The sequence below is a fragment of the Dipodomys spectabilis genome, unplaced genomic scaffold (assembly GCF_019054845.1).
Source record: "Dipodomys spectabilis isolate Male_0828 unplaced genomic scaffold, ASM1905484v1 ptg000526l, whole genome shotgun sequence".
NCBI classification, from domain to species: domain Eukaryota; kingdom Metazoa; phylum Chordata; class Mammalia; order Rodentia; family Heteromyidae; genus Dipodomys; species Dipodomys spectabilis.
In genome coordinates this window covers 1,984,680-2,126,056 of record NW_024871203.1, presented here as the reverse complement: position 1 = coordinate 2,126,056, position 141,377 = coordinate 1,984,680, and the positions used below count along the sequence as shown (strand labels likewise).

At 42.1% G+C, this 141,377-nt stretch overlaps 2 protein-coding genes, 1 non-coding gene and 2 pseudogenes across 5 annotated transcripts; 2 read left to right on the top strand and 3 right to left on the bottom strand.

Moving 5' to 3' along the window:
• Positions 1-65,124: 65,124 nt before the first annotated feature.
• Positions 65,125-80,762, top strand: Prdx4 (peroxiredoxin 4). 2 transcript variants are annotated; one of them, XM_042670168.1, is made up of 8 exons: positions 65,125-65,462; positions 70,409-70,526; positions 74,197-74,313; positions 76,390-76,512; positions 77,472-77,602; positions 79,335-79,369; positions 80,354-80,400; positions 80,656-80,762. In XM_042670168.1, the coding sequence occupies exons 1-8, from the start codon at positions 65,222-65,224 to the stop codon at positions 80,657-80,659; spliced, it is 816 nt and encodes a 271-aa protein (XP_042526102.1). In that variant the 5' UTR covers positions 65,125-65,221; the 3' UTR covers positions 80,660-80,762. The 2 variants fall into 2 exon arrangements, with proteins under 2 accessions (XP_042526102.1, XP_042526101.1); XM_042670167.1 differs by lacking the exon at positions 80,354-80,400.
• Positions 80,763-87,611: 6,849 nt separating this feature from the next.
• On the bottom strand, positions 87,612-87,718 carry LOC122099650. The gene has a single exon (XR_006145976.1). It is a non-coding gene; the product is annotated as a U6 spliceosomal RNA (small nuclear RNA).
• Positions 87,719-88,929: 1,211 nt separating this feature from the next.
• Acot9 (acyl-CoA thioesterase 9) lies at positions 88,930-122,705 on the bottom strand. 2 transcript variants are annotated; one of them, XM_042670200.1, is made up of 16 exons: positions 122,551-122,704; positions 114,519-114,613; positions 113,068-113,094; positions 112,206-112,251; positions 111,215-111,385; positions 110,937-110,974; positions 106,668-106,751; positions 106,192-106,295; positions 101,161-101,234; positions 93,456-93,523; positions 92,027-92,138; positions 91,791-91,881; positions 91,539-91,624; positions 89,980-90,067; positions 89,708-89,858; positions 88,930-89,215 (listed from the first exon to the last, which is right to left on the bottom strand). In XM_042670200.1, exons 1-16 carry the CDS (start codon positions 122,568-122,570, stop codon positions 89,133-89,135), a joined length of 1,338 nt encoding a protein of 445 aa, XP_042526134.1. In that variant the 5' UTR covers positions 122,571-122,704; the 3' UTR covers positions 88,930-89,132. The 2 variants fall into 2 exon arrangements, with proteins under 2 accessions (XP_042526134.1, XP_042526135.1); XM_042670201.1 differs by lacking the exon at positions 111,215-111,385 and having other exon boundaries at positions 122,551-122,705.
• On the top strand, positions 97,244-97,342 carry LOC122099651 (annotated as a pseudogene).
• Positions 122,706-134,509: 11,804 nt separating the features above from the next.
• On the bottom strand, positions 134,510-135,759 carry LOC122099608 (annotated as a pseudogene).
• Between the last annotated feature and the right edge of the window lie 5,618 nt (positions 135,760-141,377).

Here is a 141,377-nt window from a genome sequence, read left to right as displayed (position 1 = left end):
TCTCTTTACTTTCCAGCAAAAAAGGGAATGTGAGGAATCAAACTTATTCAGATTATATCATATACATGTATGGAATTATCAAAATGAAATCCCTTTGTATTACTAATGTATGCTAATTTAAAATTAAAATAATTTTTAAAAGAAAATATTTCACTTACACAAGAGCTTTTATCTAAATGTCATAAAAGTTAAAAGGCTAGTAACTAACTCCTAGTACATAAAGAGTGGAGTGGTTCTGTGGATATTGCTAAGAAATGGTTAGCTTTGGAAGATGGAACTCATTTATGGGTTGGAAGGAAAAATGTTAACAGGAAAAGAATCCAAAGGTTAAGCTAAGGAACTATGTGAATATTGGTGCCCTTTACTGAAACTGGAAATATTATGTGTAGATTGGTTTCAGACAGGTAAATCCAATTTCTCTTTTTGATATATTAAGGTTAAGAATCTCATTATATCACCAAGAGACAATACTAATACTATATTGGCATTTAAATACATTATGTCTGGATTTCAGAGAGTATGTCATTATCTACAGACATTTTGGAAACAAACTATAATACAAAACCAAGCAGTTCAATAAAAGAGATGTCTAACACATACTAGTTGAGTGACTATAATGTGTGTCAAGCACAATTTTGGTAACTTCATTATTTATTATATAAGGAGGAGTTCCAAATAAATAGAAACAATTTGCTTATCTTCAAAGTACATATCACTGAATTGATGAAACACAAACACACACAATTTTTAAAGCTATCGCATAATGTAAAATGTGACTAACAACTGGACCATATTCAACTTTCAGTAGTCTGTCTTATAATTTCAGATTTCAAAATCTCTATATAGAATTATCTTCTAGTATTTCCGAGTCCCTTTAGTTTAGTAATTCTCTATCTTAGCTGTATATAAAGAATCCCCTGGGAAGCTTTGAAATCTACCTAAGTCCATCCCCAGAGATTCTGATTTAATTTGTCTGCCTGTGGTTTTAGCATCAGAGTTGTGAAGACTCAATAGGTGGTCCAGATACACAGTTAGGAATGAAAACCACTGTTTGAATACAAAATGCCTTCAGTGAAAAAGCTTCTTATAACATGAATCTTTGACGCATATGTGGAGCAGCAACACAAACATGTTTGGCCAGGTGTGTGACTAAGCCTTTCATCAAATAAAAAGGAGAATTCGCCCAGGTACTGGTAGCTAATTAGGAGGCTAGGATTGAGAAGATAGCAATTGAAGCCAGCCCAAGGAGAAAAGTTGCTTAACACTAACCCTAAATTGAACTAGGAGACTAAAACTAAATTTAACCCTAATAACATTCAAATTATGCAAGGAACACAAATACACTAGCTTTCTTTCATTCTGCCAGGAATCAAGTGATTTTCGTTAAAATATGTTCCAGTTTTACCCAATATATTACCCTTTTCCTAACCCTAACCCTGAGGCTTGTACTTCTAAAATTTACTTTTAGTTTGATGCTACATTTCCCATTTTCCTAACCCTAGCCCTAACACTGGCTGGAAACCTAACCTTAATCTGGATCCTCATGGTAGTCCACTCCTAAATTTCACAAAAACATTACTGAGTTTGGATTTATCCTAACTAATACTATACTCCTACTTCTTGAAATCAGTTGCAGTTTGCCTAAAGTCCTACAGATTTCCTGACCATAACTCTTTTTTTTATTGTGAAAATACCATACAGAGGGGTTACAATTACATGGGCAAGGTAATGAGTACATTTCTTATTAAGCATTATTGCCTCCTAACTCTTAAGCTAACTTATTCTCTAAGATGAACCATTCCATCCATTGACCTACAATCCTGATACTATGAAAAAGACTTTCGTTGATAACTATTCCTGAACTTCTAAACCCTAAAATAAGGTTTACTTAACATCTAACACATTTGCTAACCCTAATCCTACCCCTAAACCTCACCGAGAATGTAACCCTAACAGACCCTGAACAGTAAATGTCAGGAAAATATTGTACGTGTAGTTTACTTATGTTAGAAGAAAACTTGGTTTACCCTAAAGCTTCAACTTCCAGAGCCTAACCCTAACCTGAACTAGAAAACTAACCCTAACCATAACACTAATGATACTCGAATGTTAAAAATTAACCCTTTCAATCCACAGCCAGCACACAGTGTCTTATACTTGTTATCCCAAGCTACTTGGGAGGCCCATGCTGGAAAATCTCAGACTTCATCTCCACCAAGAGGGATGAGGTGTTGTGCATACCTGTGATCCTAGGAACTACAAGGAAACCCTAGTCAGATGCAGTCTGAGCATATGCCAGTATGTTTAATAACACCTTATCCCAAAACTAATCAGTGAAAAACTTTGCTGGCACTCCCATTGGGCACTCCCATTTTTCAATGGGAGTGCCAGTCTAGAAAGTGCAAAATCCTGAGTTGAAACCCCAATGCCATTTAAAAAAAAAGAAAAATTCAAACTGTAAAAGATTAAAGCAGACATAGCTATAATCTTGCAGTCAATCTTTAACATAAAAATAGACAAAGACTGATGGAAGGATTTGTCATCTCTAATGACTGAAGAGGCAGGGTGTGTGGCTCAGTGGTAGAATACCTGCTCAATATGTACAATGCCCTGCGTTCAATCCCCAGAAACACTTAAATCACTCAAATTCAACTTATAAAAGACTATTGTTTTGGTGACTCACACCTATAATCCTAAGTACTCAGGAGATTGAGATCTGAGTACTGAATTCAAAACTAGCCCAGGCATGAAAGTCCATGAGACTTTTTTTTTACTGTGAAAATACCGTACAGAGGGGTTACAATTACATGGGCAAGGTAATGAGTACATTTCTTATCAAGCATTGTTGCCTCCTCCTTTGTTTCCCCTTCCCATCCCTTCCCATCTCCCACCCACCCCAGGAGACTCTTATCTACAATTAAAGTACTAAAAAGCAGAAGGAGAGCTGTGACTCAAGTGATAGAGTATTATTCTTGAGCAAAAAAGCTCAGGGACAGTGCCCAGGCCCTAAGTTCAGGCCCCAGGACGAGTACAGACAAAAAGATTATTATTTCAACAGCTCTATAAAATAACTAATGAGTACAAAGAAAGTAAAGGAAGTGGGTTAGAGGCCATTAATTGCAAACAATAGAATTGAAGTTAGGACACACAGACACAAACTCTTGCCATGATGTGAAGTAGCTATATACTTATACAAAATAAATAATTCATGAAATGAAAATATAAACATAGAAAGCAAAACAATAAAAGAACTAGAAAAGAACTATTACTCTACTAAATGAGTATACTTTTAGTCTTGGTGAAGGGAAGGACTTTCAAGCAAGATGCAAACCCCTGAAGTCATAAAGTAAAATACTGATAAATATTGGTATTTATTGATAAATATTACTATTGATATATGCTGATGCTAGATAAATTTGCCAAAAATATAAACTTTGTGATGACAAATACTATAATGAAAGAAAGCAAAATATAATCAATAAGAAAGGGGGAATCTTTTTGTTTTGTGTGCCTGCCCTGGGACTTGAACTCAGGGCATGGGTACTGTCCCTGAGCTTTTTTGCTCAAAGCTAGTGCTTTACCACTTGAGCCATAGCTTCCACTTGCAGCTATTTTTGGTAGTTAACTAGAGATGAACAGCAATCCTCAGATCTCAGCCTGTTGAGCAGCTAGGATTACAGGCATGAGCCACTCCCAGCTAAAGGGAGAATATTAATTAAATGACAGAAAATGGCCTTCCTTCACACTGTAAAATAACACTAAAAACATAGAAAAATAGGCCAAGACTATAAACAGAAAATTAAACAAAAATGATTGATAGCCAATGTTATACTAAGAGATTATTTTTGAAACATAAAGTACATTGCAAGATATAAATAAAACATCAATGCAAACAAATTTCAGGTCAAATTTATAAGGTTCATAAAATTCAATAATATTCTTCTGGTTCAAGGATAAGATAGAGCAGATGTATTTTCCTAATTCTTCCCACTGAGCACAGCTAAACTCACTGAATGTTACATACAAAACAACCTTAAGCCTTTGAAATAAAATGAGAAACAGACAGGACAGGACAGGTATCTCAGGATCTAAGAAATAGCATGGCAGTAAACTACCTATGTCTTCCTTTTGCATACTATATCCTGCATTCTGTCTGGAGAAGCTGATAACTGAGGAAAAACAGCTGCAAGAAAAAAAAACCGTCAGCCTCTAGTAAAAGGACCAGGAAAAGGGCAGCCTAACAAGACAGAAATTACTTAGCCAATAATCACCACAACTGGAGCTAAATTCCACCTACTCAAAACTCCTATAGCCCCAATCACCACCTCTATCAGCACAGGCTTAAGAGGGATTCTACACCTCAGTGCTTACCTGGCAGTAATAATAGGCACTCTTTTCCCTCATCAGGGAAAAATCTATGTAAGGCGCTAGGGTTTCCATCCCTGCAGGATAATAATGAATTCATCCCACAATCTGTAGTGTCAGTGGAGGCCCCTGTGGGAAGCAGTGATGAAGCACCCTGTTCCTTCTCAGCTGGGTGTCCACAGAGACCTACTAGGAAGCCTGAACTTCTACTGCCACCTAGAAGTAATAAGATTCCCCTTCCACCCAAGAGGCCAATTTCTACTCTCACCTGGCATAAGAAGGTGCCATTCAATGAGGCTTTTTTCAAAAGCTTTTCCCAGCAACTAGCATCCTGAAGTACCATGATGCCAAGGAGATTTGTAGAAAGGTCTCTGACAAGTGCTGGTTTCTGACAACATTTAAGATGATATCATTAGACTGGGTGAAAGATTCCAGAACTCTAATGAAGAAAAGGATGGGTTTAAGAAAGTCCTAAGCAAGATCCAGCAGCCCAAGAATTAATTACATAAGACTAAATGAACTGATGGAAAATAATTAGGGAATTTATGGGCCTTTTTAAATTGAAATGTTGCTGATTCTAAAAGAACAAATTAAAAGCATCAAAATGCTTTTGTTTCCCAGACTTAAACTTTTTTCCTAAGCTGTCACTTATAGCAATTTCATCAAGTATACCTCTGTGAATAATCCCTCCAGAATTTCCAAACCATTCATGAGCATTATTATTTTTATGGCAATATAGTCACTTATATAAGTTCAATCAGAATCTGCTGTCTTTACAAAATGATACAATTGGAACTGCTGGCTGTATCCCAGTGGTTTGGACTAGGATGTCATTATTTAGGAATGCCCATAAGCTGGGTGCATGACTCATGCCTGTAATCCTAGCTACTTTGATCTGAGGATCAAAGCCAGCCCAAGTAGAAAAGCCCATGAAAGTCATCTCCAATAAACTGCTAAAAAAAAAAAAACAGAAGTGGAGTTGTGTGGCTCAAGTGGTAGAGCACTAGCCTTGCTCAAGGACATTGCCCAGGCTCTAAGTTCAAGCCCCGGGATTGGCAAAAAAAAAAAAGAAAGAAAGAAAGAAAAGAATGTCCTTAATATCCTGGATTCAAGTGTTCTCAGTTTCTAAATGTCTCCTCCAAAGCAATAGATACTGCAGCTGAAGCCTGAAGTCTTAGTTCATCTTCCTAACCAAGATAATTATTCTTCCTGATCTTTAAGTTTTCAATATTTCATTGTTCAGTACAATATTCTCTGTGTGCTTCTTGAACACAGCATTCATTATATGGAGATAAATCCCTTCCATACTTAATATGCTGAGAGATTTTAACATGAAAGGATATGAATTTGGTCAATTTTTTAAGATCTAATGAGATCACATGATTTTATCATTTATTCTATTAATATTTAATAATAATCATGCTTCTTTTATGTTTCATCCTATTTATGTGGTATAAGACATCTGTTGATTTGCATATGTCATCCTTAAATCACAGGAATAAATCCTACCTGACCATACTAAATAATCCTTTTAAAATACTGTTGAATTCAATTTGCTAGCATTTTATTGAGGATTTTGCATTTATGTTTATCAGGTATACTGGCTTATTCTTTGTATTTTCCTTGAAGACACATATTTAAAAATAAAGGTAGAAATCTGCTAAAATAAAGAGACATAAAAAGGTATGCTAGCTGGGTGTCCATGGCTCATGCCTGATTTCCTAGCTACTCGGGAGGCAGAGATATGAGGATCATGGTTCAAAGCCAGCCCTGCCAGGAAAGTCCATGAGATTCTTGTCTCCAATGAACCACCATAAAACCAGAAGTGGCGCTGTGACTCAAGTGGTAGAGAGCTAGCCTTGAGCTGAAGAGCTATAGGACAGCGCCCAGGCCCAGAGTTCAAGCCCCACAACCAACCAAAACAAAAAAAGGTATGTCATTTTTTAAAAAAAATCTATCTGTATTAAACTCAACACAAAATAGCTTTGGAGGCAAGAAGTTTTACTAACAATAAAGATCACTATTTCACATGATAAAGAAGAAAGTCATCAAGAAGACACAACTGTAAATCTCTATGCACCTACTAACTGAAGAGAGAAATAGATAAGCCAACATTCATAGCTAGCTACATCTTAACATGTTCTCCTTACCTGTCTCTGTGTGGTTCTCTCTGTCTCACTGAAAATAACTGACAGAATTAAAAAGTAAGTAAAGACATAGAAGAGGTAAACAATACTATTCATTATCTTGACCTAATTTATACTGTGGGGGCCTACTATTATGGCAAATACTTGCAATCCCACCTACTGGGGAGGCAGAGGTAGGAGGAGCACAGTTGGAAACCAGCCGTAGCTAACTTCCCTTGAGTCTCTACTGGAAAACCAAATAAGTAATAGAATATTTGTTCAATAATGAAAGGCCTTGAGTTCAATCCAGAGTACTGCTCGCTCGCTCACACACACACACACACACACACACACACACACACACACACACACACAATTTAAATTTAATTTATAGAACACTGAACTCAACAAATGAAGTCTATTTTTCAAATTTCTTATTTTGCGCAATGCAACATTTACCAAGATTTGTTGGGCCATAATGCAAGCCTCACTACATTTCAAAAGACAGAAATATTACCTGACTACAACAGAACTTAGATATCAATTGAAAAAAGATGTTGGTATAATTTGTGGAGAAGAAGGGCAAAAACAAATCGTTTAAATAGGGATACAGATGGACCCATTACAACAATGAGATGTACAGGACATTATGTGGAAAAACGAACTTTACAACTTTGGCCAAGGTGGGGGGGGGGGGGGGGAGGAGGGAGGAGATGGGAAGGGATGGGAAGGGGAAACAAAGGAGGAGGCAAAAATGCTTGATAAGAAATGTACTCATTATCTTGCCCATGTAATTGTAACCCCTCTGTATGGTATTTTCACAACAAAAAAATAAAAAAGAGATAACTGGCAATCTACAAATATTTGCAAATTATCCATGTTTTCTACGTGTACTATGAATCAAAGAAGAAATCATAAATTAGAAAAGCTTTTGAATTACATGATAATAAAAACATGGTATATAAAAATGTACAGGAATTTTTTTTTTTGGCAGTTGTAGAGCCTGAACTCTAGGCCTGGGCACTGTCCCTCAGCAATTCAGCTCAAGGCTAGTGCTCTATCACTTGAGCCATAGCACCACTTCCGGCTTTTTCTGCTTATGTGGTGCTGAGGAATCGAACCAGGGCCTCATGCATGCAAGGCAAGCTCTCTACCATGGAGCCACCTTCCCAGCCCCAGGGGAATTCTTAAAAACAGCACTTAAAGGGGAAATCTACAGCTTTTAACTGTTTACCTCAGGAAGATAAAATGGCTCACACCTTAAGAATCTAGAATTTAAGAAGCAAACAAAACCTAAAATAAGATGAAGATGAAGACTAAGAAAAATAAAAATGATATTCAATAAGATAGAAAACAAAATCTTATTGTATTTATTATTATCTTTACTTGTACAGGATTGCAATTTAACATTTCTATTTATGTGTAGAGTATATCTTGATCAGAGCTTACCCCTCCCATCTACTGCACTCCCAGTCATCTTATCAAGTTTCCTGATTTTATATATATAGAGAGGGGGGGGGGTAACTTTCTAAACAATAAAACTGATAAGCTTCTAGCTGTAATGATGAAGAAAAACCAAAAAAATAAAATAAAATAAAATTACCAACATGGGGAATAAAAGTGAATAAATCACTATAGATATTAAAAAGCTAGCCGGGCACCGGTGGCTCACGCCTGTAATCCTAACTACTGAGGTAGCTGAGATCTGAGGATTGAGGTTCAAAGCCAGCCCAGGCAAAAAAGTCCGTGAGACTCTTGTCTCCAGTTAACCACCAGAAAACCAGAAGTGGCGCTGTGGTTCAAGTGGTAGAGCACTCACCTTGAGCTGAAGAGTGTAGGGACAACACCCAGGCCCAGAGTTCAAGCCTCATGACCGACAAAAATAAAGATAAGGGAATATGCAATAACAATATCTATATTCACAAAATGAAAGAGGTAAAGTGAAGTAATACTTGAAAACACAAGTTATAATTTCTAAATCTAATAAATTCAAAACCTGAATAGCCTTCTACATGTCAAATTATAAATTTTCCTACCAAAAGAACTGAACCCTATCAAATGCTTACAACAAATTAAAACATCTTACAGAAAAACTTTCAGAAAACTTGGTGTGGTGACTCACACCAGTAATCCCAGCATTCAAGAGGCAGAGGCAGGAGGATTAAAAGTCTGAGGCCAGCCTGGACTACATAGTGAGAAACTCTGCCTCAAAACAGTTCAGAAAATGTAAATTATTATCAATTCAATTTATGAGGCCAAAATAACCCTGGCACCTACACCTGTGCATATATTTATTTCAGACAACTACGTGCCTATAAATTTCAGACCAATGCAAAGTTCATGAATACAATAGAATTCTTCCACTTCCAGATATCCATGCGTTAAAAGTAAATCATAAGGCTGTTAGGATATTTGACTTACCAGAAAACTAGCAGAGAGAGCAACAATGACATCACTTCCTATAATTTAGTCATTATATTTTCTTAGTTTACTAGGTATGTGTGCTTTTAATAGTTCATCACTTGTAATACTTGATAATCAAGAGGAAATTAATAGGAAATTAATGTATAAAGTACCTAAACAATTTGGTAAGCTTGTGGAGAAGCTGACCAAGATACGCAAATTAGGAGATACAAGTATCCATCAACATTTTCTGTATTTCATTTTCTCATATTTATTATGGTTGTTTAATATACAATTTTGCATTTGTCATTGGGGAAGTCCTTTATTATAAAGATAAGTCTCTGACTACACACAGTAGCCAGCCTCCATGTTATTCAACATGGACCCCTATGTTCAATCAGTTCCATTTCTTCTTGAGATATGTTTCCTTCTGTATTCCTAAGGTCATGTTTTTAATAGTGCTGCTGTACATGGTAGACCCCGATATGTCAGATCTGGTGATTTACTTCCCTTAGCAGGCTGGGAGACCAAGGAAGAGTGAGTCAACCTCAAAGCTCTCGATGCACTGAGTTTGTGGTTGTTCAGTTAGGGGACCTTATTAATGGAGTTATGTGGCTTGATTACCTGAACGACCCTGCTGGCAAATGCTATCATGAGCCCAAGAAGGGGCAGCTTCCTGGTAGTCATTAAATTTGAAAGAAAATAATTCATACCCAACAGAACTACTAGAAAGCTTTGCCCATCCTATAATTCCAGATCTATGCATTAAAATGTTTTTACTTTTATAGAAATTATACTTAAGCATTAAAAAAGACTGATCCCAAAGGACCATTACATGCAAATCAAGCCAAAAAGTCAGCTAGACATCAGAAATAAGTTACATGCATTCCCTATGTGTGTCTGCTGAATTGTACCAAAGAAATTCCAACCGCAATAAACTCCCCTTCCAAATAAATGACAGTGCTCAGTCCTTAGCAATAACTCCAGCTAAATGTAGCTACTTCATAAATATCAGAAACACCTCCCAAGTGGACACTTACTGTAGTATGGCATCCAAGCTGTATTTATTGACAGTATAAACAAAACAGATTTCACAAAGGCTTGCTCTCTATATTAACAAGAGAGCCATGTTAGAGGAGGAAACTTTACAAATCGCATTGTACTATATATGGTTAACCGATGTTTTGGGAAATATTAATAAAATGTGATTTCCTTTCTTTTTCCTCACTGAAATTGGAAGAATTACCATGGAAAACACTTGCAGGTATTTGTCAAAGAAGCCAAAAGGTGTTTACTTCAGCAACTGCTTCCCTTTTAGGTTCTGAAAATGTTTTAAACTCAAAGACAAAGAATGACATTGCTTAGAATTCTAGCCTTGGGATAATAAGTTGTCTGGCATTTTGTTACCAAAATACTTTTACAATATATATATTTCAAGATAGCTAGCAGGAGAAATTCAGCAGGGCCTCATCATAAAGAAATGATTGTTGCTTGGGGTATCAGATATGCTAATTTATCCAATTTGATCATTGGATGTAAACATGTATCAAAGTGCATGCTTATATTATATTGTACCCCGGATATAATGTGAATGTTCCTCTAAAGTCCCCCGTGTGAAAGGCTTGATAGCCAGGGTAGTGCTCTTGGAAGGAGCTATGAACCTTTAGTGGCTGGGTCTCATAGGAAGCCTCATACCTCATGCTCCCTAAAGAGTATTTTGGAAATGTTGAAGTTCCTGGTTCATGATACAATCAGTTTTCTGATCACTCACCAGCCTTGCCATCTGGCACTCTCACAAGTGGTCCAAAGCATTGGGGCTACCTGATCTTAAACTAGAACCTCTGAAACTATGAGCTAATTAAACCTTTCCTCTTTACAAAGTAACTGCCTTGAGCAGTTAATCGTAATAATACAAACCTGAGTACTACAACCCCATACATAAGTACAATTATTATGTGTGAATTAAAGACTTTACATTTTAAAGTGCGTTTATCAGAAGTGTCTTGTGAAAACTTAGGTTGAAAGTAATAGAATCAATCTCAAATTTCAACTATAGGAATTATTGCAAGAAACTTTTCGGAGACACCAACATTCAGATTTAAAATACTTGCTAGGATATTATTTAAAACAGAAGTTCATTAACAATTGCTTACATGGGCTAGGTGTATATATTGGTGTACAGTAAATGCCTAGTCAGATGAGGCCCTGAGTTCAAACCCCACTGGGCAATAAAATAATAGCCTATATGGCCAAAATTAGAAAAATAACTTAGAGTTGAGTACTTGAATTAAAAATATGCAGCCTTTGGGAGGTATGCTTCAAAATAATACACACACACACACACACACACACACACGCGCACACGCACACAGGCACATGTAAGAATGCATGGTATCTCCCAAAGACATGTTGACTCAGAACCTGTGATTGTGGCCCTATATGGAAGTCCAATCTCTGCAGCTGTAATCAAGTTAACATTAGGGCCTATTCTAATCCAATATGACCTCATCTAGTGGCTAATATCCTCATATGAAGGAACTTAGACATAAATATACAGAGAAAAGATACAAGCAAAGAAGTACCGAGCCAAGAAGTACCGAGAATTATACTGGAAGCTTGCAGAGAAGCATGGAACAGGCTCTCCCTTAGAGCCTCCACAAGGAATAAGCAATTCCCAGTTCTAGAACTGTGAGAAGATAAATTTCTGTTGCTCTAAGCCATCCAGTGAGTGGTCATTTGTTAAGGTAGACCTAGAAAACAGCTATCATGTATACCTGTGTATGTATTGTGATATACAGCTTAAAAATATACTACAAAAATACATGCACAAATGATCACGTTGTTAAAATGAGAATGCACACATATATGAAGATTAAACATCAATTGAAGTAGGTGCCTGACGCTACTCTATCCACATTCTCATCTTCCCAGTTCCATCTACAAATAGGGTAGGAAGAGAAACCATGTTAACCTGTACTCACATCTTCTGGCCATATATGAACTAGAATGTCCAAATAAATGGGAAAAGCTAAGCCAATGAATGTCTTCCTTAGGATTTTGGATTACTAATAGATAATCATACATTTCCTAGTAACTGAAGTTGTACAACTATAGAAATATTTGTAGCAGGATTCTTTAGATATACTCTGGAGAAAAACAAAAGAGGTAAGAGTTGAAGCAAAGCCCTTGTTGTTTCTGGAAGTTGTTCTAGGTCCAGCTCTATCATATCCTTCCATCATTCCTTCTTTGAAATCTATCAGGTAACAAGTATTTTTTTCAGTGAGTTGCCATTTATGAAGCATGTTCAAATTGGCTTTCTGTCCCTTTTACCCAAAAGTAGTCTAATACTCATAGAAAAAAATACCAAAACTCTATGAGATAATCATTATTTCGTTTACCTCAAAATTTTACCAGTGCTTCAAGAATTACACCAAAGACAAAAATCCTATTGAAAACAAAATTACTTATCTCACCATGTCCTTGGTATAAAATTACTATTCTTCAACTAAGTATGAGGAAGCCATACAGATACAAAAAGGAAGACCGTGAGAAAGGGGGGAAATGTGCCTTTTCAAGAGAGTATGATATTTCTAAGGAGAAACTAGTTTTCACCCCACCCTATAAAAGGCGAAACCTGACACATTCCTGTCCTTAAAGCAAAAGGGGAAAGAGGATGTGACAGAAATACACAGTGAGAATGCATTTCTTCTTTTCACAGAGGCGCATTCTAAAAGAAGGGGCTCCAAAGTTTTCAGAGATGGTGTCATTATATGAGCAGGTAGAAGTCAGTCAAGGACTGCTACCTTGAAGTCCCCAGGTCTCCAGAAATGTATAAAAATTAGATTGTCCTGGTGACACCAGAGTGACAGAACAGACATAGGACTTACTTGTTTCTGTGACCCAGTGCAACATGGAGGGGGGGGAGGGCAGGAAAAGAGAGCCAGAGAAAAGAAGCAAGAGGTCACTAGTCAAGAGATGTAGCTAGAATGCACAGGAGACCAGCAAGGCCTAAGATTGATTCTTAGGACTCTGCCCCACACCAGCAGAACTGTTAAGGTTGTCATAGATCAGTTGATGCCACGGACCTAACAGAGCGGTACGCACCAAGAACACCTACTCTGCCCAGCACCAAAAGTATTGCTGCTGATGTAGAGAAAAAAGTACTCATTGGGGTTAGGAGTGTGGCTCAATGGGTAGAGCACCAGCCAATGAGTCTAAAGCATCAGGTACAGAGTTTGAGTTCCTGTCTCACAATAACAACAATAACAAATGAAAAAGCATTTGTAGCCACAATAAGGAAGACAGCCAAGATGTCATAGCAATAACATAAGAAAGCATCTGTCAGGTGCTGGAAGCTTATGATTGCAATCCTAGCTACTCAGGAGACTGAGATATGAGGGTCGCAGTTCAAAGCCAGCCTGGGCAGGAAAGTCTATGAGACTCTTATCTCCAATAAACTATAGTACTCAGAAAAAAGTCAGAAGTGGAGTTGTGGCTCAAGTGGTAGAACACTTAGTCTTGAGCACAGAAACTCAGGGAAAACACCCAGTCCCTGAGCTCAAGCCTTATAACTGACAAAAAGCAAAAAAGAAAGGATCTGTTTTCCTTTTCCTCCTCCCAAACCCAGCATCAGAAATAAAGGCAGAACCACATATCTCTGCATCCATTATATACTAACTATTCTCTAAATGTAGTCACTACCTTACTTATGTAACTGTAACCCCTCTGTACATTACCTGGACAATAAAATTAAAACAAAAAAAGAAAGTGAGGCCATATATCCAAATACTCATCATTCCTAACAGCTTTCCTATTCACCTCCTCATTCTTTTAAACTTCAGAGTATTTATTAGGGTAAACCAAAGGAATAATCTCTTTATGGTTTATGATCATTATGATTAAAATACTTTAGAATCAGGAATTCCATACTATAAATAATAAACAATACAGAGCAGGATGTAGAGGATGAATAGATGTGTAAAGGTCATCTCAATACATACAAATTTGATCAAATTCAGTACCTATTCACGGTTTAGAGAGAAAAAAAAATACTCAGCAAACGAGGACTAGAAGTAAATGTCCTCGATCTCATAAAGGGCATGTACAAAAAAGCCTACAGCTCACATCGTACTTAATTGTGAATGGCAGGAGCTCAGCTGAGCTCGGGAGAGCTAAGCTGTCATGAGTCTGAAGTAGCCGATTAAAGCCACAAGCCAAAAATGAAAGTAATAATAAAGCTTTTAACCACTTATAGCAATAGTAAAAGTAAAAGGCTAAAATGCTGACTCCTCTCCTATTTTTTCCACTTGTGGAAGGTCAAGTAGATCAGCACCAATATTTAGGGAGAATTGTTATACTAGTGAGAAAACCCCAGACAAGAGTCTCTTGGCGTTGTATGGACCTGGTCCAGAGGGAGGAAGGATGGGAGTGGGAAAGTATTGAGTATTGAGAACTGAGTCAGAGTAGAGAAAAATGTCTTTGAGATTCACCACCACCACCCGTCAACAGGGAAGGCCTACAGCAGAGTGAGTGAGGAAAGCCTTAGCACAAATAATGTCCATGCTAGAAAAGCAAATACGTTGAAGTGCCTGACTGGATAAAGGTATCTGAGTCCTTCACTCCAACTTCCTTCTGAGAATGCAATGCACTGGTTGTGTGGCAAATCTAGTCAGGAGAGGCCACCCATGCTCTGTGCAACCTGCCAAGGAAAGCCTTTGTATGTATTTATGACAAGGCCTGCTAAATCACACATAGTTGTTTTGACCCAGAGCCAGACTCCTCAGTCAAAGACAAAATGTTTTTGCTTTAAGATCAGGAATAAGGCAAGCCTGTCCATTCTATTTCCTTTAAAAAAACAAAAAAAACAAAAAAAAAAACAACTTTCCTTCAGCTTGAATTCAGGGTCTGGGTACTGTCCCTGAGCTTTTGTGGGGTTCTAGCACTTTGGCCACGGGGCCATTTCCATCTTTTTGGTGGTCATATTGGAGATAAAGGGCTATCCTGTCCAGGCTGGCTTTGAACTGTCATCGTCAGATCTCAGTCTTCTGGGTCGTTAGGATTACAGACAGGAGCTACAGATGCCCAGCGCACTCTATTTCTGTTTAATGTCATACTGGACTTCCTAGCTAATGCAATCAAACACAAAAAGATAAATAAGGGATTGGGGGCATGACTCAAGTGGTAGAATGCCTACCTAGAAAATGCAAGGCACTGAGTTTAAACCCCAGTACTGCAAAAAGAAAGAAAGAAAGAGGGCACATAGGTTAGCAGAAGATACGATTGTCTATGTGGGAGTTATCAAGGAATCTATAAACTTTTCGAATAAACAAGTGATATGAGTAAGGTTGCAATACACAAACTCAAAATGCAAAAATCAATTGTAGCCAGGCACCAGTGGCTCACATCTGTAATATCTGCTACTCAGGAGACTGAGATCTGAAGAATTTTGGTTCAAAGCCAGCCAAGGCAGAAAAGTCTGTGAGACTCCATCTCCAAAATGACCAGCAAAATGCAGGACTGGAAGCATGCTTCAAGTTGTACAACACCAGCAGACATCTATACCATAAGACACAAAGCAGCCTTGCAACCTCCACAATCACTATCCTTAGCTGACAAACACACACAGCTGCGCCCTCAATAGTACCATTTATAACAGAATCAAGTTCTAAAAGTACTTCAGTATAATCTAACAAAATAAGCAAATATAATTATGATAAAAATACCAACACTACACAAATGTAAAAACAATGGAGATAGTTTTAGTGAATTACAAAAAAAAATCCCTGCTTTTTAAGATAACAATTTTCTCCCAAATTCATCAATAGACTCAACATCTCAATAAAAATCCCCATCAGATTTTTATAGAAATCAACAAGCCAACTTTAAAGTGTTTGAAAAAGAAACCTGACTAGTCAAAAAAAATTCTGAAAAAGAACAGCTAAGTGGCTTGTTAAAAGTAAAGTTGAGCCGGGCGCCAGTGGCTCACGCCTATAATCCTAGCTACTCAGGACACTGAGAATTGAGGATCACGGTTCAAAGCCAGCCCAGATAGGAAAGTCCATGAGACTCTTACCTGCATAAACTACCAGAAAACTGGAAGTTGCACTGTGGCTCAATTGGTAGAGCCCTCACCTAGAGCTGAAGAGCTGAAGGACAGCACCCAGGCCCAGAGTTCAAGCACCACGGTCAACGAAAAAAGAAGGAAAGTCATCAAGACAGTGTGCTACTGGCAACGGGACAGGCAGTCCAAAATAGATTCACACACATGTGGTCAATTGAGTTTCAATGAAAAGTGCAAATGAAATTCAATGAAGAAAGTCTATTCAACAAATGGTGCTAGAATATGGAACATTTGGATGCTCATATGCAAAAAAGCGAGAGAAATTCTTAGCTTGTACTTTATACCATACCAAAAAAGTTAACTCACAATGGACATAAACCTAAATTTAGAACTCTAAATCAAGAAGATTAGGAGAAAAACTTTAGTTACCTACAAAAAATTCTAAAACCAAGACTTAGTTTTGGAGGGTAAGGGGGACACAGAGAAATGGAGGAAGAAAGGTTAAACAAACTATGTTGAAAATGAACTATACAACTTGTGGGTGGGGACAGAAGGGAAAAACTGGGAGAGAGCAAGGGAAGGGGTGACATTGGCCAAAAAGAAATGTACTCATGGGCTGAGAAGGTGGCTCAGTGGTAGAGCGCTTGCCTTGCATGCTCAAGGTCCTGGGTTTGATTCCTCAGCACCACATAAAGCAAAAAGAAAAAAGCCGGAAGTGGCACTGTGGCTCAAGTGGTAGAGCGCTAGCCTTGAGCTGAAGAACTGAGGGACAGCGCCCAGGCCCAGAGTTCAGGCCCCATGACCAGACCCAAAAAACAAAAAAAAGAAATGTACTCATTACCTGACTTATATAACTACAACCCCTCTGTACATCACCTTTATAATAACAAAAAAATTTTAAAAACAAGATTAATTATACTTCATCAAAATTTAAAACTTTGGATCTTCAAAAGACATTAAGATCATAAATCAATGAACCAAAGAAGAGAAAATATTTTGTTGTTGTTGTTGTTGTTGTGTGTGTGTGTGTGTGTGTGTGTGCGCGGGCACGCACAAGTCCTGGACTTGAAATCAGGGTCTGGATGCTTTTCCTGAGTTCTTTTCCTCAAGGCCAGTATTCTACCACTTGAGCCACAGCTCCACTTTTGGCTTTTTGGTGGCTAACTGGAGTCCAACAGACTTTCCTTTACAGGCTGATCCTTAGATTTCTTTTTTTCGGGGGAGGGGGCCCGCTCGTGGGGCCTGAACTCTGGGCCTGGGCGCTGTCCCTCAGCTCTTCAGCTCAAGGCTAGCACTCTACCACTTGAGCCACAGCGCCACTTCCGGCTTTTTTTCTTTTTGCTTATGTGGTGGTGAGGAATCGAACCCAGGGCCTCAGGCATGCAAGGCAAGCGCTGTACCACTGAGCCACCTTCCCAGCCCTGATCCTTAGATTTCTGCCTCCTAAGTAGCTAGGATTATAGACATGAGCCACAGGTAACTGGCAAGAAAACCTTTTTAAAGCATATATCTATTATATAGCAAACCACATCAATAAAAAACAAACAACTCAAGAAAAAATGGGTAAATGATCTGAAATGCACTTTACTAAGGAAGATGCAGGTCTAATGAGCAGATTCAAGCAAAGACATTCATTAGGAGAACGCAAACTAACCACTGCAGTGAAATAACATTGCAAAAGTAAGGATGAAAATAAGATAAATCTACCAAGTGTTGAAATAGGCAGGGAGTACCTAGATCTAGCAGACATTGCTGGTGGGACTCCACCATTTGGAGCCTTCCAAAGTTGCCTTCTCTGGCTTAGCATAATGTGTGTGATATTCATTTCTGTTGTGTACATCAAAAGTTAGTTTCTTTTTTATTGCTGAAGAAGTATTCTAGGTTACAGATGTAAGAGTTTATTTATGTTTAGCAAGCAAGGAATTTGAGTTGTTGTCATTTGGGGGGTGACTATGAGTCATGCTGTTGTGAAAATTCATATACAGGTTTTCATGTGATCCTAAGTTTTGTTTTCTATAGGGTAAATACTTAGGAATGTGCTTGCTGACTCATACAGTAAGTGTATATTTCACTTGAGAAGAAACTGCCAAACTCTTTTCCATAGTGGTTGTTCCAAAACTGCAAAACTAAGGAACAGGAGAAGACCAATAGTTGCCAAAAGGAACTAATATAATCAGCCAAAAGAAAATTATCTGCATGATGAAACTATTCTATAGCTTGATTGTAAGAACTGTTACACCACTTTATGCATTGTCAAAACTCACAGAACTAGCTGGGCATCGTGGCTTACACCTGTAATTCTAGCTTCTCAGGAGGCAGATATCTGCAGATTGTGGTTCAAAGCTAGCCCCAGCAGAAAAGCCAGTGAGGCTGTTATCTCCAATTAACCAGAAGTAGAGTGATGGCTCAAGTAAGTGATAGAGTGACAACCTTAAGTGAACTAAGTCCAGTGAGAGCAGAGGACACTGAGTTCAACCCCAGAGTTAGTGGGCCCATACATGCATGCACACGCACATGCACATGCACACACACACACACACACACACACACACACACACAAAACCCAACAACAAAACATTACAGAACTATAAAAGATTACATTTCAGCCAGGCACCAGTGGCTCACACCAATAATCCTAGCTACTCAGGAGTGTGAGATAGGAGGATCAAGGTTCGAAGCCAGCCCAGGCAGGAGAGTCTTATCTCCAATTAACCTCCAGAAAACTGGAAGTAGCACTGTGACTCAAAGTGATAGAGCACTAGCCTTGAGTCAAAGAGCTCAGGGACAGTGCCTAAGCCCTGATTGCAAGCCCCAGGAATAACAACAAAAAAAAAGAATAAAATTTCATGTGTAAATTATATCAGAATAAACCTAACTAAAAACCATTCATGTGGACAAAAAGTATAGAAACCATAGGCTATCTATGCTACCTTTAAACCAAAAATCAGTCCAGCACTGATGACTCTTGCCTATGATCCTTGCTACTCAGGAGGCTAAGATCTGAGGACTGGGGTTTGAAGCCAACCCAAGCATGAAAATCCATGGGATTCTTATCTCCAATTAACCACCAAAAATCCAGAGGTAGAGCTGTAGTAAAGTGCTAGTCTTAAACCCAAAAGCTCAGGGACAGAGCCTAAGCCCAGGAATGCACAAAAAATAAAATTAATTAATTAAAATAAACTGAACAAAATATCTGACACCACAAATGTTGACTCTGCCTTCAGAATAAAAATCTTAACTTCCTTAATGGATGGCACGGCTTTTAACCATCTACACCATCATCTACTAAGAGGAGACACGCATTAGTTTGAGATTAGAAACTAGTCTCAAGAGTGACCATCCATGCTTGAATATTTCTATTGATTTGGGGGATGTTATGAGTATTCCTCATCCATTTCCATTGATTTCTCAAGCCCTGATCAAATTGCTTTAAACCTAGGTCCCTATGAGCCTTCTTACCCATCCTAAGTATACAACCTAGCGGGAAAAGCCCTTTAGCACCACCTGAGAACCTTCCCGAGCAGCTAAGGAAAGAACCCTCATATTCTCAGCCCTAACTTCAGAGAAATAAAGCACACATGAAAAATAAGTATGTGCGTATGAGCACAAATTCTTTTACAACTTACTTTAATATTTCTGTAAAGTTCTTCAGAAATGACCTAACTACTTTTATCCTCCCCAGTAATCCATGTAGCCTAGCTTGACATCTCTGTTGGGAGAGAATTCAGTAAGTCTTATTAACAGTAGCAAAACTAGAAACAGGAGGGAGCCTGCCTGCAGCACTCTCAGGATCTCGTGTAGCAGTTTTTGCAAATTGGATTCATCAAATACTAGTCAGTGTTGATAGAAGGAACTTTCCTACCATATCTGTTTGGCCTCTGAATGGAAATATCACTCTAAGTAGTTCGATTATATTATTCCACTTTTAGAAAAGCACATTTTAAATGATTATTTTTACCAGAGGGGGGAAATTTTTCAGACTAAAAGAAAAAAAAAAGATTAGGAAAATTCTGAAGAAAATTACTCTTTTGAACATGTTCAAAATACTTCTTACAGGTATTAAAAATAGGAAAAGTTGTTCAAGATAAAATGAAAATAAACCTATCACAGACATAAGGTGGGGTTTTTTTGGCTTTTGGGTTTTTGGTTTTCTTGCCAGTCATGGGTCTCTTACTCTAGGCTTTGGCGCTGTCCCTAAGCTCCTCTTTTGCTCAAGGCTAGTGCCCTACCACTTGAGCCACAATGTCACTTCCAGTTTTTTCTGTGATTAATTGGAAGAGTTTCGCAGACTTTCCTGCCCAGGCTGGCTTTGAACCACAATTCTCAGATCTCAGCCTCCTGAGTAGCTAGTATTACAGGAGTGAGCCAACAACACCCAGTAATATAATGTTTTAAAAAGCAGTTCAAGTCAGGCCAAGGTGGCTCATACCTGTCATCCTAGCTACTCAGGAAGTTGATATCTGAGAAACAAAGTTCTAAGCCAGCCTTGCTAGTAAAGTCCATGAGACTCTTATCTCCATCTTGTCATCAAAAAAAAAAAAAAAAAAAGCAGAAGTGTGGCTCAAGTGGTAGGGCACTAGCCTTGAGCACAGAAAGCTCAGGGACAGTTCCTAGGCTCTGAGTTTGAGCCCCATGAATGACAAACACAAACACAAACACACACACACACACACACACTAAAGTAAAACAAATAAAAATGAAAAGCGGTCATATTAACCACTTCAAATACTTGGGTTCTTAATTATTGCTAACTTCAGAGCCATCTAGATTCTGCATGAGAATTAGGTCTCTGTGAATTAGGCCTATATGAGAATTAGGCCTGAATGAGAATGAGGCCAGGAGTTCATGCCTGTAATCCAAGCTACCTGGGAGACTGAAATCAGAAGATTGTGGTTCAAAGTCTGGGCAGGAAAGACTGTGAAACTCCTATCTCCAATTAACCACCAAAAAGCCATAAGTAGATCTGTGGCTGAAATGATAGGGTACCAGTTTTGAGTAAAAAGCTAAGAACAGTGCCCTGAGTTCAAGCCACTGTACTGGCTTGCGCGCGCACACACACACACACACACACACACACACACAGAATGATAATTACTACATATGTTTTTAAATCTAAAACATCTTGTCTCTTTTAACTAGCTTTAATTATGTATACTTTACATATAAAATACAGATATCCAAGTCTGTGAACTTGGACATATGCATATACCCATGAAACAATCACAACTTCACAATAATAAAAATACTCATAGCTTCTAAAAGTTTTTGCCATGCTTCTCTGTAATATGGATTGGTTTTTGTTTGTTTTGTTTTGTTTTATATGTTTTGGGTTTGTTTTTTTTTGTCAGCCACGGGGCTTGAACTCTGGGCCTGGGCACTGTCCCTCAGCTCTTCAGCTCAAGGCTAGCACTCTACCACTTGAACCACAGCGCCACTTCCGGTTTTCTGGTGGTTTATTGGAGATAAGAGTCTCACAAACTTTCCTGCCCAGGATGGTTTTGAACTGTGATCCTCAGATCTCAGCCTCCTGAGTAACTAGGATTATAGGCGTGAGCCACTGGCACCTGACTTTGTTGGTTTTTTGGGGGGGTTCTTTTGGGGGTTTTTTGGTAAGAACTCAACATGAGATCTATGCTGTGAGGAAACTATTTAAGCATACAACTCTGAATTAGCAACTATAGGCACAGTAATGTACTAAAGATCTCTAAAACTGATTCATGGAAGGTAACAAACTTTATGTACCTTGTGTAACTTCATTTTCTCCTCACCATCACCATTCTATTTTCTATCGCTATGAATTTATTCTGCTGACTTCATGTAAGTACAATCATGCAGTATTTATCCTATAACTGGTATGCACTTAGTGTAATGTCCTAAAGGTTCAGCCATGTTATTGAATGTGGCAAAGTTTTCTTCCTCTTTACCCCTTCTTTCTCCTTTGCTCCATCCTCCCTCTTCCTCTCCTCTCCTTTTTCATCCTTGTCCTCATCGTTCTTCACAATGAGCTTTGAAATCAGGCCCTTAAACTTTCTAAGCAAGCACCACTTAAGCCCCTCCTCCTGAAGATTTCCTTCCTTTTAAATTAGCACATACGTTATATAGCACATTTTTCTTCTTTATTCACCCACGGATGGTCAGTCAGCTTGTGAACAATGCTACAATGAACATCATCTTCTATTCAACCTTTAAATTCTCTCCAATACTAACTCTTCTATGAAATTTCTCCAAAACAATCCCTTCTCCCCAATTTAGACTCCTTCCTCTACATCACAAACCTAATGTCGCTATCATTTCCAAAAAATAAATGATAATTTGTATACCTGTGCTACTTTTCTAAGGCTACAAACTCCATAGGGAAACCTTATCTAGTGTTCCTATCTGTATACTTAGCACTTGTTCCCAATGACCAGTAGAAGAGCAGATGGCTGACTGAGATAGAGAAGAAATCAATGAAGTGAACCAGCAATGGTGATTTATTTTTCTCAACATTCAAACTAGATTTTCTAATGGTGGCCAGTGAAAAAGAATTCCTGGTAGTATTGATCATGTGAGTGTCTGAAAACTGCTACAGTGCCATCTGTTCTGACAATAACTGAAAACAAACACCTTGTTACATATCTGCTGCACTAAGTAGTAACCTTGAAAACAGGCCTTGAAATTTCCCCATTAAAAAAATCCCAGTGATGAGGTCTCTGGCACAGTAATGGAATTCTAGCAAACACCTAGGGTCATTGTTTAGGAAGAGAATGAGTTTGCAGACTCAAGTGGTAGAGTTTAAAGGAGAAATGGTCAATACAGCCAAGAAGAAAATCCCTGCCACATTAAAGACTAAAAATGTTATCCCCCTGGAATAGCCCACATGAAAACTCAAGATGCAGTAGGTTTTGATATTTAAATATTTAAATAGGTGCAAATTAAGTGGGATCCCACAAAGAAAAACATGCTGCCATTCAACCTCATAAGACTCTTTTTATAGTAAACACTTGGGTCAACTGTCTTTATACCTTCATATATACATGTACAGACATTAAATGAACTGAGACGAGAAACAGTAAGGCTAGTCTGCGCATATAAAAGAGTGAGTCAAAGAGAAATACTGTTGTTTTTCAAAGTAAATTAGGTTTATTATTTCTGTTGTCTGTCATCATCAATTTCAATAAGGATAGAGACCAGCAATCTGGGAACAATTATTGAACAAGCTAGAAGTCTCTGCTGAGCTACATCTAAGTGGGACTCTTGTCTAACCCACAGTAACCAGAAGAAGTTTTCTGAACATTTCAAATTTTATAGAAGGAATGGAAATCCTAAGCCAAATTTGAGTCATTGTCCCAAAAGCATCAATAATGTCGAGCAATGTTGACATGAAGTTGGGATTGAGAGGAATTAAATATTCGTCAAAATTGAACCTGTTCATTTGGCTCAAGTTCTCTTATTTTCTGGTTTATTAACTGTCAAATTTTTTTAAAACTGCATATATTTATCATGTATAGCATGCTGTTTGGAAGTATGTGTACACTGTAAAATCGCCAAATCAAGCTAATGAACACATTCATTACAAGCTCAAGAGATTCCTTGTACGTGATGGCTATAGTTAGTATCAATATATTATATTCCTGAACATTTCTGAGAATTTTAAGTGCTCATACCATAAAAAGGAAAAGTATCTACATAATGTTCGTTTGTTTGGGGTTTTTTCTACAACCCAAGTACATTTTACCCAGTTAGATTTTCCAAATCAATGGTAACCACGTGTTCCTCTCAGGGTACACTCAAAGTTGACTAAAATGAGGATTTATTTCACAAAGGAACTCCTTTGAGGAGTGTAGATGCAGATACACAACAAGTAGTCTGGGGTTAATAGAAAAGGGTCAATCAAATGCTAGATAAGAAATTTAACTCATGGGGCTGGGAAGGTGGCTCAGTGGTAGAGCGCTTGCCTTGCATGCATGAGGCCCTGGGTTCGATTCCTCAGCACACATAAGCAGAAAAAAGAAAAAAGCCAGAAGTGGCGCTGTGGCTCAAGTGGTAGAGTGCTAGCCTTGAGCTGAAGAGCTGAGGGACAGCGCCCAGGCCCAGAGGTTCAAGCCCTACGACTGGACCCCCCCCCCAAAAAAAAGAAATGTAACTCATTGCCTTACTCATGTAACTGTACAGCATCTTTACAGTAAAATAAAATTTAAAAAAAATATTGTTTCTCCCATTCTTTATCTCTATCTGTAGCAGGTCTACCACAGTCAGTATACAGTTCATTGTAAGAACATGATGGGAATAAGGAATAAATGAGGTTGAAGATAGAGGAAAGAATAATCACACTAAGGTAAGAAAATAATTTTCCTATAGAAAATTGCAATGGAAATATGTATTCATTTAATTAGCATATCTACACATAAGACTCTAACTCAGGGGCTGGGAAGGTGGCTCAGTGGTGGAGCGTTTCCTTGCATGCATAAGGCCCTGGGTTCGATTCCTCAGCACCACATAAGCAGAAAAAGCTGGAAGTGGTGCTGTGGCTCAAGTGGTAGAGCACTAGCCTTGAGTTGAAGAGCTGAGGGACAGTGCCCAGGCCCAGAGTTCAGGCCCCACGACTGACAAAAAAAAAAAAAAAGAATCTAACTCAGAGTGTGAGCCACAAAGCAGTAGTATCTAGGAGTTTGTTAGAAATGCAAATGTTTGGCTGGGAAGGTGGTTCAGTGGTAGAGTGCTTGCCTTGCAAGCATGAGGCCCTAGGTTTGATTCCTCAGTATAAGCAGAAAAAGTCAGAAATCCCCCTCTGTACAGTATTTTCACAATAAAAAAAAAAGAAAACCAACCCACATAATATACCTTAAAAAAAAAAAAAAGAAAAAGTCAGAAGTGGTGCTGTGGCCCAAGTGGTAGAGCGCTACCCTTGAGCTGAAGAGTTGAGGGACAGCGCCCAGGTCCAGAGTTCATGCCTCATGACTGACAAAAAAAGAGAAAAGCAAATACTCTGATTCCACTCCAGAACCACTAGCTTTAAATCTGCTTTTTAACCATTTTCCAATGCCTGTTATGCACACTAAACTTTAAGAAGTACTGCTCTAAGGACTCCCTAGACTTTCTGAGGTTGATATTAGAGGTTTGGGATAATAAAAGCTAGAGAAATTAAACACTGAAAGTTCACTTAGTAAGATACTCAAATAACATGTTACAGAAAACATCATGTTTCTTTTTTTTATTGTGAAAATACTGTACAGAGGGGTTACAATTACATGGGCAAGATAATGAGTACATTATTTATCAAAGCATTGTAGCCTCCTCCTTTGTTTCCCCTTCCCATCCCTTCCCATAACATCATGTTTCTTAAATTTCATCATAAAATCAAACAAAAGATATAATCAATAACTGAATATATAGTATTCAACAATTTAATGATAAAAAACAAATAGCAACTATTGTTCCATTAATACAAAGTTTTTCCTTATGAGAAACTTATGCTATATAATCTAACAGTTCTTCAAAAGAAAAGAAAAATCCAGGCTGATTTAAACTGAAAAGCTGCTGCTTCTGTTATGTGCTTTTCTGTCTTTCTCTCCTTAATACTAATTTGTCTTCCATTTCAGGCCAAACTCTTGGCACTTCGATAAATACTTTTTGATTGATTGAAGCCCAAGTACTTTAAAACTGTGTGCTAAACTATATTTATAGATCGGCACCAAAACCTGGTTGTAATCTTTTGCTTAGAGAAGACCACCATCTAGTGTTTGCTCTAGGAAGTGCAATTTCCTATCAAGTATATTTTTACCAACCCATATGAGCAAACTGTACTGTTAAACTAACTCACTCTTTGTACCCTTCTACAGTTCTAATGAAGTATTAAAATGATCTCTGCTTGCATTTACCATGAAGCTGTTTCTGTTTTGAAATAGCACTTTCATTTAGGATGGAAAGATCATCTCCCTGATCAAGGCACACCAGCCACATTTCCTTACCTCAGTCTTTAACAATTCTGCACACTATCTGTTGTCCAACTTCAGAATCTATATGCCTGTACACAAGGATTCTCTCAAGCCACCAAAGCCTACCTTGCTGCTCACACAGCAGACCACCCCAGAGGCTACCAACCAATGATTAATGCAAAATGACAAATGACCATCCCAGTGCCTTTGCTCCTCAGGAGGGAGGCTCTCTTTTGCAGAGTTTTCTCCTGAGATTAAGGAGACATCAGGGCTGGGATGTAGCTTAGTGGCAAAGCACTTGCCTAGCAAGTGCAATGTCCTGGGTTCGATCCCCAGTACCAAAAAATAGACAACGAAAACATTTTTAAAATACAGCTTAAAAAACAGAAAAATCATATTTGGATGAACTAAGTCAGGCTCAGAAAGACAAAAAGTGAATATTTTTCCTCATATGTGGATGTTAGACCTAAAATATATATATGTAAGCATGCCAGGAGCCAAAGGCTCATACCTGTAAACCTAGCTACTCAGGAGACTGAGATCTGAGGATCGTGGTTCAAAGCCAGCTGGGGCAGAAAAGTCTATGATACTCTTATCTCCAATTAACCAGCACGAAGTCAAAAATGGAGGTATAGCTCAAATGCTACAGCAGCAGGCTTGAGCAACAAAAAGCTAAGGGATAACAACTAGAAATTAAGTTCTAGCCCCAAAGCCAGAAATTGTGTGTGTGTGTGTGTGTGTGTGTGTGTGTGTGTGTATATGTTTATGTATACATATGTGTATGTATATAGGTATATAGTCATATCTATGGACATATATAGCATATATGCAGACATCAAAATCAAATCAATGCTTCTGAAATAGTGGGTAGAGTTTGGTACATAGCACTTGTTGACTCAGGAAAGGGATGGTAAGCATAAGTTTAGACAGAACAGAGGATAGATCAATAGCCACAAGGCAGAGGGAAATTGGTGAAAATGAATTGTAGACAAGTACCAGTTGTTTATATCTATAGTCCTAGCTACCTGGGAGGCTGGCATCTAGAGGATCAAGGTTTGAGGCCAATCTTGGCAGAAGAACATCTCAAGAGCCATTCTCAACCCATATTTCAGTGTAGTGGCTCATACCTGTCATCCCAAGCTACATGGGAGGCTGAGACTTGGAGGATCACAGTATGAGACCAGCCTGTGTAGATGCAACAAGACTCCCTCTTCATGGAGGGAAACTGGAAGGAGTGATGCATGCCCATGATCCCAACCAACTACAAGAAGCCTAAAGTAGGTGGATCTCCATCTGTGTGAGTGCTAGAAGGCAAGGAGAACCCTATTTCAAAAATAACCAGTAAAACCAGTTAACAGGGTCTCTTGCCTGTAAATCCAACCTACTTGGGAGGCTGAGATTGTGGTTCAAGGCCAGCTCTGCAGAAACGCTCATAGGACCTTTTCAATCCATAGCTAGGCACAAGTGGCACATGCCCACACAGGAGGCTAAGATTGGAAAGACTGCATTATCAGGCCAGCCCAGGCAGAAAAGCACATAAGACTCTCCACAGAAGGCAACAGGATTCAGTGGCATGCGCCACTGGGATCCCAGCAATGATAGGAATCCTACAAGTGGGCTGATCACATCTTCCATTCAAGTTAAAGCAAGACCCTATCCTAAAAATAACTAAGGAAAAACAGGGCTGGAGGCTGAGCTAAGCCTAGAAAATGCAAAAAACCTAAGATCAAATCCCAGTAGTGGCCGGGGGAAGGGGGGGGGGGGGCGGGGGCGGGGCGGGGGAGGAAGACAGAGATTTGATGCTACATGAGACACGTCATAAGATACTACCAATTATACACTTCTCACCCCTATGATGGTAAAGGAACCTTAATTTTAAACTGCACCCATAGTCTATAGGCATAAGTGGTAGACTGTCTGCCTAATAAGTTCAAGGCCCTGAGTCTAAACCCTAATGCCACCAAAAGGAAATACACCCTAAATATGGAGACAAAAATAATACACATAGGGGTTGGGAAGGTGGCTCAGTGGTAGAGTGCTTGCCTAGTATGCATGAGGCTCTAGGTTCAATTCCTCAACACCACGTAACAGAAAAAGCCGGAAGTGGCGCTGTGGCTCAAGTGGTAGAGCGCTAACCTTGAGCTGAAGTGCTGAGGGGACAGTGCCTAAGCCCAGAGTTCAGGCCCCACGACAATAATAATAATAATCATAATAATACACATGGACATTAAGCCCATATTCATGGTTTTCTTAACATACTTTTCCAGTTATTTTCAACTTATAATGTACATAACAGGTTGAATTAAAACTCCTTTGTACAACCACTTCAAGATAACAAAAGCCAGGTGCCGGTGGCTCATGCCTGTAATCCTGGCTATTCAGGAGGCTGAGATCTGAGGATCATGGTTCAAAGCCAGCCCGGGCAGGAAAAGTCCATGAGACTCTTACCTCCAATAAACCACTGGAAAATAGGAAGTGATGCTGTGGCTGAAGTGGTAGAGCACTAGCCTTGGGCTGAAGAGCTGAGGGACAGCGCCCAAGCCTAGAGTTCAAGCCCCATGACCAAAAAGAAAAAAAAAAAAAAAACAGAAAAAATAACAGGTGTGGATCACTCACATCTGTAATCCTAGCTATCAGGAGTCTGAGATCTGAAATAGTTTAAAGCCAGCCCAGGTAAAAAAGTCTGTAAAACTCTTATCTCCAATTAACAACCTCCCCACCAATAAAAAAAGCCAGAAATGGAGCTGTGGTTCAAGAGGCATAGCAAAAAAAAAAAAAAAAAGGTTCAGAAACTATGCCCAGGTCCTGAGTTAAAAAAATACACATAACAATCTTCCATTATTTATTATGTCTTTGAGGAAGAAATGATCAGCTGGAATGTTATTAATCATTTTAAATGTTCATAGCAGGCATGATGACATATACATGTAATCCTAGCACTCTGAGGGCTGAGACAGGAAGGCGATGGGTTAGAAGACAGCCTAGATTGAATAGAGTTTTAGGCCAGCCTACGCTACACAGAGACAACCTGTCTCAAAAAATAATTATTAAAGATACCATTAAGCCTTCCTTTAAATAAACCAATTTAACTTCTTTTCATCTAGCCTTCTTTGAATTTACCTGATCATGAAAACACGCTCCTACAGAGTGCCAATAAATATTCTTCATTCTGCCCAGCATATCTTGGGAAATGAAGACAGGCTAGAGGAAATGGTCCAGTACCTGGCACACTGTGGGTACTTTTTGCCTTTTATCACCCATAAAGGCTGAAGACTAGGTTCTTATGATATTAGACATAGTGCACTGGAATGAGAACAAAACAGCCTCTAATTAAGAACCTAAAGGAATAATGAATTTAAAGAGAAGTCAGACTAGAAATAACTGACAAATGGTACAATGTGTTATTTCCCAACACAGGAATGAGTCATCATAGGAAAAAAAGGAAGATGATGTCACCCCTTACTAATATAAGATGGTGATTTATACTAAATGCAATGTGTAATCAAATAAATGAAGTTCATGTGGGTGTAATGTGTTGATGAATCCTAATGCATGTCAAGATCCAGACAGATATAAGCAAACAAATTTATGATTTTTAATGTATTAGCACAAGTCAAGGGTTCTCTATACAAAATGCAGCAAGACATACCTTGAAAGAATTGATCTTTTAACTTGTAAGTTGAACCACTCAACTCTGTAGATAATATTCAGCCATTAGCATGAAAGCTTCCCAGATAAAATGAAGAAATATCCCATAATAAAACCAACATTTCATGGGAGATACATAAAGCCTAAAGAAGAAATTTAAGCTTCTCACCATCGTTACTTTTTTAGTACAATTAACCTTATGTAATGAATTGATAAGGTAAAAGGTGCCTTGCATAAAACTAAGGGTTAGACTTGCATGAATTAAATAATTCCGCAGAATCTTGAGTTTGAGGCCATACTGGCTACTTAATGAAACCTGATCTCAAAAAAAACCAAAACATAGATTCTAGAAAGGTCAGGAAACCCCTCTGTACAGTATGTTCTCAAATAAAATAAAATTTAAAAAAAAAAAAAAAAGAAAGAAAGAAAGGTCAGGAAGTGGTAAACTGACTTAGTGGATATGAGAAGCTGAAAGAACCAAAGTTAAGCACCAACCTGATTTACACTGTGGATTCCTGGATATGCTAATCAATTGGAAGTATGATGGTATATTTCTTGTCATAAGACTGAAGGTGGAGCCTAAAGCAAAAGAACAGTTATGTCAGTCTTATATTAGGTGTCAAGGCCTTCCACTTCTAGTCGTAGACTACCTGCTGGCTTAAAACAAGCATGCATGCTTCAGGAATCTTTAAAAAAAAAAAGAAACCAGAAATGAAAATGACTGAAGAAACGACAAAGTAATATATTAGCCTAATGTATTAGCCTAAAATTTGAGGGAAGATTGGAACCCAAAGAGGTAAGTAAATCCTAGCTACTGCATAAGTTCTGAAGGCATCTGCCCACCTTGTAAAAAGCATGAGCTTTTATTGGAGTAGCCTTGCTATTCAAGGGAAACATGAATCAGAGCCTGGATCCAAGCTGAGATTCCAGAGGGTACATACTCTGGCAGGAGGAAAGTAGGAAAACACACAATTCTAATCCCAGCTGGAAGGGAGGGCTAATCTGCCTCAAAAGGCCAGCCACACAGAAGGCACCGGTGACAACAGACTGGCAGGCCAGGGGTATGCCAGTAACTACTTCTAAGGGGTAGAACCAGCACTGAAGAAATTTCCTCACAGTGTTCCTCCTATTTCAGGGTGCTATAGCCCCAGCTTGAAAATGAGTTACTCTGGGAAGCTGAAAACTAAGCATGAGTATTCCTTGTTTTTTCAGGGAGCCTGGGGTCACCCTGCTATATGCCTGAGTAAGAGATGGCCTTGAAAGGGGGGAGAAGGGGGGCCTGCACAAGTGGACAATGAGCCACAGAGAAGTTTAAGCAGCAGGGATCATAGGCTGTGGGCAGCATGGTAATCAGTGGGCCCCTGTCCCCTGTGTTGAAGTAAATGCCATCACCAGTGGATTGATTACTGCAGAGATTGACGGTTGATGACAGCTCAGCCTCCAAAGCAGCCTCTGTGTGATATGTGATTTGCTGCCAAAGGAGGCTGGGGGATCTTACTGCTGGATAGGACTGAGCTCTAAACACAGGTGCAGCGACCACTGACTGGGTTGGTTTAGACGCTGCTCATTAAACAAGGTGCTTCATGGCTTGGGGAGAGGTCTGAAGGCACTGAAACTGGCTAAATGCTAGGTTTTCTTGTGCTTCTCTCCCTCCAGTGCAGAGCCCCATGATGTTTGTTTCTTCTCACTCTCTGATGCACATAAAGGACAGTCATCAGCTTAACTGGGTGACCTCTGGCAGGAGTGGGAAACCTTTCTTCTGCTAAAGGTCATTTGGGTAATGATAACATCATGCACACGCCATACAACATTATCAATACAGGCAGACAGCCAGGTCAGCTGGATGAAAAGCAGCTGTCTCATCACATACAAAATTATTAAAGGGCCTTATATAGCCCATAGACTTCATATTCCCTACCTCTAAGAAGCCCATATGCTGCCAAGCTCATACGGACTTTCAAAGTGAACGCAGCCCTGATGATGACAATATGCCTTTGATGGGCCCAGCCCTCAGCCCCCTTGTAGTACCAACCTGTACAATGGGAACAGAAAGGAACTACAGTAGTCCCCACTAGACTCAGGGTGTGTGTATGTGTGTGCCAGTACTGGCAGAGAACTCAGTTCTTTGCACTTGTACTCAGCTTTTTCAGACATGGTTGGTGCTCTTCCACTAGAGCCCCAACACCATTTCCAGCTTCCTTTTTTTTTTTTTACTTCCTCTGCAGTCCTCACACTACAAGCCTCAGACTTCAGTCAACTGAGTAGCTAGGATTATAGGTATGAGCCACTAGTGCCCGGCTGACTTGTTGGGTTCTAATACTGAAGGACACAGAAGATTCCCAACTCTTGTCTTTTCTTTTTAGCTATAACTAGTATTACTTTTACCTATTTGTAGACAATTTTTAATCTCTTGATCACATGCTTTTTCCTTTCTTTCATGCAATCTTGTTTCCTTGTTCTCTTTTACCCTTCCATGTTCCATGTTCCCTATTTTTTTAATGAGTATGAAATAAGATTTACCTTAAAGACTGAGGTTGCTCTGAATAGAAACTAGTGTTGAAGAATCCAGTGTTGATTTAAGAAGTTTATGTTAAAGGGAATCTAATTTTAATCATCTTTTTCACTGAAACATATAGTAACATAAAAATTCAAGAGATGGGTATAATTATATAACTTTATCAGGTGGAAATAAACTTTTTTCAAAACTGTTTAACTCTATGGAAAGGAAGAGAATAAAGTAGAAGGATCAAAGATAAAAGTTTTAAAAGGAAGGAAGGAAGGAAGGAGTTTGTTCCTGAAGGTGGGCACCGGTAGCTCACACCTGTAATCCTAGCTCAGGAGGATGAGAGCTGAGAATCGTAGTTCAAAGCCAGCCTAAGCAAGAAAGTCTAAGAGACTTATGTCCAATTAATCACAAAAAGCTGCAAGTGTAGCTGTAGCTCAAGTGGTAGAGCACTAGCCTTGAGCCAAACAAGCTCAGAGACAGTACCCAGTCCCTGAGTTCAAGCCCCAGGACCAGTACATGCATGCGTACAGAAAGAAGGAAAAAACTTCCTTAATCATGGTTAGCTTTATAAATTTCAGTCACATTATAGGAATAGAAAAATAACTATATAAAAATAATAAAATTCCAAGAAGAAAATGACCCTTAATATTCAAGAGAAAAATGTAACAAATTAACCAAACAATTATTGATTCTGTAGCACAATCACAAAGAGGAAGAATTACTTTAGGTGAATATAAATCATTTAAATTAAATTTTATGTCCCTGGTGGCATCTCTCTTATGGACAAAAAGGGATCAAATTAAATTTTCAGTAATCATATTTCTGAAGGTGATAGAAGCCTTGGTATTGTTATGAAGCTATCTCATAGGAAAAAGGAAAATGATAAATCATTTTGGGCTCACTGCAATCCTAATTTTTTAAATCGGAAAGAATATGTACAAATCATGCTTTCCTTAACCTGCATTTGAAAGATTAAGTAAAACTCTTTTTTATGATTATGCAAAGGACAAAGAATAAGGAGAAATGTATCACTCTGAGAAATCAGAGACTGTTTCCTCACAAAAATGCAAAGTAGACAATAGAGATTGGCCAAAGCAGAGAATTTATGGAAAACTGACATAAATGAAGTAACAGAGGACCCACACAATGTGGGGGAAGCTTTCAGCATAAACACTTCCTTCTTCAACTTGTTTACATATACATTGTGATTTCTACGATTTTCTTTTTCTTTTTGCTGGTCCTGGGGCCAGCTTTTTGGTGTGTGGGTTTTTTTCATTTTTGGTTTTGGTCTTTTTTGTTTTGTTTTGTTTTTGTTTTTTGAAGGTTGGAACATTGGAGTCTTTATTATACACTTAGAAGGCTCCACGCAGCCTGTTGTTACAAAGGCCTGCAGCCCCCAAATATACTTAACCCAGTTAGGAAACAGGCTAGAGAGAAAGGAAGAACAAAAATAATACTAACAAACCAATTCAGCTCCTATGGAGAGCTGAATTGGGACGCCATGATGACCAGAGATGAGCCAGGACACAGGACACGATCACAGAGACACACATGGAATGCCATAATGGCAGCTGGGCTGGGCTGGGCCTAAATAGGGTCCAAGCAAGAGGTATGTCCCTGGTTTGCTGGGGGTCTTTTGGTTTTTTTTTGGGGGGGGGGGGGATTAACACAAGACTCTCATGGACTTTCCAGCCCAAGATAGCTTTGGACTGAGATCCTAACATCTCAGCCTCCTGAGTAGCTAGGATTACAGGTGTGAGGCACTGGCGACCAGCTCAAAAATTATTTCTTGTCAGGTTCATGTTTAATTAAAATGCTTAGAAAGGTTTCATTATCAGAGTCACAGACTATATTAAGGATGCTCCCAGGTAACACTTTCTTGTAAACTGGACCCAATCATATAAAACACAAAAGATACTAATGAACCTATGGTCAGTAACTTATGAATAACCAGAGACTATAATTCCTGATTATGTACCTATACCCTTCCCTTCTCTACTTAAGAAGAGGAATTAAACCACGCTTTCTGGAACTGAAAATTCTCCAAAATGTAGGACTTAATTAATACAACTATAATTACCAACATTTATTATGGAAGTATAAAAATATAAAACAGGGCTGGGAATGTGGCTTAGTGTAGAATGCTTGCCTAGCATGCATGAAGCCCTGGATTCCATTCCTCAGTACCACATGAACAGAAAAAGCCAGAAGTGGCACTGTGGCTCAAGGGGTAGAGCTCAGGCCTTGAGCACACAGAGGCTCAGGAACAGTGTCCAGACCATGAGTTGAAGCCCCAGGATTGGCAATAATAATAATAATGATGATGATGATGATGATGAAATTAAAAACAATAAGTCTATAGTTGCACTTTAAAAGTACAACTACTTAATGATAGGTATCTACATATAAATTAATGTGCAAAAATTAAAACCTGATCCAGTATGGTAGAAGTGCAAATGATTTCTACTCTTTATTTTTGTTCTTTGGGGTTTTGGTTTTGGCCGGTTGTGGGGCCTGAACTCAGGGCCTGGACACTGTCTCAGAGCTCTTTTGCTCAAGGCTAGCTAGCGCTCTACCACTTTGAACCGCAGCACCATTTCCAGTTTTCTGGTAGTTAATTCGAAATGAGTCTGATGGACTTTCCTGCCTGGATTGGCTCCAAACTCTAATCCTCAGATTTCAGCCTCCTAACTAGGATTATAGGTGTGAGCCACAAGAGCCCAGCTAGTTTTTTTGTTTTGGTTTAGTTTTGGTTTTTTGTGTTTCTTGTTGTTTTTTGTTTTGTTTTGTTTTTAGGAAAACCTGGCCACTGGTGATTCTTGCCTATAATCCTAATTATTCAGAAGGCTGAGATCTGAGGATCAAGGTTCAAAGGCAACCCAGGAAGACAAACCCAGGAGATTTATCTCAATTAAATTACCAGCAAAAGGCTGGAAGTGAAGGCAAGGCAAGCCTAAGAGCACCAGCCATGAGGAGAAAAGGCCCAGTGTTGATCCATGAGTTCAAGCCCCCAAAACAGCACAAAAGCAAGAAAAGATTGGTAGAAAGCTGAACATAACTGTAAATAACAGGAACTTTAAAGAGAATGTGCTAAATTTTAAGGAACTCAAAATGAAAATAAAGTGTCTATGGAAATGCATCTGCTCTGAAGTTTGCCCTATCCCAACCTTGTTTAACACATGAAAAAAATGTTCAACATCTCTGGCCATAAAAGCAAATGTAAATCAAAACAACACTGAGATTTCACCTTACCCAAGTTAGAATGGCCATATTAAGAAAAAAATAACAAATGATAGCAAGTTTGTGGCCAAAAGGGAACTCTAATATACTGTTGGTGAGGATGTAAGCTTGATTAACCACTCTGGAAAGCAGTATGGAGGTTCCTCATAAAATTAAACATAGAACTATCCTACCATCCAGCAGTCCCACTCCTGGGCATTTATCCAATAGAACACAAGATTACAACAAAGTCATCATCACAACCATTTTCATTGCAGCACTATTCACCATAGCCAACATATGGAATCAGCATAGATGTCCCTCAATAGGCAAATGTATCAAGAAAATGTGGTGTATATACACAATGGAATTTTACTCATCTGTTTGAAAGAATGATACTGTACCATTCATAAGGAAATGGAAAGATTGGAAAAATTATTAAGTGAAGTAAGCCAGACCTAGAGAAACAAAGGTTGCATGCTTTCCCTTATTTTTGGTAGTTAGAATGTGCCTATAAATCTGTAACTAAACACTGGGTGGTATGCAAGTGGTTACAAATGAATTAACTAAAGTATAATAGAGTCTATGAACAGCCCATAAATAGTCTGAGAGTATAGTAGTATATAACCTTTTAGAGAGTCTAAATCAGCCAGGTGCTAGTGGCTCACGCCTATAAGTCTAGCTATTCAGGAGGCTGAGATCTGAGGATCACAGTTCAAAGCCAGCCCAGGCAGAAAAGTCCCCGTGATACTCTTATCTCCAAGTAACCACTCCAAAACCACAAGTGGTGCTGTGGCTCAAGTGGTAGAGTGTTTGCCTTGAGCACAAAGAGGTTCAGGGACAGTGCCCAGGCCCTGAGTTCAAGCCCCACAACTGACCAAAAAAAAAACTAGCTCAAAGCCCAACAAAATCAACACCAGGAAAGGAAATGGGTACATCCAGGAAGGGGATAGGGCCAAGGGGAAAGGGAAAGAAGAATGAAGAAGTGTGGGGTAGGGGGGAGAACGCAGTCAAGAATTCATTGTATATACCACGAGAGCTTTAAAAAAAGGCAAAGGATACGTTGAAGGGATGACACTAATCAAGATGCATTGTATTCATAAACTGCTTTGTCATATGACACATTTTTACAACTAAAGGTAATATTTTTAATAAATGAAAAAAATTGAGAGCCCTGCTGGGTGCCAGTGGCTCACACCTGTAATCCTAGCTACTCAGGAGGCTGAGATCTGAGGATCAAGGTTCCAAGCCAGCCTGGGCAGAAGTGTCCATGAGACTCTCACCTCCAATTAACCACCAAAAAGCCAAAAATGGAGTTGTAGCTCAAGTGGTTGAACACTCACCCTGAGCAAAAACTTAGGAAAAGTATCCAGACCTTGAGTTCAAGCCATGGGATTGGCAGAAATTAAAGAGAGACACCAAGTTCTTAGTATCCCATATAAAATAAAGAATCAGAGACTACCTTTTCTATTTCTATCCTATTCAAATAATCTAACTGCAAGAATGAGTGTTAGAATAAAGCAGGGACAAAGTTTTACCCTTTTACTCTTTAAAATAAATGCTATCTTGAATGACCCTTGCTTTTTGTCAGTTCTGGGGCTTGAACTCAGGACCTGGATGCTGTCCCTGAGCTTTTTTGTACAAGCTAGTGTTCTATGCTTTGTGCCACAGGTCCATTTCTGGTTTTTCAGTGGTTGATTGGAGGAAAGTCTCACGGACTTTCCTGCATGGGCTAGCTTTAAAATGAGATACTCAAATCTCAGCCTCCTGGGTACCTAGTATTACAGGCATAAGCCACTAGCATCTGGCTTTCAATGACACTTTAATAACATCCAGGCCAGAACTAGATGTTATGGATCTAACAGAATATAATGCAAACCACAAATCTAGTTTGAAATACTCTAGTAGCCACAGTTCGCAAAATAAAAAGACACAGGTTAAATTTAGTAATATATTTAATCAAGCCAAATACATTCAAGGTATCAACTTAATATGAAACTAAATATTTAAAATGATTAATAAGATCATTTGCATTATACTTTATACTGTCTTTGAAATCAGTGTGCATTTAATATCTATTCTACATCTAAACTCAAGAGTAGACATATTTCATGTACCCAATAGCCATGTATTTAGATACTATTCTCTATATTTATATCTAAATGATCAATTTACAGACAAAAGCGATTATCTACAAATGTATGTCAAAGTGTAGATTTAAATATAAGTGAATATTTTTGTCTTTTGAGATAGTTCTGTGTAGTCCACAGTGATCATAAACTCATTATATAGCCCAAGCTGGCCTCAAATATATCATCCTCCTCCTGTACCTGCCCAGAGCGAGGAGTACAGGTATAAAGCACCACACCAATTGCTAACTGATTTTGTTAGCCAAAGAATCTGTTTCTGGTAAAGTTAGAGAATATTTGGAAAATTTCAACTTATTGTTGCAAAGCAGTGACGGTTTAATAACAGCAATGAAAATGAACCTCCAAGCTAGCAAAGACTATTATTATGACTGTGTGTTTGCAGCTTCAGTGGCTTTTTTGTGGGTTTTTGTTATGGTAGTGACAGTCGTGGTAAAACTACTCATTAATTATGTATTCTTTTTTTCTATTATTTTGTTTAGTTAGTTTTATATTCAAATACCTTAAAAGCCTACTGAAGTGAAACTGTATTTTTGTCTGTTATTTATGCTCTACTTACCTAAGACTGACTGCATTTGAAAGGATTCTTGTTTTATTTTCATCACAGATGACAATTTCAGTGCTATTTTTAGGATAAGCATTTTTCATGTTGTGAGTTTTACTTTCATTATATCTTATTACTGATTCATTGAGTTAATAAATCTGTATTGAGCATCTACTCTATAGCCACTTTTGTAATGGAGAAGAAAGTCAAGTACACTAGCCTTCTCTGGCATGTCCATTCTAGCAAGAACTATGCTGAAATGACTTCAAAAGATAGAAAGTACTAATAATTACGTGTTGTTCATTAACATTCAAACTGAGTTCTAAAATTAATCAAATATAGAAAACCTGGGGGCTGGGAATGTGGCTTAGTGGTAGCGTGCTTGCCTAGCATGCATGAAGCCCTGAGTCCCATTCCTCAGTGCCAAATAAACAGAAAAGGCTGGAAGCAGCGCTGTGGCAAGTGGTAGAGAGCTAGCCTTGAACAAAAGCAGCCCAGGGACAGTGCCCAGGCCCTGAGTTCAAGCAGCAGCAAAAAAAAAAAAAGATATAAAATCTGAACTGATAGAAAATCTGATTACATATCTGTAATCCCGGCAGGAGTATTATAAATTTAAGGCCAGGCTGAGCTATATAGAAAGACTTTGTTAGAAAGGGGGATGGGAGAAAGGGGAAGGAAAGAAAGGGGCAGAATAGAAGGGGAGAGAAGGAAGAAGCCCTAAAAAGAACATAAAAGAGCAAAAACTGCTCATGTAATTGTAACCCCTCTGTACGGTATTTTCACAATATAAATAAATAAATAAACAAATGAAAGAACAATGAGTAAAATCCCAAGAATAGGTGTATTCAATGATAAGTTCAACTAAGCATTTTTGTGCCATACTGAGGCTTAAACTCAGGCTCTTTTTTTGCATGTATGCTGGTAGTGGGGCTTGAACTCAGTGTCTATACATAATTCCTAGGTCCTGGCCATTGTTCCTTAGGTTATTTTGTTGTTGTTGTTCAAAGCTGGTGCTGTACTACTTGAGCCACGTCTCCACTTCTAGGTTTTAGATGGTTAATTGGACATAGGCACCTCAGAGTTTCCTGCCAACTCTGACTTCAAACTGGATTCCTCAAATCTCAGCCTCCTGAGTAGCTAAGATTGTACATGTGAGTCACCAGTGCCCAACATGAGCTCTTGCTCAGTTTTTTCTGTTTATGGCTAGTGTTCTACTACTTGAGCCATACCTCCATTCTAGCTTTTGGCTGATTAGCTGAAGATGGAGTTTCACAGAATTTTCTGCCCTCCTTGGCTTTGAACTATGACCTCAGTCTCCTGAGTAATTAGGATTAAAGGTGTGAACCACCAGCATCCAGCTTCTGCCAAACATTTGAAGAACTACAGTAGTATAAATTCTTTTTAAATTGTTCAAAAACACTGAAGAGGAGGGAATTCTTCCCAAGCCATTTCACAAGGTCACTAATGCCCTCATATGAGAGACAGACAAAAACGGCTACCTACCAATATTCTTGATGAACACAGATGCAAAAGTCTTCAACAACATACCAGCAAACTGAATCCAAAAGCATGTTAAAAAATTATTCAAAATAGGTCAAACCGCTTGGCACCAGTGGCTCATGCCTGTGATCCTAGCTACTCAGGAGGCTGAGATCTGAGGATCACAGCTCAAAACTAGACCGAGCAAAAAAGCCCATGAGACTCTTATCTCCAATAAACCTAGCCCAGAATTCAAGCCCCAGGACTGGCACAAAAAATGTCAAACCACTGGTGTATTTTGTGAAATTTGATAACTTCCATATTTATGTCTAAATATTTAATGAAAACATCCTAGGTGTTGTCATGAACTTGGACAAACTTGTGGAGCTATCGGATGGATAATTTATCAGCATGAAGACTCGTTTTACAGCTTAACGAAAGCTTAATTGTCCCTGTGAACCCACAATCTCTGCCAGCAGAACTAATTTCCTACTGAATAGTACAGAGTGATGTGAACACAAAGCATTTTAAGGAGAACTCCTTATACGGTAACTCCTTACAAGAAATCTGTCTGTTGAGAGGGAAGTTACAGACAAGCTTGGTAAAAGTTCAGGTGGGCGGGCAGGCGGGCGGGCAGGTAGGTGGGCAGGTGGGCAGGTGGGCAGGTGGGCAGGTGGGCAGGTAGGTAGGTAGGTAGGTAGGTAGGTAGGTAGGTAGGTAGGTAGGTAGGTAGGTAGGTAGGTAGGCAGGTAGGCAGGTAGGCAGGTAGGCAGGCAGGCAGGCAGGCAGGCAGGCAAGCAGAAGCTTGTGCCCTTGCAAAGGATTTACTTCATTTTGTAGGACATGGTACTACACACAAAATAATGGTTTAGAGAAATGTATTATTCATTCACAAAAGACTAAGCATGAATATGAAAGAAGTGGAAGAGAATAAGTAAACAGGATGTGTGTAGTGACAGAATGAGGGGAGTCTCCCTTGAGTAAAAATAAATCATCTCAAGTACTTACACTGCACAGATGTCTGTTTATCATGAACATGTAAATACATACATCAGTTTAATTAAAAGGCAGTTATAATTCTAGAGCTTTGGAATTAAAATGTACTATATACAATTCTACTTAAGAATCTCTTAAACACACATAATATGTCATATGAAATATCAGGCTTGAGGAGTTTCATTTTATTTTGCAGAAAAGTGCTTTCATAGTATCTTAAGATACACAGAATTATGCTACACCTTTCATACTAATAAGAATAAAGAATAGTGGAAAAGTATGGTTTGGTGTTATGGAGGAAAAACAGGCTCTAGATACGAAAAAAATCCAGGTTTAAATTATAGTTCTACCACTTAATAAGGACTTCAATGTGCATCGTTTTTCTTCTCTGTAAAATTGGAAGAAGTAATTTGGGAATTTTTTGTGGGCGGGGGAACTGGTCCTGGGGTTTGAACTAAGGACCTGGGTGATCTCCCTGAGCTTTTGTGCTCAAAGGCTCTACCACTTGAGCCACAGCTCCACCTCTGGATTTTTAAGGGTTAACTGGAGATAAAGAGTCTCATGGACTTTCCTGCCCAGGCTGGCTTTGAACTTTAATCCTCAGATCTCAGTCTCCTGAGTAGCTAGGATTACAGGGGTGAGCCAACAGTGCCAGGCTAGAGAAAATAATTTCTCTTGCCTGAGATGTCAAAATAATAGGTATCAGAAAACATGTAAAATCAGCCTTCTCCATCCCTACCTGAATCCTCCCTTGTCACTTTTCAGATTTTCACTGTAAAACCAACCAATGACAACTCGGTATTCAATCTTACAAACACATTATTTCTTACAGTTCTGTGAATTGTGTTGTAAGTTCTAAAGGAAAGCTTTGCTTGGGCTAGACAATCTCAAATGGCTTCAGTCACATGCCTGGGTATTGAACTAAAGTCAGCTGGGGTACTGGGGACAGCTTAGCCACATGATTCTCATCGTAAAAACACCAAGAGGTCAAGCCCCAATATGCAATCACTGTTTAATTCTAGAGTTTTTAGGTCTCCACATTTACTATTTGTCCTATTAGCCAAAAGCAAGTCACATGGCTAAGCTCCTGTAAGTATTAATTTCCTCAGCAAGATAAGGGATACAAAAGGCAGTTTTAGAGCACAGTAATTGCTGCTAATCAGAGCTCAATAAATATATGTTGAATGAGTAAACAAATGTATGAAGAAATTGAGAAGATTAACCAAAATAGGAGGATTAGGAAAAACTGAGTTTGAGATTCATGGAAGAGACTATATTCCATTTCAAAACAGAATCTTGAGTTATTCTTGGGACTTTCAAGTAAAGATATCCAAATGGATACACACTACCTAATTGAGTCTGTTCTGTTATTTTCCTTAAAATTCTTTCATACTGATGTAGGCTTAAAGTATCAACTTTCTACAAATCTTCAAAGTATTTCTCCACATCTTATCAGTTCAAGTGGGATATGTGTTACATCCATGTTATACATAATAGCATTCCTTAAATTCAAGGAACTATGATAAACCATAGTAAACCCTTGACCTACTGTGTTAGTAGAACTTAACCTGTTAGATGAGGTTATTCTCAGTCTTGACTCAAATTCATCTCAATGTTTTTGCCAAATCTATTCCCTGTTCAGTTACCCATCCCAGCAAAAGGCACCACAATTCAGCCGACTAACAACCTTGAAAACCTCCCAGATACTCTGGATTTTTCCTTCCCCATCTATCATGTCTACTCCATTGCTATACTGACTTTGAAACTAGAACCCAGATTCATCTATCCTACTATGCCTCTGTATCAAATCTTCATGATCATGAGCCTGGTCTCCTTGCTGTTGCTCTGGCCTTCCTCCTATCTACTTGCTACATGGAAGTGAACGGATGTTTTCTTTTTGTGTTTGTACCAGTTCCGGGGCTTGACCTCCAGGCCTGGGCACTGTCCCTGAGGGTCTGGATTTGGGGGGTTGTTTCTTGTTTTTATTTTATTTGCTCAAGACCAGTGGTCTACCACGTGAGCCCCTAAAATCATTGGAGGAAACATTTGGGAAATTTCTTCCAGTGTCTTGGAAATTATTTTTTCTCCCCCACACTGGATTCCCAATTGTCACAGCAAGAAGGAGGTAGTGGCCTCCAAACTTGTCAAGGACTCACAACCATACCCAGCCTCTGCTCTATAAAATTATACAAATGTACAACTAAAACAGAGCGAGCTCCTTTCCTCTTTTCTTACATAAAAGAATCTTGCTACACAGTCCCTGCTTGCCTCAGCCTCCTACATACTGGCACTACCAATATGCATCATTACACCAGTTTGTGTTCCTTTCGTGACTCCAAATTTGAAATAGAAAGATAGCAGCCAGGTAAAGGCGATGAATGCCTTTAATCCTAGCTACTCATGAGACTGACATCTGAGAATCCAGATTTGAAGCTACACAGGGCAGGAAAAGTTGGTGTCCTTGCTCAAGGCTAGTGCTCCTATCACTTCAGCCACAGCTCCACTTCCAGCTTTTCACTGGTTAACTGGAGGTAAGACAGTACCAGTACCCAGGCCCTGAGTTCAAGACCCAGTACCAGCCCCCCAAAAGCTAACTGACATCCCTCATAAGGGCTTCTACATTCTTACTTGAATAAAGTATTGAACTACATCAAGTCACTCCTATTCACTGTGAATCCTTTTATCACAAAAACTGCATAGAATCCACCAACTGAAAGTCACAAATATGCGGTTCCTAGACCAACAACAAAGCATTATAACGTAAACAGACATGTAAATATGCTCACAACTGTAGTTTTAGTACAATTCATTCACTTTACATACATACTGGAATACTTACAGTTAGGCAACATTTTCATTCTTATTCTGTCTTACATCTTTCTCCCCTACTCCGAATTCCCTCATAGAAGTAAACTGGACAATGTCTTTAGAGCTCCAGGCAAGACCATCACACTGGCTCTTACTCTCTGGCTCTGGGAGTGAAGGAACAGTGCAGAGCAGCAAGGGATTAACTCCAGAGGCTAATACTTTCACATCAGAAAATCAGTGAAAACAAACCCCTAAGTCATACCTCAGTAGATCCTGAAAGTCATACCTCAGTAGATCCTGAAAGCCATGCTATTGGGGTTTTCTTTGAAAGTCTACCCTTTTCCTGGAGTGGAGGACTATACTTTTTTTTTTGCCAGGCTTGAACTCAGAGCCTGGGCACTGTCCCTGAGCTTCTTTTGCTCAAGGCTACTACTCTTTCACTTGAGCCACAGCACCACTTCCAGCCTTTTCTGTTTATGTGGTACTGAGAAATCCAACCAGGGGCTTCATGCATGCCAGGCAAGCAGTCTACCAACTGAGCCACACTTCCAGCCACGACTATACTTTCTTGAGACAGTAGTGTGTATATAGTCAGCATTTTGACTGGACAATTCAATCAGCCTTTAGTTTCATATTTCTAAAACCTTGTTCTCATTATTTTTTTAACTGGTATTGAGTTCAGGGGACACAATTTCTAGTATCAAACTTGGTGCCCAATGTAAGGCACAATAGAAGTCGTCACCCTGAACTCTCAGACAACGGGGGCAACAGAGGCTTGCTGGAAGCCCTTCCCCTTGGGCTAAACTCCGGGACAATCGTCTGCGAAGGTGCCATCATGCAAAAACAAGAAACCAGGGAACCATTGCAATAGCAGCCAGAGTTACCTCCGGGCTCATTTTCTCGCCTACAGATTGTACAAAGAGGACTTCTGCTGCTGGCAAATTTTGAGAAACAAGGAATAAAGGATCTAAAACAAATCATGACACCATGGCCAAGTTTGGATGAGTCCTCCAATGTGAACACAAAGCCCCCTTGACTGCACCCACTTAGGGTGGTCCTTATGTGGATTTTCTAAGCCCCACAAGGGACATTGTTTTGTCGTGCCATTTAAGGTGCAGGTTATGGGTAAACACAACTAGGGAACTGGGAAGATTCATTCTCATCTGTTGCCCTTGTCATTTATGAAAGGTTCCGGTTAGGCTAGGATTGGGAAAATTCTATTTTGTTTGGATACTTTGTGTCTTGTTTTGTATGTTGTGGGGCTTCAGGGGATAGTACTAGGGAGGTTGAATTCAGGGCCTTTCACTGGTACACTTCCATGAGGCTATTGAGTCAGGCCTCCAGCCCTTATTTCTCACTAGCTATTTTTAGGATATGGTCTCACTCCTGCCCAGTTGTACACTGAGCCAGTCCATCTACTATAGGCTTCCTGTCCTGTGATCACAAGCACATCCCACCATATCCAGCTTCCCTTCTTGCTTGCTAGCACTTTTCTGCCCAGGCTGGCCTGGGACATGATCCTCCTAATCCTAGTCTCCCCTATAGCTTGAGTATGGCAGGTCTGTACCACTGTGCCAATTATGAGTTGAAAGGTTGGCCTCAAATTGTGATCTCCCATGCTCAGCTTCACAGTCAGCCAGGATCATCAGTGCAAACTACAGGCATGCAGCGTACCTTGCTGTTTCTAACAGGAGGCATTGTGTCTAGTCCATATGAAAGCCCTTTGGGATTCCACTTATAATCCTATCACAAAGAAAAAGATGAAATTGTATTGTAATATAGCCTGACCTATGTGTACTTTAGGAAATGAGGAGAGAGGGTCTTTGGTTTATCATATGATCTTGCAATTGGAGTCATTTTGTCAGAAAGCAGGTAAATGAGAGGAAATTCCTTCTGTGTAGGCGTTTATGCAGTTGCATAAAGAACTGTCTGAACAGCCAGGAACTAAGTTGATGGTACAAACAACAACCAAGCCTCAGGCAAGCAAAGATATCCAGGTTCCAAAAGAAAGGTTTAAGAATTAATCTGAGTATAATTAATCCTTTTAACTTGTGTTAGGCAGAATGTCCAGCTACCCTGTTCCCTCCTCTGACTGCCCGGGGTGCCCCCCAGGGTAATGAGGGGAACAGAGGGAGGCATAAAGCATCTGACCTAGGAATTTCCCAATTGTGAGTCAGGAACAGGAATCATCTCAGGTCTAAGACCTGGTAAGGTACGCTATGTGGTCAAAGAACTACTCCTGTTAGAATAGGACAATTCTCTTTGTGGCAGTACCCAATAAGAATAAATTCTTAAAGACAGTCAGTTGGGCAGTGTTAAACTCAACATCCCTTCCCAACCTCTGACTTATTAAATGGAAAAACTCAACTCTGGCATATACGAAAGATCCTCAGAAAATAGCTGAATTATTTATCACCATTTTAGCTACCTGCTGTCTTACCCGAACAGCTGTAAAAACTTGGTTGAAAATATTGTTGATGGCCAATGAGTGCCAACTTATGACGGACAAGGCACAAGATGAGCTGCGCTGCCTCAGTGATGACAATGTCAACTGAGTCCGTTTCCTTACCTGATGATGAAACACCAATGGTGGAGCCAGTCCGGGACACTAATACAGATGAAGGAAATGCCAAGGCAAAACAGCTGGACGCAAATCCTTGTAGGACTTCAAATGAAAATACCCAAACAGAGGAACCTAAGTAAGAGTCAAGAGCTGTAACAAAAGGCTAATGAGCACCCCTCAGTTTTTAGAATGAGTTTAGCAGGCTTACAGGAAAGACACAGACTCTGCCCAAGAGGTCTCTGAGAGGATACATATTTTGAAATAACTCTTATTAAAGACAGTACTCCTGATCTCAGAAGGAAGCAAGGGTAGACTGAGGAAGGGTAAGGAAAGCAATTGGCATGCATCTCTCACAACTTGGCGACATTGCTTAGGAAACTGGATTTTTACATCCCAGACTCAAAGTCCAGGAATCTCACATTATGTCCAACCACTCATCCCCATATGCCAAATAAAAAGACACAGTGAAGGCCAGAGAAATGAGATTACATGCAGCCATGGGAAAACAGTACTTTGGTACATATTCAGTTATCTTTAGGGGTTATAGACACTGGCTTTAGGTTAATTAGGGAGAGATGGGGAGAGAGGATTTAAAAGGAGGAGGTATGGTGCTGGTGGCTCATGACTGTAATTCTAGCTAATCAAGAGGCTGAGATCTGGGGATCACATTTCCAAACCACCTTGGCAGGAAAGTCTGTCACAGACTCTTTTCTCCAATTAACCACCAGAAAACCCCAAGTAGAACTGTGGCTCAAAGTGGCAGAGTACTAGTCTCAAGCAGGAAAGCTCAGAGACAGTACCCAGGCCCTGAGTTCAAGTCCCATGTCCAAAGGGTATGCATAGATACAACAGTCTCCAAGTCACAGGCATGGTCTGGTTGACCTTTAGCTTAGTCTTTGTTCTTGGACGAGTTCCCAAGTCGTTGTTTTTGCTTTATCCCCTGGTCAGGCCCCCATGACAGAATAGGAACAAGTTGCCTGGCAGGTGGTCTCTTAAGCTTTTGGCTGTTTTCTTTAAGACAATTAATAAGATGGTATTACTTGTCTGATGAAGTCCAAGATGGTTGTAAAGTGACATCAAGGAATCACTCAGATCAAAAACCATAGAGGTAAAATGAAGAGGGATAAAACTCTGTCAACTAACGAAAGTACAAGAGCACAATGTCTTTATTCTCTAGGATGACTTCTTCCTCCTCTGGGGTTGCAGGCCTTGGGGCTCAGTACCTCAATCTACACTTTCTGCCACTTTTATCCATCTGCCTTTCATTCATTTGGCACATCACAGAAGGGGTCTCAGAACTAGAGGCCCTGTTCAGTCACATCCCCTTTCCCACTCTGAAGTTCACCCTTGAGCTATGAAACCTATTTCAGGAGTCTAGGTTATGGTCCTGAAAGGAGTTCCCGTGCTGAGTCTTACAAGACTTCTTACCCTATTAGTAAGGGAAGTTCAGAAATCCGGGAAGCTTCCCTAATTAGCCAAAAGTAATGATCCTGGCAACTAATCTCCTGCCATTTTTCTCCTGGTAGCTAGATGTAAACTGTGTGCCATCAAAAGAAGTACCAGAAACTCTGCCTCTGAACTGGGCATTAAAGAGGAATTCCTGTGTTTTCTGTATTATTTAGTAGTCTTGCAAAGAAGTTACCATTCCACTGAGAATATTATGATTAAAATATATCATAATCAGGGGCTGGGAAGGTGGCTCAGTGGTAGAGCGCTTGCCTTGCATGCATGAGGCCCTGGGTTTGACTCCTCAGCACCACATAAGCAAAAAGAAAAAAGCCAGAAGTGGCACTGTGGCTCAAGTGGTAGAGCGCTAGCCTTGAGCTGAAGAGCTAAGGGACAGCGCCCATGCTCACAGTTCAGGCCCCACCACTGGACCCCCCCAAAAATATATATCATAATCAGTATCACCCCTCTCAACTTCAGTGCTTTCTTTTCGAAGTCCTTAAGAAACTTAGGCAAGGTCACTATGAACTCAAGTGGCTGAAAGCCAGATAAACTCTTTCTGTCCATAGCTACCTGCCCATGATGGTTTTAGAACCGTGTGGGGGAAGAAGCTGCCCTGAAAAACAAGTTGGCACCTACTCAATTTGTCAAATTCCTCTTCCCAAACATCATAGTGTCCAGGTTATCCATACTTAGAAGCCAGTTCTTTCACTGGCTCTGGTGATTATAGCAAGGAAAATACTTTTTTCAATGAGCCCTCACCAGGTGCCAGTGGCTCACACCTGTAATCCTAGCTACTCAGGAGGCTGAGATTTGAGGATCGAAGTTCAAAGCCAGCCCAGGCAGAAAAGCCCATGAGACTCATCTCCAATAAACCACTCAGAAAAGGCCAGAAATGGCACTGTGGCTCAAGTGGTATAGCACTAGCCTGAACACAAAGAGGCTCAGGGACAGCTCCCAGGCCATGAGTTTAAAACTAGGACCAATAGCCACCTAATCATTGATAAGGGAGCTAAAAAATAGAAGAAAGACAGCCTCTTCAGTAAATGGTGCTGGCAAAATTGGTTAATCACTTGTAGAAAACTAAAGCTAGATCCTTATATATCACCCTGCACCAGAATCAACTCCAAATGGATCAAAGACCTCGAAGTCAAAGCAGACACTCTGAAAACATTACAGGATGGAATAGGAGAAACCCTAGGTCTCCTTGGCACAGGCTGAAATTTTCTTAATAGAGACCCAGAAACACAACAAATCAAAGAAAGGTTGGACAAATGGGATTGCATGAAACTACAGAGCTTCTGCATGGCAAAGGACATAGCTAGCACGATCAATAGAAATCTAGCCCACAAACTGGGTGAAGATCTTCACTAGCCATACAACAGACAAAGACCTCATATATAAAATATACTTAGAACTCAAAAAATTAAATCCTCCAAATACAAATCCTTAAAGAAACAACAGCCCCACTGATAAGTGGGCTAAAGATTTAGAGCTCCCCTATGACCCAGCAATCCCACTTTTGGGCATTTACCCAAACGTTCACAAACAAGGCTGTACTAAAGCCACCCAGCACAACTATGTTTATTGCAGCATTATTTATCATAGCTAAGATATGGACCAACCCAGATGCCCCTCAGTAGATGAATGGATCAAGAAAATGTGGTATATAAATACAATGGAATTCTATTGCCTCCATCAGAAAGAATGACATCACCCCATTTGTTAGGAAATGTAAAGTCTTGGAAAAAATTATATTAAGTGAAGTAAGCCAGGCCCAAAGAAACATAGGTCCTATGGTTTCCCTTATTTGCAATATCTAGTATATGTCTAGGACAAGCAGAAAAGGTTAAAAGTTATGTACATATGACCATATAAGATGATGTTAAGCGAAATGAACCCCAAGATAGGGACACAAGTGGTTTTCTTCTTTCTTACTATTGTTTGTAATGTATTTATAATGTACCATGTGATTTTTTGTTTCTTTGGTATGTTCCTCCCCCACAGGTATAACCCCTATCTTCACTGTATTTGATTCTGGTGCCCTGTATCTTGTATATACATTTTTCTAATTTGGGAGGGGAAGGGAAATAACAAAATGCTGAAATAAGCATACAGGTTGATCCACTGTAACAATGAGATATACAAGACACTATGTTGAAAAGGAACTTTACAACGTGGGGCGTGGGGAGGGAGGAGTTCAAGTGGTGGGGAGGGAAGGATGGCAGGAGAAAAACAAAGGAGGAGGTAACAATGCTTGATAAGAAATGTGCTCATTACCTTACTCATGTAACTGTAACCCCTCTGTACAGTATTTTTACAATAAAAATATATAAAAAAGACCTATGCTCAGAAAACAACAACAACCACGGAGGCCTATTTGCACCCACTTTCACTTGACTTGTCTGTCAGCTCCCTTCAACCTTGGATGAGAATACCTTGGACCTTCAAGAAAAAAATCTATTTGCATGGTCAATACAACACATCCGTTCATGCAAAGGGTCTGTGATGGTGGTTTTATCCACTCAAAGGAGGTTTAAATTGTATCCGAGTTTGCCCTAGCAAATGTAGCAGGGTTTTATAAAGCTTGTTGTAATAATAAGAGTTTATGAGAAAAATGAGTAATTAGATAGAAGGATAGCAGACAAAATGGAAAGGTCAAGACCTGCCAGTCTATTCATCAGGGCTGGCTGCTAGAAAAGAATGAGAAGTGAGGAGGTCAAAAGAAGAGCAAGCGTAGCCAGTTTCCATGCCTCGCCTGAGAAACAGGAGTGAGGCTCACACCAAGAGGAGGACACACTGGGGAACAAAGCTCTTTGCTCTGGACCCACCCAGTGGCAGCTAGGTTCTCTTCAGCATGGAAGACACTCGTGTTCAGTATGTGGTTCCCCAGAAGTTAATACTAGGCCCCTTTGAACAAAAATCACAAAAGCTGGGTGCAGGTAGCTCACACTTGTTAATCCTAGCTACTCAGGAGGCTGAGATCTGAGCCAATACAGGCAGGAAAGTACATGATATTCTTATTCCCAATTAACTGCCAAAAATCAAGGAATAGAGCAGTGGCTCAAGTGGTAGAGCTCTAGCATTGAGTACAAAATCCTCAGAACAGCACTCAGGCCCTGCATTCAAGCCCCAGGACCCACACAGAAAACAAAACAAAAACAGCTAAAAGTATTGGCAAAGATTTGGGGAAATAAGAACCCTCATACACTGCTGAGGTTCAATGGTTAGGTTGTACAAAATACTTCAGTAGGCTTTCAAAAACTCAGACCTAGCTGAGTACAATGTGGCTCATGCCTATAATTCTAGCTACTGAGGGGGTGGAGGTCCTGAAGGTTGTAATTCAGCCCAGCCTGGGCAAAAACTCCTACTAAAGACCCTTTCACAACCCATAAAAAACTAGCATTGTGATGTGGGCCTGTCAACCCAGCAACAAAGGAATCACAAATGGGATCATCATGGTATAGGCCAGCTCAGACATAAAAACAGGACCCTATGCAGAAAATAACTAAAGCAAAAAAAGGAAATGGGTACTGTCCAAGTGATAGGACTCCTGCCTAGAAAACACAAAGCCCTGAGTTCAAAGCCCAGAACCGACACTGCCCCCCACCCTCCCTACCCCCGCCAAGACATACAAAGCTAGCCTAATGGTCCAGCAATTCTAGCATAAATACCAAAAAGGACTAAAACATATCCTCACATAGAAACTTATTCATATCAAGCATTATAGCAGTATTATTCTCAATATCAAAAATCAGAAATAATCCAAACATATGTCATCTGGTAAATGCACAAATAAAACTTGGAATGTCTTTCAGCAGATTATTCACCTATAAAAAGAAAGAAGTTTTAACATATGCTACAACACAGATCAAATGAAACATTTTGTTATATGAAAGAAGTTACTCTCAAAAGACTATAGAAAATATTCATAATAGGCAAATCCATAAAATCAAATAGGAAATTAGTGACTGTCAGGTGTATGGTAAGAGTACAGAGAGGGACTTAATAGTATCTATCATTTGGGGTAATGGAAATGTTCCTAAATAAGATAGTGGTAATAATAACAGTGAAAATGCCAACAATTGCTAAACTACACACATTAAAATAGAAAAGTTTTTGTATATGAATTACGTTCATAAAACCAATACTAAGCAATAATAAGCATGTATCAAGCTCACAGTTTTTGTGGGTCACAAATTCTGGCCCAGGGTCTCGAGGCTGGAATCAAGATAGCACTTACGGCTGAAGACATTAGCATTAACTGGAACTGGTTTCTGCTTCCAAATTGGTGTGGTCACAAAGCTGAGAAGGTGAAGCTGGTAGTTCAACGGCGTCTCAGTTTCTTCCTGAGTGGATGACTTCTAAAACGAAGGAAGGACAAATCTTGTTCCCCACTGCCTCAGCAATAACAAAAGCTTCAAAAAGCTGAGCTATTTGAGTCGTTGGCAGAAAATTTTAGCACATGGTTAACTTTTCAGCTAGGCCCAGTCTATATTTCTAGTGATTTTTTAGTGCCCCTTTAAGTACAAAGGGGAAGAGTCCTGGAAAACCCTACTAAAGACCCCGGCTTGAACTTCATATTAGAGGTGAACCTTTAAGAACAACAAAGAGGCAACAAGAGAGAGTTGAAGGCAGTCACATAGACAGTGGGCTCTACATGCATCTGACACCTTAGACAAGGATGGAACGGAGGGATACTGGCTTTCTCTCCTCTACTCCCCCTCACTTTGCAGTGTTCTCTGCTGACTTTCTTTGTTTTTCTTGACTTAGTCCTGTTTCCTTAGTTGTTTCCTGACCTTTTTTTCCTCTTTTTTTCAACCATTATTCCAAGAAATAGCTATGAGAAATACAGTGGTTCTCTGACTCAGACTGGGGCCCCAATGATACAAAGACCACATTCCGGGGGGGGGGGGGGGAAGAACTGGTATTAGAGACTCCTACTGTCCTTCATTTCCACCATTTAATCTTCCTTATGTATGGGTCATACAAAACATATACCTGCAAATAACATGAGCCTTAAACAAGGACCTCCTACTTTTTCCTAATGACCAAGTTTTATTAATATCCTCAATAGTTATTAAGTATGATTGTACACTATGATTGTTACTAAAAATACTATTGTGAATCAAACAGATGTGTTTAAATTAATAGCTTAATGGAATATCATTTAATCACACAAAGATATTACTTTGATATATTCCATAAAGAAAAAAGATGTAAAAAAAGATTAAGCGTTCACACTCAAAATTCCCATTCATTCTCAATCTAAAGACAATGCATTACAAAAGAAATAGAATAGAGCCAGGCACTGCTGGCTCACTCCTGTAATCCTAGCTACTCAGGAGGCTGAGATCTGAGGATCACTGTTCAAAGCCAGCCCGGGCAGGAAAGTCTGTGAGACTCTTATCTCCTATAAGCCACCAGAAAACCTGAAGTAGCACTGGAGCTCAAGTGGTAGATCGCTAGTCTTGAGTTGAAGAGCTGAGGGACAACGCTCAGACCCAGAGTTCAAGCCCAATGACGGAAAAAAAGGGGGTGGGGGATAGAATACTGGACCAACAAGTAATCTGGTCACTGAACATCTGAACTCTAAGCCAGGCTCTTTGAATTTCTAACTCAATGCCCTTTCCTAGGCTCAAGTTTCTTCCTAAGAGAAATATTCACTTCATAAAGCCCCTGAATTTCATCTAAGTGATCCTGGGGGTTAATTTAACCCTGCAATTGTCAAGATTTCCATCTGTCCTGGAGCTTGAACTCTGAGCCTAGGCACTGTCCCTGAGCTTTTGTGTTCAAGGCTAGTGCTCTACCACTTGAGCCACAGCTCCACTTCTGGCTTTTTGAAGGTTAATTGGAAAAAAAGAGTCTCACAGGGACTTTCTTGCCTGTGCTGGCTTTGAACTGCAATCTTCTGCTCTCAGCCTCCTGAGTAGCTAGGATTACAGGCATGAGCCACTGGCACCCAGCTCCATCTTAATTTTTTTCTGGACATCTAAGATGTTCGTCTTCTGCCTTTAAACAATTCTACTCAAGACATCTCTTCACTTAATTACACCAATATCTTTAAAGGTCTCAAGTGTCACTTCCTGTACCATCAGACTAATGCCCACATTCTACTTTATAGACCCTCAAAAGCCTGCAAGCTTCCTTCATTTCACTTACCAATTTCCATTTAAACATCTGTATGACCACTGATTTCCTATCTGTAGTTCCAGTAGAATTTGAAGCACTAAAACTGCTGAGCTGTAATCCTAGCTACTGAGATCTAAGGATCACATTTTGAAGCCAGTCCAGGAAGAAAAGCTTGTGAGACTCTCTCATCTCCAATTAACCAGAAAAAGCCAGAAGTGGAGCTGTGGCTCAAGTGGTAGAGTGCATACCTTGAGCACAAAGGCTCAGGGACAATACCCAGGCCCAGAGTGCAAGTCACAGAACAGACTGTTTAAAGAAACTGAAAACATACAAACGGATTACATCTACAAGTTGCCTCCTGGAGGGAGCTCAGAAATTTGGCTGGAACATTGGGGTGGGGGTGTGAAGGGGGTGCTGGATATCAAAATGTCAAAACTTACCTGCTGAATTAAGAAGCATTTTTATTACAGATTCTCACCACTGCTCCTGTTTGCCTCCTATGTCCTTTTTTTCTCATCCTTTTTCTCCCATCCCCCAGTGCATGACATTTAAGGCCGTATATAGCCCCCAGCTGATGCCAATAAGAAAGGAAATCAAGAAAAAGATTGCTGGGAATTGTTACTGTATGGTAGATCCAGTCATGAGAACAGAGAAGCTGCCACTTAAAAGGAGGAATTTGGAGTCTTTATTGAAGCACTAGCAGGTAGTAGAGAGACTCCTGCCCTGAATACAACACATGGCTTACATAGCCCCCAAACCACACAAGGTGCATGGAATTAATCTTAAAGTAGAAAGCAAATCAGATGTGAACACAAAGTAAATAAAAAGTCAGTGAATACTTAAAGCTAACAAAGATGTTAAATATAAGCCAAAACAAATCAAATGTGGATACAATCAAGGGGAATCAAGAACCAACCATCTAAGGAGAGTAAGACTTTTCTGGAATTTACCAACTCAAAACACATTTGTAGACTAAAGAATGTCCTCTATTATCAAGGCTTTTTGCTTAGACCCAGTCTCCTTACTTCAATGCCAGTTTTATTACTGCTGCCTCCCAACAACAGTGCACTTAGAAATGCTTCCGAAGAATTTTTTTTTGGTCAGTAGTGGGTCTTGAACTCTGGGTCTAGACACTGTCCCTCAGCTCTTCAGCTCAAGGCTAGAGGTCTACGGCCACTTGAGCCACAGTACCACTTCTAGTTTTCTGGTGGTTTATTGGAGATAAGAATCTCATGGACTTGGGCTGGGAAGGTGGCTCAGTGGTAGAGTGCTTGCCTTGCATGCATGAGGCCCTGGGTTTGATTCCTCAGCACCACAAAAGAAAAAAGCCAGAAGTGGTGCTGTGGCTCGAGTGGTAGAGGGCTAGTCTTGAGCTGAAGAGCTGAAGGACAGCGCCCAGGCCCAGAGTTCAGGCCCCACGACCGGACCCTCCCCCCCCAAAACAAAGAGTCTCATGGACTTTCCTGCCCAGGATGGCTTTGAACTGTGATCCTCAGATCTCAGCCTCCTTAGTAGCTAGGATTACAGGAGTGAGCCACCTGCACCCAGAACAAAGAATTCTTAAAATGAAGTAATTTAGGGTCCATTTTAGAAGTTCTATCACATGAATATGGGCAAACATACTAGGAAGGGATGAAGTGTCAATCCAAGAATTAGGCGGTTCCCAGCCCCATTTATTCTTGGACTGAGAGAATGAATAGGCCGTTCAGAACCCATGGCATCACATCTCCCCAATGTCTATATAACAATGCCTAAGAGATAGCTATACTAATTAGTAAGTTTTTCTAAAATTTAAGTTCTTTAACAATTTCTTTAAAAATCACTGTAATAAAGAAAAAAAAAAAAACAAGCACGGGGGCTTGTAATCCTAGCTACTCAGGAGGCTGAGATCTGAGGACCACTGTTCAAAGCCAGCCTGGGCAGGAAAGTCCCTGAGACCTCATCTCCAATAAACCACTAGAAAACCGGAAATGGTGCTGTGGCTCAAGTGGTAGAGTGCTCGCCTTCAACTGAAGAGTGCACAGACAGCACCCAAGTGCAGAGTTCAAGCCCCACGACCAACAAAAAAAATATATGATCCTGGCTTGTAAGATATGCTTAAGAAACCTCTGGTCAAAAATCTAAGAAATGTAAATTAAGGTGAAAATTACATTTAAAATTTATTCTCCTATTCTCTCCCACTACCAAACTGCTTACACATACAATGATGAAGCACCAAAACTTGTCCATCTAAGGACTACTTTCAACGTTCCAAAACAGTAGGACAATGAGCATGGTTCTCTGCTTGGAGTATTTGCTGAGCATCCCATACTTTCCTCAGTTTTTGAACTCTGGCTTCATTTGTGATGGTCCTGGGGCTTTAATTCAGTGCCTGCATGCGGTCCCCAAGCTTTTGTGTTCAAGAGTAGGACTCTAGCACTTGAGCCACAGCTCTACTTCCAGCTTTTGGGAAGTTTGTTGGCGTTAAGAAGTCTCAGAAATTTCCTGCCCCAACTGGCTTCAAACTGCAATCCTCAAATCTCAGCTTCATGAGTAGCTAGGATTATAGGCATGAGCTACTGGTGCCCAGCCTGAACTCCTACTTTTTAAGCTAATTTTGATATAATCTAATATGAATAACATTTTGAGGCATTACTTAATCTAAAGCAGTAATATATATTAAACTCACTACTGTGTATGCAGGAGTCTCAGGAAGCTGCAGTCCAGATGCCAATCACAGCTAAAGTTATCATAATGAACCAGAGCTAGAAGATCTGCTTCCACGGTGATACAATCACAAGGCTAGCAAGGGGGAACTAGTTGTTCAGAGAAGATCTCAGTTTCTTCCCACGTCAGCCTCTCAAAAAACTATCTCAGTGTCCTCATGACTTGGTGGATGATTTCCCCTAGAATGAGACAGGTATAAATGTTGCTTACCCATTACTTCAATAGCTTGACAAAAAAAAAGACTTATAAAGCTTAAGTTTCATATCTCCTAGATGTTAAAGATTGCTTAACTTATAATGTCTGACTCACAAGTAAAAATCTGAAGACTGGGAATGGAGCTATAAACTGAACTACCAGCAAATGCTAAAAAATCTGTTCCCAAAAAAACAAACGTGGATTATGTAAAATAAGTCACCTCAGATGGCCCTAAAAGGAAAAGAGCTACAATTTCTTCTAGTATGCTACCAAGACAGCTGAAAAGACCCCAACACAGGTTTGAATCACAAAGCCCTAGGACGAAGGAACTCTAAGTGACCAGTCACAGGAAAGACACTGAATATGAGCAGGGCCTGCACTCTGAGGTCCTAAAGGAATATACTGTCCCCATTACAATATCAGATACAGATTTCCATCATAACCAAACCCCAGGATTTACCAACCATGATTGTACCAACCACACAACTATGTGCCTTTCTCCCACAACATCAGAACTCTCAGCCCACATCAAAATTCAGAAATAGTGTATGAGCAAGTTAACATTACACATAGACACATATGTAACCATTGGCTAGTATTAGTGAGCATCACTGGAATTTTATTTTATGATATCAGGATCACATTTGTTTTGCTACTACTACTTCCAATCACAGTTTCTGACATGTAATATGTGCTCAGAAAGTATTTTTTTGGTCGGTCTTAGGGCTTGAACTCTGGGCCTGAGTGCTGTCCCTCAGCTCTTCAGCTCCAGACTAGCACTCTGACAGCTTTTCCTGCCCAGGCTGGCTTTAAACCACAATCCTGAGATCTCAGCCTCCTGAGTAGCTAGGATTACAGGGGTGAGCCACCAGCACCCAGCAGTATTCTTGATCCTTATTTCACACCATATACAAAAATTAACTCCAAGTGGAGGCAAATATAAATGCTGTAACCATAAAACCCTTAGAAGGAAATATAGGTGTATATCTTTATGACTTTGAATTAAGCAATGGTTTCTTAAATATGACACCAAAAGTACAAGCAACAAATAGAGACAAATAGGACTTCATCAAATTGAATATTTTACATTAAAAGGAGATAATGATGTTAAAAGGCTACCTGCTGAATGAGAGAAAATATTTACAATTCACACATCTAATAAGGGTTTAATATTCATAAAGAAAACTAAGGCTGTGTATGTGGTTCAAGTGGTAGATCACTTGCCTGGCATGCTCATTTCCCTGAATTCAAACCCAGTATCATAAAAGAAAAATATTTACAACAAAAGAAAACAAACCCAATTAGTAAACTAGTGACACAATGAAGTAGACACTTCTCCAAAAACAATATACAACTGGCTAATGAATGGTTATGAAGGTTGATGAACACTATTAGTCATTTAGAGAATGCAAGTCGAAAAGCATAATGAGATATAAGCTCACACCCATAAGATGACTACAATCAACAAATGAACAATAAATAATAAGTGTTGATGAGGTATGGAGAAATCGAAACATTCATACATTGCTGGCAGGAATGACAAATGATACAGCTTCTATGAAAAACACTTTTCACAGGTTCTCAAACAGTTGCAGAGTTATAGGACTACCATAGGGCCTCTTATACTCTGAGTGTACACTCAACAGAATTGAAAACACTTTTACAATGAACACTTATATATTCAGATAATTATCCAAAATACACTAAAAGTAACCCAAATGTGCATCAATTTATAAATGAATCAGCAAAATTACCATATTCAACACTAGAATATTATCCAGTCATAAAAAGGAATAAAGTACCATTCATACCACATAGATAAATCTTGAAAATAGTAGGCTCAAGTTAAAGAAGCCAGACACTAAAGGACAAATATTGCAGGATCCCACTTAAATATGATAGCTAGTCAAATTCATGGGAACAGAAAGTATGTGATCTTCTAAGGCCCAAGAGAAAGTAATAAGGAATGATTGCTTGCTGGGTTCAATTTCACTCTAAGAAGATGAAAACATTCTGTAGGACAGTGGTTATGGGTGCATAATATTGCAAATGTACTTAATGACACTAAACTACACATCAAAAAATTATCAAATAGCTGGGTGCCAGTGGCTCACACCTGTAATCTTCACTACTCAGCAGGCTAAAACCTGAACTGGTTCAAGGTTAACCTGGGCCTAAAAGTTCTAAAAACTCCATCTCCAAAATAATCAGAAAAAAAAGCTGGGCTGGAAGTGTGGTTCAAGGCAAGCCAAGTAAGCACAGGGCCCTAGGTTGGAGGGTAGAAGAGGGACAGTACTGAAAAAAATGTAAATTGTATTTTTATTTTTTACTATACTAAAAGGAATAAAATATCAATACATCATTCAACATGGACAACCCTTGAAAAAACTGCTTAAAAGAAATTAGACACAAAAAGCTAAATATTGTATGATTCCATTTATATGAGATATCCAAAAGAAACAGAGAGGAGGAGAGGGAGACGGGGAGAGGGGGGGAGAGGGGAAAGAGAGGGGTGAAAAGAGGGGAAAGAGAGGGGGGGCAGAGAGAGGGGGAAGAGGGGGGAAGAGGGGGGAAGAGGGGGGAAGAGAGGGGGAAGAGGGGGGAGGGGAAGAGTGGAGAAGGGGGGAGGGCTGACAGAGACAGACAGATGGACCAGCAAACCAACCAACCAAGAGCAAAGGAGAGAGGAGGGAAAGGGAGGCACAGTAGGTATAGGAGATAAAGAGAAGGAAATAGAGATTAGTTGATGCCAGGGGATGGAGAAAGGGAGGAATTGGGAACAACTAACTAACTAGGTATATGCTTTGTTCTGGGGGTGATAGAAACAGTCTGGAATCAGATACCGAAATTCAAGTACACCATTATGATTATACTAATAACCACTAATTGACATACTCTGAAATGAAAGAAAAACTATGTTTTGTGAATTTTATCACAATAAAAATTTTTGACAAGGGGCTGGGAAGGTGGCTCAGTGGTAGAGTGTTTGCCTTGCATGCTTGAGGCCCTGGGTTTGGTTCCTCAGCACCACATAAGCAAAAACAAAAAAAGCCGGAAGTGGCGCTGTGGCTCAAGTGGTAGAGCGCTAGCCTTGAGCTGAAGAGCTGAGGGACAGCGCCCAGGCCCAGAGTTCAGGTCCACGACCAGACCCCCCCCCCCAAAAAAAAAATTTGACAAGCCAGGTACCAGTGGCCCACAATTATAATCCTAGCTATGCAGGAGGCTGAGATCTGAGGATCATGGTTCATAGCCAGCCTACACAGGAAAGTCCATGAGATTCTTATCTCTACCTACCTTTTAACTAAAAAAGCTGAAGTGGAGCTGTGGCTCAAAATGGTAGAGTGCCATCCTTGAGCAAAATAAGCTCCAGGACAGCACCCAGGTCCTGAGTTCAAGCCCCAAGACTGGCAATAAATAAATAAGACAAAGTCTTCCGTCCAGAATAATTCAAGCACAAGAAAGACAAAAACTATCCTAATCACCTTGCTGCAGAGGCCACAAAACATCACTTTTGTTACGCTTATTAGAATTGAATCCCTAAAATCTGACCCACGTTCAAAGTTGAGCTTTACATTTATCCTATCTCCATTTTACAACATGTGGAAAATATTACAGCTTTCTATGTGTGCAAGCAAAAAACTGAGGCTCAGAGCAGTTAACTTTTTCTTAACTTCAAGAACTATACACACCAAGAGCTCAGATCTGAACCTGGAAAGGCTCACTCCTCAACCTTTTTTTTTTGTCTATTTTTTTTTTGTTGGCCATGAGGCTTGAACTCAGGGTCTGGGCGCTGTCCCTGAGCTCTTTTACTGAGGCTAGCCCTCTCCACTTTGAGCACAGCACTACTTCCAATTTTCTGGTGGTTCATTGGAGATACCAGTCTCTGGGTTTGTAGTTCCCTGCACTACTGCTCCATGTGCTTGTAAAGTACGCCCTGGGTTTATTGCCACCTCTCTGAATCTGATGGTTTTGTATTATTAACGAGTAACTGGCTCCAACTGGATGGTAAGCGCCTTGAGGGTAGGGCCTCAAGCTTCCTGGTGAATCTCATTGTGACAGCACAATGCATGCAGATATGACACTCAGAATGTCAGCTATTAAGGGGTGTCTGTGAACTGAGGGGCACAGAGCGCCTGCAAGCTGGCCAACTGCTCACTTGCCCCAGTGGGCAGGGGCTTTACTAGAGCCCACTTGTTGGGCAGTCCAGGCTACCAAATGGGGCATCCCAGCTCAGTTTAGGGCGAAGAGGTATAGGGACAAAAACACTCCCCACCAACTTCCTTACCCAGGTCCAAGCTTAAGAGAGCCAGCTCAGGGCCTACCATTCGAGACTTGTGGCTGTTTGTTCAACAGTCACCATGGATCACCGAAGCCGATCACGGGGTATAGGCCTGAACCGAATCCCTGTGAATCAGCTCAGAACCCCCAGGACTCCCGTCCCCTTACATGTGGAGCAAGAGGCCGGAGAAGGGGAAGAGTGGGAGAGAGAACAAACTCTTCCTCGCCATCGGGCTCTTAACTCTGAACCTCCAGACAATGAAGAGCTGCAGGAAAGCGTGACGGGTAAGAACATACTCTTCCTGCCTCAGCCTTCCTTTGTCCAGAGAAGCTAAGGTTCACGAGGTAGAAAGGGAGCATATAATGGGCAGAAACAGGGTGAGGGATGAATTTAGAAAAGGCAGATTTTACATCTGTCCCAAGGAGTTGTCACAAGGAGTTAAATTATAATACAGGAACGCAATCTGAAACTAAAACAGACTACCTGGAATATTGTTACTTACCAAACTGAAGTGCTTCTTTGGAAAACAAAGACCAATTATGTGATTTCAATCTCAGAGAGATGACAATCTGTAATAAAGACAAACAGTTAGGATGGCTTCTGGGGGAATCAGAAAGGTAAGAAGTCTCCAAAAGAAGGAAGAATGAGGGACATGAAGACTACTGTTTACTCCCACCTTTCTAGTGTGTAGTGTGTATTTTCTCTGAGCCATTCCCACCCAACAGGGTAATTGTCAGAAGATGAAAAATGGCTGGTTATAGGGGCACATGCCTATAATCCTAGCTACTCAGGAGGCCAAGATCTAAGGATCATGGTTTGAAGCCAACCCAAACAGGAAAATCTGTCATACTCTAATCTCCCAATTAATCACCAAAAAGCTAAAAATGGAGCTGTGGCCCAAGTGGTAGAGTACTTACCTTAAACAAAGCAGCTCAAAGACAGAACCCAGGCTCTTAGTTCAAGCCCTAGCACCCACACAAAATAAATGACTGATAAAAGATATAATATAAAAATAAATTTTAAAAGAAAACCACCGAGACAGGCGCTGGTGGCTCATGACTATAATTCTAGCTACTCAGGAGGCTGAGATCTGAGGATTATGGTTTGAAACCAGCCCAGGCAGGAAAGTTCATGAGATTCTTATCTCTAATTAACCACCAGAAAGCCAGGGTGCGATACTGGCTCAATGGTAGATCATTAGCCATGAGCACAGACAGGCTTAGAGAAAATGTCCAGAACAAGTTTTTTAAAAAAAACTGACAATCTTGAGAAAAGCTAATGGATAGTGCCCAGCCCTGAGTTCAAGCACCAGTACCTGCACAAAAATAAATGAATAAATATAAAAATAAATTGATTTTTAAAATGCAGGAGGTGGAGCTATGGCTCATGTGATATACCACCAGCAGCCTTGAGCAGAAAAAGCTAGGGGACAGGATCCAGGGTTTGAGTACAAGACCCATTGCTGCCACAAAGTGAATTTTGGACGAGTTTTAGGATGGCTTTTTTCTTGCACGGGGTTGGGGGGGGGGGGGTCTTTTAGTTTTTTGAAATAGGGTTTGGTAAAACAGTGCTGGTTTCCTCAATCTGATACTATTGGTATGGGCTACCACACCTGACTACAATTTTATGTGTTTGTTTAAGAAACAATAATGGACACCTGTGGCCTGGGAGGGTATGATAGAGTGTCTGCCTACCATGCTCAGAGCCCCGAGTTCAAACCCTAGTACTAGCAAGAATTAAAACATACCTGAGCTGGGTGCTGGTGGCTCACACCTGTAATTCTAAGTACTCGAGAGGCTGAGATCTGAAGACCACGGTTCAAAGCCAGCCCAGGCAGGAAGGTCCGTGAGACTCTTATCTCCAATTAAACACCTAAAAATCAGAAGTGGAGCTGTGGCTCCAAGTGGTAAAATGCTCGCCTTGGGCAAAACAGGCTCAAGGCCAGCACCCTGAGTTCAAGCCCCATGACCGAAGCCCCCACCCCGCAAAAATACACACTGGAGATGCCTCCGTCAGTGACCGAACTGATTGTTTGTCCTGTATTTTTCCTTCCAAAAGGGAAGAAATGGGCCCTTCAGCTAGGATTTTTCCCCCAGTTTTCCCCACAGCAACGTCTAGAAAGGTGCTGGCCTGTTTCCATACGAGCATCACTACCAAAAACATGACTATTAGTGTCATAAAGGGTATTTGGAGACATATTGCCCCTAAACTGGGGTAGAATGGCGGCCATCACGGAGCCTTGAAGGAGAACAAGCAGGTCTCACTCACTCCTCAAGGCCAAATGACGCTGTCTTAAAGGGCGGAGGCGATGCTGGGAAAGAGGAAGACCTGGAACAATGGGTGGGGCTTAAAGCTCTGAGGGCTGAAAGCGAATCCCAAGCTCCATGGGGGAAATGATTGGTCTACAGCAGTGTTGAGGGCGGGGCAAGTGAGAGGGAGCGGAAATGTGAAACGGAGAGGGAGGAAGTGTGAGAAGGGAAGAAGGCGGAAGTATGGTCAGGTGGGAGGGGGAGAAGACTAGTAAAGGCGCAAAGGCAGAATCTTCGAGAAGCTGCACCCGGGCAAACGTCACTGGAGGCCCGTGGGGCACGCAACAGAACGTCGTGGGTGGGCGGGACAATCGTGTGGCGTAGGCTAAGATTGTCAGCGAGGGGGCAGGCAGCCTCAAGCAGGGAAGGGGTTGGGGTAGGAGTTTTTAGTGATTTTCAAAAGTAGAACAACTCTGTTAGGATACGGTATTTTCTGGAAACAACTTGTCAATTTAGAGAGAGAAATATTCTTTTTTTTCTTTTTTTCTTTTTTTGGTCAGTCGTGGGGCTTGAACCAACAGCTCAGAGTGGCCTGGGTGCTGCTCAGCTCAAGGCTAGCGCTCTACCACTCGAGCCACAGCGCCACTTCCAGTTTTCTGGTGCTTTACTGCCTGGGCTGGCTGATCTCACACTCCTGAGTAGCTAGGATTATAGGTGTGAGCCTCCCCACTCCCCATGACCTGGCAAACACAGATTTGAATGACTTAATCTTTTCACCCGGTGCCCGTGGCTCACGCCTGTAATCCTAGCTACTCAGGAGGCTGAGATCTGAGGATCGAGGTTCATAAGCCAGCCAGGGCAGAAAAGTCCGTGAGACTCTTGTCTCTAATAAACCACCAGAAAAGCAGAAGTGGCGCTGTGGCTCAAGCAGTAGAGCACTCGCCTTGAGCTGAAAAGTTGAGGGACAGCGCCCAGGCCCAGAGTTCAAACCCCACGACCAACAAAACCCACACACAAACGTGTCATCTGGCTACAGATAGACATGTCTTTAGTCTTCCCGGGACTTAAAAGGGTTGGAATCACTGAGTTATAACTGTTCATATAAATCACTTAAAAGTAAATGTGCATTACGTTCTTGCTATCCAAAACTTGGCTTTCACCAACAATTTTTATGCTGTCAAAACTCCTTCTCCCCTCCCTCCTCACATAAGCCTCTGGTAACTTAACAGGTAATTCAGAAATAATATGTACTTCAATTTTTCAAAAATCTCTCCAAGCCAGATGTTAGAAAAAGCCAAAGTGGTGCTGTGGTTCAAGTGGTTGAGCAGTAGCCTTGAGCACAAAGAGGCTCAGGGATAGTGCACAGGACCTGAGTTCAAGCTCCAAGCCCAGCCAAAAATAAAACAAAACAAAAAGCACACACACAACCTCACAAAAGAGGAAAAAGAGGTGCGGGATAGATTCATTTACCCATTCCCGTTGTATCACATGTATACAATTAAGGTTTGCCAATTGAATGTGTGTGTGTGTGTGTGTGTGTGTGTGTGTGTGTTGGTCCCAGGGCTTGAACTCAGGGCCTGAGCGATGTCTGGCAGTGTTTTCTACGTTTTTCTGCTCAGAGGAGAGTGCTCTACCACTTGAGCCACAGCTCTACTTCTGGCTTTTGCGTTTGGTGGTGAATTTGAGATAAGAATCCTATAGACTTTGTAGCCTATACTGGCTTCATGGCAAGACCATCAGAATATTGAATAGAATTGTAGAAATGAGGCAGCAGCTCTATTAGCCACATTTCTAAAGTGTATAGTAAGTATAAAGTCCAAGCTATTCCTAAACATGTAGGAGAGTTTCAGCCTTCTTTAATTTTTTTTCTGTCATGGGACTTGAACTCAGGGCCAGGACGCTATCCCTGGGCATCTTTGTGCTCAAGGAGAGCGCTCTACCACTTTGAGCCACCGTGCAGTCCATGGACTTTCCTGCCCAGGCTGGCTTTGAACCGTGTTCCTCAGATCCCAGCCTCTTGAGTAGGTAGTACTATAGGCGTGAGGCGCCGATGCCTGGCTTGTTCTGTTCTAGCTTTTGAAGATTGGGCACAGTAGTGAGACTTTGGGGAAGAAGCGGGCGTGGACTAAAACAAAGGCTCAACTCAAAGCTCGGGAGGCCAGCCAGAAGCCACGCCCCAAAGCGGCCGGCTCAGAGAAAGACAACGCTCCATCCAGGCCCATCCCCAAGGCGCAGGCGCAAATGCCCTCTGGGGAAAGGAGGAGGCAGCACCCACGTGGCGGAGGGGCGGGGCTGAGTGGGCGGGACGAGGCGGAGCCGGCCTCTTGAGGCCGCGCCCTTGTTCTCGCGGGCGTCGTGCACGAGGTCGTAGCTTCCCGGCGGCGGGAGAAAGCGGGCTCGCGCGTAGGGACGTGTTTTTGTGCTCGCGTGGTCATGGAGGCGTCCTCGGCTAGCTTCGCCGCGACAACTCCGGCCCCTCGCTGGAGCCAAAAACTACTGCTGCTCTTGCTGCTGCTCTTGCTGCCTACCAGAACTCTGCAGAGCTTGGACATTGAGGAGAGGCCCTGGACCCGCGAAGATAAGTGCCACTTTTACGCGGGTGGACAAGTGTACCCCGGAGAGGCGTCCCGAGTGTCTGCCTCAGACCACTCTGTGCACCTAAGCAAAGCCAAGAGTAGGTGATACCCTTCCAGGGTTTGGATGGGGATGTGTGTGGAGAACCCCGGGACTTGCATACCCTGCTTTCGGATGCTACCGAGGCGGATGGGGGTGGGGGAGCTGGGGGGGGGGGGGGCGGACGCTGCAGTTGGGCGGAATCCCCCAGGCTGCCTCCGGGCCTTGAGTCAGCCTGGCTTTTTCCTTGGTGGGGAGAAGAACGAGGGTTCTAATTGTAAAAAAAAAAAAGATAGTTTCCAGTGATCAGATTTTTGGAGGAGGTAGTGGTAACCCCAAAAAGCCACAGATGAGGGAAAGTGGGTGACTCTAGTCCCGTTGCAGGCATTGAGGATGTTGAGCAAATACTTCCTGAAGTATCGTAAAGTGCCTGAGGCACTACCGTTTCTTTGCCTGCAGTTTTTCAGGGAAGAAAGTACATTGATAGGTTGAATAATGATTCACAGAAAGTTTGATTAAACAAAAAAAAAGTGACTAAACAAAATGTTGGGGGGAGTTCAAAAGTTTCACCTTCTTTGGTAGCATCTTAATGGACTAAAATCCATCTTCCCTAAAAGTTGTATATTTAACAGCTATTCTTTGTGATTCACAGAAAACTGTACTTTGGCAGGAAATAGAAAAAAAAAACGAGGTTGAAAGGAACAGTTTGGGTCGGTGGTAAATAGTGACAAAGTTGTGCCCTGCCCATTTGGCTTTTGATTATTTGCGTTCCCTGTTCAGTGTGCAAAATTCCTGTCCAGTGTACAAAGCTAAAAGCCACTCTCGGGAAGGACACGTCAGAGTACGTAGATACTGTGAACGTTGTAACCAATTGCATCTGGTTAAAATTAGTGAAAAAACAGTGACCAGAGGTTACAGATAAAGACTATCTCTTACCTGCTATCCGTAGGAATCGTGTGACATTCTGTAGGGCTGTATTTGGCTTCTGTAGTTATTAGAGCACACTCTGTGCTAATATTCAATGGCAAAGGTAATGCTTCACAGTTATGAGTCCCCAGAAATAAATGGGATGTTGTTACGGCTTATGATGGGGGGTGGGAGTGATACATGAGGAAAACTATTTTGCCTTCTTAATTTGTCTTTTCATACTGAAAAGTACCTAGGTTTGTTGTTGTTGTTGTTGTTGTTGTTGTTTTGGGGAGAAGTACTGGTCCAGGGCCTTGAACTCAGCGCCTTGCACTCTCCATCTGCTTTTCCAATTCCCACCTGCTGTTCTACCACTTGAGCCACATCTACAGTTCCAGTTATGTTTTGTTGCTTTGCTGATTATTTAGGGGGATAAGAGCCTCTAGAGTTGATCTGCCTTGGCTGGCTGGAGTCTCGGCAATGTTTCCTGAGTAGCTAGGATTATAGAAGCCACCAAAGCCCACCTACTTTTGGATTTTTTGCTTTTACTAAGCCAGTCTTAATTTTTTTTTAATCATCTTATAGTTTTCAGGCTCCATTGTTTTTAATTACCTGGTAAGATGTGTTGAAATATGGCAGCCAGTTAGGTGTTTATGGGCATTATATGATTGCTCTGGGGGGGAAAAAACCTTCAAAATTGCTTTTGGAAGTTAAAATGATAGTAATATTTCCCTTTGGCAACTAACTTTTTCAAATCGTTATTATTTGCTACATTTTTTATATCATATTGGATTTATCTAGCGATCCACAAATTTTTATCCAACAGATGGGATATCATGGAGCCATTAAAACATGTTTCACATTGATCAAGATGCATTGTTCTTATAACTTGACATGGAATTGTAACCTCTTTGTACCACTAGTTTTAAAAAGAGTAAAATGTTAAAAACATTTTTTTATTTTTATTTATTCTTTATTGTGAAAATACTGTACAGAGGGGTTACAATTACATGGGCAAGATAATGAGTACATTTTTTATCAAGCATTGTAGCCTCCTCCTTTGTTTCCCCTTCCCATCCCTTCCCATGGGAAAAAACAAGTCGTTTAAATAAGGATACAGGTGGACCCGTTGCAATAATGAGAAGTACAAGTTGTTATGTCGAAAAACATGTTTGCAAATCATTTTTAATAACATGAAAAACTGGTCCTAATTACCTTTTCCTTTAAAAAAATGGAAAAACTATGGGGCTGGTGGCTCACACCTGTAATCCTGGCTACTCAGGAGGCTGAGATCTGAGGATCCCAGTTTGAAGCCAGCCCGGGCAGGAAAGTCCATGAGACTGTTATCTGCAATAAACCACCAGAAAACCAGAAGTGGCGCTGTGGATCAAGTGGTAGAGTGCTAGCCTTGAGCTGAAGAGCTGAGGGCCCAGAGTTCAAGCCCCACTATCGACCAAAAAAAGAAAAGGAAAATAATGGAAGTGCAACATCCAAATTAGTAATACACTAAAGTGTTAACAGTAGTTAAGGGAGGTTATAAAGGAAAGTAAAAGAGCCATTATACTTCTCTGCGTTTTCCAGAAGAATCTTTATGTTAATCATAAAGTTTATACTTAGGACATTTTGTTTTTTAATCCATATAAAGGACTGTTTTGGGAACTTGGGAGAACTCTATAGATCTTAGCAAAGTAACTAGTTAAATCAAGAACCAGTGTTTCTAAAACTAGTTTTCAGGACAAAATTTATTTTTCCCACATGCTTTGCCGTATATGCTAAAATCCTTCTTGTATAACAGGTCATTAGAATTATTATAACCTCTTGCCAAAGGAATGTGTTAAGTAATATATATGAATTCTATATATAACACGCATGTGTGTATATATGTATATATATTTATATGTACACACATATCAATATATCAGTACCCCTTGCCTTTTCCCAATCACATCAGGATAATTTATATGTTATGTTTCTGGCTCCAGGTAAGTAATTACATTATATATTAACTTCACAGAGAAGTTCATCATCAGTCTCTTCGTAAAGCAACCATACTGGCTGTTATATAAAACCATTACCCATACTTTCTAGGACCCCTAGTCAAACTTGGGAGCAGACACTGACCTCAATGTATGTACGTAATGCTTCTGAAAGTGTAAAGTGACATCCAACTGTGTTAACAGCATAAAAGAACATTGTGCTGGCTAGAGTTACTGTATGTCTTTACAAGAGAGCAGCACTATTTAGTTCCCATCAGGTCACTTAAAACCTATTCAAGGGAGTCTCCTTTTACAGGCCTTTTAGAAAAACTCGACCATAGCTGGATGTCAGTGGCTCATGCCCGTAATCCTAGCTACTCAGAAGGTTGAGATATGAGGATCACGGTTCGAAGCCAGCCTCAGCAGGAAAGACCATGAGACTCATAGCTCCAATGAACCACAGAAGAGGCCAGACTGATGCTGTTATCTCAAGTGGTAGAATGCTAGCCTTGAGCAAAAGGAGTTGAAGGAGTCCAGAGTTCAAGGCGCACTACTGGCAACAACAAAACAGTACCACCATCTGGAACCATTCCCTTCTTCCCTTAAGTATTTTCACACCTCCTCCTCCTCCAATGCAGCTAAATCCTCTCTGTGTATGTGCCTCCCTGTGTATGTGAGAAGCTGGAAAATGTTAGTACATTTGGAGGACTGCCTGTAGAGAGATGAACATCTAATTATTTGAAATGCAGGAAGTTGATAGAGAGGGGCTGGAGTGAAGTGTCCAGTAGGGGGCAGCAGGGCACCAGTAGCTTCTGCCTATACTCCTTTCTACTCTGGAGGCTGAGATTCGAGGATTGCAGTTCAAAGTCAGCTGGGGCAGAAAATTCCCCTATGAGACTCCTATCTCCAATTAAGCACCAGAAAACCAGAAGTGGCGCTGTGGCTCAAGTGGTAGAGTGCTCACCTTGAGCTGAAGAGCTCAGGGACAGTGCCCAGGCCCAGAGTACAAGCCTCATGACTGACCAAAAAAACAAAAAAAACACAGAAGTGGTGCTGTGGCTCAAAATGGTAGCGCACTAGTCTTTTTTTTTTTTCCCGGTCGTGGGGCCTGAACTCTGGGCCTGGGTGCTGTCCCTCAGCTCTTCAGCTCAAGGCTAGCGCTCTACCACTTGAGCCACAGCACCACTTCCGGCTTTTTTCTTTTTGCTTATGTGGTGCTGAGGAATGGAACCCAGAGCCTCAGGCATGCAAGGCAAGCGCTCTACCACTGAGCCACCTTCCCAGCCCTAGAGCACTAGTCTTAAGCAAAAAGAACTCAGGGACATCACTAGGCACTGAGTTCAAGCCCCATGACGGACAAAAAAAAATCACCCAACTGCAGATGGGGGCTTAAGAGCCTGGAATGGAAAAAGAAGTCTTCCTATTGTGTTACCCAATTAATATATGTTATATAATATAATACCAATAATAAAATTTATATTCCAAAAAACCTTTATTGGAGGGAAAAACTGAGTGAAAGAGAGAGGAAGGGAAGGGGTGACATTGTCCAAAAAAAATACACACTTTGACTTATGTAACTGTAACCCCTCTGTAGATCACCTTTATAACAACTTTTTAAAATTAAGTAGATATTAAAGCCAGTCTCTGCTTCAGAAAAAAAAAACTTGAATTTTCTCTAATCTCCAGCTGAAATGTAGGCTTATCTCCTGTGCTGGCCATCAGCAGTCCTTGCCTGGACTCATTGCGAGTGGAGTCTTTCATCATTCGTACTATGTCAGGGGCTGTTGCAGTTACTCTGAAATATCGCGTGCACTCATTGTCCTCTTTGATAGCTACAGTCACGAACAGATCTTGCGGCTTTAAAGTGCTAATAAAGGGGCACATTTTACTCTATAAACAGTTTTTTTTGAATACTTTGATGCTGGGTTTTCATTATAGTTGGTTTTCTTTGTAATTCCATGTATTTTATGTGTTCAATAGCACTGTTTTAAGAGGTCTGTATCACCAGACTGCCAAGGGAGATCCAAAAGTTTCGAAGCCCTAATTTCTAGTGACGTTTCTAAAGATGTCCTTGTCATCCCACCTGTTTTCTCAGTATTACAAACACCATGTCATTTTCTTTTAGTTTCCAAGCCAGCACCTTATTGGGAAGGAACTGCTGTGATCGATGGAGAATTCAAGGAGCTGAAATTGACTGATTACCGCGGGAAATATTTGGTGTTTTTCTTCTACCCGCTTGATTTGTAAGTAGTACATGTAAATAGCAACCTATAAAACCTCAATCTTTATCACTCACTATTAAGAACATCAAGTGACAGGGAAAAAAGGGCATTACTGAGGTTTGAACTGGACTTCACACATGCTAGACAGGGCTGAGCCACACCTCCAGCCCTGATCTGATCCTTGCTGGTTATTTTTGAGGTAGAGTCTGGCTTCCTGCATAGGTGCATGGGTGTGATCCACATGTGTTAGACTTCCTCATAGCCAGAACAACAGGAACACACCACCATGTCCAGCTCCTCATTGAGACCGAGTCTCAAAAATGTGTTTACTCAGACTGACCTCAAAACACAATCTCAACAATTTCAGTCTTCCAAGTAGCTGGGAATACTGGCATCCAATGAAATATGATTAGGGTTTTTGTTGTTGTTTTTGTTTTGCCAGTCTTGTGGCTTGAACTCTGGGCCTGGGCACTGTCCCTGAGTTCTTCAGCTCAAGGTTAGCGCTCTACCACTTGAGCCACAGAACCACTTCCAGATTTCTGGTGGTTAATTGGAGATGAGTCTCATGGACTTTTCTACCAGGGCTGGCTTTGAACCGCGATCCTCAGATCGCAGCCTCCTGAGTAGCTAGGATTACAGGTGTGAGCCACTGATGCCCAGCTTGTTTGATGTAATTTTTTGTTTGGCTTTGTGTTGCTTTCCTGATATTTGAACATTTTCCTGAAAATAAAATACCTACTAGTATGGTTATTGTGGGTTTTTTCTTTAAAACTAACAATGACCATGTTTATAGAGGGTTAGAAAGTTGACTCAAAATAAATTGTAGCTCTATGCACATCAAGGACTTTATTTTGGAAAGTGCTATTTTGAGTACACCTCACTCTTGAGGTAGAGTGTTTGCCCTGCATGCATGAGGCCCTGGGTTCCATTCCTCAGCACCACATAAGCAGAAAAAGCCGGAAGTGGTACTATGGCTCAAATGGAGCTGAAGAGCTGAGAGATGGCGCCCAGGCCCAGAGTTCAGGCCCCATGACGGACCAAAAAAAAAAAAAACATAATAAACCTAGTACAGGGGCTAGGAAGGTGGCTCAGTGGTAGAGCGCTTGCCTTGCATGCTTGAGGCCCTGGGTTCGATTCCTCAGCACCACATAAGCAAAAAGAAAAAAGCCGGAAGTCGCGCTGTGGCTCAAGTGGTAGAGTGCTAGCCTTGAGCTGAAGAGCTGAGGGACAGCGCCCAGGACCAGAGTTCAGGCCCCACGACCAGACCCCCCCAAAAAAAAAAAACCTAGTACATTGAAACTAATATGTTATCTTTCCAATCAACTTGTACTGTGATTTGATTAGCTAAAAAGAGTAAGTTAATTTCTAACAGAAATCAGAAGTAAAATCATGCTATAAAAAATGACAGACTTTTTAAGTTCAGGTCATTATAAAATCAGAACATTGGCTGGGCACTGGTGGCTCATAGCCGTAATCTTAGCAACTCAGGAAGCTGAGATCTGAGGATTGTGATTCAAAGCCAGTCCAGGCAGCAAAGTCCTTGAGAATCTCATCCCCAATTAACCACCAGAAATCTGGAAGTGGTACTGTGGCTCAAAGTGGTAGACCACTAGCCTTGAGCAAAAGAGCTCATGGACAATGCCCCCACAACTAACAACAACAACAAAATAGCTGGGTGCAGGTAGCTCATGCCTGTAATACTGCTACTCAGGAGGCTGAGATCTAAGGATCATTGTTTGAAGCTAGTCCAGGTGGAAAGTCTTATTGCAGTTTGAAGCCAGTCTGGGTAGGAAAGTCCCATGTAACTCTTATCTCCAGTTAACTACTTAAAGAGCCAGGAGTTGGCCAGGTACCGGTGGCTCACGCCTGTAATCCTAGCTACTCAAGAGGCTGAGATCTGAGGATCATGGTTCAAAGCCAGCCCAGGCAGGAAAGTCGGTGAAACTCTTTTCTCCAATAAACCACCAGAAAACCAGAAGTGGCTCAAGTGTAGAGAGGTATCCTTGAGCAAAAAGAGCTCAGGGGCAGCGCCCAGGTCCCAAGTTCAATCCTCATAACCGACAAAAAATATCAGAAAGTTAATACATGTGTTAAATATATGACACTCCATGTTTTCAAAGTTGGTATAATGTAGAAAGAAAACATTTCCCCAGTGTTATTTAAAAACTAACTCCATAATAGGTAAGGCACACTGAAACTAATCCAAGTTATCTTTCAGATCAACTTGGGTAAATGTGTTTCTAGGTAGCATTTCTTGAGTAGTCGGAGGAAAGGCAGAAACTATTGCTATTTTTAAAAATGAAATATTTTTAAAAATGAAATATAGCACCAAATCCTAGAATACAACTCTGCCTGACGTAGCAGTGCTGTCCCTGAACACTTGAATATATTGGGCTCTGATAGGACCCTCTATGAATTTTGTAATTATTTTGCCATAACCCACAGTAGGAAATATATTTTTCATTGCCACCCAATACACATATACACACATATATAGGGCAACACACATGGCTATGTGCCCAAGCACAGCCATGCTCTTTGTTAAAAAGGTTTCCATACTAGTAATTGTGGTAATGGACACTTTCCCAGCTTCCTTCCTAAGTGGTCCCTTTCAGCATACTCTAGAGCAAAAACCAGCTTCAAGTAAAGGTGATCAAATATTTTGACTCTCACTACTGGACACAAACATGCACTTGTATGCAATTATATTTGGATAGCTCACTCCATGTACACTGTATTTTCATAGTTTCTCTTCTGTTTCACTTGTTGAAGTGTTTAGAACATACTGGATTCCCTTAAGGAATTCCTATAGTGGTTTGAAAAGTATCCCTCAGTAATACTCTGTCAACATGCCCTTCTGACAATGAGTAGATACTGAGGTTTTAAAACTGATGGCTGCACAGGACGGAAACACGTTGGAAGAGGACCTACAAGGATGGGGGTGGGGATAGAGGTGGGATGGAGAATATTGCCTCAACTCCAAAATACACTTTGATCCCTCTAGCTTAAGGAGTTGGTCTAGCAGTGTAAAAAATGAAATGGCCCAGTGCCGATGACTCACTCCTGTAATCCTACTCAGGAAGCTGAGGTCCAAGGTTGGGGTTCAAAGCCAGCCTGGGCAGGAGCGTCTATGAGACTTCTCCAGTTAACCACCAGAAAACCAGAAGTGGCTCTTGGCTCTAACTGGTAGAGCACTAGCCTTAAGCAAAAAAAAAGAGCTCATGGAGAGTGCCCAGGCCCTGTGATTGACAAAAAAAGATATAATTGAGATAACAATTTTCTTCGTTGAATGTTCGATCAAATGACAGCCGTTTATAGACTATTACATCTTGAGAAGGCCCATCTATAACATTCTTTATTGTTTTGTTGTCACTCATGGGGCTTGAACTCAAGGCCTGGGTGTCTCTCTGAGATTTTTCTCTGAGCTAAGGCTTTACCACTTTGAGCCATAGTGCCACTTTAGGTTTACTGGTGGTTAATTGGAGGTAAGAGTCTCATAGACTTTTCTGCCCAGGCTGGCTTTGAACTGCAATCCTCAGATCTCAGCCTCCTGAGTTGCTAGGATTACAGATGTGGGCCACCAGCGCCAAGTTTTGTAACATTATATAGTAAAGCTGTCTGTAAAATTAAGTCATTTGATACTTTAGTATATGCTTATTATGAGAATACTGACTTTTCTTTTAACTTTCAGTACATTTGTGTGTCCAACTGAAATTAACGCTTTCGGTGACCGAATTGAAGAATTCAAATCCATAAATACTGAAGTGGTGGCATGCTCTGTCGATTCACAGTTTACCCATCTTGCCTGGTCAGTGTTTCACATTTAACTTTATAGAAAGAATGTCTTTACTCTTAGAGTATGGGCCAGATAACTCTTAACATGTCAATATTATGATGATCAACTGAATCACATTAGTCGGGAGAGAAAAAGTCTTCAAAATACACCATTTTTGTGGTACACAGTTCTCTGGTGTGGTAGAAAAAATTTGTAGTACCTTTTATAATTTTCAAAAAGAAATAAATGCAAGGTGTGGCTCAAGTGGTAGAGCATCAGCCATGAACAAGAAAGCCAAGCCATAGTACAGGGCCCTTAATTCAAGCCCCAACTACTAGCATACACACAACAGAAAGAAACAATAAAGTTGTCACTTTAGCAACACATATGCTAAAAATTCAAGAAGCAATTTGTTTTTTTGGTGGTCGTGGGGCTTGAACTCTGGACTTGGGCGCTGTCCCTGGGCTCTTCAGCTCAAGGCAAGCGCTCTACTGCTCGAACCACAGCTCCACTTCCAGTTTTCTAGTGGTTTACTGGCAATGAGTCTCACAGACTTTCTTGCCCAGGCTGGCTTTGAACCGTGATCCTCAGATCTCAGCCACCTAAATAGCTAGGATTACAGGCGTGAGCGACCAGTGCACAGCAAGAAGCAATTTTTAACTTTATTAAGAATGTATTCATCATGCCAGATGTCAGTGGTTCACGCCTATAACCTTAGCTACTTCAGTGGCTGAGGTCTGAGGATCACAGTTTGAAGTCAGCCTGCACAAAAAAAAAATCTGAGAAACTCTCTCCAACTAAGCAATAAAAAACCCAGTAATCCACCAGCCTTGAGCTAGAAAACTAAGCAAGCACATGAGGCCTTGAGTTCGAGCCTCTGCAGGCACAGAAATAATTTTTCATCCAGAAAAGATGTTCTAATTAGTTGTAATATGAATTAAAGATGAAAATGTCAGCCTGCACAATATGAAGATATATTCTCATCTGGCTAAGTTTCCTACCAAAGTGGACCATTCAACTTAGTGTCCGAACTGGGGCTGGAGACCTGTGGAACAGTATTTCTCTGCTTGCTGCTAGGGCAGGCAGTTCCCTCCTATAGAGAACTGGTCCACAATCTCTGTGGTTTCAAGTTACAGAAAACTTAAGTCTGAGGACTGATGTATCTGGTTTATAACTTCCTTCACTAATTCATGTGGACTTTGTATTTTTTGTCTCCTCAAATAGTAAAAGGTCCTCCAGTTGAGTTCTGCCTATCTCTCAGGCTTTGTTTTATAATCAGTCTTTGTGTGTATGTTTATCTTTATGCCAGTACTGGAACTTGAACTCCAGGCCTTGTACTCTTGCTCAGCTTATTTGCTCACAGCTGGAGCTCTACCACTTCAGCCATACCTTCAGTGTGGCTTTTTGCTAGAGATTAAATCTCATGGACTTTTCTACCCAAGCTAGATTTGAACTGTAATCTTCCCAGTCTCAGCCTCCAGAGGAACTAGGGGTAATAGGCATGAGCTACAGGGTACAGCTTTTGTGATCACTTCTAAGATTGTGTTTGTAGTTGTGTACATTCTTTGATTGTAGAAACTAACAAGTATACAAAGATGAGACTACAAGGATATTTCCAGCTGTGTTTCTAAAAGAAAAATGCAGTTTTAACAACTATTGTAGAGACTGGTATAGTATGTCTGTACACTAAACATGTGTTTTATATATCAAGTTTAATACTTAAAGCTTAAGAATTCATTGATGAGGGCTGGGAAGGTGGCTCAGCGGTAGAGCGCTTGCCTTGCATGCTCGAGGCCCTGGGTTCGATTCCTCAGCACCACATAAGCAAAAAGAAAACAGCCGGAAGTGGCGCTGTGGCTCAAGTGGTAGAGTGCTAGCCTTGAGCTGAAGAGCTGAGGGACAGCGCCCAGGCCCAGAGTTCAGGCCCCACGACCGGACCCAAAAAAAAAAAAAAAAAAGAATTCATTGATGAGAAAATGCAAGAAAACAGAATACTAGATGTTTTAAAATATGTGTTCACATGTGCACATATGCATATACAGGGAATGAATGCTAACTGCTTTAATATTGCTATTTGCTTAGCTCTGAGAAGTGTTCTGTTTGTTACAGGATTAATACCCCTCGTAAACAAGGAGGACTGGGGTCCATAAAGATCCCACTTCTTTCAGACCTGACCCATCAGATCTCAAAGGACTATGGTGTTTATCTCGAGGAAGCAGGCCATACTCTTAGGTACCTTACAATGGTTTACATTTTGAAAAATAGAAGTACATTTATAATTCTCTTAGAAGTAGACATTATGAGTTTGAAGATACAAGTTTTAGTCAAGAAATATTATGTTGCTCTGTTTACAGAAATGCTAGGCACTCTTTAATAAAAATAACTAGTGAGTGCCCTACTTAAATTGTGTTACTGACAAATACTGTTAGAGCGGGAAGGTTAATTTAGAGGTTTTAGGCCAATCCTGTCTTTTCACAGATAAAAGAGACTGATTCAGAATGCTGTGAACTTCACTAGTTATATAATTGACAGAGAACAGACTTTTACCTTTTTTTTCCCCAGAATGAATCCACTAATTGGTTTTCTAAATGCAAATACAATATTTAACAAACCTGAGTCTTTGGAGTGGGTAAACTAAGGTAGTGTCTTACATGGCAATTGTTACTGCTAGTTGCATTCTTCGACCAAAAAAAAAGGCAATTTTGGCATAAAAAGGTTGTGGAACAGTGACCATGTAATATCATCTAATAGTGTATGAGCTACTTTATTTAATTCAGTATTTTCTTTTATATTTTCAAAGTATTGTATACAGGAAGCAGAGCTGTGGCTCAAGTGGAAGAGTGCTCAGGGACAGCACCCAGGCTCTGAGTTCAAGCCCCAGTCCTGGCACAAAAAAAAGAAAAAAAAGTATCTGCAAATTATCAGATTATCTTAAGCAGCTATAAATACTACAGTAGATTTCATAGATTGCAGATTTTGTTCAGAGTTACCCTTTTAACAGTGACAATCCCAAATTATATTATAGTTGAAGGGAGGAGTGAACGTATGTATGCATGTGTGTGTACCAGCAGAGTGGGTGACCAGGTAGGTAATGTTTGTTTTTGATAGCATCCTTCTGTGTAGATGGCAAGGGAATTCACATTATCCAGTACAGTACTCATGGTAACTAAGACCATTCTTGTGTTTCACAGAGGTCTCTTTATTATTGATGACAAAGGGATCCTAAGACAGATTACTCTGAATGATCTTCCAGTGGGGAGATCAGTGGATGAGACACTGCGTTTGGTTCAAGCATTTCAATACACCGACAAGCATGGAGAAGGTACATTGCCCATTCAAAACTTTTGGTTTTCTCTATGTGAGAGACGAGAGTTTGGTTTCTTACCCTAACAATAATTTGTATGGTTTCTAAAGTCGTTTACTTCCTTTAGCAGACCAAATTATTATTTACCCAGGAGAGTTTTTGTTTTTTGTCAGTCATGGTGCTTGAACTTAGGGCCTTAGCACCATCCCTGAGCTCTTTTTGCTCAAGGCTAGTGCTCTACCACTTTGAGCCACAGTTCTACCTTCAGTTTTGGGGTGGTTAATTGAAGATCAGAGTTTCCTTCCCCAGCTGTCTTTGAAACATGATCTTAAGATCTCAGCCTCTTGAGTATCTAAGATTGCAGGTGCAAGCCACCATCACCCAGCTTATTTACAGGGTTTTAAACAAAATATCACTAGTATATTCTACTTACTCAGTAAGATGCAAAAATAATCATTTGCATAGTGTTTTTGGATAAACGCAGTTTCTGTTGGTACAATTTTTCAAATTATATTTCTGCACACTTGAAATGTGCCATATGGCAATATTTTAATAATGTAGACTACGCTTATATGTTTATAGTTTTAAATTTAGCTGTTTTTAATAATGTAATACTCTGGATGATCCAATACTACATTGCTAATCGTATCAGTTCATCCTTTCCAAGTTTTAACAGTAATGGAGCTAAAAATAGAACATGTTATATGTTCCTTTAAAAATGTAATTCAGAGCCAGGCATTGGTGGCTCACGCCTATAATCCTAGCTGCTGAGGAGGCTGAGATCTGAGGATTTCAGTTCAAAGCCAGCCCAGGCAAGAAAGTCCATGAGAGTCTTATCTCCAATAAACCACCAGAAAACCAGAAGTGGCGCTGTGGCTCAAGTGGTAGAGTGCTAGTCTTGAGCTGAAGAGCTGAGAGACAGCACCTAGGCCCAGAGTTCAAGACCCACAACTGCCCCCCCCCCAAAAATGCAATTCAGGCCAAGCACTGGTGGCTCATGCCTGTAATTCTAACTGCTCAGGAGGCTGAGATCTAAGGATCATGGTTCAAAGCCAGTCAGTCAGGAAAGGTCACGAGACTCTTTTTCTCTAGTTAACCACCCAAAAACCAGAAATGGAGCTGTGGCTTAGAGTTGGTAGAGTACTAACCCTGAGCCAAAAAACTCAGGGACAGCCAGTGCCCAGGCCTGAGTTCAAGCCCAGCAATCACCAACAACAAACATAATTCAGTCCTTGAGTCAAGGAACTTCCTAAAGTCCTCTTACAAACAACAAATCGTGACATTAGTACAAAACACTACAGGATAGAAGACTGATAAGCTTAGTGGAAGTTTTCTTAAATTCAGAGGAACTTTTGCCAGATCTCCAAAGTTCCAACTATCTTAGAGTCACATTCAATTTAGTATAAGTCACAAATATAACTAAACATAGTAAAAATGAAACTAGAAGCAGGAAAAGAGATGGCATCGTCCAAAAAGAAAATATACTCTTTATCTGACTTATGTAATTGTAACCCCTTTGCATGTCACCCTTATAATAAAAAAAATTTCAGTGAAAACCAATGAGCTGCCTTTTAATAAACTGCCTGACAAATCCCCTAGTCTGAGCAGGCAAACAGAAGTCAGGAGTTTATTCCTCTCAATATATTCTTGTTAACATTTTCTATTTCATTTTCATATGGAAACAAGTGTAGGAGTCGCTAAAGAAAACTAAACTTTTTAAACTGTCCTTTGCCTATTTTGTTTCCTTTAGTGTGCCCTGCTGGATGGAAACCTGGTAGTGAGACCGTAAGTCATCTTGATGTTCTTGTTAAAGGCATGGCTGGGTCCAAAACATGTGCTAACCTTAGGATAGTCTGTCCTGTCCTTCTATAAACTGCCCCGATTCCATAAAGGAAGTAAACACTGCTGAGCACAAATTATAGAATGCAGACATTTTGAACTTTAGGAAGTGTAGCTAAAACCAGAGAAAGCAAAATGTAGGCTTAAGTATCTAGAGAAATGCACTATTTAAGAAGAAAAACTCAGTGTTATAATTTCTTGAGTCTGAAAGTCTGAGAACCAAGGGAACCAAATGATGTAAATTTTGCTTTTTGGCTCAAGGCTAGCACTCTGCCACTTTGAGCCACAACTCCACTTTCAGTTTTTAGGTAGTTAATTGGAGAGAAGAATCTCACGGCTTTTCCTGCTCGGGCTGTCTTTAAACTGAGATCCTCAGATTTCAGTCTTCTGGTAGCTAGGATGACAATTGTGAGCCACCAGTGCCCAACATGAAGGAGCACTTGGTGTTTGGTTTTAGTCATAGGCTTGAACTCAGGTCCTCTGGGCACTATCTCTGAGCTCCTTTGCACAAGGCTAGTGTTCTACTACTTTGAGCCACAGCTCTACTTCCAGTTTTCTGGTGGTTAACTGGGGATAAAGAATCTCAGGGGATTTCCTGCCTGGGCTGGCTTGGAACTGTGATGCTCAGATCTCAGCCTCCTGAGTAGCTAGGATTGCAGGCATGAGCTGCCAGCACCCAGCTAGGAGCACTTTTAATTTCAGAGTGTTCATTAAGTTTATTGAAGGTAATACTTGATTTTTTAAAAATTGGAAGCTTTAAATTAAAATATTGCTTCTTAGAACCCCCCCCCCCCAAATTCACTTAATAAATCCTTATTCAACACACTATGCCCTGTTCAGGTTATGGTGGCAGACCATCATTTAATCAGCAAAGGATTTTAAAATACATTAACATCTGTAGCCTTGCTACCAATGTGTTTATTTAACTAGATCAAACCTGAAGATGCCATGAAAGCCTGGTGGCCAAGAGAAGAGCTGTAAGTAAATCTTGGATTGCTGGAGTACAGATGTTAATTTATTAAAAAATAAATTTTTTTTCCCTTCAGGATAGCCGAGATTAGGGAGAAAGCTGAGTCAGGAAAAATCTAGGTTTTCCTCAGTACATATAATTTGGTATCCAAAAAAAAAAAATCACCCTTTTTAGCTAAGAACACAAAACTAGTGTCAACTAATATCAAATTACTCATACGTTGGATTTAAATGAATAATTTTGTTTTTCTTGTTTTTAACAGATAATCCCAGATCCAGCTGGAAAACTGAAGTATTTTGATAAACAAAACTGAAAAATACTTCATTGGGTTTTCATGCTTGAAAGTTCTCAATAAAGAGTACCACATTGCTATGTAGTAGCAATTTCTTGAATATGTAAATGCATGTCATAATCCAAAGATGTTTAATACTCAAGATATAATGTCAATAAACAAGCAACTACCAAAAAAAAAGCTGTTACTTGGGAGTTAAGAACAGGATTACTGTTGGTGCCACACACATACACCTGTCATCAAAGCAATGATGGCAGGCCTAAAACAGGTGGATTGTAGGTCAGGTACACACCCAGGAGTGAGGCAAGACCCTTCTGAGCTGTTAACTCGGCACTGTGGCTCACCCCTCCCAACCTCTGAGGGTAGCAGTAAAGAACAAGTAACCAAAGTCCCTTTCCATAGTTCTTTGCAGTGTCACACTATCTAGCCCATTTCAACTTGTACCAAATTGATAAATAGCAGGTTATATGTTTAATTTTTTTTGCCAGTCCTGGGACTTGAACTCAGGGCCTAAGGGCTGTCCCAGGATAGCAATATACCAGTTGGGCCACAGCTCTACTTTTGGCTTCTTCTGCGTTTAGTTGGAGATAAGGGTCTCAAGATTTTCCTGCTTGGGCTGTCTTTGAACCACAATCCATAGATCTCAACCTCCTGAGTTGGATTACTGGTGCAAGCTACTGGCGCCTGACATGAGCATGGATTGGGGCTTGAAGTCAGAGTCTCACACCATTGCTTAGCTTTGTGTGATTATAGCGGTACTAGGATTTGAACTTGGGTCCTTAAGCTTTCTCTTAGCTATTTTCTAAAGGTTGTTGCTCTTCCACTTGAGCCACAGCTCACAGCTTTTTACTGGTTATAAAGATTCATGAGTCCTGCAGTGGCTCACAAATGTAATCCTAGCTACTCAGCAAGCCGAGATCTGAGGATCAGGGTTCAGAGCCAGTCCGGGCAGAAAAGTCTGTGAGAGGCTTATCTCCAATAACCACCAGAAAACCAGAAGTGGAACTGTGGCTCAAAGTGGTAGAGCTCTAGCCTTGAGCAAACAAGTTTGGGGACAGTGCCCCAACCAAGTCCTAAATTCAAGCCCTAGGACTTAAAAAAATATCCCAGATTTGTCTGCCCAAGCTAATTTCAAGCAACAATCGGACCTGAGCCACATGAGTAGCTGTGATAATAAGCATGAGCCACCAGTGCCCAACAGCATCCTCCATTCATGGACAAGAAAACAAGATAAAATACTAATCCTCTACCCAGCTCTCAGGACTACCTCATTACAGACAAGGTGAGACCTCAGGTATGGAGAAGCACTGCTTCTCAAATACACTGGGTGTCCAGAAAAGAGCATACTGAACTAAATTACCCCCACGTTTGCTTCAGATACTGCACAGATCAAAATCATTTCATGACACAGTAATTTCATCTAGAAGCAACTGTGGTTACTAAAGGACACAAATTTCCCCAAATTTTGCGGGAGGTGTTTGGGTTTTGTTTTGTATCTATCCTGGGGCTTGAACTCAGGAGTTGGATGCAGTCCCTGAGCATTTGCTGAAAGCAAGCGCTCTACCACTTGAGCCAAAATTCCACTTCTGGCTTTTTATAGTTAATTGGATATAAGAGTCTCATAGAGAAGTACAAGTTGTCATGTCCAAAACGAACTTTACAATGTTGGTGGGGGGGGGGGTGCTGGGGGGAGGGAGGAAGGAGAAGGATTGGGATTAGGGGGGGAGGGGGGAGGCTGGGAAGGGATGTGAAGGATAAACAAAGGAGGAGGCTGCAATGCTTGGTAAGAAATGTACACATTATCCTGCCCATGTAACTGTAACTCCTCTGTACAGTATGTTCACAAATAAAATTAAATTAAATTAAAAAAAAAAAAAAAAAAAAAAAAAAAAAAAAAGAGTCTCATAGACTTTCCTGCCCAGGCTGGCTTCAGGCTATGATCTTCAGATTTCAGCCTCTTGAGGAGCTGGGACTATAGGCATGAGCAACTGGTGCTGCCAGACTATGTGTTTTAAGACAGGGTCTCATGTAGTTCAAGGTGGCCTTGAACTCTCCACTGTACTACCACTGGGATTACAGATGAGCGTCCCTGCACACATTTTTTGCTCTATTTTTAGATAGGCTCTAGCTTTTGCCTGGAGCTTCCACCAACCTTGTTTATAACTGTGTACCAACATACTTGTTTGCTGAGACAGAACTTGGTTAACGGTTTGTCTGAGCAACCTTTGTAATGGAGCCTTATCCATCTCAGCATAATAAGCCTGAGCAAATGCCCGGCCATGAGTAATAGACACTGGCTTTATATCCCTTAAAATTAAAATTTACATAACGGCTGCCCGTGCCTCATGGTTGCAGTGTTTGCACTCTGAAGGCTGGGATCGGAATATCAAAATCTGAAACCAGCTTGAGGAGAAAAAGTGTGAGGCTCATCTCAATCACAAAAGGTCAGAAGTGGAGTTCTATCTCAAGTGGTAGAGCTCTGACCGTGAGCAAAATGGGACAGTTCTTGAGTTCAAGTGACAGTAACCTCATACACACAAAAATGAACCTATGTGTTGGTCATAAAAATACTACTTTGAGCCCAAGTTACTCAATTCAAAAATTTTAACAACTGTTTGGGGGGCTGGGAAGGTGGCTCAGTGGTCGAGTGCTTGCCTTGCATGAGGCCCTGAGTTTGACTCTTCAGCACCACATAAGCAGAAAAAGCTAGAAATGGCGCTGTGGCTCAAGTGGTAGAGCGCTGGCCTATGAGCTGAAGAGCTGAGGGGCAACACCCAGGCCCAGAGTTCAAGCCCCACGACCGACCAAAAAAAACAGTTTTCACTTTCCTCCCAAATCACAGGCATAAACGCCAGCAAAGAAAGGAGGTGGAGTGCAAGCAGGGAGTGAAGGAAATTCTGGAATGTTAAGACGCCCTGAGTCTGGGGTCAAAAGGGCAACACTACACCGCACAGAACGTGCCCTTGAGCCCGCATCCCGGCTTCCAGTCTCAGTACGTGCGCCGCAGCGGGGCCTTGACCCCGCCTCGACCACCCAGCTCTGACCCTGAGCAAAAGCTAAGAAACAGTTCTTGAGTTCAAACACCCGTAACTTCACACACACACCAAGGAACCTCCGCGTTGCTAATACTCACAAATATTACTGTGAGCCCAAGTTCCTCCATTAGCTTTTATTTTTGCCAGTCCTGGGGCTTGAACTCAAGAGTGTCAACACTGTCCTGAGCCTGGTTTGCTCAAGACTAGCTCTTTACCACTGGAGCCACAGCGCCACTTCCGGCTTTTTCTGCTTCTGGGGTGCTGAGGAATGGAACCCAGGGCCTCATGCATGTGAGGCAAGCACTCTACCACTGAGCCACCTTCCCAGCCTCAACTCAAAATCCACTTTCCTCCACGAGTGCAGGTGTCAATGCTGGGGGGGGGGGGGGGGGAACGGAAGTGAAGAGCGACCAGGAGTGTTGAGGCCACAGTGGGGGGGGGGGGTCACCTGACACCCCAGCGGAAGTGCGTGAGCCTGCTTCCCGCGCTCCTTTTCTGTGGTAGGCAGCGCCCCGGCTGCACCACAGCAGCGCCTCAGCCGGCGCAAGGCCTCCACCGGGCCTCGACCTCCCCCTTGGCAGGGCCTCAGCCTGACCAGCGTCCCCCCCCCCTCAAACGACGGGACTCGACATGGCGCAACGTGATGTGGTGACCCCGTCCCTGGCGGACTTCCAGTGCCAGATCTGCCTGGAGATCCTGGTGGAGCCCGTGACGCTGCCGTGCCGGCACACGCTGTGCAAGCCGTGCTTCCAGGCGTCGGTGGAGAAGGCGAGCTTGAGGTGTCCCTTCTGCCGCGCCTGGATCTCGTCGTGGGCGCGACACCACAGGCGCAGGGGCGCGCTGGTCAACGCGGAGCTGTGGGAGGAGATCCAGACGCACTACCCGCGCGAGTGCCGCGACAGGCTGTCGGGGCACGTCAGCAGCGACGGGGCGGCGGGCGCCGCGGGCGGCAGTCAGCCGGTGCGCGTGATAAGCGCGCCCGGGGAGCTGCGGCGGGAGTACGAGCAGGAGGTGCGCAAGATGGAGGCCGAGCGGCGGGCCAGGCAGGAGGAGGAGAGCCGGGCGAGCCTCGACTACATCCACAAGCTGCTGGCGCGCGAGCGGGAGGAGGAGGACCAGCTGCGGCGGGACATGCGCCAAAAACTGAGGCAGCCCCGCCCTGGGGGAGCCGCTTCCACCTCCCAGGAACATTCTAGAAAAGTGGGGCCCGGGGCCAAGAAACACAAGACCAAAGTAAAAGCCCACGTGGAAAAGCCGCCCAAGGAGGCGCTGCCTCCCTCGCTCGAGCCCAGCCCGCGGCCGCCTCCACCCGGCCCCGAGGGGCAAGCCGCCTCGACACGGGAACCGAACTCGCAGACTCCGCACCTCCATCCCGAGCTGCAAAAACCAAGGCCACAGCCACCTGGGGCAGGGGCTCCCGCAGGCCCCGCGCCATTGCGCCCTCAAGGCCGAGGTCAAGGCGCACCAAATGCCTTGCGCAAACAACTACGTGTCCTGTTGACTAGACTCGAACCCCGGGTTCTCGGCTCTGGCCTAGAGGCCACTGTGCGTCCCGGCAAGGAAGGGAGCGGGCCCGCCAGGCCAGCCAGGGCGCCAAAAGCTGCCAGCGCCACAGCTGAGCGCCAGTGTGACCCGCACTGAGCATGAGGGCGACCCGCGCGCAAGCGCAGTGAGGCCTCCATGCCCAGCAGCCAGCCGGGGAGTGACATCACTCCCCAAACTGCACGAGACCCACAGGTAACCATCACCATCACCACGGTCACGCCAAAGCAGCCAGCTTCAGAACAGAAACAGCAACCACAGCAACAGCGACCCACAGGGACAGCAAGGACCGGACGGGGTGTTCGCCTTACAACTTCAGAAGCAGCTGGATCGCGAAATGAAGTTATTACAAACGGTCAGGGATGAGTACCTGCTGCCAGCCAAGTTCTCTCCTCCCGACGGTGAGAGAATGGTGCTGAGAAAGGCCAAGAGGGCAACCTTTTAAGACGTAAACTGGTAGCATTTGAGAGGCGAACATCATCAACTCTCATGTCAGATCCCGTGGAAGCCTCGATACACAATTAATATCCTAAAAATGTCCCTTTAGGTATCGCTTCCTAGTTCATACAAGAGTATTTGCCAAGTCTTTCAGAGGAACGCAAAGGGACGGATGGCTACTGTGTGCTTTACAACCCACTGGTGAAGCTGTCTGTTCAATTCGAGACAAATCTTTAAACATGCATCCTGAAATGTTTAGAAAATTGCCATGGCCGGTAGATATACTTATCTATTTTGAAGCGGTTGCTGGGGTTTGTTGAGGAGGATGGTTTGGGCGGTTTTGGAGTGTGAATGTGTTGAACCTGAGACTTCAACCCAGGCTCTAAGCTCTGTCTCTGAGCTTTTTGGCTCAAGGCCACTGCCTACTAGTAGAGTCCTTACTCCACTTTCATCATTTTGATGGCAAGAGAGAAGACTGTCATGGAACTTCCAACCCTGGCTACCTACAATCCTGGATTCTTACATCTGAGACTCCTGCGTAGCTAGGACTACAGGCATGAGCCATTGTTGCCAAGCCTTTGTGTGTGTGTGTGGGGGGGGGAGGAGCACCCCACCACACAGAGCTAAATGTAATCGTCTTTAAAGAGCAGTATGAGTCCACAAAAGAATATATGTGTGCTCCTTTCTAATATTAACAGTTGTTTTTGCTGTTCTGTGAGTTGCTGGGTTGAATGAACTAAGTCTGATAGTTGAAATAAATTGAAAAATGTATTGGAGAACTTCTTAAGGGGTCTCCTGCTCCCTAGGTCATGAATTAGTTGTTCATGTCTTAAGTGGACGTGCATGCACCAAGCTGTATGTTAGATGCCCATCGCCACTAATAATATTTTCAAAGCACAATATACTATAGGAGAGTTATGTCACATTATCTTATATTAAGGAACCCAAAACAACCACATTTACTTCATTGTAATATTTATATTGGCAATGACTTCTGTATATAGACAAATATACGGGAACTGGGCTTGATGGTACATGCCTGTAATCCTAGGATTGTAGAATAAGAGGCAAAAGGAGTCGAGTCCCAAGCCAGTCCAGACTACACAGTGAGACCCTGTCTCAAGGGATGAAAGACAGATTAGAGAGATGCATACATAGATAGATGATCCTTAGATGATAGACAGATGATAAAAATGGTAGAAATGATAAGACATAAAATATATTTACAGGATAGATGCATAGATGATAGATTATAGAAATGATAGACATAAAACATACATAGATTAGAAAAAATACATAGATACATAGACACATAGACAGAGAGGCAGACAGACTTTGGTTTTTCCCTGTCTTGCCTGGAAAGTGAAATTAGAAGGCAGTGTCTTATTTTGTGAAACTTAATTGAAAAAAATAAGATAAAAGGTCCTGGATCTAATTGTAGCTTGCATTTGTCAAAGTTTTAGTGTCATTAAGGCTTTTTTGCTTGAATTTTGCCGCTGAAATTGTTCATCATTGTGAACATAATGGCATCAATATCAATACTGAGCAGGTAATTTTGGAGACAATGCTGATGCTACATATTCAGTGGAGCAAAGATCCAAACCCAGAGCTTCTGCATATGCTAGGCAAGCCTTCCTACTCTGATGCCAAGTCAAATTTTGGTTTGCCCTTTCTTGATAAAGGTAATTGTCCTCTCATTAATAACTGGGGAGATATGAAGTCTAAGCACAAACTTATCAAACAAAAAGAACTGTCTTATTTTTCAAATTTCACTTTATGTTTTAGGATTAATATTGCAGTAGTCCTTAAATTAAAAGCTGTCTAATTAAACATTCACGAAGATAAAAACAGCTTATACTGAAGTATATATAGGATTTATTTAACTGGGGAGACTTCCTGACTAAAATTGTTTTATTTATGGAATGCTTCACAAATTTGCGTGTCATCCTTTCGCATTGCCTATGTAATCTTCTCTGTATCATTCCAATTTTTAGTATATGTGCTGCCGAAGAGAGCACTAAAATTGGTTTTAACGTTTTTTTCTTTTTCTGGTTTTTCTTTTTCTTTTTTTTTTTTTGGTGGTGGTCAGGCTTGAGCTCAGGACCTGGATGCTGTCCCTGAACTTTGTCACTCAAAGCTAGTTCTCTATGCCTTTAAGCCACAGCGCCACTTCTGTTGTTCTGGTGGTTAACTGGAGATAACAGTCTCACAGACGTTCCTGCCTGGGCTGGCTTCAAACTGCCATCCTCAGATCTCAGCCTGCTGAGGAGCTAGGATTAGAGGTGTGAGACTGGCACCCAGCAAGATAAATAGACGCCTTTCTGTTAGAAACTATCAAGTTTTATGTTCACTATCAGAATATACTGCTACTTTTTTTCTTATTTTGGTATTAAAGGATGAAAATGTTCATTTTTAGAGAATACAGAAGCTGTACAGAGGTGGAGAATCTGAAATTAAAATCATTAAAAACAACAGAGTTCTCATCTATTCTTTAATGGAAAGGGACAGAATACTAATACTCCAGAAGCCAATTGTACATTATTGTGCTATTTCATCATCTTAAATTGTTTAAAAAATATTAAAAATTAAAGCCACACCCGGATGCTAGTAGCTCACACCTCTAATCCTATCTACTTGGGAGACTGATATGTGGAGAATCAGTCAGTGGTCCAAGAACCCTTTTCCACTAATACTTGGGTGTGGTGGTATGTGCCTATATCATTCTAGCTACATGGGAAGCTGATGTGAGCAGTTCCAGGCCAGCCAAGGCAGAAAATCCGTGAGACATCTCAGTAGAAGGAGCCGGGTGTGGTAGTTTGTACCTGTCATTCCACCTATGGCTGGAAGCCTAAAATAGATACAACATGTTGTAGGTGTGCATCATCCTAGAGCTGGGTGCTGGTGGTTCATGCCTGTAATCCCAATTACTCAGGAGGCAGAGGCAAGATGTTCTAAAATCTGAGGGCTGGCCAGGGAAAGTTAGCTACTTATGACTCAAAACCAAAGAATCAAAAAGGGGGTTCTGGGAGGCATAACCTAAATGTTTACAAGGCCCTCAGTTCAATCCCCAGAACTACAAAAAAGGCAACCAAATGCCCTGACCAGAAACTCTGTATACTGACATCTGCAAAATAAGACAAAAATATGTCTGTATGAAGAGCTGTTCCCCCTCATTTCTTAGCAGATGCAGTGGGGGGGGGGGGAGTCAACACAGGAGGTTCACAATTAATCTAGTTTGGAAGTTATTTATTTAATTGCTCATCCACACCTCAGCCCATCCAGTCACTCTCTTTTCTGCCTTTCTGGTCATCCTACCCACTGATACCTTCTCCTCTATGGAGGATGCTAAAAGCAACACAACTTGCTCAGGCCTTCAGCAGGCATTAGAGGTCATTGCCAATGGAGTGCTGGTGTATAACAGGTAAGGTGTTCCTAGGGCTCCACGAGGTAGTCCTTTTTCACTGGGGCACTCATGGAGAGGAAATGCCGCTGCCCATCTAAATACAACATGGACTCTGAAACACAAGAAAGACAACCCTAGAGACAATGGAAGCACCTTAGATAATCATTCAAACTAGAAACTATTTGGGACCATTGGGGCAGCAATGAACACGAAAACCCAGCAATGGGAACACAAGGCTGGGCTGGGGGCCTTGCGGAGCAAGCAAGCCTGGATTCCCATCCTTTTCCTTCAGCAGGCCTAGTCCTCCACCACCCCTGGTTGCTTGGAGCTGGAGCCTTTCCTGCCACAGCTGGCTGAGCAGAGCAGGGACAGTCAACTGAGGTCACATGACCTCATGAGCCTTCAAGGCTGCAATAGTGCGAAAGCAAATCTAAATTCATGCTCTAAAATGGATGCACTTGCTATAACAATTTAAAAGAGGGTTGGGTATATAGCTCAGTCATAGAGTGTATGTCTACGTATGCATGAGGCACTGGGTCCCATCATGCATACTACAAAAAAAATGTCTTCTTTACATTAGGGAGAAGCAATAACCACTGCTTACCTCCGTATGTTCTGGGGAAAACCAAGGGCACCTCATTTTGTGATATGAATGTAAAGTGAAAGACGTTGGTGGTCATGTGTTCTTTATTGTGAAGAGAGGCCACTTCACTATGCACTCGGACTTGAATATAATTGTTCTGAGTAAAGCAGACCTAATCGATTGCAGTAAGGAAGGGAAAAAGAGCTATAAGTCAAAATAGTGGCTTTAGAACGCAAGCAGCTCTCTTCTAAGCCCAAAAGATAAGCAAATGCCATTTCTCAGCACACACTCACCTGAGAGGAAAGAAAGAGCAGCGAGCCCACTTCCACAGGTTTCTGGAACATGATGTCATCTACTGTCACCACAAATGGTCTAGAACCTCTGTTGGAGAAGGAAAAATTTTAAGTGATGCAAAATTCGGATAATTTCAAACTTTTCTCCCTAACAAACAGCTTAAGCAAAAGTAAATGACACCCCCCCCCCAAAAAAAAAAAAGAAATTAGCGAAGGAAGAAATGACAGGGTGCCAAGGGCCCACGCATGTAATCCTTCCTAGATACCCAGGCGGCTGAGATCTGAGGATCCTGGCTCAAAGCCAGCCTGAGCAGATAAATCCAAGAGATCGTTAGCTCCACTTAGTCAGTAAAAAGCTGGAAGTAGAGGTGTGGCTTTAGTCGGTAGTGTCAGCCTTGAGCAGAAAAGCTAATAGTGTTCAAGGCCCTGAGTTCAAGCCCCAGGACACGAGAGGGGGAGAGGGAGAGAGAGAGGAGAGAGGGAGAGAGACAGGGGGGAGAAAGGAGAGAGGAGAGAGAGAGAGGGGAGGGGAGGGAGGGAGGGAGGGAGGGAAGATCACATCAGGAGCTGGGAATGTGGCTTAGTGGTAGAGTGCTTGCCTAGCATGCATGAAGCCCTGGGTTCCATTCCTCAGTACCACATACACAGAAAAAGCCAGAAGTGGCGCTGCGGCTCAAGTGGTAGAGTGCTAGTCTTGAGCAGAAGAAGCTCAAAGACAGGGCCCAGGCCCTGAGTTCAAGCCCCGGGACTGGCAAAAATCAAAGCATCACATCAGTGACAATGTAAGCAATGCTGCTGTGACCACAGAAGGCCCCGAGTCACGCTCTCCCCCCTTTATATATAGTATCAGCGATTGCTCTCAGTAGGGTTTTCTGAAGGAGGGGGTGCACTGGGCTTTAGACTCAGAGCCTTGTGCATTCTAGGCAAGTGTGCTATTACTTTATCCGCATATCAGCCCCCCCGTCTTTTTTCACTTCAGTTACTCTGGATAGAGTCTTGTACTTTCTGCCTGGTGCCAGTCTTAGACTGTGATCCTTCTCTGTCTTCCAGCAACTGGGACCACGGCATGTGCAACATGCCCACTTGTAGGTTGCACTGTTGGGGGAGGTGGGCCACACTAACTTTATGCCTGGGCTGGCCTTGGAATCATATCATCCAATCTCTACTCCCAAGTATCTGGGATTATAGGTATGTGCCACCATGCTAAGACCTCAGTAGGTCTTTCGTGTACTACCTTATAAAGTCAGGGCAACAGTAGTCAAGAATGAAAGTCAAGCCCAACTTGTATGAGTATATCACTTACTTAAAAAATAATATGTTCCTAGAGTGGGGATGTAGCTCAGAGGTAGAGGGCTACCTAAAACGCATAAGGCCCCTAGATGGATAAGTGAATGGATTAGATGGATGGGATGGATGAAACGAAGATATAGACACAGAAATCCATAGATACACAGATAACATTATTTCTAAACACAACCAAGCACAAAGCTGGCTCCAAATATCAGTGGAATGATATAAATTGCTTCTTAGAAATTAGTACTGCCTTAAATCTCACTCACCCAAAGCTACAAGCAGTAGCCCATGCTAGCTCATATGCTTTCCTCATAATAAAACCACCAAAGATCCGATTGAAAATGTTCCGCTCCTACAGATATAAAAAGTATTAATATATACCAACTTACAACTGCTACGGAATACAAAATAAAGGAATTAATGATACCATAGAAAAAAGGTTAGTTGGTGCAGTGCATCAAGACAAATATGAATATGAGCTGGCCTATTCAAAAAATTCCCCACCAATTCCTAATTACCTGAGGGTGACAAATGTCCAAGCTCTTCAATTTTGTATCCTCCATCCACACTGCATTAGGGGGCAAAATGCGACTCTGAAAGCTTATAGTCCTGTACAGTGGAGGTGAATTAAACGCTGTTAACAGTATATTTTCTGCGTTGAGAAGGAAAACATTTGCAAACGACTCCCAATATACTCAGGCAGGTGGGCATGCCAATCCTCTTCCAACTGTCCATCCTCACCATCCTCACTTACTTGGGATCCAGCGTGCTGAGAAACATGTCGTGTATGGTATTCCGCTCATCAGCGTCAGGAGCCATTTTCAGTAAAGAAATGGAGCTCATGGAGATCCTTCTCCCCTTGTTCACTGGCCCATGAGAGAATGAGAAATGAGGATCCCGAAAGCCACAAGCCACAAGCCCCCTACAGGGCCTGACCTGCAGTGCTTTACAACCTACACAACTCAGTATTTCTGAATTTTAACACCCACTGCTACTTAGTTATAGATCTAAGAGAAGGCTGCAGAAGCCACATTAAATTTCAAATTCAAGACTGATGGTAGCTCAGTCCAGAAGCCTGGCAAGCTCCAGACCCTGAGTTCAAGCCTTTCTCCACTGAGTTTCTTTTTTCAGGTATAAATTATTCAGTTTAGTGTGTGAACACTGGCTTTTATCCTGATCTAAGAGCCCTGACCAACAGCCTAACCATTCCGATTCATTTCCCATTTCACTAAAAACAAGAAAACAGCCCAGTGCCTGTGGCTCACTCCTGTACTTTCGCTACTCAGGAGGCTGAGATTTAAGGATTAAGGTTCGAATCCAGTCCCAGCAGAAAAGTCTGTGAAACTTTTGTTGTTGTTGTTGGTTGTGGGGCCTGAACTCTGGGCCTGGGCGCTGTCCCTAACCTCTTCAGCTCAAGGCTAGCGCTCTACCACTTGAGCCACAGTGCCACTTAAGGCTTTGTCCGCTTATATGGTGCTGATGAATCGAACCCAGGGCCTCACGCATGCAAGGCAAGCACTCTACCACTGAGCTACCTTCCCAGCCCATAATCTGTGAAACTCTTATCTCCAATTAACTACAAAAAAAAAAAAGAAGTGGATTTGTGGCTCAAGTGGTAAGGCACTAGCCTTGAGCTAGTCTAGTGCTAGTGCTTAACGACACAACCTAGGCCTAAATCCAAGCCTCAGGATTAGCACACACCTATGCACACACACATACTCAAAAGATAAAACAAGCTGTGTGCTGGTGGGTCTTGTAAACTTAGCTACTCAGGAGGCTGAGATCTGAGGATCAATGATCTAAGACAGCCCAGGCAGCAAAGTCGTAGAGACCCTTTTCTACAACTAGCCACCAAAAAACTAGAACCGGAAGTATGGCTGGTTTTTTTTTTTCTTCTCAATTTCGAGAAAGAAAACTGAGGGAAGGCCCAAAACCTTAGTTCTAGCCTCAGTATTGGTACAAAAAAAGAGAGAGAGAAACTACTTCATTTAATGAATGCTGTCTGATCAATGAAGTCATTCAAAATATATACTCCAAGGTTCTAAAAATACAGTATTTTTTAATTTCAATAAATTCTTAGCATAAGACACTTGACATAAAGTCTACATAAAATCTTAAATGATCTCTTCTACAGTATAAATATATGCCTGGTCAATTTAATTAATATAAACAAGTTAATATACATTCTCCTTGTTTAAAGATCTCTTCCTCTTCTGGGTTATCAAGGATGAGTGGATTCACAAATGCTGGTCTAAAAAAAAAAAAAGAAAAGAAAAAGAAAACAATTCAGCTTAAGACATATCATCTAAACCCGGCGTGATGAGACACAAATGTCATCGCAGCAATAGGGACACTAAGGCAGCCAGAGCCCGAGCTCAGGCTTGCCAGGGCTACACATTGAGTTCAAGGTCACCCTCAACTATACAGTGACCTTCTTCATCAAAAAATGCTATTTGAAAGCAAGTGCCGGTGGCTCACACCTGTAATCCTAGTACTCAAGAGGCTGAGATCTGAGGATCATAGTTCAAAGTGAGCTCAGGCAGGAAAGTCTGTGAGACTCTTATTTCCAATTAACCACCAGAAAATTGAAGTGGTGCTGTGGCTCCAAGAGGTAGAGTGTAAGCCTTGAGCAGAAAGAGTTCAGGGACAGCACCCAGGCCCTGAGTTCAAGCCCCATGACCAAGAACAAAGAATGCTAACTACCTACTAGTTTTTTGGTGGGGGGGGGTTGTTTTTGCAGTCATGGAGCTTGAAGTCAGGGCCTCACAGGGACTCTTCTGTCCAGACTGCCTTTGAACCATGATCCTCAGATCTCAGCGTCCTGAGTAGCTAGGATTGTAGGCGTGAGCCACTGGCACCCTGCTGCCCACCAGTTTTGCTATTTATTTTAGGTAAAGCTAACTGATTACATATGAACACTGAAATAATTAAGGAAGCCTTCTTGTTATAGAACACTAGAAAGTGCACATTATAAAAAGGATCCTGGCATTTGCCCAATATTTTAACTTGATTCTCATTGTAGGAAACAGTCAGATATGGGCTATGGAACATTTTGAAGGAGTCTCAAAAATGTCAGTGTCTGAGGAGGCTGAGATCTGAGGATGTTGGTTCAAAGACACCCTGGTCAGGAAAGTTTGTAAACTCTTATCTCCCATTAAGTACCAAAATGCTAGCTCTGAGCAGAAAATGCTCAGAGTACATACAGTACCTAGGCCTTGAGTTCAAGCACCAAGACAAACATACAAAACTATATCAATGTTGCTGGGCACAGTGCTTCAAACCTACTTGGAGGCAGAGATCAAGTGATCCCAATATAAGGCAGGCCTGAGCATAAAAGTTCCACAAAGAAGCTGGGCGCTGGTGGCTCACACCTGTAATCTTAGCTACTCAGGAGGCTGAGATCTGAGGATCGCAATTCAAAGCCAGCCCGGGCAGGAAAGACCGTGAGACTCCTATCTCCAATAAACCACCAGAAAACCAGAAGTGGCGCTGTAGCTCAAGTGGTAGAGTGCTTGCCTTGAGCTGAAGAGCTGAGGGACAGCGCCCAGGCCCAGAGTTCAAGCCCCATGACCGACAAAAAAAAAAAAAAAAAAAAAGTTCCACAAAGACTCTGCATTAACCAATGCCTGGGTGCAGTGGTACATACCTGCCATTCCAAGACAGCCTGGGTATAAACGGAGAAGCTATCTTGAAAATTACCAATGCAAAAAGGGACTGCGAGTGGCTTCAGTGGTAGGGGACTTGGTTAGCAAGCACAGTTCCTGACTTCAAACTGCAATACCACCAAAAGTAAATGCCAATGTCTTAAAAGACAGAAAATGGTCCAGGCATCGGTGACTAACATCTATAATCCTCTGGGACTCATGGTGCAAACCCAGCCTGAGCAGACAAATCCAAGAAATTCCATTTCCAATTATGTAGCAAAAAACTGGAAGTAGAGGTGTGACTCAAATGTTAGAGCACCAGCCTTAAACCAAAAAATTAGAACCAAAGGCCCTGAGTTCAGTCCCCATTACCAGCCCCGGAAAAAGAAAATGGTTGGGGCCTTCCCTACATCAACACAGTAATCAGATGCAATATATGATTATTCATCAGATCCTAAATCTAGAGAAAACGGTATAAAGGATATTTTAGGAATAAGTTGAGAAATCTGAATATGGATGATATAATAGATCATGGCTTTACCATTAAGTTTCTTTTTCCTTTTTTTTTTTTTTTTGCCAGTCCTAGGGCTTGAACTCAGGGCCTGGGAACTGTCCCTGAGCTTTATTGCTCAAAGCTAATGCTCCACCACTTTGAGCCACAGCTTCATTTCCAGTTTTTAGGTGGTTAATTGGAGATGGGTCCTACAGACTTTCTTGCCTGGGCTGTCTTCAAACCGCGATCCCCAGATCTCAGCCTCCTGAGTAGCTAGAATTATGGGGATAAGCCACCAGTGCCTAGCTACATTTCTTAGATATAATATAAGGACATGAAGGTTATATAGGAGAGTTGTCTATTCTCAGGAGATACAGGCTAAACCACTGACAGGTAAAACCATCCCAGATTTCCATTCAGAAAATTCAAAAAAAAACAACAAAAAAACATAGCAAGCACAGGAACCAGTGGCTCACGCCTGTAATCCTAGCTACTCAGGAGGCTGAGATCTGAGGATCATGGTTCAAAGCCAGCCTAGGCAGGAGAAGTCTGAGAGATTCTTATCTCCAATTAACCAGCAAAAAGCCTGAAATGGAGTTGTGGCTCAAGTGACAGAGCACCAACCTTGAATGAAAAGTGCCTAGGCCTGACTTCAAGCCCATATTTACAGAATGCCAAAGAGTAAGGCAAATGTGGTTTCCTGCTAACTGTGAACTTAGGTGCAGGCCATATAGGAGTTTGTTGCATTCTTCCTACTCTCCAAAATAAAAACTTAGGAAAACAGCTAGTTTCTTTCCTGTGATAGAATCCACTAACTTATAGAAGCACAAGTGGGTAGGAAAGGATTAAAATAGAGTTTAGAAAGTTAGAAGGCATTCTCTGAGAACAACTTGAAGCAATGCCATCAGTGTTTGAAAAGCAGCTTGTTGGCTGGGAATGTGGCTTAGTGGTAGAGTGCTTACCTAGTATGGATGAAGCCCTGGATTTGATTCCTCAGTACCACATACACAGAGAAAGTCGGAAGTGGCACTGTAGCTCAACTGGTAGAGTGCTAGCCTTGAGCAAAAGCCCAGGGACAATGTTCAGGCCCTGAGTTCAAGCCCCAAGACTGACAAAAAGAAAAAAGGAAGAAAGAAAAGCAGCTTCTAGGAGCAGCAGGAATAGCTGGGCATTAGTCCTTCCTCAGATCCAAATTAGTCAAGGTATTTTCCTCCTGTTCTTTTTGAAACTGGGGGCAGGAACAGTACTGGCCTCATGCTTGCTAAGCATGCACTCTACTGCTGAACCACACTGCCAATCATTATTTGCTCTGGTTACTTTTGAGATAGAATGGCAATTCCTTCCCTGTGCCTTCATTTGGATCATGACCAATCTAGTTTCGGCTTCCATCAGGCCCAACTTCTTCCCAGGCATTTCTTTCCCAGGCTGGAACCACAACCCTGCTGACATTAACCTCACACATGGCTAGGATGACAGGCATCTGTCATCCTACTGTGCTGGCTGGTGCTGGCTTAAATGTTTCTTTTTTCTTCCTGTGAGATAGGGTCTCATTAGGTAACCCAGACTGGTCTCAAGCTGGAAATGCTCTTGCCTAAGCCTCCTTAGTGCCACACCATGTGTGACATTAGGGAACTGAAGATTTTTACATAAAAAAATTCCTCGTTGATGATTCCTAAATCAAGCTTCTAGGACACATAAGACTTTCCATGGGCTGCCAGACTGTCCCACACAAAGAACAATCGAGTAACATCCCTTCCTACACCAAGTACACACTTTTCTCAGGTTGGATGCCTTTGGGCATAAATGTTGCTGGAACCAAGAATGTATTGCTTGAGTGCTCGCTTTAGCAGCACAGATACTAAAATTGGTTTGACGATTAGCACAGCCCCTGAGCAAGGATGACACACCAATTTGTGAAGTGGTCCATATTTTTTTTGAGAAAAGTGAAGGGAAGGGGGAGTTGGGAGGGAGGGGTAGGAATGTTTAAAGAGGCAACACTGACCAAAATGCATTGTTTTCATAAGCTGCTTTTGTTGAATGGCAACTCTTTTGTACAACTACTTGAATTTTTTTTAAACAATAATAGCTACTCTGGAGGCTGAGATCTGAGGATCACTGTTCAAAGCCAGCCCGGGCAGGAAAGTCCATGAGACTCTTATCTCCAATAAACCACTAGAAAACCAGAAATGGCCCTGTGGCTCAAGGGGTAGAGCACTTGCCTTGAGCTGAAGAGCTGAGGGATAACGTCCAAGCCCAGGGTTCAAACCCCATGAGTGACAAAAATAATAATTCACTGTTTGAATAGGTACATGGATCATAGCATCACCACAGAGACAAAATGTGCGCCCTGAAATGCACCTGATACAGCATGAGGAACACAGTGACCCTGTGCCGATCAGCCCTGTGCTTAATCAAACCCACACAGGGCTGGAGATCCAACTTCCATCAGCATTTATTCACTATTAGGGAGAGTGGGCCATCCAAGAACAAAAGGCAAAGCCAGCTGCCAGTGGCTCATACCTACAACCTACCTACTGCGGAGGCTGAGATCTGAGGGTTGAAGCTCAAAGCCAACCCAGGCAAGAAAGTCTATGAAAAAGAAGAAAAAAGGAAAAGAAAGAAGGGAGGAGGAGGAGGAGGGGATGAGGGGGGAGGAGAGGGGAGGAGAGGGGAAGAGGGGGTAGTAGAGGGAAGGAGGGGGAAGGAGGTGGTGATAGAGCTGTGGTTCAAGTGGTAGAGCAGTAGCCTTGAACAAAAGAGCTCAGGGACAGTGCCCAGGGCTTAAGTTCAAGCTCCGGTACTGGCACATTAAAAAGAGAGAGAGAGAAAGAAAGAAAAAGTACCATGAGTAAGTTGGAACAATGCAACCTTAAACAAGTTGGTGATACGAAGTCTAAGACAGTAGTGGGGACACACAATGATGCTGGATTACAACACATTAGACAGATTGTACGGCTCTGTGAACACATGAACAACACTAAGATTGTACTCTTTCACACTGTACACTTTCAATGACTCAACTGTGTGACATACAAATGGTGCCTTTACTAAAACTGTTACAGAAAAAAATGAAGTGGAACCATGGCTCAAGTGCTAGAGCACCAGTTTTGAGCAACGAAGCCAAGCAAGAGCATGAGGTCCTGAATTCAAGTCCCAGTACCCCCCCACACACATACACAGAAGACATAAAATCAAGCATAATTTGTATACTTGAAGCTAGATGCCTGTAGCTCACTGCTGTAATCATAGCTACCTAAGAGGTCCAGATCAGGAAGATCGAGTTAGAGGCCAGCCAGGCTGAAAAGTTCACACAAGATAACTTTTTTTTTTGTCAGTCATGGGGCTTGAACTCTAGGCCTGGGCACTGTCCCTGAGCTCTTCAGCTCAAGGCTCGTGCTCTACCACTTGAGCCACAGGGCCATTTCCGGTTTTCTGAGTGGTTGATTGGAGATAAGTCTCATGGACTTTCCTGCCCGGGCTGACTTTGAACCTCGGATCTCACACCCTCTTACAGGCATTGAGCCACAGGTGCTCAGCACAAGATACCATCTTAATCACTAGCTGAATGCAGAAGAATTGACGCTCCAGGACAGGCCAGACCAAAAATTCTGCATGACTCCATCTCAGTAAAAGAAACTTGGTGTGGTAACATGTTCCTGTCATCCAGCTATGATGGGAAGCCTACAATAGGTTGCATTGTGGTCCAAAAGCATACTTGGGCAAGAAGCAAAATTCTATCTCAAAAATAGGGCTGGGAAGGTGGCTCAGTGGTAGAGTGCTTGCCTCGCATGCATGAAGCTGTGGGTTCAATTCTTCAGCACCACATAAGCAGAAAAAAGCTGGAAGTGGTGCTGTGGCTCAAGTTGTAGGGTGCTAGCCTTGAGCTGAAGAGCTGAGGGACCGCACCCAGGCTTAGGACAGTGTTCAACCCCCACGACCGACAGAAAAAAAAAAAAAAAAGGCAGAGCAGCTAAGCGCCAGTGGTTCATGCCTATAATCCTGGCTACACAAGGGGCTGAGATCTGATGACTGCAGTTCATAGGCAGCCCAGGACAAATACAGGAGACTCATCTCCAATTAAAACTGCAAAAATCTGGTAGAGCTGCAGGCTCAAGTTGCAAAGTGCCAGTTATAAACAATAAAGGGAAAAATGAATACTAGGCCCTGAGTTCAAGCCTCAGAACTGACACACGAAAGCCTCAGAACTGATACACACATACATGCATACACGCATGCGTGCACGCACACACACGCACACATGCAGAAATACAATCAAGTGCAGTAAAATGGATAGAACTAGAGGGGCATTACACTAAGTGAAATAAGCCAAACACAGAAATAGAGCTTCCATATATGATTTTTTTTAAGTTGACCTGAGCCAGGCACCGGTGGCTCATGCTTGTAATCCTAGCTACCCAGGAGGCTGAGATCTGAGGATTACAGTTCAAAGCCAGCCTGGGCAGGAAAGTCCGTGACACTCTTATCTCCAATAAACCACTCAGAAAACCAGAAGTGGTGCTGTGGCTCAAGCGGTAGAGCACTAGCCTTGACTGAAGATCTCAGGGACAGCGCCCAGGCCCAGAGTTCAAGCCTCAGGAACAACAACAACCAATAAAGTTGACCTGAAGGTAAAATGGTTATTACTAGAGGCTGCCAATGTGTTGATGGATTTGATGCATGCTGCTGTGTAACTGTGTGGAAACACTACAATGAACCCCATTAATATGAATGTGCTAACACATAAATGAAAAAGCTCCTTTTTAAAAGGTTGTCTACATTATGTGGAAGTAAAATATTGTACCTGAGATTTGTTTTAAAATATTATACAGCAAGGCGCCAGTGGCTCACGCCTGTAATCCTAGCTACTCAGGAGGTTGAGATCTGAGGAATGCGGTTCAAAGCCAGCCCAGGCTAGAAAGACCGTGAGACTATTTTTTTGGTCTGTCATGGGGCCTGAACTCTAGGCCTGGGCACTGTCCCTCAGCTCTTCAGCTCAAGGCTAGTGCTCTACCACTAAAGCCACAACGCCACTTCTGCTTTTTCTGCTCATGTGGTGCTGAGGAATTGAACCCAGGGCTTCATGCATACAAGGCAAGTGCTCTACCACTGAGCCACCTTCCCAGCCCCATGGTTTGTGTGGGTGTGTGTCTGTGTCCATGTCTGAGTTGGTCGTAGGGCTTGAACTCTGGGACTGGGCACTGTCCCTGAGCTCTTCAGCTCAAGGCAATAGCTCTCTGTGAGACTCTTATCTCCAAAAAAACACCAGAAAACTGGAAGTGGCGCTATAGCTCAAGGGGTAGAGCTCTCGCCTTGAGCTGAAGAACTGAGGGACAGCACCCCCATGACGGACAAAAAATATCATACATTTTCTTTTTGAGGGAAAGCAGTACTGGTGGATTGAACTCAGAGCTTCATACTTTTTGTTTATAGCAGGCACTCTACCACTTGAGCCATACCTCCCATTCTAGCTTTTTGCTGGTTAACTTGAGATAAGAATCTCCTGGATTTGTCTGCCTCGGCTGGCTTCCAACTGCAATCCTCAGATTTTAGCCTGAGTAGCCATAATTATAGGTGTGAGTTACCAGTGTTTGATTTATGTGTTTTTGTTGAAGAAAAACAGATAAATTTACAAAAAAAAAATTGCAATTAAAGCTACTGACGTCCAAGAAATGGGTATATGGAAATTCACTGTAGTCTTTTCTTTGAAATTCTTGAAAATAAAGAATTATGAAAAATAAAATCAGCAGTTACCCTTTATTTTCACAATCACGAGCCACCATTACAAACGTTGCATCCAAAACAGGACAAAATGCACCATCTTGCAACTAAAAAATAAAGGAAAGAAAACAGAGCTATAAGAACTGCATTCTTGTGGAATACCTATTACACCTCTGAGAGCATGCTTGCTTTGAGAGAGCATGAAAATGGGAAGAAAAAGCGCAGTGCATTCATTCACCGCCATTCACACCGGGTCTGCCTTAAGCCAGGAGAGCATAAAGATTAGAGAATGGCAAGATACCATGGAGCCTTTCAGCCCTCAAAAGAGAAAGGCTGCTCACAACCCAATCACAACACCGTGTGAAAAGAAGTAGGAGGGGCTATAGGACCCACAGGCTCTCCAGAAGCCTCAGCTCTGAACTTACCCCCATCACATGGAATCTGAGCTTCCTCAGGGCCCCTGATGGACATGCACCAGGTGGACCTCCCACCACAATCACAGAATCTAACACTGTCAGATGGTGCGCATGCCCACTGTAAGCCCACAGCCATGCCACTTTGCCCAACACAGGAGCTCCCAAGAAAGGGTGGTCCAGTGATGAGTCTATGGATTAAGTTAAATATTGGCTTTGGAGGTTCTGGGGTGTTTACCTCTAGAAGCCTGTACTTCCAGGAGAGGCATATCATAAAAATAAAATAGTGAGCCAGGTACCTTAAGTGTATGCCTACAATCCGAGCTACTCAGGAGGCTGAGATCTGAGGATCCTGGTTCAAGGCCAGCCCAGGCAGGAAAGTCCATGAGACTCTTATCTCCAAAATAACCACCAGAAAACTGGAAGTGGCGCTGTGGCTCAAGTGGTAGAGCACTAGCCTTGAGCTGAAGAGCTGAGGGACAGCGCCCAGGCCCAGAGTTCAGGCCCCATAACTAACCAAAAAAAAAAAAAAAGGCGCAAAGCCATGTGCAAGCCTCAGTTGAGGCACACATGTGCATGCACATACATACATGCGCACACACACACAGAGACAAGGTAAGGAAGAAGCTATTTATAACCTAAAAATGTGTTCGGTTCCCTCCCCAGCAGATGATACCAGCCTCCACACTACTCCATGTTCAGGCCCTTTCTGCTTTCCCCCCACCTTTGTTGTTGGTGGTGGTGGTGGTCATGGGGCTTGAACTCTGGGCCTGAGCACTGTCCCTCAGCTCTTTAGCTCAAGGCTAGCACTCTACCAGTTGAGATACAGCGCCACTTCCGGTTCTCTGGTGGTTTATTGGAGATAAGAGTTTCACGGACTTTCCTGCCCAGACTGGTTTTTGAACAGCGATCCTCAGATCTCAGCCTCCTGAGTAGCTAGGATTACAGGCGTGAGCCACTGGCGCCAGGCATGCCTTCCCCTTTGACTCCCTAATTACAGCTTCCACTAGCACCTCATCGCTTCTAGCACCTGGGCTGCCAGTCTCCAAAACAGTGCAAGATTGCTTGCATGCTGTTTGCCTTCACACCTCCTCGTTCCTGCTAGCTGGGGCTAGTGAGAGTGGCTGGGAGGTGCAGGCTGTAGAACGGCTCTCAGCCATGCCTCTCTGCCTGGCGCCTTTTCACTGGGCACTTCCAGACACACTACTTCCCCCCTCTACTCCATGCCTGGTCCCCAGGCCCAGTTCATCAGAGCTCACCAAGCCTACCCTTCCCGGTGCTTCGCCATGGGAGACAGGTAGAATCTCTCCATGTGGGAGGCATCCAGGTATGTGTAGAGGTAGGTGGGGCCCTACAGGCGGAATCAGAAAGCTAAACATCTCAGAATGTAGAGGAGAAGCCTTCAGAACAGAATTTTCCTGTACAAAGGGCCAAGTGTTCTTGGCCAACAAATGATGGTAATAATAAAACTATTTTTTATGGGCTGGTTCTGAGGCTTGAACTCAGGGCCTCAATCTTGCTTAGTTTTTTTTTTCTTTTTTCCTCTCAAGGCTGGTGCTCTACCACTTAAGCCACAGCTCTACTTCTCACCATTTGGTGATTAACTGGAAATAAAGAGTCTCCCAGGGCCAGGCGCCGGTGGCTCATGCCTGTCATCCTAGCTACTCAGGAGGCTGAGAATCTGAGGATCACAGTTCAAAGCCAGCCTGGGCAGGAAAGTCCATGAGACTTTTATCTCCCAATTAACCACCAGAAAACCGGAAGTGGCACTGTGGCTCAAGTGTTAGAACACTCGTCTTGAGCTGAAGAGCTAAAGGACAGCGCCCAGGCCCACGACCAACAAAAAAAAAAAAGAGAGAGAGAGAAAGAAGAGAGTCTCACAGACTTTCCTGCCCAGACTAGCTTTGAACTGCAACGCTCAGATCTCAGCCTCCTAAGCAACTAAGATTACAAGTGTGAGTCATAGACACCTGGCTTATTACAACCACTGATTTGTAAAGCTATCTTGCTCTGTATGGTGGGTGATCTTCTTGTGGTCAGACTACTTGTCTTCACTCACCACAAAGACTGGCAGACAACATACACCTCAGCACAGACTAGGTACTCAGTAAATTGCCAAATGAATGGGTGCCAGAAATGGGCTAGGTAACTTAAATTTGGATCCTGGTATTAAGGAGTATATTGGCTAGTGGGAGAGAAATGATGTGCTTGTAACCTGTTCTGTGGGAAGGGGTCCAGCATGAAGCATAGTAAGAATGTACAAAGCACAGAGCCAGGGCACAGGGAAACTCAGGCAGAAGAAAAAGCATAAGCAACAAGACTCATTCACTCATTACTTAAATTGTGCCTTGTTTTTATTATTTTTCTGTATATTGTAGGGCTTGAACTCAGAGCCTGGGCACCGTCCCTGAGCTCTTTTTGCTCAGGCTAGCACTCTACTACTTTGAGCCACAGTGCTACTTCTGGTTTTCTGGTGGTTAATTGGAGATATAAGTCTCATGGACTTTCCTGCTTCGTTGGCTTTGAACAGCAATCCTCAGACCCTCCTGAGTAGCTAGGCATAAGCAATCAGTACCTGGCTTAAATTATGCTTTATTGTAATGCACTTGCTAAAACCAAGCACTGGGAATGCAAACATATATAACTCACTCCCTATTCTTAGGCTACTCAGCAACCAGAGGTGAATATTAAGAAGATACCTAAGCCGGGCGCCGGTGGCTCATGCCTGTAATCCTAGCTACTCAGGAGGCTGAGATCTGAGGATCACGGTTCAAAGCCAGACCGGCAGAAATGTCCGTGAGACTCTTATCTCCAATAAACCACCAGAAAACCAGAGTGGCGCTGTGGCTCAAGCGGTAGAGCGCTTGCCTTGAGCTGAAGAGCTGAGGGACAGCGCCCAAGCCCAGAGTTCAAGCTCCATGACTGACCAAAAAAAAAAAAAAGATACCTAAATGGCAAGGAGGGGGTATAGCTGGAAAAGCAGATTACAGCTAGTTTATAGAGCTAGTTTATGGCACTCCCTCATCAAAGGGTTTAGCCTTCATCCATAGATGATGGTAATGGAAGGTTTTTGAGAAGGAAAGTGATGGGATTCAAGATCAGCTTGGAAGCTAGTAGCTCACGCCTGTAATCCTAGCTTCTCAGGAGGCTTAGACCTGTGGATAGAGGTTCAAAGCCAGCCTGAAGACAACCCTGACAGACTCTTAGCCCTAAATAATGGGCAAAAAGCCAAAAGCAGAGCTGTGGCTCAAGTAGTGGGATGCTAGCCTTGGGCAAAAAAAACTAAGGGACAGAGCTCAAGCCCTGAGTTCCAGCCCCAGCAGTAGCATGCGCGCATGCGCGCACACACGTATGTATGTATGTACATACATACATATACACACACACACACACACACCCCCACACACACACACACGCACGGGAATTCTAACTTCAGACCTACAAGAGTTACTTTCTTTGAAAATAGGGTCACTACAGACATAGTTAAGGTAAGGTTATGCTAGAATAAGTTAGGCCCCTCATCCAATATGATTAGTGTCCTAATAAGAGAAGAGACATATTGAGAGGAGACAGCATTTTGATGACAGAGACAGAGAACCACCAGAATCAAAGAAAAGGCAAAGAAAGATCTCTCCTATAGGTCGCAAAGCAAGCATGGCCCCACTGACATCTTCATTTTGGACTTACAGTTTCTAAACCGTGAGACAATAAATTTTAAGGAGGAGTTGTTTTGTTTGATGACACTAAGGTTTGAACTCAGGGCCTTATACCTGCTAGACAGGCACTCTACTACTTGAGCCATGCCCCTAGTCTTTTTTTTTTTTGCTTTATTTCTCAGGTAAGGTCTCATATTTTGGCCTGGGCCACAGCTAAAATTCCAGTTTAATTGCCACCATGGCCTAGCCTGCTTGTTGAGATAAGGACTTTACTTTTTGCCCAGCCTGGCCTCAAAACTCAATCCTCCCAACCGCCACCTGCTTAGTGCCTAGAATTAGAGGTGTATCTACTAAAATACCCAGCAATCTCTGGGATTTGTATATATGTGTGCCAGTTCTGGGGCTTGAACTCTGAGCCTAGGCACTGTCCCTGAGCTCTTTGTACAGAAGACTAGCCCTGTATACCGCTTGAGCCACAGCTCCACTTCCAACTTTTTGGTGGCTAACTGGAAATAAGAGTCTCACAGACTTTCCTGCCTGGGCTGGCTTCAAACTGCAATCCACAGATCTTTGCCCCCTAAGTAGATTACAGGTGTAAGCCCCCTGTGCCTGGCAATTTCTGGGATTTTTTTAAGCCACCAGTTTGTAGTACTTTGTGGTACAGCAGCCCTAGGAAAAATAATATAGTGATCAAATATATTCACATCTAACATAACTCAGACTTGTGAAATCCTCCTTGGTTAAAAACAGAAACACGCACTTTGACTTGACATTATATCAGATTACAAAGTAATAAATATTAAATATAAACATCAAAGAATGTATCCATCTTTGTCCAAGAGGAAGATATTAACCCACCATGTGTATCTCGTGGACTGTCAGTAGTTTATCTAGCTCTTATGAGCTACACACCAGCATATAGATAGATACTTTCTCTGCCTCTGAGATTAGCTGCTTGTATTTAAACAGGGGGCAACCCTCAGTTGTATACAGACCTGGAACATTTTCATCTTCACTTCCATGGACGTCTTCCCAACCCAGCTCACATGGCCACTGAACTTAATGTCCTGCTCTGGGCTTAAGCTCTGCTTACACATATCTGAAAAACAGAAAGTGAACTGGCATGTAAACCCTACTGACATTTTTTCTGTACTATAAACAAATCACTGGAAAAATTGGCAAATCCTAGTAAATTTATTTCTGGTCTTCAAAACTAATTTTAGGACACATCAAATAATTTTGTGTGACTTTTGAAAACTGGACACAATGTAAAGAATATAAAAAGTAAAAAACTGGAATCTTGCAAAACCCTTATACCTAATTCTATAAATAACTTGTTATCATGTATTCAAAATATTTTCATATTTATATATGTATATTCAAGTTCCCCCAAAGAATACTTCCTCTTATCTCAAAACTATCTTCAAATTATTAAAAGTTATAAGCATGCTTAGAAATCAATACTGCTTACCAATTTTGTCAACCAGGGCTGTGACTATGGATATAGGAGACATCTTAACAGAATGATTTTTGGTGTGCATGTAGGAAATAAGAACTGTAGGAAAAACAGGAGAATATCAAGTAAGATAAAACACTAACATCTTTCTCCCTGAAATCCAGAAAAAGTGTTATTACTAAACAAAGTCTTACCATGTGTTGAAAACTAATATTCTACTAATTACCTTAGCACCAGGATTACATGTGTCTACCACCAAGCCTGGCATCAAAGATTCTATAAAGCTGAAGAGATCTGGAGATACTCCAGTATGCCCCCTCAATTTCAGAATCAGTGAGGAAACCAAAGCCCAAGACCACCAAGTGGCTTGCTACCATTCAAGAAACATAATGCACAGTAAGAACCTAGTGTAAGCCAGAAGCTGGTAGCTAACACCTGTAATCCTACCTACTCAGGAGGCTGAGCTCTGAGGATTCAAATTCCAAACCAGCCAGGGCAGAAAAGTTGGTGAGACTCTTATCTCCAATTGATCACCAAAAAAAAAAAAACAGAAGTTGAGCTGTGGCTCAGGAGTTAGAGCACAAGCCTTGGAAAAGCCAATGGACAGCTCAAAGCCCTGGGTTCAAGTCCTAGTACCAACACAGAGAAACAGAGAGAGTAAGAGAAAACCCAGCATACATCTGAAAGTATAAAACGAACATCTTCACAAAGACTCAGCTATCTGTTTACATCTTGACTGGCCTAATCATGAAAAAATTATTTTACCCATGTCCCTTGCCCCCACCATACCCTCAACTCTCACTGTTTTCTGTATACTTCCAAATCTTTTTTTTTCTTTTTTTTCTTTCTTTTTTTGTCGGTCGTGGGGCTTGAACTCTGGGCCTGGGCGCTGTCCCTCAGCTCTTCAGCTCAAGGCGAGCGCTCTACCACTTGAGCTACAACGCCACTTCCGGTTTTCTGGTGGTTTATTGGAGATAGGAGTCTCACGGTCTCTCCTGCCCCGGCTGGCTTTGAACCGCGATCCTCAGATCTCAGCCTCCTGAGTAGCTAGGATTACAGGCGTGAGCCACCAGCGCCCGGCATACTTCCAAATCTTAACAAGCATACAATTGTGCCAAGCATGGCTGTATGCACCTTACAAATATCAATACATTTAAAGATGAGTATAATTATGTGTTTACTGGCCTCCCTGTTTCCCCCCCACACCCCTAGACCTGTTCAGATGTGTACCACCCATCTTCACGACAGAACGTATACTTTTTAAAACACTTGTTGAATGATTATATGCACCTGCTAAAGGATGCAAGGAAGCATGAGCAGCTAAAGGCAAGAAACCCTATTTAAAGGCATTTCTGGTTCCTAGAAATCCTGTGGGTCTGACCTATGGTGACAGTAGAAGAAAAGATCCAGGGGCTTTTATGTTAGAATTGATGAGAATTAAGAAACCCAAGTTTGTGAATACAAGAAGAGCAAAAATGTACCATTTCCAATTAGTTGCCATATTTCTGTAGTGCTAAGGCATTGTATAGCTAAGCACCTTTTGACTTAGCTATAACCCTCACCCAGCATGCTGAGTATGAGAAGCGGAAAAGCATGCCCACATTAAGATACCAATGCAGGAAGACAAATTGGCTGGAACTCAGAACAGAGGACTTAAGTATTCAGCATATCAGGTGCAACTGAAGCATTAAGATTCAATGAGATAGCCAAGAAGCAGGTGGCTCACGCCTGTAATCCTAGTTACTCAGGAAGTTGAGATCTAAGGATTGAGATTCAAAGCCAGCCCAGGCAAGAAAGTCTGTGAGACTCTTATCTCCAATGAACCACCAGAACAGCAGAAGCGGTGTTGTGGCTCAAAGTGGTAGAGCACTAGCTTTGAATGGAAAAAGCTCAGGGACAGCACCCAGTCCCTGAGTTCAAGCCTCAGGAAAAAAAAAAAAAATAGTTTCGATCAGATGATTTACAGAGAATATGCAGCAGAGGCCAGGGGTGTGCTGGGACAGTGTTAGGAGCTACAAAGGGGTCACAAAGCCATGGAAATGAGATTTTGCAATAAGGGGACTAATAGTGACCTTGGCAAGTATAGTTTTGATGGCACAGAAGAGCAGAATCCACAACATAGGAAGCCAACAAATAACAAGTGGGAACACAGCGCGACAGCAAACGGCTTCCAGTTCTTTCTAGAAAGTTAGCAAAGACACTTTGAGAGTGTTGTGAAGGAAGAGAGTTTTACCTGTTTATTTTTAAGTAGATTACCTTAGCCAGGTGCTGGTGGCTCACACCTGTAATCCCAACTACTCAGGAGAGTGAGATCTGGGAATCAGTTTGAAACCAGCCCCAGCAGGAAAGTCCATGAAACTTTTCTCCAATTAACCACCAGAAAACTGGAAGTGGAGTTGTAGAAGAGTGGAAAAGTGGAAGAATGCTAGGCTTGAGTACAAAAGCTCAGGGAGAGGACCCAGGCCCTGAGTTCAAACCCCATGACTGACAAAAAAAAAAAAAAAGAGAACTTCGTTGTGTTTATAACTTGAGGGAAAAATAAAGTTGGGGAAAGGTTTGTGACGTAAGCGGAAGATTGGACAAGTTCTTCAATGAAATGGAAGAAACAGAATTAAGTGAACAGACGAAAAGGACTGATCAGTTGGAGGTAATGGGAACAAAAGAGGCAAGAGCAGAGGAATTCCTGCATATAGTCAAGTAAGTAGACCAAAGACAGATAAGCAAGTATGAATGTTTATATTGTAAAGACCAACGTAAATTTGTTACTAGGTAACCTAGGTACAAGCATGACAATGGGTATTTCCAGTGTCATGAGGAGTTCTTTCAAAGCCCTTTCCGGCAGTGCAGTCCAAAAATCATCGTGTGGGAACAAGCAAAGCAGCATGGAGCAGGGAGTTGTAGCCCAAGTAGGATGAGGGGGTTGCCTAGATGGGGTATCGGATAAAAACCTACTGAGATTCCCATGTCAACCAATAAAAAGCTGGCTGTGATGGTATGTGCCTGTCATCCAGCTACTCACATAGCATATCATGGAGGATGGTGGTCCAGGACAGCCTAGGCTAAAACTTTGGACCCTATTCAAAAAATAACGAAAACCAAAAGGACTGGGGTCATGACTCAAGTAGTAGAGCACCTGTCTAGCAAGCAGTCTACCCTAAATTCAAACACCAAAAAAAGGGGAACAAAATGAACCACTGACAAAAGAACTGGCCTGTAATCTGAGGAAATATTCCAACAACTACTACTAAATGCAAGGTGGGATTCGGTACCGCATCTTTATTCACCAATATCCAGGCACCAGTGGTTCACACCTATGATCCTAGCTACTTAGGAGGCTGAGATCAAGAGGATCATAGTTCAAAGCCAGCCTGGGGAGGAAAATCCACAAGAGTTTAGCTACAAAATAACTAGCAAAAAGCAGAACTGATGGTGTGGTAGAACACCATCTGTGAGCAAGCAAGCTAAGCCAAGGTTCAAACCCCAGTACTGCCAAAAGAAAGAAAAAGAACCATTGGTTTGTTTGAATGAGATCAGAGGATAGACAATATAAAAATAATTTCTTGATTTTGATGGTTGTAACTGTGGTTATGTGAGAGATTACTTTTTAGGGGGATTGGTCATAAAGCTTGAACTCAGGGCTTTGGCACTGTCTCTGAGCTTTTTTGCTCAAATCTAGCATTCTACCTTTTTGAGCCACAGTGCCACTTCCGGTTTTCTGATGTTTAATTGGAGATAAGAGTCTTAATGGACTTTTCTGTCCGGCTGGCTCTGAACCACAATCCTCAGATCTCAGCCTCCTGAGTAGCTAGGATTACAGGCGTGAGCCACCAGCACCTAGTGAGATTACACTTCTTTATAGCAAACACACCTTGAAATATTTTGGGGTAATATGACAACTTATTCTCACAATTCAGAAAAAAGCAATTCTTTAGCTGAGGCTATAGCTTAGTGCTAGAGCTTGTTCTTACCAGTGCTGAGGCCCTGAGTTTAATCCTTGACAACCAAAACAAATTTTAAAACAAAAATTAAAAATTATTAGGAAGAAGACTTACTCCAATTACAACCCATTAAATAGAAATCTTTATTTACAGGGGGAAATTATGACAATTTAAAGGTAATAGATAACCTTCCTTTTGGTACTTTTACAAGACAGGTGCTTTAACCAACTAAGCGATGGAGCCCACCCCTTTTGGTACTTTTAGAATGTGCAAGTTGTATAAAAAGGCCATTTCAAGTCATCTTATTTAATGTATAACTTTGTATTAAAAATATTAATACAAGTACCTCCCAAGCTGTCAAGATCCTCAAGAATCCTGCCAAATCTATGAAATAAAGCAAAATAAATGTGATGAATATCAGAATAATCTCTCTTTAAAAGTAAGTTGTGCACTCTGTGGCTATGAAAGAATTCTAAGATTGAAGCAGTGATGATCACACAACTCTCTAAATACATTAAAGATCACAGGACTGTCCACTTTAAATAGATGAATTATAATACAGCATATGCCAAATAAATTGCTTAGTTGGAAATAAAAACACAAATAAAGATATTGCCATGTTACCTTACAGTGTTCTGAACAGTCAAATATTTTTCTCGTAATTCAGGCTCACTGCCCAAAGGCAAGAAAACTTCAATAAAGCTGTCCTTCATTTTTCTAGGAGGTAGTGCTTCCTGTGACTTAGCCAAAAAACTATGGAGTAACTTCCTTTCCTCCATTGCTCTCACGTGGTCTCTGAGAAGAAAAGGCGATATTCATAAAGCAAGAGCCGTCACTATCCCCTGTGACCCAAGGCCTGTCAACACTAGCAAAAGTGAATGTGAACCTCCTACTTCTCCTTCTTCCTTTCCCACCCACCACTTGGAGTAACTGGACACTGCTTGTGCTTGTAGATAAGGAAAACATACCTAGAAAGTATATAGATATATTCAAATGAAACATGTATTCACCTTGATGGAAACGGTTATTCAGAGAATAAGATCTCAGGGCTAGGAATGTGGCTTTGTAGCAGAGTGCTGGCCTAGCATGCATGTAGCCCTGAGTTCGATTCCTCGGTTCCACATACACAGAAAAAGCCAGAAGTGGCACTGTGACTCAAGTGGTAGAGTGCTAGCCTTGAGCAAAAGAAGCTCAGGGACAGTGCCCAGGCACTGAGTTCAAGCACCAGGACTGGCAAAAGAAAAAAAAAGTTGAGCCAAGTGCCAGTGGCTCACACCTGTAATCCTAGCTACTCAGGAGGCTGAGATAAAAGGATGGCAGTTTGAAATCAGTCAGGGCAGGAAAGTCTGTGAGACCCTTATCTCTAATTAACCACCAGAAAACTGGAAGGATAGCTGTGACTCAAAGTGGTAAAGCACTAGCCTCGAGTGAAAAAGCTCAGGGACAATGCTCAGGCCCTGAATTGAAGCCCCATAACTGACAAAAAAAACAATGTTGGTAACACACACCTCTTAATGCCTCTCCAAACAAGGATCTCCATCCCACCAACACGGCCTTCTACAGAGCTATAAGATCACTGAACAAAATCCTCGAGCTGAAACACAAAAGCTCTTACCTCCAGTTTGTGGATGCTCCCACTATCTCTCGCAACTTATCCCGAACTGAAACGAAAATAAAGAGGTCACTCTACGAAACAGACATATGAGAACTGGATTATGGCAATGAGCTCAAGAATTATGAAAAGTGATTTATGCACTGAAAAGCCTTCAAAGAGTCCTGAATTCCCATGTAGTGCAGCAGCTCCCTGAAAATCCCAAAACAACGATACTATCTTCTTAGTGCAGGTATGAATACCTGTGTGCCAATCACTTGGGCATTTTTGGAAACCAAAGGAATAATTTTAAAGTATTCATCTCATGAGGCTTTTTTAGTGTCAGGAGTTCAGTCCATTTACTCATTCATTCACGTATTTATTATGCCATTTCTGGGTCTTGAATTCAGAGCCTGAACACTATCCCCCTGAGCTTTTGTGCTCAAGGCGCTTGAGTCAGTTTTACTTTTGGCTTTTTTTGTGGTTAACTGGAGATAAAAGTTTCATGGACTTTTCTGACTGGGCTAGCTTCAAACCACAATCCTCAGATCTCAGCCTCCTGAGTACCTAAGACTCCAGATATGAGCCATCAGCTCCCAGCTTCGGGATCTCCACCCATCTTATAGGCAGTAGTACATTAAAAAAAAAAAAAAAACCTTAGTTCAGGAACTAATACTTATATCTAAATCTGAGTCTAGTTATAATTGATTTATCATGTATTTCTACTATCCAAATTGCTACAACAACTTAAGCCAGAAGAGGAAAAAAAAGCAAGGTAAGGCCAAGAATGCAGGTGAATTTTAGTTCATGCTCGCATGCAAGACAAAATTAGCTTAAGACAGAAGAAAAACGTTGAACAGAAAAGTTGATTCTAATTACCACACACCATCATTCACATGTAGAGATGAACGTGCTATATGGATAAAGGGAAAATTAATTAGATATCATCAATACTTCAAAACAAGAAAACAAACCTATAGTCTTCCAAATAATGTTTTTCTCATTTCAAAACAGATATTCTAGGCACGGGAAATTAACAACAGCTATCCTTAGTCCTGCAGTAACTATATAATACAAACCAAATATGGTTACATTAACAAACTTTATGCAACAAGGTTGATTTTCTATCAGACAATTGTGTTCACACAGGAAATTCAGTGTATTTGGTGTAGCTAGAATTACATCATAAAGAACTGAAAAAAAGCAAGTTAATGTTAAACTAGTCTGATAAGTTAGTCTTACTAGTGTTTGTGTTTTTAGCTAATTTCACCTTCTTTCTTGAATAAAAGGACAGTAAAAATATACAGACAACTGATGTTCACTGCCACAAAGTGACTGTTTCTTTGCTTGCTTGCTTGTTTTGCCAGTTATAGGGCTTGAAGTCAGTCTGTGCACTGTCCTTTAGCTATTTCCACTCAAGGCTGGTACTCCATCACTTGAACCAACCTCTGCATCCAGTTTTTGTTGGTTAGTTGGAGATACACATCTCGTGGCCTTTCCTGCCCACACTGGCTTCAAGATATCACCCTCAGATATCAGCCTCCTGAGCAGCTTGAATTACAGGCATGAAGCACTGGTGCCCAGCTTTATTACTCCGTTAGGCAGTATGAAGTGAGGCAAACGTTAAGAATCAAGAAGAAGCAGAATTTTTATATCTTATTTACATATATGTTCATACATATTTACGTGGACCCTTAAAGAGATATATGAATAATCCTACATTACGGAAATCCACACATTATTAATAAATGAAACAAACTTCAATCCAGCCTGGATTAACAGGATCATCCTAAAAAAAAACCATGGATTAGGAATGTTTAGTTGGTACATCTTCTTTTTGTTGTCAGTCATGGGGCTTGAACTTGGGGCTTGGATGCGGTCTCTGATGTCTTTTTCTCAAGGCTAGTACTCACTCACTGTACCACAGCACCACTTCCAATTTTTGAGTGGTTAATTGGAGATGAGAGTCTAAGGAGGACTTTTCTGCCTGAGCTGGCTTTGAACCACAATCCTCAGATCTCAGCCTCCTGAATAGCTAGGATTTCAGGCGTGAGCCACTAGCGCCTGGCAAGGTACATACATCTCTTTTCCAATCTCTTTTCCATGTCTCTCCCATGCCTTCAGTACCCACACCCAGGGTACCAGAAATGACAAAGATTATGAAGGTAATTTCTACCCAAAGTTATTATTCAACTAGTCTAAGACATTGTATCAATGAAACTTTTACATTTAATACATAGGTTTCACTAGCCCAAAACCATGACTCTAGACACCTCTCAAATAAAAAAACCAGTTTTTTCTACCACATTGGCACAAAAAGTCAACATCCACACTTGCCTTCATGCATGTAGATTCTCGGCTTGTTGGCATCCCAGGATTCGTGGGTCAGTCCTCTGCCAGGAATAATGAGCCCCTTGCTCAGGGCACAAAGCCTGTAAAACAAGATAAAACACAGTGAAATGAGGGCCCACAGCCCAGCACCAGTAGCTCAACACGCCTGAAACCCTAGCTACTCATGAAGCTGAGATCTGAGGATTGCAGTTCAAAGTAAATTTAGGCAACAAAGGCTATGGGACTCATCTCCAAATAACCACCAAAAAGCCAGAACTGGAGCTGGAGGTCAAGTGCTATGTAGAGTTGTAGAGTGCTAACCTTGAGCAAAAATGTTCAGGGACAGTGTTCAAGCCCCTGATTTCAAGTCCTAAAACCAGCATACAAAGAGAGACAGGGAAGGGGATGGGATGTTCCAGGGCTTCTTTCCTGGCAACCCCAAAGACCTACCTTTGTTTTCAGAATATCTAGCCATGCCACCTCCTTTTTTGGGGGGGGGGTCCGGTTGTGGGGCCTGAACTCTGGGCCTGGGCGCTGTCCCTCAGCTCTTCAGCTCAAGGCTAGTGCTCTACCACTTGAGCCACAGCGCCACTTCCGACTTTTTTCTTTTTGCTTATGTGGTGCTGAGGAATTGAACCCAGGGCCTCATGCATGCAAGGCAAGCACTCTACCACTGACCCATCTTCCCAGGCCAAACATTATTTTTTTTGGGGGGGGGGGGGGTCCGGTCATGGGGCCGGAACTCTGGGCCTGGGCGCTGTCCCTCAGCTCTTCAGCTCAAGGCTAGTGCTCTACCACTTGAGCCACAGCGCCACTTCCGACTTTTTTCTTTTTGCTTATGTGGTGCTGAGGAATTGAACCCAGGGCCTCATGCATGCAAGGCAAGCACTCTACCACTGAGCCACCTTCCCAGCCCCTCATGCCACCTCCTTAGTGTATACCGTGAGGCTATTTCATAAGTATGTGTTACAGCTGCAAATAAGAGACTGCACAAATCCTCTCTCCCCACCAAATATTGCTTGGGAGTAAAAGACAAGTATGTAATTGTCTCCAAAACTATACAAAAATATATGAACTAAATTTCATGGTTAGGTGTTTTGTTTTTTTGGGTTTTTTGTTGTTGTTGTTGTTGTTTGCCAGTCCTGGGGCTTGGACTCAGCTCAGGGCCTGGGCACTGTCCATGAGCTTCTTTTTGCTCAGGGCTAGCACTCTACCACTTGAGCCACAGCACCATCTCTGTTTTTTTCCATTTTATATGGTACTGAGGAATCAAACCCAGGGCTTCATGCATGCTAGGCATACATTCTACCACTAAGCCACATTCCCAGCCCCAATTTCATGGTGTTAATCTTGCTTTTTCTACTTTACTGGCTTCAGTACCCCAGGACTGATCTGACCAATCATTGAGCAAACTAACACTTGGTTTGTTCCTTACTATCAAACCACACTGAATAAGATAACTCCTACTATTAATCACTTTTGAACTTTGAATTTGCCCTCTGTAGACTCTAAGGATGTACTAGATTTCTGCAGAAATTTCCTAGATTCCTAATGGAATAAAAGTGATGTACCCAAATGGACTTACCCTATCCTCTTAACGGGAGGTTGGTTATATTTGATCTCTATTTGCTCAGCATGGCTTAAATGTCAGCTGCTAACCACACACTTTTCTACCAGAGGTAACATCTAGTTATCAGGGAAGAACAAATTCAGAACACAGTTGAAAGCACAGATGAAGCCAAGAATCCTGACACTGTTCCCTCTTCTAGTCAAGTTACTAGAAATTCTGTATGTGTGTGTGTATGCGCGCATGTGCGCACCAGTCCTGAGGACTTTGTCCCTGAGTTCTTAGGGGTTTTTTACCAGTCCTGGGGCTTGAACTATGGACTTAAGTGCTATCCCTGAGTTGCTTTTGCTCAAGGCGAATGCTTTACCACTTGAGCCACAGCACCACTTCCAGCTTTTTCTTTAGTAGTTTTATAGTCTCACAGACTTTCCTGCCTGGGCTGGTTTCAAACCAAGATCCTGAAAAGTCAGCCTCCTAAAAAGTCAGCCACCCTTGCCTGACCCTCCCTCTGAGCTTTTTTGTTCAAGGTTATGCTCTACTATTTGAGCCCCAGCCCCAGCTCTGGCTTGTGTGCAGTTAACAGGAGGTAAGTCTCAGGGACTTTACTGCTTGGGCTGGATTCAAACATAATTCTCACATCTCAGCCTCTTGAATAGCTAGGATTACAGGCATGAGCCACTGCTAGTCTGTAGGGAAATTTTTTGTAACTAATGTGGATATGACTAACCATAATAAAGAGCAAAAGCTAATGTAAGTTCCTCTCCTGAATTATAGCATTCAGAGAAAGTCAGTAAAAAATATTTTTGTAACACCTACATGTAGTTTTGACACATTTGTGCTGTGAGAACAAATTTGGGGGGGGGGTCAGTCGTGGGGCTTGAACTCTGGGCTTGGGCGCTGTCCCTGCGCTCTTCAGCTCAAGACGAGGAGGGCTCTACCACTTGGGCCACAGCGCCACTTCTGGTTTTCTAGTAATTTATTGGAGATAAGAGTCTCATGGACTTTGCTGCCCAGGCTGGCTTTGAACCGAGATCCTCAGATCTCAGCCTCCTGAGTAGCTAGGATTACAGGCGTGAGCTGAGGCACCCAGCTGAGAACAAATTCTTGACCTTCCACCAAGCCAACTAATCTAACTACAAAAAAACACATAAATATGAGCACTTGCTCATGGGCTAACCTTGCCCACCTCATTTGGTTGTCACATAATCCCTGATGGGCCATGAAGACCCCAAAGTTAAATAAAGGGCTATCAATTTGGGTTTTATGTGTATGCGTGTATGCACACATATACATGCACACACCAATACTGCAGTTTGAACTCAGAACCTAGGCAATGTCCCTTAGCTTTTTTGCTAAAGGCTGGTGCTCTACAACCTGACCCACACCTCCTCTTCCAGTTCTTTTTTTTGCTGATTAATTGGAGACAAAGGTGTCATGGGTTTTCTTGCCCAGGCTGGTTTTGAGCCACAATCCTCAGACCTCAGCTTCCTAAGTAGCTAGGATTACAGGTGTAAGCCACCAGAGCCTGGCCCCATTCTTCAATCATATTACTAACAAACCTCTATCTTATTTATTTACTTTGGCTTTATCTTTCACAAATTTTCCATTTCTGTATTTGCACACATTTAATCTTCCTGATCTCAACATTGTAATTTTCATTTCCGAGTACATAATTTGAATTCTCTATCACTTTTTTTTTTACCATTTCATTTAATGCATTTTCTACAGGTTCCTATCTTCTGAAGGAAATGGGTTATTATTTCCTAAGAAAATCACCCAGAAACTAACAGTCTGTTTTTAACACATATAATTTTAAAGAACACATAAGGGAAAAGTGAATCCTCTCCATTGCTACCATTATCTGAAAGAGAAAATCAAGCCAAACCTAACATAAGTTAACAATTATAATAGATACAGTAAGTACATCCAATGTAAGAAATGGACTCTTGACTTTGAATGGCTAAATACTTTGAATTTGAGGTTGGAGGCGTCACTCTGGTAATAAGGTATCTGCCAATGAGCAAAAGAATCAGATACCATTGGAGGGGGACAACAAATACTTGGAATTCTTACCACAAACTAACAGGTGCAATTGCCCATATTGGGCCAAGTGCAAAAGGATTTTTGTCCTGTCATTCTAATGAGCAGCGTGATCTGAACAGCAATGAGCACTCTCCCGGCCTGAGAGAGGCCGCGTGGTAAAGGGGCTAAGGACGTGCCTATGTTGCTTATTAAGTGAGTGGCATCGGGCACCTTCTCTCACCACCTTGAGCCTGTTTCTTCATCTATAAAACAAGTTAATAATAGTTCCTATCCTATAGCACAATCCTAGAAGAAAGAAGGTAACTCATATTAAACTCTTAGGGTCATGCAGTTCATTTCCAAATCCCCAAAAAGCTTTCAACATTATTATTTGAGAAATTCCTTTTTCAAAAGCCATTCTTTCTCAAAGTCTCTTCTAAAGACCAAAAGAACAAGCCAGGCGCCAGTGGCTCACGCCTGTAATCCTAGCTACTCAGGAGGCTGAGATCTGAGGATCACGATTAAAAGCCAGTCTAGGCAGCAAAGTCTGTGAGACTCTTATCTCCAATTAACCACCAGAAAACTGGAAGTGGTGCTGTGGCTCAAGTGGTAGAGCGCTAGCCTTGAGCCAAAAGCAGCTCAGGAACAGTGCCCAGACCCTGAGTTCAAGCACCACAACCGACAAAAAAAAATTATAAAAGACCAAAAGAACAGTGCTGAGGCTGTAGCTCAGTGGTGCTTACCTAATATGCACAAGGTCCTAGGTTTGATCTCTAGCACAGAATCCAAAAAAAAAGAACCAGAAATTTAAAAAGTAAGCCACATTGGCTGGGAATGTGGCTTAGTTGGTAGGTTGCTTGCCTAGCATGCATAAAGCCCTGGGTTCGATTCCTCAGTACCCCATAAAGAGAAAAGGCTGGAAGTGGCACTGTGGCTCAAGTGGTAAAGTGCTAGCCTTGAGCAAAAACAGCTCAGGGACAGTGCCCAGGCCCTGAGTTCAAGCCCCAGGAATGACAAAACAAGTAAGCCAGACACTATAATAGAACACTTCTTAATGCAAATCAAATGGAAATATTAAAGCAGGGAGCTGAGGAATACTGAGAAACATTTGGGCCAATTCATGTGGAAAATGATGGCACTGAAGCCCTATTTTTTGCACAATTCCAGGCACTGTGACCCTCTAGGCAAGCCCTGGAGAGAGAAATTGGAAAATATACTCCTGTGGCACAACGAAGATGTAATTTGAAATCATTTTTTTAAAAATCAAACATGCTGATTATAATAAATTTCTAAATACTGTAAACTTAACATTCAAGTAGTAGTAGCTTTTCACAACAATTTGGTATCCCATCTACTGATAATCTGAATAAAAACTACAGAGTCCCAAGGCCAGGGTTACAGGAATACATTTCCACTACACAAATAAAATGGTATATACTATTTCAAGAAGTCCATAGACCATCCGCTTTCAGTAGTCTCATGGGCCCTTATATTTTGTGTGTGTGTGCCAGTACTGGGGCTTGAACTCAGGGCCTGCACATTGTCCTTCAGCTTTTCATTCAAAATTAGCATTCTACCACTTGAGCCACAGCTCCACTTCCAGCTTTTTGGTAGTTAATTGGTGATAAAGAGTTTCACAGACTTTCCTGCCTGGGCTGGCTTTGAGCTGCAATCCTTACATATCAACCTCCTGAGTAGCTAGTAGCCACTGGTGCTGGCTTTTTTTTTTTTTTTTTGCCTATCCTAGGGCTTGAACTAAGGGCCTGAACCACTGTACCCAAGCTTTTTTTGCTCCAGGCTAATGCTCCACCTCCTGAGTAATTAGGGATTATAGGCAGGAGCCACCAGTGCTTAGCTTTTATTTAAAACCTAGTTGAAGAAACTGAGGTTTTTAGAACCAGAAGCATTGCTCAACCAAGCAAGCACAAGACCCTGAGTTCTATCTCCAATAGCAGAAGAAAAAAAAAAAAGAAAGAAAAACACCTAACCTTTAATTTCAGATGATTTTCCCCCAGTACTAATGAACTAGCACTCTGGCTCAGTGTAGAGGTGGAGGGGGTGGGAACATGGTTTAATCAACACCCTCAGTTTTTCAGGGTTACTCAACCCCCGAGAAAACCAAAAGAACCTCACAACAAAACTCCTAAGCGGCCTGGGATGGTGGCTCAGCGGTAGAGCGCTTGCCTTGCATGCATGAGGCCCTGGGTTTGATTCCTCAGCACCACATAAGCAGAAAAGGCCAGAAGTGGCACTGTGGCTCAAGTGGTAGAGCACTAGCCTTGAGCTGAAGAGCTCAGGGACAGTGCAGGCCCCACGACCACCAACAACAACAAAACAAATAAAAACCTCGTAAGCGTTTAGTAGAATCTGCATGAGCCCTTGAACATTTCCCACTAAAGAAGACCAAAAAGCCCTCTCTCCCCCTCTCTTTCTCCATTGCTGGCCTAGGGAGTCAGAGTACCTGGAATTGTGAATAGAAATGGCATGGTTCCACCTTGGGTCCCAGGCTTAATGGGTGGCAAGGAAGCTTTTATGGGTGTAATAGTAAGAAATGTTACTCGTAAATCCTCCACTCTGAGGAAATCCCTCAATCTACAGACTAAACAAAGTCAGGTGACGCTTATGAGTTTGAAACAAAAGCTTTATAGCTTTATAGGATGCACATGAGTCAAACAAGCTACTCATCTCAGTCTGTCTCATTAGACACTGACGGGACACCTGTGCAAGCTTCCAGAGGCCTCACAAGAAAAGGTGCAAAAGATTATGGAAGTTCAATGCAAAGGAGAACTTCTAAATGGAGGGTGAAGGACACAAGGTCTCGTGGCAAACCACGGCTTTTCACAGAGCCTGTGCTCTTATTGTACTTTCAACCTGTCTTCAAACAGAGTAATAAAATTAGGTGTTGTGCCTCAGGTTGTTAATCCTAACTGCCCAGAAGGCAGATATTAGGAAGATCAAAGTTTAAGGGCAGCCTAGACAAACCTGATCTCCCATCTCAACAAGGAAGCTGGGCCTGGTGGCACACCAGTGATTTCAGCCATCCAGGATGCCATATCTAGAAGTCAAATCTAGTCTCAGGCGAAGACCCTATCTGAAAGATAACTAGAGGGAAAAAAGGGATGGAGATGAAGATCAAGTGATAGAGCGCCTGCCTACCAAGCTCACGGGCCCAAGTTCAAATCCATTATTACAAAAGAAAAGTACAACACTCAAGGTACTATGAGGAATCGAATTAAGCCATCTAACTGATTGTAACGTTCCCAGGACCTGTGAGAGGTCCAGGACTACCAAAAGACTGCTGACATCATTTAAACATCTGTCAGAACCTCTCTGGGCAGCACCAGAGTGACAGGCACAGAGGTAGAATCGAACACTAAAACCCAAAGCAGCAGAAGGAATTTGGAAAAGTGCGTTGGAGACAGACAACACTCAGAAGTCTAAAAGCCTCAGTTCAACCCCAGCACAGATGGCTCATACTTGTTATACTAGCTACTCAAGAGTCTAAGATCTCAGGATCATGGTTCAAAGCCAGCTGGGGCAGAAAAGTCTGTGGGACTGTCATATCCAATTAACCACCAAAAAGCCAGAAGTAGAGTGATAGCTCAAGTGGTAGAGCACCAGACATGGGGAAGGGGGGGGAGCACCAGAAAATAAAACCATCAGTCTTTAACAGTACCAGCTGGTACCAAAAGCCATTTTTAGCCAAGTGGGTCCAATTCAAACACCTCCCCTACAAGGGTCTCGCTGCTCTTTAAGGTGAAGTTCCAGCTATGAAAGGTGCCATTGCCAGGGTTGAGAATTCAAGGCCAACCTTGCATAGTGATGCTGTCTCAAAAAAAAAAAAAAGAAAAGAAAGAAAAAGGACAGAAGGAAGGAGGGAGGGAGGAAGGAAGGAAAAAGAAGTTACAGTAAGTGCCAAGGCTCTAGTTACACAATAGTAAATCCACTGAGGGCCAAAGTTACCCTGAAATCTTTGCCCATGTGCTAACACTTAAGTCAGATTCCAAGTGTGTCACGCACTTAACCCTAAAAATGTTCTTCATGAAGAGTAACGGTTGGCAAGGTCAGGTAGAACTCCAAATACTAGCTTTTTGACAAGTGGCTACCCCCAAATAGTTGCCACCCACACCCTCGATGAGCAACAAGAAAGGAATTTCAGGGGGAACACCCAACTTCCTCCCTTACAAGTAGTGCTTTGCCTTTAATATCAGACTCCATACTACATATCGCTGTAGTGAGCCAGCGTGCCCCCAATCGAGGTGGATAGGCCCAAGTCCATAAAGGTTCGTGGTGAACTGGCACAACTTTATGTTCAAGCCCTAAGGCCCAACCTGTTGGCTTCGCCCGCCAAGATCTGCTTCTTCCGCCCAGCCGTCTCCCAGCTGGTACCGAGGGCGTGGGTACTCAGGGACATCGTGTGGCCAGGCCCTCCCACGCCCTGCCACCTACCTCTGTGTTGCTCGTCTCATCCTGCTCCCAGCTGCAGAACAGCCGTGTGCTGCCCAGCGAAGGGAAACAGACCAGAGAAAAGCGCCAGTACCAGCTCGGGCGCCGGGCGCGAGCTGGGGACCCTGGATCAGGTTCCCGGACCGCGCCCTAGCAGAAGGCTGCCCCGGGGGCGGGGCCTCGCGGTGAGCAGGCGGAGCCTCTGAAGAGGGCGGGACCACGCTGCTCAGGGGGCGGGACTACCACGCTGCGCCAGGCAGCCTCTGATCGTTCATTGGCGGAAGGCTGGAGCCTGGGTCTGTGAAACTTCCCACTCAATCAGTTACGTGAGGCACGTTGCTAACCAAATGACTAGCCTCTTCGCGCCATTGTTGAGTAATTGGAACACGCCACACCTCCGCGGCGTGATGTAGAGGCAAGGCAGGGCTCCGCCCGGTTGAACTCCCCTCATCCTTAACCCCCCACCCACTTTGAAACCTCCTGAGCAGTTTTCCGAAATAGTAATGTCTGGAACTCATCCTCTGAAGATTTTGATTTGGTCATGGGTGCAACCTGGATTTTGGCACTTAAATCGGCGCACCTATGATGCCAATGTAAACCAAAGCTAAAAAACACTGACCTAATGTGGAAAAAAAAAAAAAAAATGGTTCCTCTTCTAATCTTGGCCTGCCCCCTAGTGTTTGACTGCTGCACATCTTGGCTGACCCTCAGTTTCAAGGCCAGTTTTAAAACGGGTTCACCCTATGACCTTATTTTCCATGACATCCAATTAATTTTTACTGAGCTGTTGCCTTCTGCCAGTAACTGGAGATACCAAAAAAAGGAAACCTAAGAAAAAATTAAAAAGAAAAGAAAATCGAGGTACAATGCCATGTGCCTATCACCCCATCAACACAGAAAATATAAATATGAGGATCATGGTCAAGGCAAAAAGTAAGACCCTATCTGAAAAATATCTAAAACAAAAAGTGTTGGGGGCATGGATCAAGTGGTAGAGCACCTATGTCTAACAATCAGGAAGTCCTGAGTCACACACAGAGTTACAGGGCTCACTTTGGATTATAGCTAATAAAAAAAAAAAGCAAAGTGCATACAACATTTACAACAATTTTTAAAACAATCATGTTTTGCCATCCCAACAATAGAAACAAGAGTCCCTGGAAAATAGAGGCTCTATTAAATACTATAAATTTTTTTAAGTGAGGGAAGGGCTGGGAATGTGGCTCAGTGGTAGAGTGCTTGCCTAGCATGCATGAAGCCATGACTTTGATTTCTCAGTACCACAGAAACAGAAAAGGCCAGAAGTGGTGCTGTGGCTCAAGTGGTAGAGTGCTAACCTTGAGCAAAAGACGCTCAGGGACAGTGCCCAGGCCCTGAGTTCAAGCCCCAGCCCCAGGACTGGCAAAAAAAAAAAAAGTGAGGGAAGTGGTAGGTTGGGAGGGATTGGTGAAAATGTCAAGATGACATTGAACAAAATGCATTGTATACATAAACTGCTTTGTTAAATGGCCACTCCTTTGTAAAACTACTTTTTCTTTTTTTATGTCCGTCATGGGGCCATTGAGTTCCCATCCAGGGAAAGGACTAGCTCCTAGCAGGAATGTGTGTTGGTACATGCCTATAATCTCAGCTACTCAGGAGGCGGAGAGAGAAAGATCAAAATTTCAAAGCCACCCCATGGCAAAGTTAGTGAGGCCCATATATTACAACCGAAATACAAACAAAAAGGCTTAGGGCATGGCTCCAGTGTTGGAGTCCCTGCCTGAGTTCAATCCCCAATGCGGGAAAGGGGTTTCTCAATAGGAAAGGGTGCACCACGTCAGTAGGCTTTGAAGAATCAGAGGGTTTACAAAGTTAAATTTTCCAGAAGCAACTGGGCATTGGTAGCTCACGCCTGTAATCCTAGCTACTCAAGAGGCTGAGATCTGAGGTTCATGGTTCAAAGCCAGCCTGGGCAGGAAAGTCCAAGAGAATCTCTTCTCTAATTAACCACCGAAAAAGCCAGAAGTGGAGCTATGGCTCAAGCACTAGCCTTGAGCACAAAAGCTCAGGGACAGCAGCACTCAGACCCTATGTTCAAGCCGCAGGACAGGTACAAAAAAATTCCAGAAGCATCTACTCTAATGTTCTTATCTCACATTTAGGATCTCAGGTTTTCCCAACTAGAGACCTGACCTTAGCATTACACACCAGTCTGTACTGAGCATTCAACCATCATTAAAGTTTGATGACCGAATAGTCAGACCCTGAGTTTGCTCTGCATATTCCTGAGTTTGCTCCCCAGTAGGTTTGCTCTCCCACTGCAGGACAGAAGGGCTGGGAAGCTACCAAAGAGCCCCTCTGATTCTCACACCTAGTGTTTAACTGTCTGTTAACTACCCTCCGTTTCTCCTTGTAGTGGTTTATAAACACACTCACAAATTCTTTGATACTCCTCCTTTCGAAAAGGAAGAGCTTAATTTCCCTCTTCCTGCGTATGAACTGGACTGAGTGACTCACTTCTAACACAGAGAATATGGAAGACATGATAGTCGGTGGTTTCCAAGACTGTCATAAAAGGCACTGCAGCTTCCTCCTTTTTGTGTCTCTTGGATTGCTCACTAAATCTTAGGGAAGACAGTTTCCATGCCACTTGAATGTTCACTCAGCCCTGCAGAGAAGCCCATGTGACAAAGATGTGAAGCCTCCTGCTAGCAGTTATGTGAGTGAAACATCTTAGAAGTGGATTCAAAATCCCTCCTGAGCTGGGCACCAGTGGCTCAGGCCTGTAATCCTAGCTACTCAGGAGGCTGAGCTCTGAGGATCACAGTTTGAAGCCAGACCAGGCAGGAAAGTCTGAAACTCATCATTAACCACCCAAAAAGCCAGACATGGAGCTATGGCTCGAGTGGTAGAGAGCTAGCCTGGAGCAGACAAAGCTTGGGGACAGTGTCCAGGCCCTGAGTTCAAGACCCAGGACTGAAACAAACAAACAAAAAGTTCTTCTGAAATGTATTTATCACATTTCCTCTCTCTATTTTTTTTCCAATCCTGGGCCTTGAATTCAGGGCCTGGGCACTGGCCCTGAGCTTCTTTTTGCACAAGGCTAGCACTCTACCACTTGAGCCACAGCACCACTTCTGGTGTATATGGTACTGAGGAGTCGAACCCAGGGCTTCATATATGCTAGGCAAGCACTCTACCACTAAGCCATAGCCTAAGCCCTCCTGTTCTCTTAAAAGCAACTAAATTAACATGTCACCAACATACGCACACATACACATCATTCAGTATTCTGAATCATTATTTTATACACACACATATAGATATTGGTACTGGGGTTTGAACTCAAGACCTTGTACTTGCTAAGGAAGTGCTCCACTACTTAAGCCACACCCCCAGGCCCCAGATTATGATTTAAAGAAACAAAAAAATGCAGATGTTTCTCTGTAGAAAAACCTTTTTTTTTTGAAGAATTGTGACTGATGCAGTAGGCCATGAGTTACCCATATATATCCCTTCCCTACTCTTTTAAACAAAAGAGATGCCATGTAGTCCATTTAGGCTGATCACATACAAGCCAGAGTTTCTCACATATGTAGCAATCAGTCTTTGAAGTTCATAGCCTGGAGCTCTGAACGTCCCTAAAGTTTAATTGAAAACACTTGTATATCTGCACTGCCAGAGGTAATACTAGCCATGTGCTGGGGCCAATCTCCAGAATAACACACCAACAACTAGTTCAGAAACAGAGCTAGACGCCAGTGGCTCGCGCATATAAGCCTAGCTACTCAGGAGGCTGAGATCTGAGGATCACTGTTCAAAGCCAGCCGGGGCAGGAAAGTCCGTGAGACTCTTATCTCCAATAAACCACTAGAAAACCAGAAGTGGCGCTGTGGCTCAAGTGGTAGAGTGCTAGCCTTGAGCTGAAGAGCTGAGGGACAGTGCCCAGGCCTAGAGCTCAAGTCCCAGGACCAACAAAAACAAAAACAAAAAAAAAAAACAGAAACAGAATAGAAAGTAAACAACTAAATAAACACGTACTGGATGAACAATCTGAAATTAAAAATTGTTCCAGAAACAGTTTCTCCCAGTGGCTCAAGAGACTACTTTCCAGTCCATTTCAATGTAGTTGACTGAGATTTCACGTTGTGATACCTGATTGTCTGACTCCTATTTTCCCACCATCGTTGGATACTGCCCACCATCATTGGACTGGAGGTAGAGGTGGGAAGGAAGGAGGATTAAGATATGAACCAGCTCTGCTTGACTCAGCTCAACAATGATACAATATTAAATCTCAGATCTGTAAGCAACCTGGGAAACCACCCTATCCCTTTGTCTATTCTCTTCATATTTATATGATATATTTCTATTTCTTTTCTTTTTTGGGGGCGGGGTCCGGTCTTGGGGCCTGGACACTGGTCCTGGGTGCTGTCCCTCAGCTCTTCAGCTCAAGGCTAACGCTCTACCACTTGAGCCACAGTGCCACTTCTGGCTTTTTTCTTTTTGCTTATGTGGTGCTGAGGAATCGAACCCAGGGCCTCAGGCATGCAAGGCAAGCGCTCTACCACTGAGCCACCTTCCCAGCCCCTGATACATTTCTATTTCTATATAAGATAAAAATGTTTACAAAAAATGACTTTAAAAAGTTAAAAGACTTGCCTAAGCCAACAGTGGCAAGGCCGAAACTATAGTCCAAGACTTCTAAGAAATAAACAAGGCATTTTTTTTCAGCCTTCTGCTATCTCTCAAGGACTGATAGTATGCAAGACAGAAGTCTGCATGGCTAAGCACCTGCTGTGGGGAAAGATGACACGTTTTTCAATTAGTAAATCAAGCTGTGATCTTTTAGAAAATAAATACATAATACAAAATGAGGGAAATGGAGTCAAGCTCCTCATAGTTATCATTTCAACAAAATTTTGTTTATGATTTGGGGCAGAGACAAATGGAATAATTCTATCCCCCCCCCCTCTCTGTCTCTCTGTCTCTCAATCTCTCTCTCTCTCCCCTCTGATTCTGAGTGCTGATCTTGATAGACATGACTTGAGACATTGATGGCATATACAAAAAACCAACCTAGAAAGAAAAAACAAAATCTTGGAGCTGGCAAAGATTCTAAAAAACAGGACATTCAGGAGGTTGAGACTTGGAGGATCACATTTCAAAGCCAACCAGAAGAGAAAAGTCCAAGAGACTCCATCTGAGCTGGACCAGGGCTCATGTTTGTCTTCCCTAGCTACTCAGAAGACTGAGATCTAAGGGTCCCAGTTTGAAGCAAGCCTGGGCAGATAATTAGAAGAGACTCTTATCTCCAATCAACTAGTAAAAAGCTTCAAATGGAGGTACAGCTCAAGCGGTAGAGCACCAGCCTTGTAGGAGGGTTAAGCAAGACTTCATGGCCATAGTTCAAGCCCCAGGGCGCTCTCTCTCTCTCTCTCTCTCTCTCTCTCTCTCTCTCTCTCTCTCTCTCTCTCTCTCTTTCCCTCTCTCTTCTCCTTCTCCCTCTTCCCCTCCCTCCCCCCAGTCCCCCCTCTCTCCCACATCCAAAGATTCAATGAAACTGAAATGCCCTTATGAAACTTTTTTTTAACTGAAGCTCTCTATTCTTTAGGGTAGTTCTTTAGGAGATTCTTGTCCCTACCAAACGCTATCTGAAAAATAAAGCTAAAAGAGTTGGGGGTGTGGCTTAGATGATAGATTACTTACCTAGCCAGAGTGAGGCCCTGTAATCACACCCCATAATCAACCAAAAAAATTGAAAGAGTAAAAACAAATAAAATCAAACAAAATATAATCATATGACTCCCCCACCTACATCTGAGCACTTCAAAAGCTTCCAAATGTTCTTTGGATAAAGATCAGAACATTCAGTGTAGGCCACTGAGCCCTACTGATCAAGCTGTGTCCCACCTTCCCTTCACTGGCAGCCACTGACCCTCCTGCTGCTCCTGCTCCTCCTCCTCCTGCTGCTCCTCCTCCTCCTTCTCACTGATGCGCTGATGCTCTAGATAGCCTGACCTTCTCTGAACTCTCAGTTCACGAGGTTATTCCTTAACTCAGGATTTCATATCTGTTATTCTCTCCTTAGAAGCCCTCTCCTTCTCTGCTTGGCCAACACCTACCCCCTCTTCAAATCATTCCCTACAGATAGCCTGCTGTACCCACTCGTGACCCACATATGACTGGATTGCCCCTCCTTGGCTAAGGTGTTCTTCTATGCTTTTCTTTTACAATACTTACAACCATCACTGTGATCTCATTCCAGAATATTCTTATTACCCTCGAAAGAAATCTCATATTAATAGCCATCTCCCATTTTCCCTCCCTCTAGCCACTACTCTTTCTGAATCTATGGGTTTGTCTATTTTAGATAATTCATCTAAACAGATTGTACAATGCGTGATCATTCATGGCTGGTGTCTTTCATTTATGACAATGCTTTCAGTGGTCATCAACATTATGGTGTGCATAATTAACTCATTCTTTTCTTACAGTGGAACAACATTCCATGGTATGGATGTACCACATTTGGTTTATCCCGCCATTAGCTGATAGGCATTTAGGTTGTTTCCACTTTGGGACTATTGTGAACAATGTTGCTATTAATATTCATGTGCGAGAGTAACTTGCAGCTGTCACAATGGTCCTGGCCAGTTCTACTATGCCATATTGGAGATGAAAGGCAAGGAAATGGAGTCATTTCATATTTTTAGCTCAATAGTAAATTACAAACTATGTATTAAAACTAAGGTAAGTCTTTGGCTTATTTGTGCTAAAATGTATAATATCGACAGAGGAGTATTCAACTAGATTATCACTAATGTTATTCCCAGCACTGACTCCCCCAATTTTGCCTGTACAAAGCCAATCCTCTATATTTTTGGTTTGAAAACCTTGCGTTGTTTTTCCCAGGCTGGTGAGCCTCTGGCTGCTGTGAGAGAAATTCAGTCAACTTGTCATTTTGTGATGGTGGGAGTCAATGTCAAGGTCTCTTCTCTGCTAGGTAAGTGCTCTACCCCTGAGCTACACACCTAGCCTCAAATCAGTCTCTAACCCTCGACTTTTCTCTTGGAATTCTGTCCCCATCCTCCTTAACTCCTCTTCTGTAAACCACTTTTCAGAAACAACTACATACTAGTTCTGTAGATGACTTTCACTTGACCAAGAGACTCTTGTGAGCTCTAGAAAATAAAAGCCATGGCGGATGTGGTATTGCACACCTATGATCCCGGTACTCAGGAGTCTGAGGCAGGAGAATAGAGCTCCTGATCACCTGAGAGCCTTTTTCAGAAAATAGAGTTAGTTGATTGGATGGTGGAAGGTAGTTATTGAGTGGAAGGCAAGGCATAGTAGACATTGTTCTCACCTTCAAAGGCTTGGTCCTAGCCAGCTTTCAAATGCAGTTAGCCTGAGTTTAAAGAGCTTCTATAAGAGCATAATATGAAATAAAAGATTCATATTATATAAATCATACTCGTAGTCCATCCAATAGAAACTTGAATTGCCAAGCATTAGTGGCTCACACCCAGTAATCAATTCTAGCCAGCCTTGGCAGCAAAGTCTGTGATACTCTTATCTCCAATTAACCACCAAAACTCAGAAGCAGAGGATCAACCTTGAGTGAAAAAGCTAAGGGAGAGTGCCTAGGCCCTGAGTTCAAGGCCCAGTATCAGCACGCACACTCACACACACACACACACAAAAAAAAAAACAAAGCAGGAAAAACAATAGGTCCATCACCATGACAGAAAGGAAGAAAGGAAAATTCATTGTATGGGTGAAAAAAACCCAGTATCATCTGTGATGTGTTGACCTCAAATGTAACCCTCCACAGCATGCTAAATTGAATTTATGATCCCTTCAAGATGTTCTTAAATGAGAAGTAACTTTTTTCTTATTGCTATAAGGGGGTGTTTTTTTTTTCCTAGTCTTGGACTCTGGTGCTTCCTCCTAAAGCTTGTTTAATAGAAGAGAGCTTTTAGTAGAGAAAAAGGACAGCCATCCCCAGTAGCATTATAATGCATGAGAGAACATGAGTGTTGGCAGTAGGGAAAGTCTGGGCTTTTACAGCTAGTTCTCTCAGAGAAAGGACCATAAAGGCCCCTTTCTTCCCTTGTCTCTTCTACTCACTTGCAGGATTAAAGCCTAAGGAAATCCTCATCCCTTTTCTACTGTCTTAGTCAGTCTCATTCAGAAAGAACTAGCTGACATCCTGCTGAAGGCCATGGATAGGAAGAAGTGCAAAGGGCTGGCTTTCCCTATGCACTGGGAAAAGACAAATCTCCTCACTTTTTCCAATATCTTCAGGGAAGCCTGGAATGGACATTTTGGTCTGTGTTGGATTTATATATTCTTTTTCCTCTTGTTATAGAAGATTTTGCTCTGGTACTTCAATAGAAATTTGTCCCCAGGCAGAGGCACACTACGTTCTTCTAAAAAAGAAACAAAAGAAAAAAAAATCATCATCAAAAGCATCTTATCTCAAATCTACTTAACTTGGGGCATACGCTTTCTAGATTTGATAACAACCTTCTGCCTTTCAGTCAGCCAGAACCTGGCAAGATGTAGAAAGGCAGCCGACTCTGATCTCTATCACTGAACTCATTTTTTGGTTTGTTTTTGTTTTTCATTTTGAGTGTGTGTGTGTGTGTGTGTGTGTGTGTGTGTGTGTGTGTGTGTGCTGCTGAAGATCAAACCCAGGGCCTTGCATAATAATCAAGGCAAGTGTTCGATCTCTGAGCTACATCCCCAGTCCCTGTTTTTCTTTGGTTGGTTTTGTGTGTGTGTGTGTGTGTGTGTGTGTGTGTGTGTGTGTGTTTTGTCAGTTGTGGGGCCTGAACTCTAGGCCTGGGCGCTGTCCCTCAGCTCTTCAGCTCAAGGCAAGCACTCTATCACTTGAGCCACAGAGCCACTTCCAGCTTTTTTCTTCTTATGTGGTGCTGAAGAATCGAACCCAGGCCTCATGCATGTGAGGCAAGCACTCTACCACTGAGCCAACTTCCAAGCCAGTCCTTGTTATTTTTTTTAAGACAAAGTCTGACTATATATCCCAGATGGCTTTGAACTGATGAGTATCCTTCCTCCACCTCTCGAGCACTGGGATTGCAGACATATTGACAACACATCTAGATTTTTCTTCTTCTTTGTTTTATGATGCCATGGCTTTGTGCAAACAAGACAGGTAGTCCCAGCCCAAAGAGAACATATCACTAAAGAAATCCAACAAGTTAACATGTAGGAGAGAATTCTATTGGTAGAACCAAAATGTGTATCTAAAGACTGAAGGTTTAGACTTAGCTTGTTGTTTCCATTGCTGGCACTGTCTGTAATTACACAATGATATGGATTGACCAGATGCCTAAATAGCAGTGATGATAGCTCCTACATGTTTGATGCTTAGCTCGGTGCATACTGTGTTGAAAATTCATAATAATAGTATGCTAGACAAATGAGAAGAGAGAAGTACTGGTACCATTATTTATTGAGAACTTACTGCTCAATTATCTTACTTAATCTTCACAAAAAACAACCAGGCACCAAGGGCTCAAGCCTGCAATCTTAGCTACTCAAGGGACTGAGCTCTGAGGACCCCAGTTAGAAGCCAGCCCAGGCAGACAAATTCAGAAGAATCTCATCACCAATGAACTACAAAAAAGCCAGAAGTAGATGTGTGGCTCAAGTAGGAGATCACCAGCCTCGAGTGAAAAAGCTAAGCAAGAACATGAGTCTGAGTTCAAGCCACAGTATTGGTGTGTGCACATATGTGTGCACATACCCCACATACACAAATCACAAAACTAGAGGAGATCAATATTTCCACGTTACATTACTGACTTTTAGGAATGTTAATGTCTCTGTAGACGTTAATGTTCCCAAATGTCAATATGGCCAGTAAGCAATGGCTAGCGGGCAATTAGTCACATCATTCTTCCTGCACACACAGTCTTGCACCCCAAATTTACTTTAGAAAAACTAGTGCTGAGGAAGTAAACATATGACCCAAGTGATCACTGTAAGAGTGTATGTGTGTGTGTGTGTATGTGAGAGAGAGAGAGAGAGAGAGAGACAGAGACAGAGACAGAGACAGAGACAGAGAGTATCCAGAGTAAGCAGAACCAAACTGGGAAATGAGAAATTTTCTAGAAACCTAAAAGATCACGAGACCTCAAACTGTAATCCTAAAGTTCCCCTCTCATGTACATACTCAGTATTTTCCAGGCCTTCAGCCAATTTTTCTCTTATTTGGCTTGTTTCTGCATTTTAATATGGTAAATTATGAAAGTAATATGTGGACATATGACCATAGATTGATTCATGGGTTATTATATACTTGAATGTCTTGAAAGCTGTCATCTCCAATCCCTATGAGCGCATTTTAATTTTTCTAATCTAGGAGGAAAGACATCAGGATGCCAAAAAAAAATTACAAGTGTTTTAACTCCAGTCCTGTCCTGACTCCTGTTAAGTGCAGAGTGGAAGGGGACGGTACAAGAAGACAATTCTGCAAAATTAGACTTAGAAAGCCTACAAATTTGATTAAAATCTCAACTTGCTTTGCTTTAGAAAATCTTTAATATACCAAAAGGCCAGCTTTCATGACATGCTAGTCCTACCAGAAATTAACCCCAGCCCCCACCCCTTTACAGTAACAATGTTCAAGTTGACCAGCCAACTCATTCTTCTAAACCCACATGTGGACAAGTCCACCAGGCTCTCATGAAGGTGAATAATGTACATGTTTTCTATCACCTCCTGCAGAGAGGTAGACAGGAAAGTGTGGGTGCTGCTAATGGAGGACTGAGAGCCCCATAGAACCAGCTTTTCCAGAACTACATCCCTCACCCCATTGCAAAGGAGATCCTCATTTTAAAAACCAGCTATTTGTCTCCAATTTGGCACCCAGTAACCAGGGTGATCTTTCTCCTTCAGAAAAAAAAATACATGTGCTGGGAATGTGGCTCAGTGGTAGAGGGCTTGCCCAGCAAGCATGAAGCCCTGGGTTCAATTCCTCAGTACCACACACACAGCAAAGCCAGAAGTGGTGCTATGGCTCAAGTGGTAGAGTGCTAGCCTTGAGCAAAAGAAGCTCAGGGCCAGTGCCCAGGCCCTGAGTTCAAGCCCCAGGACTGGCAAAAAAAAAGAAAAAAGAAATACATGTCCACCCACCCATATATTACATTTTTTGTTTTTGCATTTAATATAAAAATATTATTCTGCTTTGTTATAAATGGAGAACTATGCAATTTCAAGGTAGAGATGTCCTTCAGTGTCTAGTCTAAGCTTTGTGTTCCCAGGAGGGCATATGGCCTCCTAGCAAAGGATTTACCATAGCAACAAAGGAAGACATTTTTCTCCCTCATCCCCAGCCCCTCCCTCCTTTGTAATACAAAGTTGGTTATACCTTGAGAAACAGCTTTCTACTAAGAAAGGGAAATCCTAGCCTAAGCAAAGTTAGGCCTCTCCTGTCACGTACTCTGAAGAAAGCCTCTCCCCTCTCCATCCTCTTCTACAAACACATCCCCTATGCCCACTAGACAAGCATACCCGATGAGATGAGAGTGGTATCTACTCCCTCCCCCCACCACACTACCACATTCAAAAGCTCCAGTGACAGAAAAATGGGGGGAGAATGGGTGTAAAGAAATAAGAACGTGACCCCTCTCTCCTGACCAAAGAAAGCAATAATTGATTGAGCATGAGGAATAAAAAGACGCCAGGCGCCGGTGGCTCATGCCTGTAATCCTAGCTACTCAGGAGGCTGAGACCTGAGGATCTCGGTTCAAAGCCAGCCAGAGCAGGAAAGTCCGTGAAACTCTTATCTCCAATAAACCACCAGAAAACCGGAAGTGATGCTGTAGCTCAAGTGGTAGAGCACTAGCCTTGAGCTGAAGAGCTGAGGGACAGCGCTCATGCCCAGAGCTCAAGGCCCATGACCAACAACAACAAACAGACATTGATCTTCCATCCTTCAGTTACAGGGGGATGATGAGGAAACTGAGAGGAAGAGGAGGAGGATGAAGGATGGGGAGGGGCTGGATGGCTGCAGCTCTAGGTAGGTCCTTTTACTTTTTGAACTGGAAGGGCTCATCGCCAGTATCGTTGAGAAGACATGTATGGATGATGGCTTCTGTCACTGCGTAAGGATCACAATTGGCACAAGGGCGATGATCTTCCAAGTAACCTCTCTTCTCCCAGTGGTCAGTCCGGGGAATGCGGATGCTGGCATTGTGGTTGGCTACACCAGCAGGAAAATCATTGATGTTGGAGGTTTCATGGAAGCCAGTTAGGTGACAGGCATTGTCCAGTCCCCCATTGGGATCATCATTGGGATCATAGGCATGAATGTGGTACTGGTGTTGCTTGCCCTGTCAATAGCCTCCTCAATGAACCTCTTGGTGCTCAAATTGATATGGCAGTCTGCACCATTCCAGTTCTCTGGAATGGGCTTGGGGTCAAAGGTTGCTATCATGCCAAAGTCTTCACATAGATCATGCAAGATGAAATGGACCTGCCAGAGATAATCTCCCATGCAGATTCCTTCACAGGGTCCAATTTGGAATTCAAACTGGGCAGGTATGACCTCAGCATTTGTCCCTGTAATCTTGATTCCAGCATACAAGCAGGCCCAGTAATGCACCTCCACGATATCCCTGCCATAGGCCACACCACAGCAATCAGGCCCAGGGAAGCCATTGGAAGGCCAACAAAAGGGGTGTCCATCTCTGCCCATGAGAGGGTATTCCTGCTCCATCCTGAACCAAGGGTGCTGGTTGCTCACCATGTCCATTATCTGTTTACAGGTGTGTCTCAAGTCGGTCTGTACAAGCTTCTAGTTATACCTGAATAGTATACAGAACACCAGCTTTGTTGAAGGCCTTGTAAAAGGGGTCTCAAAACATGGCAACACAAAGAAGACATGTCACTGTGGGAGCTGTCAGATTGAAAAGTACCGGAACTGTCAGATTGAAAAGTACTGGAACCATCCAAGTTCCACTCAGGTAACTCTTCTATACTTGGCTCACAGTTCAGGGTTCAAGTTTTGCAGCTCAGCCCTTCTCCAGCACTATCAATGCAGTTATACATAGCATGGACGTTTTCACCCTGAGGCAGAGACAAGTCATCTGCTTGATGCCTTTGTTCAAATGGGAACTTGCTAAGGTGGCCATGGTGGAAGATGTTCTGGACAGTGAGCAGGTGGGATGGAGGGTGGACGGGCTTCAAGAGCGAGGCAGACTGTGGAGAGGAGATGGCGGTGCTGCTCAGAGAACCAGTGCTGCTCTCTACAACATTTTAAAGCATGAATCCTCTGAAGAATAGTTTTTGGTGCTGCTCCTTGCACTTGAACTCAGGGCCTGGGCACTGCCCCTGAGCTTTTTGTCTCAAGGCTAGGACTCTACCACTTGAGTCATACTTCCACTTTTTGCTTTTTTTTGTAACTTATTGAAGGTAAGAATCTCACAGACTTTTCTGCCTGGGCTGGCTTCAAGCTGTCATCCTCAGAACTCAGCCTCCTGAGTAGCTAGGATCACAGGCATGAGCCACCAGCACCTGACTTTGAAGAATGATCATTAATCCAATTAGTCTACCATGCATAACACACAGCAGAGTTTCAAGGGGAGTGTTCCCTTCTGGGATAGGTTTGAAACACTTACAATTCCATATTTCCTTCTTATAGCTCTTTGACCACATATTATAAATGTAAATGCTCCCAATTGGACAGGCTCAGCCACACAATTCCTATATTAATTGGAGAAAGCCATGGGGCTCTTTGTCTCCCACGAGGGCACGCAGAGTTGAAATGCCTTATTGCGTTTACTGTGGGTCAGGTACAGGACTTCAGATCAGCAAGTCAAGAACCTGAGTTGTTACATCACTCAAGATGAATCTGTATACCTAGGAGTAGTCACATAGCTAAGAGCCTGATTGATGAAATCAAAATATCAATTTCTTTTTTGTTCCTTAGGACCAGCAACATCTGTACCTCTATGCATGGTATAAGCTACAATGGGCAGAACTCCTGCTTTCTGTCATATATGCATAAAAACCACAAGAAGGGGCTGTGAAGGTGGTTCAGTGGTAGAGTGCTTGCCTTGCATGTGTGAGGCCCTGGGTTCAATTCCTCATAAACAGAAAAACCAGATGTGGCACTGTAGTTCAAGTGAATAGAGTGCTAGCCTTGAGCTGAAGAGCTGAGGGACAGCGCCCAGTCCAAGTTCAAGCCCCATGACCGACAAAAAAAAAGAAAAGAAAGAAATGAGTTGCATCAATTTTTTTCTCTTCTTCCTTTTTTGTCAGTCATGAGACTTGTCAAGGTCTGAACACTGACCTTGAGCTCTTTTTGCTCAGGGCTAGCACTCTACCACTATGAGCCACAGCACCACTTTCATTTCTCTGGTGGTTAAGTGGAGGTAAGAATCTCATGGGGACACTCTCCCTGGCTTTGAACTGTGATTCTCAGATCTCAGCCTCCTGCATAGCTATGGTTATAGGCGTGAGCCACTAGTGCCAGGTATGCATCGATTTCTTAATTCAAAATATGATGCAGGACTGCTTGGAGGGCATAAGAAACCTAACAATAACCAGAAACTTTACTAAGGATATGCAGTTCTGAGAAGACTTTAGTAGCATTCCTGGGAAGATTTTGCTTCCCAGATTAAAAACAAAGACAAAAACAAACAAAACCTGCCTGATGCCAGTGGCTCATATCTGTAATCCTACCTCCTCAGGAGGCTGAGATCTGGAGTTTAAGGTTCCAAGCCATGCCAGACAGACAAAGTGAAAGATTCTTATTTCCAACTAACCAACAAAAATTTGGAAGTAGAGGTATGGCTCAAGTAGGAGAGCACCAGCCGTGAGCAAAGAAGCCAAGTGAGAGAGAGAACGAGGCCCTGAGTTCAAGCCCCACTACTGACACAAAACAAAAAGAAAGCTTTGGGCTACAGGTATAGCAAAGTGGCAGAGCGCAAGCTTAGCATGTGTACTAGCGATGCTTTTCAGTTGGAGAACAACTTCAAAGGAGGAAACATGTTATTTGCTTACAGTTTCAGAGCTGTCAGTCCATTGTGACAGGGAAGGTGTGGGGGAAGAGATGTGTAACTCATGGCAGCCAGGAAACAGAGTTGTGAAAAAGCCTTAGAAATGATCAGAGTAGGGCTGGGAAGGTGGCTCAGTGGTAGAGCGCTTGCCGTGCATGCCTGAGGCCCTGGGTTTGATTCCTCAGCACCACATAAGCAAAAAGAAAAAAGCTGGAAGTGGCGCTGTGTCTCAAGTGGTAGAATGCTAACCTAGAGCTGAGGGACAGTGCCCAGGCCCAGAGTTCAGGCCCCATGACTGGACTCAAAAAAAAAAAAAGAAAGAAAGAAAGAAATGATCAGAGTAAGACATAGCTCCCAAGGATACCCTGCCAGGTTATTGTTTTCACCCAACCATACTTTCCACACTTTCACCACCCTACAATAGTCTATTCAAATTTTGAATCCATCAATGGAATGAACCATTCAACAGCTCAGAGCCTTCATGATCTAATCAGTTCTGGCAACACCATCACAGACACACCCAGAAGTTCCAACTGACTAATCTCCTAGGCATCTCTCAATCCAATGAAGTTGACAGTCAAGATTAACCCTATTATGTATGAGGTCCTGGGTTTAATCCCCAGTACAACCAAAACAACACCACCAAAAAGTGTCATTAGAAAGAGTTTTGTTTTGAACCATTCCTTCCTATAGGATGGTAGTGAGAGGACATGTTGTTCAAAGCTATTGCTTTTATATTCATGAGGTGAGTTGAGGAGAGCAGGCAGATTTGCAGGGTTTAAAAAGCAAAGGCTGAATTAGGAGAGTGAGGGAAGGGGTGACCCTGTCCCAAAAGAAATGTACTCTACCTGACTTATGTAACTGGAACCCCTTTATAATAACAATTTTTTTTAAAAGCAAACATTAGTTCAGCGCATCACATGACTCACACCTGTAAGTAATCTCAGCTAATTGGGAGGTAGGGAAATGGAAGATGGAGGTTCCGGCCAGCCCAGGCAAGAAGACCCTCTCTCAAAAATCACCAGAGCAAAAAAGGGCTGTAAGCACGGCTCATATGACAAAGCATCTCTCTAGCAAGTGTAAAGCTCTGAGTTCAAACTCCAGTACACCAAAAATGAACAACAAAGATAAAATAACAAACAAAACCTGGTAGGAAGAGAATCTAAGTCCCTTCCAATGGAGGCAGCTCTGCAGAAACATGGAAACAGCACAATAAATTGACTTTCTTGGGGAAATAAGTAAAACAAAATTTCATAAAAGTCTTCATGTTTATAACAATACACTAATGCACAAAATATCAAAAAAATACAATCTGTATCTGGGTGCAGGTGGCTCACGCCTGTAATCCTAGCTACTCAGGAGGCTGAGATCTGAGGATCACAGTTCAAAGCCAGCCCAGGCAGAAAAGTGAAACTCTTATCTTCAATAAACCACCAGAAAATTAGAAGTGGGGTTGTGGCTCAACTGGTAGAGCACTCGCCTTGAGCTAAATTGCTGAGGGACAGCGCCCAGGCCCTGAGTTCAAACCCCATGACCAACAAAAAAAATACAATCTGGGCTTGGAAGGTGGCTCAGTGGTATCGTACTTGCCTTGCATGTATGAGGCACTGGGTTCGATTCCTCAGCACCACATAAGCAAAAAAGAAAAAAAAGCCAGAAGTGGCACTGTGGCTCAAGTGGTAGAGCGCTAGCCTTGAGCTGAAGAGCTGAGGGACAGCACCCAGGCCTAGAGTTCAGGCCCCATGACCGGACCCTCCCCCCCCCAAAAAAAATTCAATTAGATGCATTTACTTTCATAACCTTTCTCTGTTTAGCACTTATGTGCTATAATTATACACTGGTAATTTTCCATGAGAATTAATCTCAAATTAGTGACTTGCTTTTTTTTAATCCAAATTTATTTACAGAAAACACAATATCCGGGGCTTGAACTCATGGCCTCCCACTCTCCCTTGGCTTTTTTTGCTCAAGGCTACTGTCTTACTATTTGAGCTAAAGCTCCACTTCCAGGTTTTTGCTGCTTGATTGGATATAAGAATCATATGGATTTGTCTCCCAGGCTGACTTTGTGAAATGCAAATCTCAGATCTCAGCCTCCAGAGTGGCTAGGATTACAGGCATGAGCCATCAGTGCCTGGCTTTAAAAAAAGAACCTTGATTTTTAAATTACTGTGTGTGTGTGTGTGTGTGTGTGTGTGTGTGTGTGTGTGTGTGTCTATGTCTGTGTCGGTGTCTGTCTGTGTTTGTGTCTGTATGGGTGTGTGCACGTGCACTAGTCTCGGGGCTTGAACTCAGGTCCTGGGTGCTGTCCCTGAGCTTTTATGATCAAAGTTGACACACTACCACTTTAGCCACAGCCCCACTGCCATCATTTTGGCATTTTGGTAGTTAATTGGAAAGTTTTATGACTTTCCTACCTGAGCTGGCTTTGAACCATGATTCTCAAATTTTAGCCTCCTCGGTAGGTAGGATTACATGCATGAGCCACCAGCACTGGGCATTAATCTTTGAAGCACTATATATCATGATGATTTTAATTTAACTGTTGTTGTGTTAAACTAATACATCACTATAGGAAAATGCTTGAATTTTAAAATAAAATGAAGTTGAGTCTACATAAAACTGTGAAATACTAGAGAACAATGAATGAATAAATAAAGCAATTTTCCATTAGTGGCCATTCATAATTTTGCTTTTAGAAGCCTGGAGAAAATGTCTTTGAGTTTGAAATGTTCTGATAAATGTAGTTATTTTCAGTTTCTTCAATATCACCTTATACAGCTAAATGGAGCAACTCTAAAGAATCAAAGTTCTACCAGGTGTGGTGGTACATACCTGTAATCCAAGTTATTCAGGAGGTAGCGATAGGAGGATCATAGTTCCAACCAGGCAAAAGCATAAGAGTATCTCAAAACAAATTTTATAAGGGCTAAAGAAGAACATACCTCAAGTGCCTAGCAAGCACAAGATCTTGAGTTGACATCTCAATATTGCCTGTCTCCAAAAAAAAAAAAAAAATTAAAGTTCTTTTCTGGTCTGAGACAGCTAAAAATAACCATGTTGAGGGTTTTCTCTTATGTCTTATACTTTAATAGAATCTAGATGAGAAAATTGGACATACAGAATAAGAAACAATACATGAAAGTTAAAAACACACCTTTCATGATAGGTTCTAATAATTCAGCTTGCTAGGACCCCAGGGTGGATGGCTTAGTGGAGGAGCACATGTCTAGCAGGTCCCCAGCTCCACAAAAATAACTAAATAAATAACTAAAGGAGATAAAATAAGCCAGGTGCCAGTGGCGCAAGTCTATAGTCCTAGCTACTTAGGAGGAGGCTGAGATCTGAGGATCAAGATTCAAAGCCAGCCTGGGCTACAAATCCATAAAACTCTTTTTTACAATTAACCAGTAAAAAGCCAGATATAGAGGTATGATTCAAGTAATAGAGCACCAGTCTTGAGGGAAAAAACCATAGGAGAGCACAAGGTCCTGAGTTCAAGCACTAGTACTGGTGCATGCATGCGCGCATGCACATACACACACACACACCCCTCAAGTGGTAGAGTGTCAGCCTTGAATGAAAAAGCTAGGCCAGAGAACAAATCTCTTAGTTCAAGCCCCAAAATCTTCAGAAAGCAGACAGATTATAAGAGAGAGAGAGAGAGAGAGAGAGAGAGAGAGAGAGAGGAAATGCTAGTTGCAATCTGCTTTCACCCTCTGCCATTGCATCCACCAATGATTCATCTTTGAAAGTAACCTTATGAAATATTGCAATGCTCTCGATATCAGGTTCTTGGGTCTCCCTTTC

What these genes read in the sequence shown, in the direction of transcription:
- Prdx4 (XM_042670167.1), top strand. Translation starts at nt 65,222, where the DNA reads ATGGAGGCGTCCTCGGCTAGCTTCGCCGCGACAACTCCGGCCCCTCGC. An exon ending in TTCTTCTACCCGCTTGATTT is followed by an intron (nt 70,527 to 74,196) that starts GTAAGTAGTACA and finishes TTTAACTTTCAG; the next exon opens with TACATTTGTGTGTCCAACTG. An exon ending in GAAGCAGGCCATACTCTTAG is followed by an intron (nt 76,513 to 77,471) that starts GTACCTTACAAT and finishes TGTGTTTCACAG; the next exon opens with AGGTCTCTTTATTATTGATG.
- Acot9 (XM_042670200.1), bottom strand. Translation starts at nt 122,570, where the DNA reads ATGAGACGAGCAACACAGAG. An exon ending in GAGAATCTACATGCATGAAG is followed by an intron (nt 113,095 to 114,518) that starts GCAAGTGTGGAT and finishes TTATCCATATAG; the next exon opens with CACGTTCATCTCTACATGTG. An exon ending in CGTGATTGTGAAAATAAAGG is followed by an intron (nt 93,524 to 101,160) that starts GTAACTGCTGAT and finishes TTTTTTTTTTAG; the next exon opens with ACCAGCATTTGTGAATCCAC.